Source organism: Cynocephalus volans, chromosome 6, assembly GCF_027409185.1.
Source record: "Cynocephalus volans isolate mCynVol1 chromosome 6, mCynVol1.pri, whole genome shotgun sequence".
Classification (NCBI taxonomy): Eukaryota; Metazoa; Chordata; class Mammalia; order Dermoptera; family Cynocephalidae; genus Cynocephalus; species Cynocephalus volans.
Window position 1 is genome coordinate 153,895,092 of NC_084465.1, and position 144,179 is coordinate 154,039,270.

The window sequence follows — 144,179 nt, forward strand, 5'->3', positions numbered from 1 at the left end:
AAATTGGTTACTTTCCCCCTCTTCTGTTGGAAACATGAGGGGATTTTTTCCCCCTGAATTCACTGTGAAAACCTGCAGAAGCTCCTGGAGGTAAAACTCACAGTGTGAGGAGCCCTGTGACTGGGTTCTCCTGAAGTTTTTGACTCTCAAGTGTGTGCACATTGGGCCTTCAGCTACTGGTCAATTACAGTTCAGGCTTTCCGACCTAGTACTGATTCCTGCAGAAGTTTCTGCTAGTGGGTTTCTGTTCCAATAAGTTATGATTCTCTGTGTGTGCCTGTCTCTCCATTTTTTGTCATAGGTGTTAATCCTGTGATGTAACTTCTCTGAGAATCTATGAAGAGGTGTTGATTTTTCAGTTTGTTCAGCCTCTTGCTTGTTTTTAGGACAGAATGGTGACTTCTAAGCACCTTACATGCTGGATTGAACCCAGAAGTCTCCCCATCCTGTTCTGTGCATTCTTTTATCCCATCTTCCTGTGTGACTCTTATCCTCTCTGGAGCATCTGGCATAATATAAGGGGGTTGTGATAGACTGTTACACTGATAATCAATCCCCAGTGACTCACACCTCCCAGTATTTACTTACACAATAACCTCATGCTTGGCCATATGACTTGATATGGCCAACAGGTTATCATCAAGCCTAATGTAAGCAGAGACTAGAAAAACGCTTATACGTTGGGGTTGCTGACTTAAATAACACAGCTGTCATGTATAGAAGCTCAGTCTAGCCTAGCAGAGGATGAGTGATCACAGGAAGACATAGGTCTCAGCCTTCTAGCCTCCCTTCCAAGACCTCAGACATGTGGGCAAAGCCAGTGTAGATGCTCTAGTTCCAACCAACCCATCAGCTGAATGTAGCTCCATGAATGGCCCAAGGAAGAACAGCTGGAGAAACCACAGCTGAACCACAGCATCATGAGAAACAAAACTGTTGTTGTTTTAAGTCACTATGTTTTGAGATGGCTTGTCATGCAGCAATAGGTAACCTGCCCGTGATACTGATCTCTGTGAAGGTATGGGTTCCATTGCTAATCTGAGCATGATTTAAAGTAAATTCAAATTTAACATTTAAATCCTTCATGATAATTCATATACTCTCATGTTAGGTTTCACTTTCTTTAATTGCCCCTGCTAACAAAATATTTTGGATTATTTTCATTGTCTTTTATTTCTAAATGATTAGGTTTAGTTTTGAATTAGGAAGACTCTTGTTTTATTCTAAGTTGGTATTTCTGGGTTAGTGGGTAGTTCTTTTTAAAAAAACCTTCCAGCTGTTCTGCAGTGCTCTGGAATAACGAGGGATCTCACCATCGGAGAATAAGGGGAGGACACAGAGTCATGTGGACTCCCCTCGGGCACTCAGAAAGAAGCCTGTGCGAGGACGGAGAAGCCACGGCCCACAGCATCTATAGTCATCCTGCAGAACTGGCCACTGAGATGTTGGGTGCCACCTTCATGTTCTGGTAGTGAGGAAATGGTGATAAAATAATAACACTCTTTTACAGGAAATACCATGTGCTACATAAGTGTTTGCTATATATAGGTATAGGATGTAAGGATGTAAGTTTACATATAATATGTAATTGTTTGCTGCTGCTCTCAGGACCTTATATATTGACTTTAGAAAGTGAAACTTACTTTTCAGCTGCTCCCACACTTCACCCTTAGTTGTCAGTGTCCTGTATTTAATCCCATCACCAAATGCTCTTAACTATCCTGAGTTTTCTATTTCTGGAGAGCTGTTTTCTGGAGGCTTTGGGGTATTTTGTCCTCTCTATTTCTCTGTTTCTTCTTCTCTCTCACCCAAAGTCTACTGCTTTGGTTGCTAGAGCTGCTAAAATGCTTCTTTCTGACTGTGCGTCCTCCCCAAAGGAAGCTGGGGGCCAGGAAGCCTATGAATGCCCTCAGCACAGGTCAGGCTGAGGGCACAGGGTCGGGTGGAGAAGGGTGAACAATCTGGAAGGGCAGCAGAACGTATCCAATGTCCACTGCAAAGGCCATGAGGCAGGAGTACATTCAAGGAGCAGCCAGGAGGAATCAGCTAGGGTCCCAGGAGGACAGTGAACAGGGTTTGGGGGTTGCATAGAACATGAAGGCCTCCTCACTGGACAGAAGCTCCAGGAAGCTTATTTGATTCACTGCCATATGTCCCGTGCTTAGCAGAGTGCAGGATACAAGTATTTATACAAGAGTGTGTGTGGCGTAAATGGATGAATAAGTGAGTGGGCAGGTGAGTGATGAAAGACTAAGTTAGGAAACTTTTTGCAAATAAAAAATTAATGTATGTGACTGCATATGTAAATACCCTAGATTCTCATTACTCAAATGAACCCCAGTTTGATTACACAGTGACAATCTATAATATGTGGCGTGTAGCATTGGAGGTCTGTAAGTGCAGGAGGGTGGTAGGACTGTCAGGAGGTCAGCCAGAGGGAAGAGAGGGAAGCTGAGGTTTCTTCTCCAGCTTCCTTTCTGCAGGCGGAAGGAAAGAAGCAGTGAAGACCACAGCTCTTGCAGGTGGCCTCTCTGCACAGTTCCTCTGTCCCATTCCTGATCTTCTTTTTCCTAAGGCCACATCAAGCCTAGGGGTGGCATGGTCCCTATATTACTACTGAAGCTTTTGTAGTGTCCCTAAACCCTGCTTTTTTTCTTTATTTTCCTTTAATGAATATACCGGGTTATGAATAAGGTAATTTCAGGAGACATAGTATAGCTGAACAAAATCAAGCATTTGACATGCTTAATCATTGTTTTCCTGTGGATGAATACGGGCTCCATGCAAGGACCTCTAAGTAGATTAATTACTCATTCAACAACTATATCTAAAGCTGCCTTGTTTGTTGTTTAAATCTCTTTATTGAGGTGTGATTGACAGACATACAAAAAGCTGTACATTTTATGTATGCAGCTTGATGTGTTTGTAGATACGTATGCATGTGTGAAACCATTACCACAAACGAAGAGGGATTTATGATCCATCACCTCCGAAAGTTTCCTCCCACTCCCTTTATTGATGATCATTGTTTTTTGATAAGAACACTTAACATCTACGCTCAGCAAATTTGTAAATATATGATGCTGCATGAGTATTTTTAACCAAAGGCACTATGCTGTACTCTGGATCTCCAGGATTTATTCATCTTACATAACTGATACTTTACAACTTTTGACCCCCTTCCCCCTCTCCCATCCTTTGTCAACCACCATTCTCTTTTATTACATTCTCCTCAAATTACCAGCTTGAGTGTGCCATCTCTTTCTTGCTGGAACTCTGATGAATACAATTGGCTATCCCTTTCCCCAATTTGTTCTCTTCAGGTATCTGAGTTTTGCTCAAATTCCACCATCTCAGGAATTCACTCTGATCAGTCTGTTGAAAAATACCAACCCCTCTTCACTTATTATCACTCATCCCTACTTTATTTTTTTCCTTACCATTTGCCACTTTTTAATATGTTGTATAATGAAGATATGCACTTTATTTTGATTTCTATATACACACCCCCAACACACGTACACACATTCACGCTTCATGAGGGAAGGGGTATTTGTCATTGCTGGGCAGTGCTCTACCCCAACCCCAGAAATCATGCCTGGCATCTTATAGTTTCTCCATGAACAGTGGTTGAAGGGATTAGGGGTAGACATGAAGGCCTCTACATTTAGGTGGGACCTCATGCACATGAACTCACGTGCTTCTTGTGACATCCTCCTGAGGAAGCTGAGAAAATCCTGTTTGCAAATATAGGAACCAAGGCTTAGGGAAGGGACCAGGGAATGTCCATCCTGTGCTCCTGTTGATCTTCATTGTAGTCCTCAACATCAACTGCTGCTCGGGAAGAGGCTTTGAAAGCAAATCTAAACAGGGACACTCAGCACTTCAGGGGTATACGTGAGCATTCCTCAGATTAGGGAAAGTTAAAAAGCCTTACTGTACCAATTGGGAAAGCAGCTAGGGAAACAGACACTCTGTATAATTCTGGTGGAAGTATAAATCGGCACAACTTCTTTAAGGAGCAACTGAATATACCCATGAAATTTGACTATATATATACTACGTAAGTCTCATTTCTAAGGAAATTCTTGTGCAATTGAGGTAGGAGATAGGGACAGAATTGCTGTCTGAATCTTATTTGCAATATGTGGGACATAGCAGAATGGATAAGATAGGGGAACTTAAAAATTGTTATAGTATATTTATGTGCTACATGGGATAATATACATCACTTAAAATGAATGGTCTATATCTTACAGATCTCAGAAGATGTAGAATAAAGAAGTAAGTTACAGATGATTGCTTTGGTGCAATTTGCAAGCACATGATTTTTATTGATGAAAGCCATTTATACAAGCATATAGATAGCAAAAGAATATAAACAAAAGCAAGGTACAAATCAAACTGATGGCAATTGTGTCTGGGGGTGGAGAGGAGTGGGGCTTGTAAGTGAGCCTAGAGATTTCAACTTTAATATGTATTAAAATACATTGACAATATATCAGTAAAATAGCTTTGTTCATTTATTAACTTGAAGAGGTGGGTACTTCGATGTTTGTTAATATTATTCTTGACAGTTTTCTGGTTTTTAAAAAAGTATTTTGAAAATTTGGCTGGATTGAGCTTATCTGGAGAAAGGGAATATGATAAAAAGAAAATATATTGAGACTCAAGTTCAAACCTGATGTAACAAACAGCACAAAATAATCATTCGTGATCTTATGAGAGTGAAAAAAAGTGGCATTTGGAAGTCTTCTAGCAACTGCATGTTAGAAAGAAGTACTAAAGTAATAGTTCAGGAAACATGTTAAATATGTTTAAACCTTCAGCGTAGCAAGGAAGCTGCAAGGAAAAGTGGTTCCTTTGTGTGAATTACTAAAGGCACCCTCTCCATGAGGATGAGCTACAAGATGGCACACCTTTCTCGTAGGTGTGATATCACTGCATCCCTTCCTTTGGCTGATGCAGCATTATGTCTGGGAAAGGCTTTGCTAACTGGGTTTCAGCACTCATTGATATCTGTAGCCAGAACTTTTGTGTGTTGGTAAAAGCCAACACTTTTGTTTATAATCATGCTGCTTTTGGGATTTTATGTCACTAGAAAGTACAACATAATGTATTTTTTTGGCTTGCTCCTATACTTTGTGTCATATGAAATGCATTCTCTGTTCTGCTGATATATAACATTAGAATTTATATTCATGAGCAATCCAAGTTTTACTCATTTTATTGCAGTCTCTGCCTAGGCCCCAGCCATAGAGTAACCAAAGGCGATGCCAGTAAAGTTGTTGAATTCACCTAAGACCTCTTGTTTCTGTGAGTTTGGGTATATTATAGTCAACCTGCTAGTTGTTCAATGGCCCTGACTCTCTGTGGACATATCAAATAATCAAAAACAAAAAAATGAAAAACACAGGGCCTGTGGAATATTGGTAATATGGGCGATACAAGCAGCTTCATAAGGAGTCAAAGGAAGGTGCCATCTTTGAAACCACTAGTGAGTGGCTTGTGACCTCCCAAATTCACTTACTTTGTTGTCCAAAGTGGCAACCTCCTAAGCCACAATATATGCACCTTGACACTTTTATTGCCTATGATAAACACAATCACACACTTCACAAAAACATACCCTTTGTGTTTGAATGTAATTAACCAATATTTGAAATTAAAAGACCTGTGGCTTATTTATAAGCTGTTTGTACTTTAGCACTGCGTGACAGTACATTTTGCATACAAAAATTTTTGAATATTAATGTCTCTGTGTCTGTGTGTGTATGTACATATATATATAGCTGTGTATAGCCAATATTTTGACTGTTTCTATTCTGCAAGTTCTTTGGGCCAAAAAGTGTGAATGGCAAACTAAGTCCTGGGAACCAGGAAGACAGACGTCAAGAAAGGTGATAAAATCTTAGGTTTTAAAACTTAAACCTCTGGGCACAGATATGCTGAATTAAATATAGGAGAACGAAAGGGAAACATAAAGAATTGAGCACAGATAAAAGAAAAAGCAAGAGAGAGAGGGAAGCAAAACATTGGAAAGTGCCTTTGCTGAGGAAAACCTTTACCTTGGACAGCAACCAAAGACAAGAATAGGAGTTTGAAAAGATCACTATTCTGAAAGTCAGGAGACACCAATTTTAATGGCTCTGCTGTTACAAAGTTGTTGCTGCCCGAACAAGTCACCTCCCTTTTCTGGGCCTTGTTTATTCATCTATTGCTGCTGCATCTCCATGTCCCTCCAAGATACCCTAAACCCTTGTAGCCCCTTTTTGTGGTACTCTGGAATTATTGTTAATGAGGTGCCACGTCCCTTAATCTCATCTATGGTATATATTAGCACTCCTTCTTGATTCAGTCTTTTTAAGCATGGTGTTTCTAAAACCTGCTCATTGCAAAAGTTTTGAATCTATCAGTAGGCCATACTTTTAGGAGTCACAGTATGGCCTTCATGTGCTGTCACCTTTTGCAGAGTGATGGAGACACAAAAGATTACACAGAGCCCAGATGTTAAGAGCAGTGAGAAGCCCAAAGGGACTGCACCAAGGGAAACTCCTTCAAGAGAGGAGAGCCCAGGCACAGCCCCGAGTCAAGTTTTTGCTTCAGTTTTTATGGTGAAGACAAGAAAGTTAAGAAAAAGAGATGTTTAATCAATCATAGTGAGAACATGAACAAACTGGCTATGTGACAGTCTTCATTGAAGCATATATAGCTTAAAACACTTCAAGCAATTTACCATCAAAAGGAGTCATAAAACTAAGCTATGTGATGCCCAAAAAAGGAACAATGAGATAATCACCAAAGCGTTTAACTCCTAAAGAATGTTTTAAAAATAGCCTAGGGCAATATGTGGACCGACCCCCAGGTGCTAACTAACAGAATATCCTTGAAGATTTTAGTTTATTTACTTTCCCATCATTTAGGTTTAGCTGAACTAAGGGCAACTGCCCCCAGAGCAATCACTTTCTACTGTGCTTCAATTCTCTTACCTATGTCAAAGGCTTTAGTCCTGTGAAAGTTTTCTGATCTTTTTCAATCTTAGCATTCATTCCTCTGTGTTTTCCTAAAGGGTCAGGCTTTGGCTCCCTGAACTAGAGGCTTTGGCCTCATAAACTACAGTCTTTGACCTTCTAAACTAAGGACTTTGGTCGTGTGAAGTACATGTGTTTTATTTCTGTCTCATTAATAACTTTTTAGTCAATATCTTCTACAATGTGCCACTGAAAAATTCTGCTTCCTTTAACATCCCCCAATGGTTTAGTCATCCGTCTCTAAACTTCAAGGTCAGTGGAACAACTGTGGCATCACAGAATCATCATCTTTCCCTTCACTAGCCTCACACTTACACCACAGAATTTTACCATAATGGATCTGAGACTTTATATCATTCCCACAAAATGGTAGAGTATTGTTTTGAGAAACGTAAAGAGCAAGTTCAACTTACTGAAGAGATCAATATGGGTATCACTTTGGTAAAGGGCAGTTATTTTAAAATAAAAGATCACACACCCAAAATTCAGACCAGTCAGAAAATCCAGAAGACAGATTATCATTTTCATAGTAGACGCAATAATGCACACATGGGGACTCCTGAAGTGCTCATTTCACAGCTGGGTATGTTAACACCTGACTGAGAATCGTTTTAGGTATTCAGGAAGCTCAATTGTTCCCTCTAAGTGTAGCCATACAGGAGCAGTTCAAGTAGATTTGTAAGCATATTTTCTGGAAACCACCACATCCAGATCCGAGCATTTCAACAATCCCATGTTCACCCTTACACAACAAGAAACATAGCTACAGTGAGACTTAGTAAAGTCAGGGCTGAGCATAGGACTCACCAGTCTTATTTAACACTCCCAGTCTTCACAAGCCAAAGCAGCTTGATCACAGTAATTTCCTGAACCCAGAGCTATAGCATTAGTGCTACCGCTAGCTCATTTATTTGAGCCCAAGCAATATATGGAGGCGATTAACAAAATAATTGAGGTTAATTGCCTTTTGTTGTTGTTGTTGTTGTTGTTGTAGGAGCAGTGAGGTGTTTGTTTTTCCTTTGTAAATTACCAGGGTAATTAAATATACATATATTTACATATATATTTTTTTCTGCCTTGCTTTACCAATAACCTTTGCCTGACGTGGCTGAGCAAGGAAAATGTTGATTTTTTTTTATTGTGTTTAGAAATATATTTACATGTGTGTTGCAGTATTCTTGCATTTACATAAGTCATACAAATGGTCTGTCCATCTTCGTTCCTCCCAGGTCTAGGTTTAACAGTTGAACCTGACCCTATATAAAAGCAACCACTTTATCTTGTTATATTTGCCTTTTAACTTGCATGGCTCCCTAAACCAGTCTTTCTCAGCCTGGAGAGAATTAAGCCCAATGCCCGAGTGCATGCATTGTATGTAATAAATTCCCTTCTTTCCTACAAAATTGGAAAAGGAGAACCCCAGGTGAGAAAGGCTGTTCCAGCCTGAAAACAGCTGGGGCAGGGAGAGTTTGGTGTGTCCTTAGCTCCTAGCACAACACTGGTGCCTAGTAGGTTTTCAATAAACGTGTTGGAAGAACAACTTTTGTGTGATTCACATAAATAATAACCTTTACTTGTAAACAGTGATTTATGGTAAACCCCTTTTTATCCACAATGATGGAAGAATGAGGAGTTGTAATTAATTGGGGTATGCCATATACTGATTACCAGTTTTCTAAGAATTAGAATAAATACATCTAATGAAGAAGATATACTGATCACAGTATAATCTTAGGGGATTTTATCATTTTTCAGAGCATTATTTCATTTAGCAGCTATGTACTTATCACCTACTATGTGCTGGACATTTTGGTAGATCCTGGGGACGTGTGGATGAGCCAGAATAATTTCAAATGGCACTTTTTTAAACTCTCATAGCATCACAGATTGATAGAGTTGAGTATTCTCTTGTTTTGGCCTACAGACTGTACATTCCTACTTTATTTCCAGAAGAACTTATCACTGCTAGCATTCCTTCACAGAAAAATAACTGATTCATACTTATTATGCTTCCTACATCCTGATCTATTGTACCTAAACTTCTGTCACCATTCACTCGTAGTGGACCACCAGTTAGTGAATCGGCCTGCTCCAACATTGGTGCAATCTCAGATTCTTTTGAGGTACATTTTTCATTTTCATTTTTTTTCCCCTCCTTAGGCAAGGCAGAAGCATTACTTTAAAAAATCTATTAAAAATCCAATGATTTCTAGTAAAATGATTCTACTGACCAAACATAAAAAACATGCTTTTTGTAAAAGTCCAACCCTTCCCCATCTTATTTCATTTATTAATTCAAAAAACAGTCACAAACTACCAACTATGAGGAAATGTATATTCTCTGCTTCAAAAAATAGGTAAATATACAATTATTATACAATCTGATATATGAGTTAAGATATGAAAATTTACATCTAGGCACAAAGAAGGCTTTGCAGAAGAGGTAAAATATAATAAAGCTCACCAGGCAAGATAGTAGGGGAAAACCACTCTACTTAGAGAATAGAATGTGAGCACAAAGGTTAGGCACATGGAGTCCAGGTGTTTCCTAGGAAGTTGAAAGGAAAAGTCTAAGATACATGGAAGCAAGTATTGAGAGATGAATGCTACACTAAGTTTGAATGCTGCAGTGACAGGAACTCATTGCCTTCACGGAAAGACATAGTAATATTGAGATTTGTGCTGTCTTTTTGGTTTTGTTTTTAAATGTAATGTTTAAATGATGTTTTTAAAATAGCATGAGGCACATATCACGTGAAAGAAGAAATCGGAAGTATCTTGAGGGCAGAGGCGCCTTACTTTAAAAATATCCTTCTATTCCTACATATAGTTCAAAAATAGCACTATTCTGATTAGCTGTGATGTGGTTTGAAAATAACATTATTCGGCAACTTTTATATACTTTCAGCCTAGTGTCTAATGCTACTACAAAAAGCTCGATATTTACCAGTAGAAAATTGTAATTTTTTATGGAGTAAACATATACATAAAATATCCCTATCATATACCTACAGAAATTTACAAATAGACTGAAATTTCCGAATGGAGATTGTCAGGTTAGGATTTGAGTATGAGCCCCTAAAGTTAACAATAAGAAAAACAAAACTAACAATCATTGACAAAAACAAATTTATATATGTAACTCCTCTAATTAAGACCAAGCACCTAAAAACAAAGGTAGGTCTTCCTGAATGCAATTATTAAACAATACTTCTTGACCCAAACTTAAAAAGGAAGTCTGCAATTCTAGAATATAAAATATTTTTTCATTTTGAACATAGTTGAACATGAATGGCGACTTTTAAATAGAAAACATCTGGTTAAACTTGCCTCAAACTTAGGAAAGCCCTGACCTGTAGCCATGGTAACAAGGAACCAACCGGAACCAGCTATAAATCTAGTCAGTGACCAATGACATCACTCGCCAACTCCTGGAGGTCTCTGGGCCCTGCCTATGAGAATTTAGAACTCTTGGTCACCAGGTCTCTGTGCACGTGCGCAATAAACGCCTGCGTCTGAGGTGCGCATGCGCACTTGTGTTTAGACGTTGCTTGGTTACCAGTCAAAACTGGGATCCTTCTGGTTGCTTCTAGTTGGGCTGTTGTGGCTGACTGGAAGGCTTCCCTGTCTTGGTGGTATAGTATCTGGCAGCAGAGGCGGGTGTGGAGGTGCGGCCAGGTGTCTCTGAAGCTGGTATCCTCCACCATTTAGAGAATGTTTCGCTTTTGGAGCAAGAAGGGCTGGTTCCCCCCGGGCTCCTCCAGCAGTCGGCAGAACAGCGCGGGCGCTGGTGACAAAGACAAAGTCAAGTCGGCGCTTGGGTACTGCATCCAAGACCGGCATCTCGGAAAGATCCATAAAGCTGCCAGCAGGGGTGATGTGGCAAAACTACGGCGGATCCTTTTGCAAGGGGGAGTTGGCGTGGATGATAGAGACAAGATGTTTAGGTAACAGGGACTGGGAACCTGGGACCCGGGCGGGGAGCAAGCGGGGCAGACGTGGGAGAAGCTGCACCTTCCTGGGCTCAGTGCGTTGGGGCCTGAGCTCTTCTGTCACCCAGGATGCCAGGCTTTCTTCCCTCCTATACACTCCTCAGCACCTGGGACGTGGAAACTTTTCAGGGGTCAAGTGCCCAGACTAGACTGTCTTTTATGAACAGCAAAACAGAAACAAGACTTCAAATGGTTTTTGATCCATTCAGTATTCCCCTTATAGATAACTTTATTGATGATCGTAAAGTAATTTAACTAAAAATTAAGTACATGCAATGTCTTATTTATAATGTGCACGTTTAAAAAAACCATGTTATGTACATTATAAGGAAGTGCATGAGAAAAATAATTCCTATAATATATCAATTCTGGGCTAAAAATTGTTTGAATAAACTACAATATGCATATTGAATCAGTGTACACCTACATACGTATGCTCTTTACTGAAGGATCTGAGAAGGAAACTTTGAACTGGGAAGATAGTTCCATATTGTTGTATAGGTAAACTAATTTAGCTCTTTTTAAATTTATCATTTTTACATAAGCCAAATAGAAGTATCAAGATTTAAAAATTTTTGAGTTACACATGCTTTTACTGTTGTGATGACATTAAGAAAATTTTTGTGTTGTTGTAAGCAAAGACTTGCCCTCTTAGATATCAAAATGTGTTATGTTTCCACAAATTAACAGTTTACTAACAGCTGAAAAGACAGATAAATGAATAGAATGGAACTGAAAATCCAGAAATGCCCAGATATATGTAAGAATTTAGAACTTGTTTTCCATCCGCAAGGTTTTTGAGGATGAAGAGCAGTGGTACTTATGCTGTTGCTTAAAGTTTAAGTTGCTTATGAGTTTTTCAGTAGGCAATTTGGTGGTAAGTACTACATTTAAAAAATATTTATGCCCATGGGCCGAGCCCGTGGCACACTCGGGAGAGTGCAGCGCTAGGAGCGCAGCAACGCTCCCACCGCGGGTTCGGATCCTGTATAGGATTGGCCGGTGCACTCACTGGCTGAGTGCCCTCACGAAAAAGACACACACACACAAAAATTTATGCCCTTTAGCCATCAATTCCATTATAGTAAATATCTTCAGGAAATAATTAGAGATGCACATGATTTGCTTTTCTCAGCACTGCTTAAAATAGCAATGTGTATTAAGGAGAACCCGTATGATGGGTTTTATAAAAAAATTGCAGTGCATACATGAGATGGGATACTATGCGACCACTGGAGATGACATAGATATAGCTGTATGTAGACAGGTGAAGATGTACTTTGGTATATTAAGCAAGAAAAAAAGTTTGATTATACATACACACAAAGAGATTATGGTGTTACATTAGCTAAAAATATATACAAAAGAGCTAAAATTATTAATGCCCAGTTATTTCTGGACATTTGTATTATAAGTGAAATTTTCTTTTCCTTGTTCATATCTGATTTCTACAATGAACATGTATAAAAGTTCTAGTGAAAAACCATTAATGAAATATTCCTTGGGGAGAGTAGGAATGTGAATTCTGCACAGATCAAAATAACTTCTCACTTTTCATTGTTTTTTTTCCTGTGGATTAGTATGTTCAGCCAATTTTTAGCCAAATCAGAAGTAAAGGGAATCCTATGATCTGTGTGTGTAGATTTTATTATGTACACATTTTGTTATGTATATATATTTTTTATCATATACACATTTTAGACAGAAAAGTATAAGTTAATCATTTTATTTTAGTTGTATTTTTATGAAAATAAAAGCTAATATAAATAATTATTACTGTTGCAAAAGTATTTCTTTAGTTTATAAAAGTTTTCTTTAAAAATATTGAACTCCCCAACTGTATTTATCCTTTCTTTCAACCTATTTATTTATTCATCAAACTTGAATATCTATTATGTAGCAGACATATTCTACGATCTCTCAGAACCCTTGTATCCTTAAAAACTTCATGTTTACCTGTCAGTCTGAGCAAGTTGAGAGGTTTAAAATGGAAGTATTAGACTTAATGTTGATGGAAGATTTTCTTCCCTCCTTTCAAATAGAAGCAATTGTGAAGGTAGGAAATTATAAAAGATAATCTTTAACTGCCCTTTTGAAAACTTATACCAGTTTTAAATGCTAATATTAATCATTGGAAAAATCTGATTTGCATACATTCTATAAATCTAAATATTGAATAAGATGAGCTATACCTATTCATTTGAATCTTGAATTTCCTTTGGCTTAAAACTTCATGAAAATCAAAGTAAGAATTACCTTGTTTTAAAATTTTTTTTGTTTTTGTTTCAGCTCACTTTCCGCATAGTACCTTTAAGAACTAAAATTTATTTAAACACCAGCTATGTTATTAGAACTGCCATAGACCTGTTGTATATACCATATTTCACTTAGTGTAAAGATTCTCCAAGGATTGCGTGATGCCCCATTTTTTTGTGTGTTAATAGAGATTTTTTACATGCTGCCAATTGTAGTTCTAATACGTCATGAATTGTAAGTGGCCATCCAATGTCAGAGATGTTAAAGTGTGAGAAAGTAAGCATCTTAGAATTATTGAAATTCAGTTCTATCTGTAATCCTTAAGACATATCTGCAAAAGTAGTTGTTACTATCATTTTACTTCATTAAAATGTTGTCTTTATATTAATACTTACAGTAATAATTATGACATCTAACAGTCACTGAGCTGTTATTTGTGCCAGGAACTGTTCTAAATACTTTGCCTAGATTCTCATTGAAACACCAAAGTAGTGTCCTGTGAGTTGCCACTATTTTTATCTCCATTTTCTTGATGAGGAAATTGAGGTGCAGAAAAGCTAAGCGATAGCTAGTAAGTGACAGAGTTTAATGTAGGATTCAAACCCAGGTTGAACTGAATGCAAAAGCCATGATCTTCCTATTCCGGCTGCCCTTGCACTAACATGGTGAGTAATAAGTGCTAATAAATACTGTGCTTTCTTTAGAAGGAAATTAAATATTTGCTTTGAAGGCAAAGGAATAACATACTATTTAGTGTTTACAACTACATGAATAATTGTATATTTTGAGAGAGTGCAAGATAATTTTCTAAAATGTCCTCTCATTTTCATAGGACCTCGCTACACTTGGCCTGTGCCAATGGTCATCATGAAGTGGTAACTCTCCTGGTGGAGAAAAATTGCCATCTTGACCTCTATGACAGAAAAGGGAAGACAGCTCTGATGAAGGTACATAGTAGCCAAGTATTTTAACATGAGATGGATTTGATTTAAGTACATAGAATTAAGCAGTTTATCTCATTTAAGTATAATTAATTGGTAAAACCTGCGAGATGTTTATTTCAAATTCCTGGAGTTTACAGTCTGTTTCTTTGTGTAACACTGACAGGCTGTACAGTGCCAGAGAGAGGAGTGTGCAGCTATTCTGCTGAAAAATGGTGCCTGTCCAGACCTTATGGACTCCCTCGGCAACACTGCTCTCCACCATGCTGTCTGCGGTCAGAAAATATCGATTGCAGCAGAACTGCTTTTACATCATGCAGATATTGAAGCAATAAATGGGGTACAGATGAACCAACTTTATTTTCAAAATATTTGAAATTCATTAGTTTTCACATTGACACGTGGGGTCAATTTTCTATCTTCGGAAGCTCAAGCAATTGTCTAGGATTTCACTTTAAATGTTGATACTTTTAATGAAGCACGAAAGGGTACAGCTTTCTTTTATTCACTTATGGAACATATTTATGAAAACACTGAATTTATTAAAGACACATTTTTTCCCGAATAGTTTTTCCCACTCAAGTTGTTTTTCTAATTAGTATAAAACAACCACAGGAAAGCAAAGTTATCCTTGGAAATCGGCTTTATCCTAACATTCAAGCGAAACAAAAGCATTTTACAATAAATAGAAATCTTGTTGGTGTTGACATGTACTTATTTGTAAAAAAAGTGATTTATCTCTCAGTGACACATCTTAAGGGGAAAAATGGAAAGGAAAAAGAAGAGAGCAATCAGAAATATGCAGGCCAATTTTAAATTAGGTAGTTGAAGGAAAATCCCAAGAAGTTTTCCTTGTTTTCGTATTTTTGGGTTTTGGTGTTCTTCAGTTTTGAGGATAATAATTCTCAGTTTGGGAAAGAGAGTTAGTGAGTTGTGAACTTTCTTAGAGATCAATCTTAATAGGACTCTGAGGAAACCAGACTGGCAGTGAATAGGTGGTGATTAAGTGAGAAAGAAGGGAAGAACAAGGAATTAAGTGACAGATAATCCTACTCTGGCAGAAACAGTTGCTAAAATAAGAGTCTAAACTCTCCCCTTAAATCTAGAATGTCTTGACGGGAAGGTGGAAGAGAGGGAGCTTAAAAATAAAAATAACAAAATCAACTTGTATCTTGAGTTTACTAGTCCCTGTTGTGCCCCCTACCCAGGAAAATGTAGTGGAGTTTCCAGTAAGTGATTCTGTGTCTCACTCTGTCCTCTTTTTGGCCAGATCCCCAGATAATAAGTGGAATTGGCCATGTGGATGAGAGGCGAGAGTGAAGTGATTGTCTACTGCACTGGTTCTCAGCTAAAATTGTGTGCCCCAGTGATGTAGAGAAATTTAAAATAATTTACCAGTCTAGGCCCTTCCCTGTAGATTTTGATCCAGTAAATTAAATAAGGCCAGGATATGTATATTTAAAAACATTTTCTCCAAATTCTGGTACAGCTCTTGGTTAAGAACTACTGAATAAGTAAGTGTAATATATAAATTCCCAGGTTTCAAAAATGTAAGAAATCTATACAAGAATTGGAGTTTCATATGTGATACTTCCTTCAGCTCTGTCCTTTCCAACAATATTCACCTAACTTTTTTCTGTCTTTTTCAACTTCTGTGGTTAGGAAGTTAAAAGGAATGTTATTGGCAGTATCCATTGGCTTACAGACTACCACCTTTTTCCTTTCAGCTACAAATCATTCACTGCCATTCACGAGGTCTTTAGGAAATTGCTTATGAGTACTCTTAGTAAGTAGAGGCAGACCGTTTAAGGATTTCATGTCTCTTTTTTATCATTCAGGTCATCAGGTGAACAAATGTTTATTAAGAGCAGGGTTTTCTCAATTAGTATAGTAGGAAATCATGAACTTTATTGATGCTTAAATCAGGATCATTAGTATCTTTACCATTTTATAATGTAATCCATTTTTGTGGCCCTTTACCAATTCCTCCCTTTCCCCCTCCCTCTCTCCCTTTCTTACCCCCAGCAACTTCAGTTCCATTCTCTTCTCTTAAAAACATGAATTTTTTTTTATTTGAAACTGTATTGTAGAGTATCTCAGTATATCTGTTAGGTTTGCAGAGCCCTGGCATAATCAGAATGTCACTTTTATACACTGAAAACCATGAAGTTAGTAAGAATACAGATGGGAATTCTTTTAATAATTTAGTTTCAGCAATTTTATGAACTAAATACCCATTGGATTAATAATCTCGGGGAATTAAAAGAAATAGAATGTAAATTTATAAGTGTTGGAAATATTCCTGAAGTGGGTATGTTACTTAATAGCAATTGTTACTATATATTAAGGCCTGATCTTTTGGTAAAGCATGATATGAAAGAAATTAAAGATTTTTATGTACAAATATTTTCTTTATATGTGACCATTCAGAAACACTCAGCAAATACAAAAACACAAGGGCTGTAGAATAAATGAGCCCATAGATATGTTTAGTTTGCCTCTATAAATTGAGTCAACATTTAAAATTTAGGAGACTCATGCAGAAATCTGGATTTCAACCTTCTCTTAAAGAATCAAATCTGGCTTATAGAGCCCATATTACTGTTTGGTGTTCTGTACAGAGGCTGCCCCCTGTACACGAGGCATATGTTCTCCCGTTTGCTACTGTCCCCACCTAGCTACTTCACTTACTCAGGTCACCTACTTTACCTCTGTAACTATTTGAGTTTACAATCCCTGTTTCACAGCATATTTTAATTAAGATTTCAAGGTTTTCCAGACATTTTATTAATGTATAATGATAGTCTATATTTTATATTAGTCTCTCAAAAATGGGATTGAATTTTATAGTGTAGAAGTTAGTATTTTAACAACTTTTTCCTTAATATGCTATAAATAATCATATTTCGTTGGAACGTCTATTAGCCTTGTTAGATTAATCCTGTGTATTAGTTCATTTCTGTTGCTTATAATAGAATACTGAAACTGAGTAATTTATAAAGAAATAGAATTTATTGCTAACAGTTTCATAGGCTGGCAAGTTTACTGTCGAGGGAGCATATCTGGTGAGAGCCTTGGCGGTGGTGGCTCTATAGAGATGCAGGGTATCACCTGGCAGATGGCTGAGCAAGAGAGAGCTGAGCTGCTCACTCGCTCTCCTTGTGAAGCCATTGAACCACTCCCATTACTCCATGAACAGATCGAGTCCATTCACAAGGTTACAGTCCTCACAGTCTAATCACCTCTTAAAGGTGTCCCATCTTTCCATCATCATAATAAAGTTTCTCACCTTTTTAGCACTGTCATATGGGGATTAAGTTTCTAATCCATGAAAATTTCACAGACACATTCAACCCATCTCATCCTGGTTGTAGTGGGATAGATTATGCACATCGTAGACAATATTGTATCATTCTCTTCACCATTGTCCCTTAAAAACACAAGAGATTTAGTGGTTGTCATTATGCTAAAATAATACATATGTATAAGTATTAGAATTTTTTTATTGATAATTGTTGTATTTTTATTTCTGATTTATATCTTGCCTAAGATAAATAATTTTAAAGAGCAATTAAAATGGAAACCTGAATAAAAATGGATTTAAAAAGTAAATATGCATTAGGACCCAGGATTATGATTATAATTGAAAATAAAGTTATGTACTTATCTTTCTAACAACTAAGATAAAAATCTATCATCTTGTGTTATGAGAAGACCCATGGACCGCTTAACAATAAACAATCAAAGTTCATTCGAAGCCTATATTTTAAAATATAGCGATGATTTCCTTAGTGACTCATTTGGAGCAGGAGTGCTTGACATTAGAATTTGGGATCCTGACAACACTGAGTAGAGAATCAAGCAAGTTTGTATAACCTGGAAGGAACCTCCACCTTTATTAGAAAGCTCTCAAAACTATATTCCTGAAACTCTTAATTCCTCAAATGTTAACGTTTGCCACAAAAGAAATATTGTCAACTAGTGGTTAAGCCAATGAAAGAGATTTCTTTAATACTGGACATGTAATGCACATATTTGTAATACTTCTGAAATGGAGATGAACATGGGATCTTTCTGTTGAGGCATAGTACTTATGGTAAAGTAAATACTTGTTGGTATATAGTTTAAGAAACACGGCTCTAGAGATGATAATTTAGGTCATTGATTAAGAAATGCTTTAAACATTTACTTCTGTGTGTTATGGTTTGGGCCATAGAGATAAAAGATACAGCACCTACCCTCAAGAAGCTCTTGGTCTAGATAGGAAACAGTAATGTAACTACAACATACCATGGTGAAAGCTGTGGTAGAAGGAAAGATTCTTGGACCGCGTAAATGTTTGATGTGAGTGTTGGAGGTGACCGGGGTTACTGTGGTCAGGCAGAGGAAGGGCATTTCAAAGGTGAAGAGTGGAACATGTGAAAGCACAGAGGGTTGAGAAGGAAGGACAACCTGTTATTTACTTTGTGTATTACATATTTAAGTTTATAGGACCTTTTATGAGGTTTTCAATTTAGTTTAGACATATGTAATTTTGTAAATTGTAAATTGTTTTTGCTGTTTTACAGGAAAGGCTAACACCACTTTTACTTGCAGTAAAAACAAACAATCAGCCGATGGTAGAATTTTTAGTACAGAAAGGAGCAAACATACATGTGTCTGATAAGATGAAAAGGTACAGTAGTACATTTTTTTCTTTTAAACTTTAATGTTGTTCTAGAATGGTAGTAGTCCCTAAAGCCAGATATATTAAATTAAGAAGAAGGTCACCATATAATTACTGGGATAGAGTGAAAAATATAAACACAAGTCATCAGTTAGGTAGAAAATCAACTATTTGGACTGGGCAGCATGAAGAATACTATATAGTGGGATTCATATTCCCTTGTAATATTGACTGATGTTTGTTATTGTAACATGATTTTGTGGTCTTATGATCTTATATTAGCTAAAGGGTTTCATATTAGTTTTATTATCTTCATAAAGTTTGGACTTTAACTTTTCAATTAACCTGACTCACTATTGAACTACTTAACCATTTTATAGTATTTTCTGAAGACTGATCCTTATACTCTTTCCCTTTAAAATGGTGATTAAACATAAGTAAGAGTTGAAAATAATTTGCCCTTTTGCATGACTCTTAAATTGCTTTCCTTGAAGAATATTGATGTTAGATTATCCTTAAGCCACTATTAATTGCTGTTACCAGATATTGTGGGTTCATCAGGTTTGGTTTTTTTTTCATTTCTAGTGTATTTTGAAGTTTTTATTTTTAATTAGTATGGCAGAGGGAAGAAAGATAGCTTTAATTGGATAAATTTTTTCTTTATTGGAAACAAGTCATATGTAGGTGATAAAGAGGAAAGAGATAGGCTTATTGAGTCACATAAGACTGAATTTAATTCCTAGCTTTTCCACTTGCTAGGGTGTGACCTCGGGAACAGTACTTATCACCAAGTATGTTCCCTGATATGAAAAAGAGAATAACATATCCTTCAGGATTGGTTATGTGTCAGTAAAATTGTATATATAGCATATAATTCAGTGCCTAGCAATGCTTATTAGTATCATTAAGTGAAACTATTATGAGTATTATTATTATCATTATTATTGATATTATTTTTGTTAAGCCTTTAAATAGCTCTTAGTTATCTGACCCCTAGATGACTTTGGGTTACAATATATTATATCAGACTAGGGAGGAAATGGAGAATTCATTACTTAGTTCAGATAAGTGACCTCGGTATAAATTGTTGTCCACCAAAGGACTTAAATTAGCACCTTCTACTGTGTAATACCCCACTGGGAGTAAAAGACTTACTTTTTGTCCCTTCTGTTCATCCTTGGAGGTGATTTACAAAGATTAGTATCCAACATGCTTGTGTCTGTTAGTACCTGTAAGTGGTCAAGTCTACACAGACCAGCATGTCATTCAATTGGTAAAGTATGTCAAATGAGCTGTTTAAATAAATGTAAATGTATTAAAGTTTCTATGGGTGAAGTTCTCTCTCTGCCCTTTTAGAACAGCCCTCATGTTTGCTGTAAACTACAGATCAACAAATACCGTCAAGCTGCTTCTTGAGCGAGGTATTGATGCCCTTTCTAAAGATATCTTCGGAAGGACTGCAGAAGAATATGCTCTTGCTAGTGGTTGTTATGGGTAAGTGTTTGCATTAAAATGCTAAATTGAAGTTTAAAGTAATTATAACTATTACATCTTATGCATCTGGTGAGATTTCATAATTTGGTTCAGCTAGTTTGGGAAAAGTAATGAATTAGTCTATTTCACCAGCCAGAAGCCAAGCAAAAGGCTAGACTAGTTAGAAGTAGCAATGGGTACAGGATTCTTTTTCTCAGGATTTTAAAGACATTTATCTTTAGGGATTCCAAGATTATGCATTTCATTCCAAGTATAACTTTTGTGCATGTGGTAAAATTTGTCACATCTTTGATTTTTCTAATTAGTTATTTGGGTCTTGAAATGTACAATTTAGCAGAGAATCTTGTACTTTTCACTGGGAGCTATCTCCTATTCTCACCTCCTTGAATTTTCCAAGAACCTAAGTGGTCCTCTAAGTCCAAGGAAAACAGTCCACTTTCACAAGTCAGACAAAGAGGGAAAAGGGGACGTATTCTGATCATTCTCTTCCTCCTGTTGATTCTGTTGCTTCAGTGTTACTGTTGAAACTAGTCCTGTAGTTCCGTAATGATTGCCCTCTGCCACCAGGATACCCTAACTTATGCAGATCCCTCACTCTTCATGGTGACCCATACGTAGACTTCAGAGTTACACTTTTTTTAAGTTACCATATATATGCTCGAGTTCTCAGCCATTGTTCCCAAAGCACCAGCTGTCTATTTTGGCAGTTGGGATTCCTAGCTTTAGCCACATGCATACTAAGTAGAGGGACCCTTCCCCCCACACTCCAAGCCTTATTTGGAGCCCATGTCTTAGCCTAGATCTTCTCAGCGGGTTATCCTTTGAGGCCCTTGTTTGTCTTTTCTCCTAGCAGATATTTAGTTGGGGTTGTTCTAAAGTGTCAGAGAAGTTGAAATAATATTGCAGGAAGAGAACAGAGTTTCTTTTCTTATTTGCTACCAAATATGTACCCCAAAGACCCTTTGTATCCTGTGTAGTACATTTTCCTAGGGTGTAGATGGTCCCATATTGTGCTTCTATGGAGTAGTGGGTGTCAGCTTACTGTTGGTTCCTCAAGTGATCTGATTTCAATAATAATGAAAACCTGTCAAGCTACTTGCATCTCTACCTTCAGTTTTCAAAATATTTTCAAATTCTGCCTCACAAGGAAGGCGTTCAAGAGACTTCTCTGAATTTAAAGTAGGTTAGTTGGATTTGAGTGAGCAAGGCCCCATTCATGTCTCTTCAGTATCCATGCGTGAAAGTAGGGTTTTGTGCTTGGGTCATGTCAGCAGCACATATACTAACGTTGGAACCATACGGAGAAGATTATCCTGGTCCCTTTGCAAGGATGACACGCAAGTTGATGAATCATTCCATATTTTGTGCAGTCCCTGGAAGGTTATTTGACTGTTTTCTGACTAGCTCCAAGGAAACAGTGTATGAGTCAAAGAAAATGAGTGACATCCAACATTGATTGGCTCACCGATCAGGGACAATTACGTTATCAAATTAAATGAGACAATATATTTATCAATAAATTTAATTACAAATTATAAAATAGCTGAGATGCCCCAAATTATAAGCCACAAAGTAGAGAACAGCTAATACCCCCAATTAGGACTTACTGACATTTTCCAAAAACAACAACATTTGGATATTAGAACCTACAAAAACACACACATTGAGTTTTATTGGGGATTCCAAAATAGTTTCAGCAATAAAGTTTAAGAACAAATCATTTCATTGCTTCACTGTTTCTCTGAGGTTTTTAAAAATATTATATCATTAAATGTTTATAACTACCAAGTGAAATAAGGTAGTAAAATTTTTATTTTTTAGAAGAAGCTTTGAGTATAAGGGTAGGGACTTGTCCAAGAACAAATTTCTGTTGGTTACAGAGCTAGGACGACCTCTGAGTTCAGGGTACTTTCCATTATGCCAAGCTAGCTCTATTTAATTTACTGAGCTAGACTGCCCTTAATTCATGAGTGTTCCCGCTTTACTGTTCTTTAATTACAAGCTTAATTAAAAGTTTGTAGAGCTTACAAATTTGAAGTGTATGGCATAATTGAAGGTCTGATATTAGCTCTTATATTGTCTGAAATACTCTCCAAGTATATTTTGTAAGTGTTTTTTTCTATCAATATTAAATTAGTAATTTTATTTATCACGTCTTCTCATACATAGCAATCTCCAGCTATTGTTCAAATATACAGAGCCAAAGACACCTACAGATTCTTCTCTAACTTACAATCCAGGTAAGATTTCTGATAGTGAATTACTCTTAGTGGTTGTGCCATAGATTTAAAAAAGAAGTATGAAGTGGGTAGTACTGATCACAAAAGAGCAGTTAAAAAAATGAAATGTGTAAATTGCATGTATATTTTTTCTTAAATGTTTTCTCAATCTAGTGTTTAGAATAATTTAAGAAGTTAATTACAGGTAATTTACAACCTGAAACTGTATTGTTTGAAAAAACTTATTTCATTATGGCTCCTAAAATCTATGATATTGTATAAATAAGAAAAAATATTTTTAAGTTAGTAAGTTGTATGTATCATTATAACAAACTAATTGTTATAAAAATGGATCTTCTATTTAATTTTTACAGTAAATGGATTACGTGTTGTAAAGGAATATTAATCAATACATGGTGATTTGTGTCACCAAAAAAGTAACTATCTTTAAAACTGGGAATTAAACAATACCTTTCTGGTGCCATAAACAAATGGCAATAAGAACTACAAAACTCAGCCAGTGTGCACTGATAGCAATAGGAGACTGTTTTTTAAAGATAGCTCCTTAGTAGAGAAGCCAGAAAAGCAATTCCTCCTTGACAAGCATAGGTCATGTTACATATTCTTATATCAACAAGGTCTTGCTATTATCAAGTTCATTCTTCATAGGTTGAAACCACATGAGATGTATTGACTTTGTTAAAAGAAGGTATTTTCTTCTGTCTGTGGGATAATTCTCATAATAACAGTAATTTTATTAGAACAAGATACCCTGTTCCCATTAGCGGAAACATTATCAAAACAAGTATTCAAATAGCGCAGCTGCATACTCAACAAGTTATAATAAAAATACTATAATGTTTGGCAGTAACAAAAGTGCTCCTGTGGTCCCCAGATTGGACATCTCTGCATTGTACAATGTGAAGTGTACGAAGACTCCTTTAACTGAGTGGACATTTATCAAAGAACTTCTGTATGTTAGGTTTTGCAAGTTGCACGAGGTGGAATAGACATAAATTAGATGTTTAAGGTACTTAAAATTGAATATAGAGTTGTCCCTATTTTGTTTCTGTGTTTCTTCAACAGAATTTTCAAAGAAAACATTTTATTTACTTGTCCACTTAACAAATGGGAGGATTTAAGGTCAGCATGCAGAGTGAGTAGGAGTTTGCCAGGTATAGGAGCAGAAGGATGATTTTTGCAAGAAGGAACATGTAATGAGATTGCCTGTTTGGCAGAAGGACCAGCAAGTACAGAAGCTAAGACACATGAGTGTATTATGCAGGATTTATGAGCAGTTCAGTTTTGCTGGTGCAAAAAGTAGGACTATGGGAGTGGTTGGGAATGAGGTGAATACCTCGCTAAAGCAAGCTTATGAAAAACTTTGTAATACTACAGAAATGAGTAGATCTTATTCTGCAGGCCATGGGAAATTTATCACTTCAGAATGCTTTTCACTGCAAATGCTGGATAACCCAACTAACAGTGGCTGAAACAATAAGAACCAGAGTTGTGTTGGTGGTTCAGTGATATCATCAGGACCCCACTTTCAGCTGTTATTGGCAGTGTTTTCTTACACCAGCTTCACTGTTAGTTAATTAGCTACAACTCCAAACGTCATGTTCTCATAGAATAATATTCAAAGGCTGGAAAGGCTGCTTTTCTTGACAGGTTTCTTTTAAACAGGGAGAAAACTCAGAAGGTTGCAGTGGACTTTTGAATTTTATCCCTGAGGAAAATTATCTTTGAATCTACTGCTATTAGAATACATTTTTAGTGTATACATGTTTGGTAAATGTATATATTTCCTTTGAAGCTGTATGGCTCCCTATTCTGAAGTTTATCTGGTATTCCATTAGTTTCTCATGATAGACTTCTTTCTGTCTGTACCACGGTATTACTGATGATGATCTGCCAAGATATTTTTATTATTATTAATGGCTTTTAAGAGGTTTCGTTTGTTTGCTTGCTTGTTTTTTATTAAAGCATAATTGATTATACATGTTTTGGGGGTACAACATTGACTACCATCACTGGTGTACAACATGTTGATCAAAACAATATTAATATCATATTTGTTATTACAAATCATAATTATTCTTTATGACCCTTACCAAGTCTCTCCTCATCCCTCTCTCACCTTTAATAACCATAGATTTGTTCTCTCCTTCTGAGATTAACGTATTATTGTGGTCTCTTTTTTTCCTCCCTTCCCTCCTTCCCTCCCTCCCTCCCTCCCTCCCTCCGTCCCTCCCTCCTTCCCTCCTTTCCTCCCTCCCTCTGTCCCTCCTTCCCTCCTTCCCTCCCTCCCTCCCTCCCTTCCCTACTTCCTTCCTTCCCTCCCTCCCTCCCTCCTTCCCTTCCTTTCTCCTTTGTCCCTCCCTCCCTAGCACACACTTTTGAGTGAGAACATGTGGTATTTCTCTTTCTGTGTCTGGCCTATTTCGCTTAACATAATTTTCTCTAAGCTCATGCATGTTGCCACAAGTGGCAGAATTTAATTATTTTTTATGGCTGAGAAGTATTCCATCAGCAAATTAGGTATAGAAGAAAAGTATCTCAACATGATGAAAGCCATATACCACCAACCCAATGCCAGTATCATCCTGAATGGAAAAAATAAATAAAAAAAGCTTTTAGCTTTTCCCTTAAGAACAGGAACAAGACAAGGATGCCCCCTCTCGCCACTCCTATTTAATGTAGTATTGGAAGTACTAGCCAGAGCAGTCAGTCAAGAGAAAGAAAGAAAGGGCATCCAGACTGGAAAGGATGAAGTCAAACTGCCCCTGTGTGCAGATGACATGATCTTGTATATAGAAAAACCTAAGAACTCTACCAAAAAACTCTTACAGCTGATTAATAATTTCGGTAAATTTGCAGGATACAAGTTAAACACCCCAAAATCAATATCATTATTATATTCCAACATGAACTAGCAGAAAAAGAAATCATGAAAGCAAGCCCATTTACAATAGTCACCAAAAAAAATAAAATATCAAGGAATCAATTTAACCACGGAGGTGAAAGAACTCTAAAGTGAGAAGGTAGAAAGAATCCTTCTGGAGAGGCAAATTGAATTTCATTTTATCTTGTATAGTTTTAAGGTGAAATGCTTTTATGGTATTATAGTTCTCCAGAAACTCGTGATCTGTGGTTTGACTGGAATACGTGGTGAGTTGGATTACAGCACTTAACTATTTATGTGCATGATAACTTTCTCCCCCCCCCCCAAATAAGTTAAAATCCCTATTATCCATAGTGATCAAATCCACTATTTTTGCAGTGGAATGGATAACATCCTGCCTTTTGGAAGCAGTGATTTTGACTTGTTCTCTCAAGAATTGCCTTTAATAGGTGAACTATGTTTTTAGCTTTATAGGAGAAATTAAGAAAAAGATTAGAAAGAAGTAGAAGGAATGCTGTGATCAGCACTACATTATTATACTATATATGGTGATTATATGTTTTTCCAAAATTATCCCAGTTACCTGATTGCTGCAAAACTATTATGAAAAGTAATTAAACCCTGCTGAATTAGACAAAATCGACTGTGTGATCTTTTCATTTCCTTTATGGAAACTTTCACACTATAGAACAAACTGTCAATCATCAAGATTCTCTCTTCATATTATGGTTAAATAGGATTGTTGCTTGTTTCACATTATTTTTTGACATCATTGTTTCATCTATCCCTTTTCTACCTTTATTCAAATGGATAAAGAAATGCAGGAATCTCCAAGGCAAATAAAAAGAAAAACAGATTAGGGAGAGATATTCTGTGAAACATCCTTCTGATTATAGTCACATATAACACATGAACTCAAATAATACAAATTTCATCGAATGCAATTGTGTCAAGGTTTCCTAAGACCACCCCAGGTTTGGTGATTCACTGGAAGGACTCACAGGACTTACGAAGGAGTCATACTCATGGGTTTATCTATTACAGTGAGAAGGATACAAAGCAAAATTAGCCAAGGGAAGAGGTGCATGCAATGAAGTCTGGAGGAATCCAGGCACACGCTTCAAGAGTCCTCTCCTATGGAGTTATCCAGATTTGCTTACTTCCCCCATGACAACACACATGCAGTGTTGTCTACCAGTGCCAGTGTCATTAGAGACTCAGTATGAACACTTTTTTAGTGAAGGTTAGTCACCTAGTCATCCTCTCCCTCCCATGTACAAAATTCCAGACTGCAGAAGAAAGGCAGCTGTTCGGAGTAAACCACATTGTTCTTGCAGTGTAGGCACAGTGAGCCACTCTTACTGTTAAGGGAATGGTGGGGACCCTCCCCAACCCAAGTTCCCACATTCAAGCCAAGGGCTAGCCTTGCAAGCGGGTTTTAAAAATAGCAGTCTCATGCCTGCTATGTGAGATCTTTTCTGCATAGCACTTATAGCCTCAACCGAGTTTTTGGTGTTGTCTTAGTTTTATTTTAACCGCAAGTACTATCATGATATAACATCACATGGTACTGGTCTCAGATGCACCATCCATATGAAGTTATAGTGCTGGTTTCTTTTTTAACTCTTGGTGAATATTTAAGAGGTATTTGTACATAAATTACTATGGCAATATTAGGTAATTATAATCTGTCCTTATCTGATTAACCTTTCAGTAAATTGTTAGATAAAATAAGCATAATGATTTCTGATTTAACACTAGAATAAAAATTTTGTTTTAAGTATATGGACAGAAAAGTTTTGATTCATGTAGTGCTAAATGCCTATTTGTAATTATAAAACAAGGTAAAATAATCAATTATTTTAATCAACTTTTTTTGCCTAAGTATGATATTAAAATTATTTCCTGTGTGTATTTTTATGCACTTCAATTTGGAAGATAATATGCATATTCTTTTACTTTGATCTTTAGTTCCAATTTTCAAAGTGACTGTGTCTTGCTATATAATATATGAATAATAGGAGGTTGAGGGAATATCTTAGTTTTAATTAATAACTTTATGTTTTAGAGCAGTTTTAGGTTCACAGCAAAATTGAGAGGAAGGTACAGAGATTTCTCATATACCCCACCCTCCCATGAATGGCCCCATTATCAGCGTCCTCCACCAGAGGTACATTTGTTATAATTGATGAACCTACATTGACACATTATTAGCACCAAAGTCCACAGTTTACATTAGGGCTCACTCTTGGTTGTACATTCTGTGGATTGAACAAATGTATGATGACATGTATCTGCCATTGTAGTATCATATACAGAATAGTTTCATTGGCCTAAAAATTCTCTGTACTAAGCCTATTTATCCCTCTTTCCCCTGCACCCCTGGCAACCATATATTTTTTTTTCTACCTCCATAGTTTTCCTTTTTCCATAATAATCATATAGTTGAAATAATACAGTGAACATCTTTTTAGATTTTAAAAAACTTAAAGTGCCAAGGTAGTTTCTATAGACATTTGCAACATAATAGGGCAGGCTGAGAAAAAAGACATCATGTAGCAGTCATAGAGCACTACCTGGACCTTACCACTGGATGAGCTGGGTCCTGGTAGCCTCCAGCAATGAAAAGGAACAATCTCAAGAGGTTGCAGTTGATAAAACTGAAATCACAAAGACCTTTATCATACCTACCTTGCAATTGGAAATAAGGCCAGAGAGTGAATACTACAGATGAATCAATAGATGTTCACAGATCTTTTTCTTTAGAGGAATGAGTATGTAAACAATCTGTAGTATTAAAACATGGCAGACCTTGTATGCCTTGGTTCTCTGTCATGAGAAATGCCAAGACAGTCACAGTTGTGCTCTTCATAAAGTAAAAAAGAATTTTTTCTTCTCCCACTACAGAGGACGACAACTGTTGGCACATTCTGTTAGCCTGAGTGAGATGATGGTTTTATTTGTATATTTTTTCATATTACATAGTGCTCCCTGGCAACTTGCCACTACCTCTCCAGTGTTTTTTTCTTAAGCTGCTCTCTGAATACGAGGTACAGTTCAGCATGGATAAGCTCTTAAGGGAGTGAGGTTTCCAGTGATTCTTTCCGTTGGAGCCTTGTTTGCACCATACATAGGATAGAGAAAATAGCTTGAACTAAGTGAGCTTACCAGCATCTTCTCCAGAAGAGAAATAGCAAGAGGAAGTACATTGATCTCATTTGAACTCTTCTCTGCTGGCAGCTGGACGGTCTTTGCAAGAGACCTTGTCTCTGGTCTGTTTCCTGTGTTTTGCCATGCTGCAAAGTACAGTGCCCATAGACCTAGCTTCCTTAATAGGGTGTTTCATCCTAAACTGAACAATTTCCACTAAAGAACTGGAGAAGCTGTGTTGTGTCACAACAAAATAATGATAGTCTCTTCTAACTGCTCTTAATGCTATTAGTCCAGAAAAATCATGCTACTTAAGTTTGACACACTGTCAGCTTATGATATTGATTCTGCTTTAGGTACCATTTCCTGTCGGTGTGATAGGGCCTGGTTAGGATTATGGTCATTGTACACAGCAGTTCACTATTAGTTATAAAATCTTGGTAGGTTCCATTCTCCTTTCTTCCATTTGATAAATGCAAAGGAAGGAAAGTAGAGTCTTAATGCATTAATTGCCGACTAGTAGTTTAATTCATATTTATTCTACTGTAATCTTCAAATATGGCCTAGTGGAATACTTTATAACAAAGCATCAAAGTCATATACTTTTAATATTCTTTTTCTCTTGTTAAGTTAAAATGTGTTTTACTTTTTTCTTTAATAGGGAAGGAAAATTCCGAAGATGACCCTTTAAGCAGGTAGAATTTTACTGATTTTTTAAAAACTACATGTTACCAATGGAATGCAGAGAAAATAAACTAATGGTTGTTGAGCGTTCCACTCTGGGCTAGACACCGAATATGCGTTATCTTATATCCACTCTGGGCTAGATGCCAATTATGTGCTTAACATTTATCTCCTATAGTCATCACAACAGCTTTGCAAAGTTTCTGTGCTGTTGTAACCTACTAATTAGGCAACTGTGGTTCAGAGAGGTTGATTAATCTGTATACGATCCCATAGTTAACAAGTAACTAATCTATTATTTGATTGTATACCTGCCTGGCTCCCAAATCCATCCTCTTGCCCATCAGCATAGATTGGAACCAGAGGCAGACAATGGAGAAGGGATAGTGTATGTTTCTACCTTGTTTTAGGTGATTGTTTCAGTTCAGGGAAAAAAAAAATCCATTAATTGGAGTTTCAGTTTAGCCTTCAGGACAGACAATTTGTGCAGACAAGTTATTCTTAGGCTGCCATTCTTTTTATGGATCGAAGAGTGAGTCTTCACTGAATATCTAGTAGGTTGGAAGAGGTAGAGGCAAAAATAAATAGGTAAAAGCTTTTTTTAAACAGAGGTCAAATTGTAATTATATCAAGAAACATCATTTAATATTACAGACTGCCAATCTTTCACCAGACTTTTTTTTTTTTTTTTTTTTTTAAAGAAATGAACTCACTCATTTTTGTTGTATGTTTTTGCTCTAAAGGCTTTGTGACATACCTGGCCCTAATGATTCATGGTCGTCATCAATTGATAACTTAGATTTTGATACCAAGGTAAAGTGCTCTCATGGAATTAATTTTCTTGCTCTGAGTTAAGTTTATATGGTATTTCCTCTTAGAATTTAGCAGTGTTCTGCCTATCATCATGTTATATGTGTAATGGAAAATTGGTCAGAGAAAACCATTTTATAGAAATATAGAAATGTGACTAGTTGAATTTTTCCCCCCATTTTCCTTTGACAAGTATGAAATAATTGGTAAATGCTTCAGAGTAGTAAGGACTGAAAAAAAGGATGTACTGGAAAATACAAAGTGATAGGAAAATTATATTAGGGAGAACTTTCCCGCTATAGAGAAAATATGAATTTGGTCACGGATTATTGGATAAGTATTCTTACTATGATGTTTAAATCATACTAACATGACTTTTATAATACTCGTGTCTAAATAAATCTCTAATGGATCCAATTAGTTAATACAGTAATCATGAAATTTCCCTGGTGCCTTTCAGTTCCAAAACTGTGTGGCACATAGCATATAGTTTTCTTTTTATTTTACTTTTTACTTTTTATTTTGGTGTCATAGTTTTTAGGAGATAGCTTTTTCTCTCTTTCTTTCCTTGGTTTTGTATTTAGGCTAAAATAATATTGGAAATTGTGGACTTTAAAAATTTAAATTCTCTTTCTCCAAATCTCTAGTACAAAGGGATTAATTACACTGTGTTTTCTAAGTCATTCCATTAAGAGTATTCATATATTTAAACTCTTTCTCTAATTGAAGAATACATGTTTTACCCCAAATAATAACCAGTTCTAGAAGCAGAGACTCTTAAGAATCATATGGTAAAACTTTGATTTCAGAAAGTTTTTGCATTGAAGATTTCAAAAGTATCCACTTACAGGTTCTTGTATCACACTCTAAAGTTTCAAATTTCAGAAATGTTTGTATTTAGTTATTTAACTATTCATTTTGAAACTCCTGCATCACTATGAGGTACTGGAGACCAGGAAACATATCTGGGTGTATCCTGGAGCACCTAGTATAAGGACTTGCAAGTCAGAGGCATTTTTTGAATGTGAATAAGTGAAGAGACAAATGGATTTCTATATAATGGAGAGTTACAAGATATAAGAGGGAAAAACACAACTGCCTTTCCTCTACTCTCACAGCAAAATTATCAGTACACAACACTGACTTCTGTGACCAAATGTGTGGGGATTTCTCCCCAACAGCAAGCAAGTAACCAGTTCCACAGCAGGCTGGGTATCTTCCAATTTAATTCTGACACCATCTACCTGGAGATAGTGTCATATCCTGCGGGTAGAGGGCTCAGTCCCCAAGACTGTCTCTTTCCACCCACTTCTGCTGCCAGCCACAAGCTGCAGTTGTTTTACCTGCGCTTCTGACTGACTGGCTAGAAAATGGGGTTCCCTCAACCCCCTCCTTGGAATCAGTTAATTTGCTAAACTTCTCCCAGAATTCAGGGAAACCTTATGTTTACCCATTTACTATAAAGGATATTACAAAGGATACAGATGAGATGCACAGGGTGAGGTATGGGAGAAGGGGACACAGCTTCCATGCCCTCCCTGGATGCACCACCCTCCAAGAACCTCCACCGGTTCAGCTATCCAGAAGCTCAAGAACCCAGTCCTTTGGGGGTTTTATGGAAGCTTCATTACATAGGCTTGGTTGATTAAAACACTGGGCGTTGGCAATCAGCTTAACCTTCAGCCCCTCTGCCCTCCCTGGGGGTTGGGGGTGGGAATGAAAGTCCCAACCCTCCGATCTTTCCTTGGTCTTTCTGGTGATCGGTCCCCCTCCTAAAGCTGAGGGGCTCCCAGCCATCAGTCAACTCATTAGCATACAAATAGACAGTACGTTGGATATTCTAAAAATGTCAGGGGACAGGGACTAAGACCAGATGTATGTATTCACAGTATCACACAAGTAATAGAATATGCATGATATATTTAATAATTAAATGTATTTAATTTCTAAAAATATGACAAATTTATATTCCCTCTTAATGGTTAGGTGCAAAAGTTCAGGTGAGTTATGTTGAGGAAATATAAGTAGGAGAGGAGGTTAAGTAAATTTTCTAGTCTTCTCTAAGGGTGTGTTTAGATTATGATTTTAGATAAAAACTTTAAAACTTTTTAGCCCCAACCCATGTTCTATTAAATATATTTTTTAAGCCTTACATTACTTTTTAGAATTCTGATTATTCTTTCTCCAGTTGGAAAGTTAATGGAACATTTTGGTTTCCATTTTTCTTTCTCTCTAGTAATAGTGTTATAGCTTTTAGATAGTCTTAAATGACCATGTTCAACTAATTGAATGACTTTGACTTATTTTATAGTAATAAAATTAAACTCTTTATTACAGTAGAATTTATAAAAACATTTGTAGAGTAATACAAATCAGTATTATTAGGGATATACTAAAAAGAAAAGTCTCAGATATACATACACATATATACATACATATACTTTTACACCAAAACATATATATAAGATATATATATCAGAGACTTTTGTTTATGTTATATATATATACACACACACGTATATAAGTATATATGTATTTACATATATACTTCCCTACCTTTCTCATTGTACTTAGTATTTTTCATTTTCTTCTATGGCCTAAGCTCATACTTGAATGACTGGTCATGTTTTTGGTTTGTTTCTTCCTCCTCCGCCACACTGTTGTCTAAATGATTTATCCCTCGTCTAAATTTTTCCTGGCAGAAAACATTTCTTCAGTCCATCTCTCTCTCCGTTGTCAGCATGTTTAGTTCTTGCTTTCTATTTAGCAGCTATGCATGGCTTTTATTCATCAATCATTGTCCCACAAGGTTTATTCTTGTTTTTTTTTTTTTTAATCTCATTCTTGGAAAGAGTTGTATTTACAAGATCCTTTGTCTTTAGCTTTTGAAAAACAGAGTAGAAGCAACTTATATTCTTTGCAATTCCAACCCATCTAAATAAGATACTACTAAAAACCAAACTCTCATATTTTTCCCCATAAGAGGTAGTCAATGTATCTATAAATCATGCAAACACATTTTGAAATATATCAAGTCATTAATTTAAATTTCATAATGTTAACTTAAAAAATAATACTATAAACTACCTAGGAATAAATTTTTGTTCTAGGATAATATGATTAAGAAAATAATCTAATGAATATCATAGTGTTTGTACAATATCAGTTAGTGGTAAGGGGTGTAGTATTTTGGGGATATCTGTATCATCTCTCATAATCCTCACCCCATGAGAAGATGTGGCAACTTTGGGGTTTGAATCTATATTTGTATGATACTAAACTTATGTTCTTTGTGTTGGATTATATAGAAATGGTAAATATCGCAATTGTTTTATCAAATTTGATTTTCGTTGTTCTTAAAGTTGTTTTTTTTTTTTCTAGAATGTCCCGAAACTAGACGTCACAAAGCTAATAAAGACTTGTCCTCTTTGGCAATCTACAGAAATTCGTAAGCTAGTTGAAAACTGCCTATTCTTGTGTTTTTCATTGATTCAAAGTTACAAATATTTTAATGTACTCTTTACTTTGTTTTTTACTGTAGAACAAGCAAAATATGGCATTCAGAGACCAGAAAATAAAACCTTGCTTGAGGTCAGTAATTTTTTGAAGGATTTTATGTATTTTTAATTGAAATGTATTGATTGTATATGTTTATTGGATACAGAATAATATTTCAATACATGTATACAATGTGTAATCATCAGATCAGGATAGGTAACATATTCATCATTACAAGAATTTATTGTTTCTTTGTGATGAGAACATTCATGCTCCTCTCTTCTGGACATTTGAGAACAAACAATAAATTATTGTTTATGATGCCTGGCACTACTCTACAGCACTAGAACTTATTTTTTATATCTAGCTGTAATTATATCCATTAACCAAACTCTCACTGTTCCCACTACCCCACCCCTTCCTAGCCTCTAGTATCCACAATTCTATTCTCTACTTCCAAAAGTTCAACTTTTTTTTTTAAGCTTCCACATATGAGTGAGAACATGTAGACCAATGTCTTGGAGTGTTTCCCCTATGTTTTCTTCTAGTAATCTAGTAGTTTTAGAGTTTCAAGTTTTATGTTTTAAGTCTTTAATCCATGTTGAGTTGGTTTTAGTATGTGGAGAGATATAGGGGTGTAGTTTCTTTCTACCCATATGACTATCCAGTTTTCACTGCGGCATTTATTGATGAATTGATCCTTTTCCCAATGTATGTTCTTGGTGCCTTTGTCAGAAAGCAGTTGGCTGGAAATTTGTGGATTTATTTCTGGGTTCTCTATTCTGTTCCATTGTTCCATGGGTTTGTTTTTATTCAAATTTCTATAGCTTCGTTGTATATTTTGAAGTCAGATATTGTAATGCCTCCAGCTTTATTCTTTTTGCTCAAGATTGCTTAAGCAATTCAGGGTGTTTTGTAGTTTCAAATAAATTTTAGGATTGTCTTTTTCTATTTCTGTGAAGAATGCCGTTGGAATTTTGATAGGGTATTTTGTAGATTGCTGTATGGACATCAAATTGTCCATACTACTATGAATATGGGATATCTTTCCATTTTGTATGTTCTCTTTAATTTTTTTTATTAGTGTTTTGTTGTTTACATTGTAGAGATCTTTCATTTCCTTGATTAGATTTATTTCTAGTTATTTTTTCTTGTTGGTAGCCATTCTAAATGGGGTTGCTTTTTAAATTTTATTTTTTTACCTAGTTTGTTGTTGGTATATAAAAATGCTACTGATTTTTGTGTGTTGATCTCATATCTGGCAAGTTCACTGAATTCGTTTATCAGTTTTAACAATATTTTGGTGCAGATTTATGGTCACAAAATCATGTCATCTGTAAACAGGGACAATCTGACTTCCTCTTTTCTAATTTGGATACCCTTTATTTGTTTGTCTTGCCTAATTGCTCTGGCTAGAACTACCAGTCTTATTTAAATAAGAGTGGTGAGAATGGGCATCCTTGTCTTGTTCCTGTTACTGGAGGAAAAACTTTCAAATTTTTGCCATTTAGAATGACGTTAGCTGTGGGATTGTCATATATGGTCTTTACTGAGTTGAGATACTTCTGTATCTAATTCGTTGAAAATTTTTATCATGAAGAAATGTTGAATGTTATCAAATACTTTTTCTGTATCTATTGAGATGATCATGTGTTTGTTCTTGATTTTGTTGATGTGGTGTATGGTTACTGATTTGTGTATGTTGAACCATCCTTTCATCTATGGGATAAATCCCACTTGATCACGATGTATAATTTTTTGTTGTGCTATTGAATTCAGTTTGTTAGTATTGTGTTGAGAATTTTTACATCTATGTTCATCAGGGTTATTGGCCTGTAGTTTTCTTTTTTTGGTGTGTACTCGTCTGATTTTGATCAGGTCGATTCTGGTCTTATAGAATGAGCTTTGGAGACTACCCTCTGGTTTGACTTTTTTGGAATAGTTTGAGAAGAATTATGTTAAGTTTAAGAATTCAGTTAAGCCATCTGGTCCTGGGCTTTTGTTTGTTGGGAAACTGCTGATTACTAATTGAATCTCCTTAGTTGTTATTGGTCTGTTCAGTTTTTCTATTTTTTCTGGGTTCAGGTTGTATATGTCTGGATATTTATCATTTTCTCCAAATTTTCAAATTTGTTGGTGTATATGTGTTTATTATAATCTCTAATGATTCTTTGTATTTCTGTGGCATCTGTTGTAATGTCTACTTTTTCATTTCTGATTTTTATTTGGATCTTCTCTCTTTTTCTGTTAGTTAGACCAGATAATGTTTGTCTATTTTTTAAAAAATCAACGTTTCATTTTGTTGTTTTTTTAATACTCTTTTTTGGTCTCTTTTTCATTTAGTTCTGCTCTAATCTTTATCATTTCTTTTCATCTACTAATTTTGGGATTGTATTATTCTTAGCTTTTCTAGTTCTCTGAGGTGTGCAATGTTAGGTTGTTTAAAATCTTTCTACTTTTTTGATGTCAGTATTTATTACAATAAGCTTCCCTCTTAGTACTGCCTTCCAGTATCCCATATGTTTTGATAGGTTGTACTTTGATTTTCATTGTTTCAAGGAATTTTATGATTTTCTGCTAAATTTCTTCTTTGGTCCATTGGTTGTTCAAGAGCATGTTGTTTAATTTCCATGCATTTATACTGTTTCCAAAGTTTTATTGTTATTGATTTCTACTTTTATTCCATGGCAGTAGTTGGTATGACTTCAGTGTTTTAAGGTTTTTTGACTTGGTTTCTGGCCTCACATGGGGTCTGCCCTGGAACATGATCCATGTTCTGGTGACAAGAATGTGTATTCTGCAGTTTGGGTATGAAATGTTCTGTAAATGTCTGTTAAATCAATTTGGTCTGTAGTGCATTTTTTTTGGGGGGGGGTATTTTAAATTATTTTTTATTGAATCAAAATTGATGATACATATTTTTGGGGTTCAATATTGAGATACGTTGATCAAATCAATATTACTAGCGTATATATTGTTACAAATCATAATTATTCTTTATGCCCCTTGTCCTATCTCTCCTCTCCTGCTCTCCCTCTCCCTCCCCGCTCTAATTACCCTAGATTTCTTCTCTCCCTCTGAAAGAATAATGGTTACTCTGTTAATTTGTTGCCTAGATGATCTGTCCAATGCTGATAGGTGTGATCAGGTCCCCCAGTATTATCATAGAGCAGATGCTTCTTCTGTAACTCTGAAATGGGCTTTGTGGAGAGAGACATCCTCTTCTGAACTCTGCTAGTGACTCTCCTTGTGTCAGTGTACTCCAGAGGTTGGCAGACCATCTGTGTGGTGATTGTGGTGTCTAGCTACTTTCATAGCAGCCATGGTTATTGTGGTGGCTATGGTGGACCGCCCACACGGAGGTGATGTTTTTGGCATGCTCCTTGGTGCTGGTGGTGTGTCTGGTCCCCAGCTCCATACCTCGGGTCCTGATTTGCTGGCGCAGTGTGCCTGGTTATGGAAGGGGGGTTCAGTCCCCTTCTCCATGCCTCAGGTCCCCAGGCAGGCCCCAAGGAGGTGGTGCGGTGTGTCTGGTTGTGGGAGGGCAGTCCAGTCCCATTCTCCATGCCTCGGGACCCTGGGCAGGCCCCAAGGCACTGGTGGTGTGCTTGGGCTAGAACCAAGTTTTTGTCCTTTGCTTACTTCTAAAATGGGGGGACTTCCTGTGGGAACGAGTACTTGAGCTGTGTGGTTGAGCTAAATTGCTGCTTTGCTGCTGTTTCCCTAGGGAAGCCTTTTTGTGCAGCTTAGGGTTTAATGGTTGACCTTATAGGTACTTCCGGCTGTCCAGAGACCCTATGGATCTGTGTTGTATAGAAACTCTGATCTGGGCCTGAGTTTTTTGTCAGTGCAATTCTTCATTCCCTACCATTCCCCTCTGAGCGGTCCTGTGCTGATTGGGGGATGGGTTGGCTGTCCTTGCTGTGTCCCAGTGTTTTCCTGGTGGGCATGTCTCCCCCACAGCCTGTGCTTCAAACACCTCCATGGGACAGGCCCTGCGCCGGTCCCTTGTGATGACTCATCGGCCTCGGAATGGCTCCCTTTTTTCAGTTATTATAGCTCCTTGCTCCTGCATGGGTCCATGGGAACCCTATTAGTGGTCTTGCTGTCCTGGAGGCAGCCAAGGCCCTCTTCTCTCCTGCCGCCTCCAAGCAACTCCATCCATAGAGCACAACTGCAGCTTCTGCTGGCTCCTGCTCCATGCACTCATGCGCTCCAGCCTTAAACTGGCTGCAGCGCAAAATGCTCCAAGCAGTTATTTTTTTTTCTCTCATCGTGGCTTCTACCACCTTCATGAACTCCGTAGGTCTCTGCTCCTCTTCCCCAGAGCTCCAGTGGCCCCAGCTTGGCTGATGTTACATTTTTATAGCTGTAAATTGGTTGATTTGTGGGTGAGAGTGACTGGGAGACTGTCTATTCTGCCATCTTGACCAGAAGCCTATAGTGCAGTTTAAATCCAAGAGGTCTTTGTTGTTGTTGTTGTTGTTTTTTTTGGTCTGGGTTTATGAAGCCCCCAAATATGTTGAGTTGGGGTCTGTCTTTCCATTTAGAGCCTATAATATTTGCTTTATATATTTGAGTCCTCTGATGTTAGGGACATATATATTTACAATTGTTATATCTTAAGTTAAATTTCTCCCTTTAATCATATAATCCTTCTTTGCCTCTTTTTGTCATTTTTGGTTTGAAATCTATTTTATTTGATATAATTATAGCTGCTCTTCCTTGTTTTTGCTTTCCATTTGTGTGGAATATGTTTTTCCACCTCTTCACTATTAGTCTTATGTATGTTTTTACAGGGGGACTGAGTATCTTGTAGACAGCATACATAGTCTTATTTTTTTATCCATATAGCCAGTCTGTATCTTCTAAATGGGGAATTTAATTCATTTACACTCAAGGTTGTTATGGAAAGATTTTACCTTAATCCTGCCTTTTACAAAACTTTTTTATGGTTTTACATATATTTTGTTACTCTCTCTCTCATTGTTTGTCTTTTGTGTTTTTTGGGTTTTTTGTAGTGGTAAGATATAGTTTCTTTCTCTTTTTCATTGGTGTGTCTGCTAAACCAGTGGGTTTTATTCTTTCTCATGTTATCATGATGGTAGTTATCATTCTTTTGCTTCCAAATGTGTAAGAAGTTCTTAAGGAGTTTTTATAGCACCAGTCTAGAGGTGATGAATTCCCAAAGATTTTGTTTTTCTGGGAAAGACATAATTTCTCCTTAATTTCTGAAGGATATCTTTGCTGGGTATAGTATTTTTGGCTAGCAATTTTTTTCAGCACTATAAATATATCATTTTTGTCTCTTCTGGCCTGTCAGGTTTCTACTGAGAAATACACTGTTAATCTGATGGTGATTTTCATATATGTGACTTGATGCTTTCTCTTGCATTTTGTACAATTCTCTGTTTGTTTTTGACTTTGGAAAATGTGGCTACAGTATTTCGTGAAGAGGACCTCTTTGCATTATATCTGTTTAAGGATCTTTATTGTTCTTGAATCCAGAAGTTCATTTCTCTCCCAATACTTGGTAAGTTTTCAGCTGTAATTTTGTTGAGTAGGTTTTTGATGGCTTTTCCTTCTCTTCCACTTCTAGAATACCTAGAGTTCATGTTCGTATGCTTAAAGTTGTCCCATAGATCTCATAGGCTTTCTTCATTTTTTATATTTTTTTCCCTTTTTTTGTTCAACTGGGTTATTTTTAAAAACCTGTCTTAAAGTTTAGAAATTCTTTTCTGCTTGATCTAGCCTGTTGCTTAAGCTCCTAGGGGTATTTTTTTTTTTGTTTTTTTTCATGTAATGAATTCTTCAGTTTCAGTATTTCTGCTTGGTTTGATTTTTATGTTGATCTCTATTGAATTTCTCCTTCAGATCATGAATTGCTTTTTTTATTTGGGTTGTCTATTTGTATATTCTTGCGTCTTGTTGAATTTCTTTAAGATTATTATTTGGACTTTCTTTGCAGACATAGATTTCCTTTTCTTTAGGCATCTGGTACTGGAGAATTGTATTCTTTTGGGGGTGTCATGTTTCCTTGTTTTCTCATGCTTCTCATCAATGTATTCCTAAATTGATGTCTGGGCATCTAGTGGAATAGTCATTTCTTCTAATTTTCTTGAGTAGCTTTTGAAGGGAGAGACTCTTTCCTGTACATGTATTTTTAGTTACAGTTGTGTAGCTTGTTTTAGGTTTTGTTCTGAGTGTACACAGTAGTGTAGTCTTCATGTGGTTTATTTGACTTTATTCAGTGTTAGATTTGTTTGTGAGTGCCTTTGTGGCCTAGGCATTGGGGCATATGGCAACTCTTTGCTGGAGTAGGTGACATTGGCAGGCTCACTGATGCCCCAGCCAGGATTCTGTCCCAGTATAAAGGTGCTGGGGTGCCATGTGTGACTATCCACTTGTGGTTTTGGACTTTCCTTGTGTCACGGGAAGAGCTGGGCACCTCTAGTCTACCATCTTGCATCTCTCAAGGTCAGTAATTGTGATAGTAAAAATGAATAGGTGGTTGAAACCTTCCTAAAACACAAGTCACCATCTAGTTTTCTCATCCTGCCTTTTTATCACCTGACCCTTTTCTAAAACCTTTCCTCAAGTCTTTAGCAATTCCTAGTCCTAGTAAAGTAAGTTTCTTTTTTGATCTTTCCCCCCATGCTTTTTGCATGTACCACTCTCTCACATTCTCATCCTCAAGATAGTCACAAGGATCCTAGGAAGATATGGAAGTCCTCCAGATCATCATAGTAAACAAGTTTAATAACTAGAGATATATTTAGAGGACTGGGATTTATAAAAGTTGGTGAGAGGTATGCCATTATGGAAAAAAAGAATGACAAAGCAACTCAAAAGGACAACTAGACAAATACAACAATGAGGCAGATAGTTAAGAGGACAAATTAATTTAAGAAGGGCAAGATTAATATAAACTTTGAATAAGAGTTTCAAGATGAGAGAAATTATTATAAAACCCCAACAGAAATAGTGGGGTTAAATAAGAGCAAGCTCTCTCTATATTAAAAAAAAAAATGGCAGAAATTATTTTAAATGCAAGTTAAGAAAGCTAGGTAATGGAAAAAAAATCCTCAGAATCACTTATAGGTGATTTTAATGCAGAATTGAAAGAAATTTTAATCCTCTTCTCTTTAAATTTACATTTTAATCTAGCCAAACTTGTGCTCATAGATAATGCAAGGTGAAATCTGTTTTAGGACTTATCAGATTTATTTTGAATTATTAATTTTTGACTCTTTTCTTTCTTGTGATTTCTAACTTAGTGTTTGGTATGTCCTTAAGTTACTTAACTAATTTATCTTATTGTTTGGTATAATCTTGGTATCTGTTTTTGATCTTTTTTAGAATAATGAGAGAAAATAAACAACATTTCATTTAATCTTTTCACTAAATATAATTAAAAGTTCTGATTATTTAAGTGAGATTCTCAATGTGTATTCATTAAATGAGAAAACAAATTTTCAGGTCTTAACCCTGTTAAGGAAGAAATTGTATAAATTATTTGTTTCTGGAGTGATTCTGCTTGATTCTTTTCTAGTAGTATTTTCATGCAGTAGACACACATATGCTCACATCAAAATTATAAAATCACATTTTATTTATTTATTTTTTAAAAATAACACTACTTGTTATCGTACAATCATTAGGAAGGAAAGACTGCCAATGGAGTGTACAAAATTATCTCTAGAAGGTGATTTTTTACTTTCAAAAATATCTCCAGGAGTGGGGATATTTCGTATTTTTCTCAGGAAGCTTTATTAACTTTAATATTCATAGCTGTTAAACCTTGTTTGTAAATTCTTTCATCTCTAAAATTCAGTAATAATGTTGACTTAATTATTCAGTCTCTTTATTCTTTCCTCATGTAAATATTGGATCCTGCTTAATATTCATAAGGTGTATGTGAAGATTTCTAAACCTTCAGCTTGGATAATCATAGCTTTATTAGTTTTTTTTTTTTTTACTAGAATCTTTCTCCAACTTTTTACTATCATCATATATGACATAAATAGGAAATTAGAGCCATTATATTCTATTTACATAGGAATAAGAAAACCATGTGAATTTTAGAATAGGGTTTTACATTTCCTTCTTACATTATAGTACTTCTTAAAAATGCCTCATCATTCTATCATCATATAGCATGATATTTCTTCTACAAAACTTTTAAAATCAATTTGAAGTGAAGTTTATATAAAAATGAAAGGATTATTCCAGGTCAACCTATTGCCAAATGTGTTAAACTATGGTGTATACACACACACGTGTGTGTGTGTATGTAAAAATCTTACTGAAAGGTAGAGAGAAACCATTTGAGCAGTAATTTTTTTATAGCTTGGAACTTGAAAAGATAATTCCCGGAACTTGAAAGTATTATTATATTAGGATTTTCTGGTATAGATTGCAAGGAATACTTCAGCAGAAGGAGAAGCATGGAAAATAGTAAATATGTGGAAGTATAATGAAAACAATTTGGTTTAGTGTTGTTTTAGTAAGTAGAAACCATTTTTGAAACTAGAGTGCACTGAGTACCTTCATGACAGCCATGCTTGGTGTAACATGAGTATAAAATAGTGATGATCTGTTCTAAACTGATGTCTGTGGAAAGAGATAGGAAGGGACTGATCTCTTAGGTATAAGTGCCTGCTGCATAGTGGTACCATGAACATAGTTGAAGTCAAGAGACATGTTAGCATTCTGGTTCTGTCAATTACTAGCAATGGAATCTTGGAAAAAATTAACAATGTATTTGAATGTCAGTGACCTGGTTCATAAAAATGATACTAATACCTACCCGTTAGGTATGTGTAATGAACAAATGGGGTAAGAAATGTGAAAACACTTTGTAAATGTAAAATGTTCAGATATCAATGTAATACACAGTGATCACAGTGATATTCAGTAACTTAATAAATACTGACACATTTATTAAACCTGAAAGTAAAGTGCCAGTTGTGTCAAGAAAATGGTGACAATGTTAGAATGAGCATGTGGCTTTCTAGCTTGTGGTGTGTTAAGTTTCAGTATACTATTATCAGAGATATCCTATAATATTATCATGATTTGGCACTTGACACCTTCCTGATGAGATTTTAAAGGTTTTGACTTTGAGTAAACTTCCATTACTGAACACCAGCTACGTGCCAGATAGATACTAAATATACAAGATGAGGATTTGTGCTGTAGTCGTAGGAACAGAAAAACAAGTACGCAGCAAACACTCGTAAGTCATTATAAGTGCTTCATCTAAAGAAAACAGAATGTTAGGTTAGAGAGTATCGGGGGAGTTTGTATCTGGGATGGGGATAGGAGAGGAGGTGGATTTCTGTAGACAGAGAAAATCTTTCTGACTGTGACATTCAAGCTGCCAACTGTGGGATGAGGAGCCAGACATGCAAAGGTTGAGGTGGAGGACATTCTGGACAGAGAACAATGGATCTCATCTGCTTATCATTTTGGTCTCAATATCCCGGAATGATGAGGAAGCAGGAAGGGGAGTAATCATCATCAAAATCATTTTTATTAGGATTGGGTGAAGAAAATCAAATGTGCATAACAAGTGGCTGAAACATTCAGATGCTTAATAAATAAATGCTATTATTCTTTCATATGAAAGCTCACTATAGTTTCATAAAGTGAACTTCTTAATTGGGAGAGAGGGGCATACTATATGTAATACTTGCTTTCATTTATTTAAGCATAGTGTAAAGTTTTTCATACTACTTCGTTATTTTTTAAACCATTTTTCCTATCAGTAAAAATTTTATCAAAAAATATTTACGTTTTCCAAGCCCTTGTTTACCTACATGAAGCAGCTTCTACAGTGTTCGGCTTATATTCAAACATGACACACTTCAAAGTTTCGTATCATGTCAAATATCATATTTTAACATTAAAAAATTTTTGTGATCTGAAATCTTTTAAATGTGTAGTGCTGTAAGTATTATAACACGTGTACTTATTAGAGAATTTTTAATACGTTTCTAAAACATGTCCTCTTATTCTCGGTGGGGAATGCAAAGTACAGTGAGGTATTTTGAAGTTAGTTCCTTGTTGAAATATGCACATAAGTTAGTATTTTGTCTCTGAATGTCTTTCCTCTGGCTTCCCGTGCTTCATTTACAGTGTCAATAGCCATATGAGGAAAAAAGATAAACTTGATCCAGGGAGCATATGTGAGATTCTCCATCGAAATATTTTGCTTTTCAGTACATGCTTCTCTTACTTTTAAGTCTAATGGCTTTTAAAACAGGAAATTCCAGATATTTTCTTAGAAAGCGATAAGGAAATCTTTATGCAACTCATTTTTGATGCTAATTTTAACAGAGTATCTCTGAGAATCTTCCACAGAAGTATGCTGGTCCTTCATCTGGGGCTGCAGATCAAAGAGGAAAAAATATAGTAAATGGGCAAGGAGAAGGTAAGAACTGTATTTCTTAAGAAAGTCATTTGAGGGAATGTTTATTTAAAACATGAGCACTGATACATCCTACTAGCCAAAGAAAATCAGCTATTACATGTGTAGTGAGGACATAGAAGTGAAATGGTGGTAAGTTGTGTATCTTATCACGTGTCAGCAACAGATTAAATGGAGAGTGCCACTAAAGGAGCTGGATCATTAATTTTGTTTCAGATACTGTAAGATCTGAGGAAAGTCAGGAAATAAGGAAGAGGAAAGGAGTAAAGAGGGAATTAAGAGTGAGAATGGCAGCGAGTCCAGGGAGTCACTGATGGAAAGAGAAGTGGGTGTAAATAGTGGAGGATGGTGCAATAAAATGATTCTTTAGCAAAGAAAGAGCAGGTATTAGAAAGGGGAAGAATTAATGTGAGCTTCCAGGACCAAAACTTGTCAGGGATGTTAAGCAAAATTTCCCCACTCTCCCTGTCTTCCTCGATGTTGGGAAGGCATTAAGGATTGAGGTGCCTGCCCATGCAGTGCTAAATTTTATCTGCCTTAGATGGATATGAGCATGTATGGTTAACCATACATGTGCATAATTTAATGTTATATAAAATGTTGCTACTTCACAAGGTGGTATCCTACAGGGCAAATAAGAGAATTGTAAAGAAGAAGAGAACAGGATTGGTAATGGAGAGATCAAGGATGCCAAAATCGGATCAAAAGTCCATTAGGAAGTTTGATTTCTAATACCATTTCCATTTGGAGGATGAGATAGGGAGGAGCTAGAGGCTAGATTCCAAAATGGCAAGGTAAGGTAAAGGAATGTGAAAGCCGACTCCATATAGACCACAGCTGCTCAAACTTTAATGAATCACCTGGAGACCTTGTTAAAAATACACATTCTGATTCAGCAGGTCTGGGATTCTGCACTTGTAGCAAGTTGTCAGATGGTGCTGGTGCTACATGGTCCTCAGACAATGCTCTGTAGCAAGGGTATAGACTCCTTTAGAGAAATCTGGAAGAAGAGCCGTTGGATGATAGTTGAAGACATAACCAAATCAAGGAAAAGTGTTGTTTTGCTTTTATTTGTGAGCATGTTTATAGCCATATAGGAAAGAGCATAGAAATGAAGAAAATACAAATTATGGATGTAAGATATTATTGCTAAATAAATAGGAAAGAAGTGGTGTGAATAATCCATCAAAATAAGGTAAATGAGAAAGAATCAAGACCATGAATCTGGAGGTTACTTTTGAAGAGTAAGAGGGATTAAGAAAGGGAAGGAGAGAGGAAAGAAAGAAGGTAGCTGGTGATTTTGGAGTTAATGATGAAGAAACTTGAGAGAACTCATGTCAGATAACTTTGGTATACTCTCACTGAAATAGAAGATTAGGTCATTGCTGTTCCAGAGATTACTGGAAGCAGGAGAGTGTGCTAGAATTGGGGTAAACTGCAGCCCTCATTTTTCCTTTCTGTAACTATCAGGCATCAAAGACCTGTGTTGCACTGATATGAGTTTTGCAAATGACATTAACTTGAACACAGAAGCCTTGGGGCTTTTTTAAAGATAGCTAATTTTCTGATAAGATGGATGTTTAATAAAATTCTTTGAAAAGTGACATGATACACCAACCAAGCTAATGTGGGAAACAAAAGAAATTGTAGGATTCATTTCTTGAATACTAAATTTTTTTTCAGTATATATTGGACTGATTTTGAAGTATAAATGGTTATTCAAATCTAATATTGTGTCAGTTTAATGTATTTTTTTTCCTTTTTAGTAACCATATTTTGATATTGAAAGCTTATTATACATTATTTCTTTTATGTGTTTTATAATAATACCTTCTTGCATGAGAGGACCAAGAAACTTTAAGATTGCTAAACTAGAGGATACAAGAAATGTAGGCACACCAGTAGCCCATGTAGGTACAGAAAAAAGATTAATATTTTTACTAACTTTTATTCTACAGGTATATGAATATATCCAAGCTGATCCTTTCAGAACAGTTTCTCTGATGAGAAATGAATCATACATTCAACTGAACTGTTATCACAACTGTGTACTTCCTAAATTACAAGACAAATTGAAGAACATGATAAATACTTGTAATTTAATGGTATAAATGATTCTGACATGTTGTTTAAAGATATGCTGTTGCATTTTACCATCAGCTTTGACATTTATCTTCTCCGGGTCATGATTTGCTTCTCTGATTAAAGATCCATTTTTTTCTCCATCAATCAGCATGTTCATATTTGTATATGCACACTTTTCTATTTTAGTTACAGTCACTTGAAAAGATCTCACTTTTATAGTCTTAACTTCATGTGTTATTAATATTAAACCTATATTCCTATTTTTTCTTCGGTATATTTCTGTTAAGTTTCTTTCCTAACCAAATAAAACCAAAAAACCCAAATCTGAAAGTAATCATTTTCAAAGCCAAGCATGAGGATTAACTCTGCATGAATGTGTGATCGGCTTTGTCATATTTACATATAATTGATTTTATGTCCCTTTTGCTTTTTAGAGTCTCCTGAGAAATATCCTCACTTGAAGGTAATAACTTATTTTATCTTGAATTATTGAGTGCATATTGTATGAAATATGCATTATTTATTAATCATTTTATTTCAAAACCCATTTAGCCTACCGTTGAACGGAAAGATTCTGTTCCAAGTGAAGCAGTAGAAGTGAAAGATATACAAACATCTAGATCAGGTACATTTTGCAATACAAATTTAACTCGTGAAAAGGGTATATTAAAATATTCGAAACGTTCAGAGTTTTCTTATTCCTAATTTTTTTTTTAATTTGATGGACAGATTTGACATAAATAATGCTGATGTCATTGTTGGTATCCATGTTTGAAAAAAAGATATTTACAAGCATAAGAAAAAGTGATTTTTAAATTGTAACCTTTAACTTAGATGTTTTTGCTTTTATGTTTCAATACCTACTTTCCCATTTGGAATGCCCAGAACTTCTTAGGGATTCACAGAGGTTAACTATGAGACTCTTATTTTTCCAATGTTTTAAAACGCTTATCGGAATTCTGCCTTTGCTTGCGTTGTGTGTGTGTGTCGGTCTGGTATCTTTAATTGCTAAAAATTGGGAGAGTAATTAATTATTCTTCAATGACTATTTGGTAGACACAGTCTTTGCAAATACCAATTCTGAAACTTTTTGGCATAAGGCCCGTTTATACTATTAAAAATTATCGTGGATTCCAAGGAGGTTTTGTTTCAGTGGGTTGTATCTATTGATACTCAGAATACTAGAAATTAAAACTGTAAAATTTAAAATACAAGCACGCACATACATTCCAATAGCCATTAAGAACTCAGGCCTGTTAACCATTAGATCTATAACTCTATGACAGGTCCTGTCTCAGTAAGAGTGAAAATGGCAAATAGCAGTTAGTATTATCTGACCTCTTGGACCCCCTGAGGGATTTCAAGACTCCAGGGCTTCTGAAATCACAATGATAAAGGGGCTCTTGATGAGCACCAGGCCTTTAAAGTTTTGCTTCTACTTTTTTTTTGCATTTTCTCTTTCACTTGTCTTAAAAAGTTTAAATCTGACCATTATTTAAAAAAACAAAAAAATTAAAATATTTTTGTTATATACTTCCTATCTTATGGCATTAATGTACTCCTCTGAACCTAGACATCCTCTTTTTACGTGGGAATAATTAGGTCACTTAAGGCTATCATTTTTTCATATAAATTTTATGGTGTTTATCCAAGACTTAAAAAGTGAATTCTGAACATATTGGTGTATTGAGGAAAGACCATCTCATTATAATTTGTTTTTTATTTAATGTAGTATATTCATGAAAAGTGTTTTCAAGCCCGTGTGTAGAACACACGACACTGTCATGCATATTTAAGCATAAAATGGTTAGACATAAATTTTGTTAATAATAAAAAATATCATATCCTTGAAGAATCTTAATATGAATTTAAAAAGTTCTCACGGAAAACAAAATATGTAATAGATATGAATCCAAGTAAGTAATACTAACAATGGTTGAACCCAAGTAAGCAATACTAACAAATGAAAACACTGAAAAAACAAGAGATGATAGTTAATTAAACTTATCTGAGTGAGTGGCAAGTCTAGATTTAAGTAAAATACAATAAACCATGAAGGAGTAGTGGGGCAGGGGGGAGACCTGGGACTACTTTCTGAAGAAAGAATTTGTACAACTTAGTTACATTTGTGTTATTATTTACATTCTAACAAATGAAATCTTTATTTTCAGATTTTTCAGATTCAGATTCTACCAGTTTGATCCTCATTAATAAGTCTTATCAAAGATCTGAGAATTGGAAATTTGTTGAAAAATATCCATGTGTATCACCATCAATGAACAGAAGTCAGCCAGCATCCACAGAACTTGGACAGATGACTTTAATAACAGGTAAAGAAAACTTTGACGTTGGAGCTGTGTTTCTGTTAGGGAATTTTACTCTGCATGACCTGTGTGAATCACAGCCACCAGAAAACAGAGAGAGCAAAGAAGGTAATAAAGAACACAGAGAACACGACCCTAGACTACGTCTCTGTATGGCCTCGTAATGCTATAGTTCTGACTTTCGAAAATCATTTTGTGGCAAAATTTGCTTTGTGTTTGCTCCCCTTAGCAAGGTGTTTGCCTTCTTCCTCTATCTAAATCACATATAAATGCCAAAGAGAATTAGGAGAAAGAGTAATTTTGTTTAGGTGTGTATTTAGCATAAACTTGAGAGTGGGTACCAGGATTACATTTAGAATTTGGGGACTGGATGGGAAAATTAGGTAGTGAACTAAAGATTGCCTGCTCAAATGCAATGTTGTTTCTTTGCTTCATTCTTAAAGTGCTGAATTCACAGTTAGTAGTTACAACTATATGCCGCATAACAAGAAGCACTTCCAAAGCCAAATATTAAGTTATTTCTTTAATTTGTGTGACTTATATATTCCAGAATTGACTTTCCCAACATTAAGGGGAATCATTGAGAATTTGCTTTATGGTATCTCCACAGCTGTGTCCAGTCTATTACCTTATTTTAATGAATAATAGTTCACAAGAAATATTGGCTTTAAAGAGTGCTGTATCATTTAAAAATAGTATATAAAAGTGAATTTTAATCCTACCTGGACACCCAGTCTACTGATTAACTGCATCCAGTATGTGTTCTCCTTCATATACCAGTTAATTCTGTGCCCTTAATCAGTCATATGATCAGGTCTGTAGTAATAAATTATGCAATATTTTTCCATTCCTATAGTTTTATTTTTTCTTTCATTACCTGTAGAGTTGACATTCTATTTTATAGATGATTAAAATTGCCTCCTAAAGTAGTGACTCCAAGGAATAAATCCAAAGTCATTTACCTGTATAAGTGACTTGTTTGCTCTTATTTCTTTATGAGCTTGGTGGATCTAAGAAACAGGAATTTTCAAACAAAACACCTGAGTTCCCTCAACATAGGAAGACATGGAACAGCACACCTGTAAAGTAGGTGTAGCAGCTTAAGCAGACAGCAGCTGAAACTGTGTGTGTAGATTATTTCACTTCTCGTTTGATACCTTTTGTGGTGAGCAGAGTCTAGTTCTCCAGGGACCCAGATTTGTACCTTTATTCATTTAATACAAACTGATTCTATAATGAGCACTGATAAATTTATAACTTAAGTATTTCTGGAATATTCCCTCTGTTCAGGCTTGCATTGTCTTTATCTTGCACTTCTAATTATCTTGCCTTCTAATTTATCTCCCTACATTTATTGACATGTCCCTCAAATTCATCCTCCACCCAGCATTTAGGATGATCTATCTCCACTGCCGATATGACCATGAACCACTCTTTAAAACATTCATATCCAAGCATTTTTAAATGACACATAAGGATTTCATAATCTGATTTCTGCCTAACTGTCCATCTTTAGCCCTTTCCCCTGTCTGCCCTTTTCTCCAGCATTATTGAACTGCTGGGGATGCCCTCCTCACCTGTCTTCATGTTTTAGACAGATACATACCCAATTTAATGCTTCCCTCCCACTCTTTCTGTTGCCTGGCGTGCTCTCATCCTTTCCTCCTCTCTACACCTTTTAATCTGGCTCCCCCCCCCCCCATTTTTAATTGCAAAAAGAATCCTTAAAAATGAAGTAGAAAAATTTAAGCAGAAATTTGGTGAAAGACGTGAGCAGATAAGTCACACACCCCTAAAGCAACACAGTTGGCTAATAAGTACATTCTAACATCTGGTCGTGGGTGGGGGCAGGGCTGGGGCCCATGGCCCCCATCTCAGGACCCAGGGGCATCTCAGCTGGTTCCATTGCTTGCCTGGATCTAACTTCCCTGTCTAAGTCTCATTTCAGGCATTATCTCTAGAAAAGCCATTCTTGACACCTTTTATTTACAGACTTTATATACCCAGTGCCGAGCATGGAGCAGGAACTCAACAAATTTATGATTGTGTGAATTAAATGAAGACTGTTTATACAGTTATGATTTAAAATGTTGTCTCCTACAGTCTAGGAGCAAGGGGATAGATTTAACGGAATAGTTTACAGTTCAGGTGGTCATGATCCAGTAGAAAAATGGATAAAGTACTAAGGTAGCCCTAAGGAGAGAGACACCTGCTCATATGGAAAAAGCTAACTGTACTCAAAAAAGACTCCTCGTAAGGGGCTGAGTCTCAGAAGATGAAAATAAATATGTTAGAACAAAGAGGAAAACATTTTAGATAAAAAGAACAGAATGTACACTTTTGTGTAAAAAGTAACAGTAATTTTTAAAAACACTAATAATTGACAAAAAAAGTTACATTTATGAGGTAGAGAGTGGTGTACAGAGTTACTTCATAAGTTTCTGTTGTATTTTTACATTTTGTTTTGTTTCTGATGGATTTGATCACTTACGTTGGGTGGATGAATTTGTGAATGAATCTTTGAGATGTTTATATGCCTTCCGCCTGGTGACAGCTAGTGTCTCCCCAAGTGGTTGATGTTTTGGATGATTAGAAGCATTTTTTAAAGAAGTAAATATTCAGCTAAAGATTAAGCTTCATTTCAACTCTCAATTTATAAAATACTAATCAATGTTGTTTTCTGCTTTTAGAAAGATATATTTAACTGTTGTAAGTACTTCTTCTTAACTAAATATATAGGTTTGTCAGCAGAACAAGACTTTAAAATGACAGCAGAGGAAGAGCAAGAAAAACTTGATGGAAATGAAAATAAGCAGCCACAGGTAAGTAAAAATGGAAATTTAAATTTCTGGCTGAATTTTGTTTGCTTTAATAATGTAGCATATCCAAATGAAATTACCTTTGGACTAGCCTTTTAGAATCAGTAGACCATAACTAATTATTTAATATTTAATTTAAAAAACATTTTTTTTTTTTTTTTTTTTTTTGTCGTTTTCGTGACCGGCACTCAGCCAGTGAGTGCACCGGCCATTTCTATATAGGATCCAAACCCGCGGCGGGAGCGTCGCCACGCTCCCAGTGCTGCACTCTCCCGAGTGCGCCACGGGCTCGGCCCTTAAAAAAACATTTTAACTAGTTATAAATCTTTAAATATTTTTAGAATCTGTAGTAACTTATAGCTAAATTTTACCCATGGAGTTGAGGCAAAACTTTTTCGGAATATTGTTTGGTCTTCCATTTTTGTAAGTTCCTGACATGATAAGGAAGGTAACATCAAATACTGCTTTATATCATTAAGCAGGTGAAATTATGAACAGTATAAATGTTATGGGCACTGAGTTGGACTCATGTTTGAGGAGCAGTCACCCCCATGGTTCAAAATATGTAGCTTTTTATTGCTGGTCACTAAAGCCAAGATTAAAGATTTATTTTGCCTTGTGGTTTCTAATTGACTTCAGCATCTACATGCAGGGAGAGTATGGGGCCATAAAATCAACCCCACTGCTTGTTAAGAGAATCAGTCATACCTTCCAGAATGGAAAGGTGTTAGGTTATAAACAGTAACTTTCTAACCTATTTCATTTCAATGGAGGAAATCACTAAATATTTCTAAAATATTTATCCACTGTTGTTAGTGGACATTAGACTATATTAGAATGGGACTTTAGTAGACAGTCTATATAGATGTATAACACTATCATGGTATGTAATTTGAATTAAAATTTCAGAATTTATTTTTCTTTCTGATTAGTGTGGATTTTGGCCCCTAATAAAGTTTCTCTACTTCCCAGTAACTTATCTTTAGAGAGATTACTTAACTCCCACTGTATGGGCTCAATGTTTATGGTATGGTGATATAAGATCTTTTAAAGGGAGGAACCTCTGTAATATTAACGATCATCTACTAATTCATTTTTGGTGGATTTACCACATAATGAATTAAGGTTAGTCCAAAGAAACAGTGACAAAGTTGTTTGCTGATTCGTGTTTTTCTCCTATTTTAGGCTAAGGCAAATTATGTTTCACTTCTTAGTTACATGTTTAGTCTGTTTTGTGTTGCTGTAACAGAATACCTGGGACTGGGTAATTTATAAAGAGCAGAGGTTTATTTGGCTTATGATTCTGGGACAGCTGCATCTGGTGTGGGCCTCAGGCTGCTTCTACTCATGACAGAAAGAGGCAGGCAGCTGGTGGATACAAGCAAATCTCATGGCAAGAGGAAGTGAGAGAGAGAGAGAGAAGGTGCCAGGGTCTTTTTAAACAATCAGCTTTCATGGGAACTAATGGAGTGAGAACTCACTCATTAATCTCCCTGCCTAGGGAGAGCATTAATCCATTCAAGAGGGATCCGCCCCCATGACTCAATCAGTTTCCAACACGGCCACATTGGGGATCAAATTTCCATATGAGTTCTGGGAGGACAATACATCCAAACTCCATCACATGCGATGATTTGTGAGTAGCTAAACATTGATTAAGAAGTTTAACCATTAAATTTTAACTATTTTCTAATTTTTCTTTGTCCATATTTGATTATTTAAGGATAAAGTTACTTTAAAAACAGGCACTCCCACAGAAAAGACATCTGAGAATCAAACCAAGCAAATTAATCTCCCACTTTTGCAAGTGCAAAAAATGTCTCAAGAACCAGAAATGAATAAGGATTGTAATAGAGAGGACATATCTGTATATTCAGGACATCCTTTCATGAAGAAGTATGAGGAGGAGTGGATACAACAAGAAAAATTAGAGTGGAAGAATAACTCAGAAGTCATCACCAGTGAGTTAAAGCAGAGATTTGGTGAAATTTGTGAAAAATACAGAATTACTGCTTGTTCTGAGGAAGAGCCACTACATGTTAACTCTAAAGGAGGAGCAGATTTAAAGAAAATCCCCTCTAATTTGACAAATAATATGCTTGATTGTGAAGGGAAAGGTGCATTTGGATTCTCTGGAGTATTCCAGGCATTTCCTGAACAAAAAGAAGACCCCAGTCTTAAAAATATCTTTCCATCTCATTCACACTCTGGGTCCCCAGAATATGCTTGCCAGTCATCTTCTAAGCTTTATTTAAATGAAAATAAATTAGACCGTGAAAATAACAAACCAGACACTGAGTTTGTTTTTAACACAAACGAGAATTTGTATAATGATACAGAAAATAAAAAAGGAAGGAACCAAGAAGTAGTTACAGTTGAAGTGAAAGAAGACCAAGAGTTTGATATGCAAATGACAAAAAACATGATCCAAAATACCACTGATGGGGAATTAGACATTGGACATATGCCCCAGTCTAGTGATCCAAAAAGCCTTTCGGATGTGTGGCTTACCCACTCCAATGAAATGAAGCATATGTTTCAAATAAAAAGACAGAGGACTTCTGCTGTTACAGAGCCTTACAAGAAAGCAAAACTGACAAAGGACTTGTTCCAGAAGCCATTAAATGATCATTGCAGTGCTAATAACTATAAAAGCATGGAACCTGAATTGCAAAATGTGAATTCTTCTCCACCACGTAGTGGCACAATATCAAAATTGTATCTAAATGAAGAATTGGAAGATATTCAAAGGTTTAAGAATGAGACAGGCATGTTACAAATAGAGTTCCTGGCTTTGGAGAAAGATAAAGTTCAAGTTCAAAAAGAGGTAAAGGGTGACTTGCTGTTACTCTTTGTTTTTTCTCTTTATCAAGTATCTGATCCATTCTGATTTTGTACTTAATGAAAAACTCATGTATATAGTGGGGTTATCTAAATAAGTCTAGAAATAGGTTATTTCTGCTCTCTTAACATTAGGAGTTCAAAAAAACATTGTCATATTCTTTGTTACTTAATTAACCTGAAGTGGCATGTGAAAGGGGAAGCTAATTTGGCCGTATATCACATGACTGTCTGAACCAGGATAAGCATAAAAAAGATTGCTAAAAAAAGTAATATGTTCTTGGTGTTTTCTGTTTGTTTGTTTGTTTGTTTCTATTGGCTTAAAGATAAAATGCATTTATTTAAACAATAAAATGGGAATACAGTGGGAAGGAAGCAATGACTGAGAATAGATACGTAAATGTATCTAACCTTATAAGTTGCGGTAAGTGTACTCAGCCAAACTAATCTGTTTATTGTGATTTCATGTATTCAAGTCTTCTCTACAATTAGCTGTTTGATGTGAAATCCAGGTGGTAAAGAAAGAATAGGACATATTTCATGTCTTTGTCTTCTTAATTCTCTTTTCCTGACAGTCAAACGGGGGTGAAAACTTTAGATAGCAAAGAATGAATGGGAATAAAAGCAGAAAATTAAGAAGGGCCTTTTCTGAAATTTCAGGAAATCCTGTTTATTTCATTCAAACAGAAATGAGGCAGAATTTATGAACATTTCAATGACTTGTAAGGATAAAATTGAAGTAAGCACAAAAATATTTTATTGACTAAAATCATGACAATTAAACTGAATCAAGTGATAAAATTAATTAAACCAAAAAGTTCTTTTTATTGAATGAAGTAATAGCAATTATCTTTAGTAAGTAACTTTCATTAAAGGTTGATGATGAAGAAAAGAAGCAGCACAAAAGTAATGAAATGGAAATATCAGAAAACCTCTATGATGGTGCTGCTGCTGCTGCTGCTGCTGCTGCTGCTGCTGCTGCTGCTGATGATGATGGATTAATTCAACAAAGAAAGACTGGGAGAAATGATAACTGGCAATTTCCTGTTGAGGAGAATGAAGAGTATGATAGGTAAGCCTATGGCAATTTTAAGGGTATATAATTATTATTGTTTTATAAAACTAATTCTAATTTGAGCTAATATTCATCGTTAACAAATTTTATACCTTTACTTGGGATATTTCAGCCTTGCCTGGTATTGAGAAAAATGCAAATTAAGAAGCAGTGAGTTACCTTTTCTTCCTATTCACAGTGATACATATTTTATTAAAAAGCAACAACCAGCAAATGTGAGGAAAAAGACATTTTCATACAGTGTTGGTAAATGAAATTGGTAAATCCTTTTTGAAGGGTAATTTAGAAGCATGTATCAAAAATTCAAATACATCATCCCTGTATCCAAGCAGCTTCACTTATGAGCCTAGATCCTACAGGAAAACACAACTTGTGTAAACACATACGCACACGCATTCTGGACATTTATTACTATACATAACATGCAATAGGTCTCTATATATGAAATATATATGTATAGGGTATATAATATATGTGTGTTATGGCTATTTATTATACCATTGTTGTATCAAAAAATTGGAGATACTCCAAATACCTATTAATGAGGAAATAAATTGTCATACCCATAAAGTAATGCAGAGTGCAACCATTAAAAAAAAAATGAGGTTAGATCTATAGTGTATTAATTATTCCACAATTAAAGTATATTTAAGGCGTTTGGTTTGATGATGCATCTTAAGCAAATTTTGTTAGTGTACTTGTAGTATCTGCTGAGTTGTAAAAGGAAGCTACATTCTTCACTGGCCCTCTACCCACAAAATTGTTAGTTATTGGGTTTTTGGTTTTTGTTCCCAATGTGTGAGTGTTCAAGTATTGGACGCTCAAAATTATCTGAATGTTGCCAAGGGATTGCACATGGGATCCATACTCCGTATAAACATTTCAGTATATTGGGTAAAACCTGTTAAAACACATCAAAAGATATTTGATCTACTAAACCAGGGGTTGACAAACTTTTTCTGTCAAGAGGTAGATAGTAAATATTTTAAGCTTTGTGGACCTTAAAGTCTCATTCTTATAGTCCATAATCTTTCATAGAGACTAAGTAAATAGGCATAGGTGTGTTCCAATAAAACTTTATTTACAATAACAGGTAGTGGGCTGACTTTGCTCTACAGGCACAAATTTGCTGACCCCAAGGTGCTGCTAATGTAGTAAATCTTCTTTTTTAAAGGTATCCTGCATACATGCTAGTGTCCTTCCTTTTTAAAGATAATACATTTCACTATGGACCACACTATATTTTTCAACAAGTGACTTCATATTATACAATTTACAAAAATTCAACTTACAAAATATTTATTTTCTGGATTTCTCCCCTCTTAGTCCTGTTGTAGAATTCAGTATTTTAATATTGCTATTTATGTATTTGACTAGTATAAAATATCCTAGAGTTAGATTATTTTTATTGAGCAAGAAATACTGCCCTTGAAACTTTAATTCTTTCTGTGGTCTTTCTTTATAAGCATGAGCCAAATGATAATCACCTTGTATAATATACAACTAGGAAATTTTCAAGGGGTCTTTTATGTCTATAATTTTATGACATGATTGTTTAATACCTTGGCTGGCCTTTTTTTTTTTTTTTTTTTTTAGTGACGCATGCAATCAGAAAACAAAAACAAAACTTCAAAGTGTTACAAACATTACATAATCATTACGTAAGAATTGAAAATACAGCTAAACAAAGAGAAAATTATATCACGTATGATCACGTCACATAGCTACGATGTCCTTGAAAGAAATGTCTCTACTCACTGACTCACGTATCCTTTCCATTCACTCTTGAACTCACTCCAGTAATTTTCACTCACACCACTCTTCCAAAATTGTTTTTCTCAAGGTTACCAGTGATTTTCACTTCAGTAAATCTAGACATAATTTCTTAGATCTCATTTTGTGCTTCACCTGTCAGCAATATTTGACCCAACGGAAAACTCTCTCCTCCAAAACACTTTCTTCACTTGGATTTGAGGATATCACTCACTCACCTGGTTTCTGCCTACCTTTCCAGTCCATCCATCCTAGTCTGCTTGCTTGTGTCTCTTCATTTGCCACCTTTTATACATGGACGCTTCCCAGGACCCAGCCTTTATTCTTTCTCATTGCTTTTACTACTTTGAATATGCTATTGATTTCTGAATTTATAATTCCAGCCAAGATCTTTCTTCTTAGTTCCAGACCTATATATCAAACTGCCTACTTGACATCTCTCTTTGGTTAGCAATTGGGTATCATAAATGTAACAGGTCCAAAACTGAGCTGCTGACATACTTCTTCATACGTGCCCCTCGTGTGTCTTTCCTACTTGAGCTAATGGCCACTCTTCCAGTTTCTCTGCAAAAACACTGATGTCATCCTTGACTCGTCCCTCCTTCCCATACCTCACATCTAATCTGTCAGCAAGTCTTGTCAGGTCTACCTTGAAAATACATCCAGAAGGCAGTCACACCTTCCATGTGCAAGCCACTGTCCTCTGCTGTCTAGATGAGTGTAACAGACTGCTGACTGGTCTTCCTGTTTCTTTTTTAAACTTCTTTCCATCAATTCTTTACATAGCAGACCTTTTAAAACATAAGTCAAATGCTGTCATTTCTCTGCTCAAACCCTTCCTATTGCCTCCCATTTCACTCAGAATACCTACAACGCAGTTCACGATCTGACCCCTGCTGTCCCTCTGGCTGATGCTTCTCTTTTTCCATCCCTTTCACTGTGCTCCAGCCACACTGACCTTCCCACTTTTCCCTGAACACCCCAGGCGTACATCGGTACGTGGCAGTTCCCCCTGCCTGGAATGCTTGTCCGTCAGAGCTCCTCCTGGCTGCCCTTTCCATTCCTTCAGTTCTTTACTTAAAAGCCACTTTCTCAGCAAGGCCTTTTCTGGCCTCTCTAGGATTTCCACCACCTACAAGGCATACAATGTTCTTTCGCTGCTTCTGTCTTTCTCCTGTCACATACTGTGTATATTACCTCTCTATCATGTTCATTGTCATTTTGCACTCACTTCACTCAGGAGTAGGGTTTTCCGTTGTGTACCACTGTATCCTCAGTGCCTAGAGAAAGGCCGAGGATAGAAGCAACAGCTACTCAATAAGTGTTTATTAAACGAGTGAATGGAGTTTACCCCGGTGTGTTGTTTTGAACATTAGACTTGATCTTATAAAAAAGTTGGATGTGTGTCCAATTCTGATCATTCTGTACCTGGCAAGTATATGCATTTTTAATTATTTGTTCATTATTTATTTATTTATTTTTATTTTATTTTTTAATTGGTTATAAATATTCATGAGATACAAAGCTGATTGTCACCCCTCGTGCCCTAGATGTGAAGGCCAGATCCATATTGGCAGCATGCCCATTGCCACAAATTCCGATTATACCCACCCAATTATCCCCAATTTCGCTCCTGCTCCCCCTTTCCCCCACTCCAGTTTGTATCCCTAGGTATGCTCTCTCCCTCTGCAAGTCCAACATACCACTGTGTGTTGCTTTGTGTTGCTTCGCCCCCCATGGATTTGTCACCCCTCTCCCCCTGGGTGACAGAGATGCAAAGGATTACTCAAAGCCCATCTCTTCTTAGCAGTGAGAGACCCCAAGTGGTTAATCTTCCCGGGACCCTTCAGCCAGAGGCAACTCTTCCTTGGGAAATTAACCCTGAATTGGGGTTCTCTTCCTGCATTTATTTTCCAGACCAGGAAGTTACAGGAAGAGAACATAGGTGGGGTTATAGTTTAACAATATAGGCTGGTAACTTTCAGTGAAACAAGTCAGATGACATTCCAGTAGACAATTAAGTGATCTTACAGCAATTTCTCAGTGTCTTTACTGTCTAACAATCAGTAACTAGTCAGTCCTTGAGCCAGCAACCTTGCTGTGTTACAAATTTTATCTTACACCAGAGGCTTTATAGCCTGAGGAAAATTTCCAGTCCTCCACGAGGTCAATATTTGAAACTGCAAGGCTTTGGAAAACCAGGCCCTGTGAAGTACATATGCTTTATAGTATATTCCACAACTGTGCTCTTTCTTTCCTTCCTTCTTTCTCTCTTAGCTCCCACTTATGAGTGAGGACATGCGATATTTATCCCTCTGTGCTTTGCTTATTTCACTCAACATAAATTTCTCCTAGATCATCCATGTTGTTGCAAATGAGAGGATTTCATTCTTCCTTATGGTAGAGTAGTATTCCATGGTGTATATATACCACAGTTTCCTTATCCAGTCGTCCATCGATGGACATTTAGGTTGGTTCCATATCTTGGCTATTGTTAACAGAGCTGCAGTGAACATAAGAGTGGAGGTATCCCTTCATCATAAAGATTTCCATTCCTCTGGGTATATACCCAGAAGTAGGATTGCTGGATCATATGGAAGATCTGTCTGTACTTGTTTGAGACTTGTTTGAAACTCCATACTGTTTTCCATAGTGGTTGTACAAATTCACTGTCCCACCACCAGTGCAGGAGCATTCCCTTCTCTCTGCACCCTCACCAGCATTTGTTATTCACCGTCTTTTTGATTATAGCCAGACTAACTGGGGTGAGCAGATATCTCAATGTGGTTTTAATTTGCATTTCCCTGATGACTAGTGATGTGGAGCATTTTTCATGTACCTGTTGGCCATTGGTATGCCTTTGAAAAATGTCTATTCAGCTCCTTTGCCCATTTTTTAAACTGGGTTATTTATTTTTTTACTGTGTAATTGCTTGAGTTGCTTATGTATTATGGATATACAAGTATATTATGGCTTTTTAGTTTGATATAGTCCCATTTGCTTATTTTTTCTTTTGTTGCTTGTGCTTTCAGGCTCATGTTCATAAAGTTTGTGCCCAGACCTAGGGCCAGCCCTTCGCATTTTTTAGATTCTTTTGGTTCTTTCTCATAAGTTATATTCTCTATATTAATGTTTTTTCATTTCAAGTGAAAAACACAATATTAGGGTTACTCACTATTTATTCTTTTACTGGTATTTTTGATAGTTTTAGTTGTGATAAAATGGATCAAAGGAATTGCCAACTTCATTTATTTTTATTAAGAAAAATAAAAAATAAGTGTGGTAAATTAGTGAACTTAAAACATTCTTGCCAATGTATTATGAACCTTCAATACCTGAAAGAAAAAGACAGAATTGGAATTTATTGCTTTTTATAGTAAGAGACAGCTATGCTGATCAGGCACAGGCTTTTCTGACAGAGCAGCCTACTGATCTTGTATGGGGTTTTGGGAAGAGAGGGGTAAAAGTATTGGCAGTTACAGAGGCATAAGTGGGTTGACATCAGCTGTTAACAACATGGTTATTGGAATGAGTGACACTGTTGCTTGATTGATTGGCACTGGGAGCTATGTCTCTTATAGTGAGTTTGTCTCTGATTGGCCGTCTCACAGAAAGGTGAGGCTGACTTTGAATGGTTGATGAGTGAGGCCAGTGGTCTTTGATTGATTGGATAGATTTAAAACTAGATCTGGTTGGCTATTTGTTACCATGGCTACAGGGCACTTCTTTCTTAAGTCTGTGGCAACTTTAATCAGTGTTTTTTGTTTGTTTAAAAGTTGCCTCACCATGGTGTGTATATACCACAGTATTCAAAATGAAAAATATTTTACATTCTAGACTTGTAGATGCACTTTTGAAGTTTGGATCAAGAGGAATTAATTTTTCACTGATTGCTTGCAGGAAGATCTCCCCCTAATTTTTAGGCACTTGGTCTTAACTAGAAGAGTTATATACATAACTTTGTTTTAGTAAATAATTGCTGGTTTTGTTTTTGTTTTTGGTACTTTTGGGGGTCTATGCTCAAATCCTAACATAATATTCTCCACTGGGAAATTTCAGTCTGTTTGTAAATTTTTGTAGGTATATGATAGTGATATTTTATGTATATGTTTACTCCATAAAAAAGTTATTACAATTTTCTATTGGCAAATCCAGCTTTTTATATTAGGATTAGATATTAGACTAAACTTGTACAAAAGTTACCAAATCGTTTTATTTTCAAACAAACTCATAACTAATCAGAATAGTGCTATTTTTGAACTATATATAATGAGAGATGGGTATTTCGAAAGTAAAGTTTTCCCCCCAAGATTCTTCCCTGATTTCTTCTTTCACGTGATATTTGCCTCATGCTATTTTTAAAATGTCATTTAAATTAAGCATGATTATATTGAAAAACAAAACCAAAAAGATAGCACAAATCTCAACATTACTCCTATGTCTTAGAGTCAGTCCTTGAAGGCAGTGAGCTCCTGTCTGTCACTGCGGCACTCAAGTTTAGTGGAACATTCATCTCTCAATACTTACTTCCATGTGTTTTACACTTTCCCTCTCAAGTTCCTAGGAAATGCCTGGAGTCCACGCGCCTAATCTCTGTGGTCACATTCTATTCTATAAGTAGAATGATTTTCTCCTGCTTTTTTTTGAGGTAAATGCCTCTTTTATATTTTACGTCTTTTGTAAAGCCACCCTTACCCTCACATAACTTTACATATATCAACTCATATATCACATTGTATCACAATTATACATTTGCCTGTTTTTTGAAGCAGGGACTATTCATTTCCTCATAGGTAGCTGGCACTTCGTGACTGTTTTTGAATTAATAAATGAATTAAGATGGCAAAGATTTGGAATTTTACCAGAAAAAATGTTTTTTATTCTTGGTCAGTAGAATTATTAGAAAACATTGACTTTTTAATGGATTTTTTAAAGTAGCAGTCCTGCCTTGAGTATGATGGAATTGAAGAAAAATGAAAATGAAAAATGGACCTCAGAAGACTCTGTGATTGCACCAATGTTGGAGAAGGCTGATTTGCTAACTGGTGGTCCATTCCAAGTGAAGGGTAACAGCCACTTAGGTAAAATAGATCAGGATGAAGGAAGGTAAGGTCTATACATTACTTATTTTTCTGTGAAGGAATGTTAACAGTGATTACTTTTTCTGGAAATAAACCAGGGTATTGTAATCTGCAGGCCAAAGCAAGAGAATACTCAATTCTATCACTGCTGATGAAATGTTATTAAGGTGAGGATAAGAGACTATAGGAAGGAGCAGTTTTAATAAATGATCACCATGGATACCTGACTATTGGTTAAGTGTAGACAGCTCAGTAGCGAATGTTTACTGTGAAAGGCAATAGAGAATGGGTGATAACTAAAGAATAATGTGGGAATCAAGGGAGTTTTCTTTCTTCTCTTAATTTTAAAAGGGAAGAGTATGTTTGTATGTCATTAGAAATGATCTAGTACAGAAAGCCATGTTTATTAAATTTAATTTTGTTTGCATTTCCAAGTATTAGAAGGCTTCATATATTTTCTTTTAAATATTTATAGTAAAATAATTGTCCTTAGATCTTCTAGTCATATATAGGTTTTTTTTGTTTTTGTTTTTGTCTTTTTTTTTGACCGGTAAGGGGATCACAACCCTTGGCTTGGTGTCGCCCGCACCATGCTCAGCCAGTGAGCGCACCGGCCATCCCTATATATAGGATCCAAACCCGCGGCAGGAGTGCCGCTGCGCTCCCAAGCGCCGCACTCTCCCGAGTGCACCAAGGGGCCGGCCCTAGTCATATATAGTTTTATGGAATATTCTAATGTAATTGAAAATGCACATGCTCACATACAAGTTAAACTATCATACATAGATTTTTAAATTATGAAGTAATAAAGATATAAACAGTCCATACTGAATAGAATTTAATTATTTCTTGATGACTCTGTATTATTACAGAGCCTTTGACAGGATCATGAATAGCTGTGATTTTATGAGGTACTCTAAAATATCAGGTGTATTAACTTAGTTATTATTTAGATTGTGGGGAAAATGGGAGGATTTTATTTATATACAATAGAAAGATAAGCTATTGATAATCACAGATTATTACTTCTGGATTATAAACTTCTGAAGTATAAACTCATGTTCTCTGTACCAGCAGTGTCATTGACATGCATTGTGTGCCCAACAAGTTTTTGCTGCATTCATAAATGAAGAGTTAAATAGATAAATTACTTAAATAATGTTTCCAAATAAGTTTTAGTGCCAGTAAAAGCTTGTTTTTATTGAAAATGACAACCAAAAAAAAAAAAAAAAAAAAAAAAAACCTGAAAACCTGGCATATTATTTCTATCAAATAATGCAAGTAACATTATGTTTTTCCTTTTGCTTTGACTCTCAGAAAGCTGGATCTAAATTTAACTTTTTTTATGATATTATTAGTAGTTTATTTTCTTTGTCCTTTAATGTTACTCTTTCTATTTTTAGTTTAATCCTCTTTGTAGAAAATAATTGTATTTTACATTGCTTGTTAACTTTATAAATGCCATTTGAGGTATGGCATCCTATTTTTAAAGAATTGAACTATTTGCTTGATACTAAGATATATAGGAGATGTTTTGTAATTGCTGTTTTACCTTCAGGGATTTATGAGGAGAAAATCTTTAGTCTGGTGGCATGTGAAATTCTCAGAAATAATATAACAAGTTCTTAACTGTGAATACTTCTTATAGTTTAATGCATATTCTTTCAAATTATAATTGTAATGGTCATATGGAAGTCCATCTTATGCAAATCTCATTTTAAAAATTGAATTTTGGATTTTTAAAAATATTATAGTTAATGCTTGAAGGAACATCTCAGATATAAATCAGTTTACACATATTTAGTTTGCCTAAATTTTTTAGTACAGATTTGTTTCATTAAGGTACAGGAAAAAATTTTTAAAGTCTTTGATCAATATTCTTAATTATGCTCAAGAAAGTTTATGTTAATTTACATTTCCACCAACATGGTATTAAATGGCCGTTTTTCTGAAGCCAGATAACGTCTTAGAAAATTCATATACTTTTATTCTTAACACACATGGAATAAAGTGGAAAGTGATTACTGATTATTTTATTTACCATTTCTCTCTCCTACAGTGATAAAATTAATTCAGGGTTCTATGTTGAAAGCACATAGTGCTCTCCGTTGTTCAATTCAATATTAGATTCTGGCCTGTTTCAAAAAGGATTTTAAAATTGTTTGTGAAATACATAATAATCAACATGATAGGTTGAAAGTGTTACAAAAAAAGAAATTTAAAAAGTGTGATAGACTCATTAGCCTAGTCTTGGAATAAAGTAATCTGTACATATATGTTGTGGGAAAGACATCTGAGGTTCTATCTTACACTGCAAATGATTTTAAGAATACCTATAATATTTCAAGTAGATGAAATTTTATTTCTAATGAATTTATAAATTTGTTTAAAACTTCTTTTTAATTAGTTAACTCTCAATTATCTGTTCTGAGGAGTAATTATGACTAATTATATGTGAGAAAAAGTTAATTTTCAACTTGTAACTTCACTGAATGATTTCAAAAACAATTTTTCATAATATTTCCCAGAGTTACTAATAACAGAAACATACCAATTTATAGCATGTTCTTTCATTGCTCCCTTTTAAGTATATATGACCTTTGGAAGATATTAAAGTGAGACATTATATATATATAAGAAGTAGAAATGAAAAATAGTCAAAAACATAGATATTTTATAAGGATAAGAAACCAACATATGAACAGCCAGATCACAAAATTAACTCATTTTAAGACAAATCTTAAAATAAGTATATTTAACTGCAGATTTGCCTTAAAACAAGACAAGGAAAACAGAAGAGATGCTGACATGGTGTGTGACAGTCTTAGAGAGCTGCTACGAAGAACAGAGGAGCAGTGCAGTGAAGATGCTGCAGTGAGACGACTTGAAGTGACTCTGAGGACCCAAGATGCAGAACTGAGGGCTGTCAGAGACAACTGGAATCAGGTCAATTAACATTTGATAAACATTTTTAATTTTTTATTTTATTTCCTCAGTATTACTTATAATACTTATTTTAATATATATTATTTAGATTTAAAATAAACCAAAAATATTATCCTAAAATGAACTGTATTATAAATTATTAATTGTAAAATATTTATTATTATAAATCTTGGTATCTAATAGATGCTCAGTATATGTTTTCTGAATGAAGTAATGAAAAGTGAGTTGAGTTCAACCACTAATGTAAATGCTAATTTAGGCATTTTTATGTTAAAGTACAGGCAAAATACCTTTGAAAGTACAATGAAAGTAGTTAAATGTTTTGCAAAAGAACCTTCACTTCACAATACTGTGTCTGCTTTTTTTTCGAGAACTGTTTTTAGTCTGACAAATTTAGCTGTCATATATGCCATTAAAATTTGAGTAATCCATGTGAGATAAAGGTCCTTGTGCTTTAATAGGCTATTTCCTTTCAACAGTTTATAAAAAATGTTCTGCTCTTAATTAAGCTTTTAGAATTTTTTCCCCCATGGTATGAGACCAAAAACGTAATGAAGCATACCTTTAGCTTGTAGAAGAGCAAAATGACATCCAGAGGCAACTTTCTCAAGAACAGAATGCCAGCGTCTTACAAGATGGGATTCTGACCATGCACCCGTGTAAACAAAAGGAGCTAGAAACGGCTCAAAAGAAAATGAACGATAAGGTATTTTCTTCAATAGTTTTCAAATATGCACGTGTATGTATTTGTATGTGTATGTATTTTAAAAACCAGTTACATGCATCATGGAAGGTAGAGAGGATTTTTAAATCATATATGCATATAGATAGATATTCTGGGGGTGGGGGTGGCATTTTTGGCTCCTTGGAAAGAGTAATGTTCTTAATTCAACTCCTTTTGTCTGTCACAGTCAAGTAGTGACATTCACAGTGGCCTCATTCAAAGGAGAGGCTTTTAATAGTTTCCACAGAAATTATCCTTTCATACCTAAAAACCCTTGCTACTAGTGAGAGATGTTCTCATTTGGGGCAGCCATTTCACCTCCTGGGTATATTAATGGAGAGGTTAGTTTATTCCTTCCACCCGTAGGGAAGGAGGAAAGGTACAGTCAGTGCAGAGACCATATTTTGGATGTCATTCTCCTCACTTTTGAGAAGAGGAACAGTTTGCTCCAAGTGGCACCAATTTCAGCTCATAGGGCTTTTGAAAACAATGATACGCCATAACATGTACTTAGTGATATTTGATAATTTTATTCCTATTAAGGTAGTTCAATGTATTTTCCCCTATTTCACATTTATTATAATTTCAAACATTATGAAGAGAACAAAAATTATTGCATTGGCAAATAATCTTCTGATTTTTTAAGAAGAGCTCTATATATGTTACCTTATTTACCACTAGTGTTTTGAAATTTAAGGGCTCTTCTGTATTATTTATTTACACCGTGGAAGTAACTGCGGTTTGGTGGAAGAGCACTAGAGGTAGAGCACTAGAGGTAGACCTGGGAAAATCCTGCAGCTTGCTTACATTGTTAACCTCTCCTTCTCAGAACTGTGATAACTAAATGAGTTCATCGATGTATGTAGAAGTGCTTATTAGTACAATGCCTAGATTTATTGCTTACTAGTAAATGTGATTCTGATAACTAACTGTATGAGGGTATTTCAAAATGTCATGGAAAAGTAGCATTTAAAGATAATATGAATCTTTCCATAAACTTTTTGAAGCACCCTCATGTATATAATATTTGCATTTGTGTGTGTGTGTGTGTGTGTGTGTGTGTGTGTGTGTGTGTGTGTGTGTGTGTGTGTATCTGACTAGATATCCGAGTGTAAATCCCAATTTTTAGTGTGGTCCAATCAATTAATCTTTTATATCTCTGGGTTTGTTATAATTCAGAAAAAAGCTTTTTAATTCTGAGATTCTTAAAAATTCTGTCATGGATTCTTATTTTACTTTCATGGCTTCATTATCTTCAATTAAATGTTTGAAGTTTTGGGATTTTATCATTCTGTAAATAAGTGTTGAGGTTTGGATCCAACTTTTCTTCCAGTGAATATCCACTTATTGCAGTGCTTTCATTTACAAACATACAGGTTATTCTTTAATTTCAGAGAAAATCATGATATCATTTTATTTGGTGCTAGCTGAAAGTCTCCTTTGTTTTACTCAGATTTCTGATAGTCATACAAAAGATCTGTTGCATAAAAATGACATGTTGCAAGATGAAGTTGCCAAGCTAAGACTGGAAATAGACACAATAAAAAATCAATACCAGGAGAAGGAGAAGAAATATTCCAGGGACATTGAAATTGTAAAAGAAAAGAATGATGACCTTCAAAAGACAATGAAACTAAATGAGGAAACATCAACAAACAAAATATTCCAGTACATTGGACAGATTCGTGTTCTGACAGCTGAGAATACGGTGCTAAATTCTAAACTGGAGAATGAAAAACAAAACAAGGAAAGACTGGAAACAGAAGTTGAATCATATCACTCTAGACTGGCTGCTGCTATACAAGATCATGATCAAAGTCAGATACCTGAAAGGGACCTAGAACTTGCTTTGCAGCAAGCTGAAGATGAGTGGTTTCATTTACAGGAAAAAGTGAATTTTGATTTGTCTAACCTAAAAGATAACAATGAATTTCTTTCTCAGAAACTTTCTAAAGCTGAAAGTAGATCTAATAGTTTAGAAATTGAGTTCCATCACACAAGCGATGCTCTCAGAGAACAGACTTTGGTCTTAGAAGGTGTAAAAAGAGACCTAAGCCAAACACAGTGTCAAATGAAGGAATTTGAACACATGTATCATAATGAACAAGGTAAAGTGAATAAATGCACTGGAAAGCAGGAATCTGTAGAGGAGAGATTATCTCAACTACGACATGAAAATGTGTTGCTTCAACAGCAACTGGATGAAGCTCGCAACAAAGCTGATCATAAAGAAAAGACAGTAATTAATATCCAATACCAGTGTCGTGATATTGTAAGAAAACCCCAAGCTCAGAGTGAAAAAGGAAGTCTTATACTAGAAGAGAGAAACAAGGAGTTAATCAATGAATGTAATCATTTAAAAGAAAAACTGCATCACTACGAAAACGAGAAAGCAGAAAGAGAAGTAAGTACGAAGATACGTATTTTTCAAACTTGTGGAAAGTAAATTCAAAGTAATATTTGATTATGGCTAAAATTAAATCTAATCGAATATAGAAAAGAATAGATTATAAATGTATTTACTATGTCTGCTTAGAAACATTCCTTATTTACAGCAAATAAAAGTTAGACCTGAGAGATGATTTACTTTTAGTAAAGATATTGTGTCACCTATAAAATGTTGTGAGATTGAGATACAAATTGCTAACAGATGTAGACTGATATTAGTAATGAAGTCTTAATCTGCTCAAAATAATTTTAATGTCTTTATGGTGTCATATTTTAATTCCACAGTGGAGCAGATAAATAGAAATGCCTCTACCTAAAATAGATATTTTGAAATAAAGATTCAATTAAGTGGGTTACCTTGACAGTTCGTTCCAGAGTTCCCAGATGAACTGAAGTGTAGATGTTGTATCTCATGCTACTTTTCCTTTGGTACCTTTTGATGTATTTTTAGTTGGTATAATTTTATTTTTATTCATATCGATTTGACTTAAACCTGGAAATATTGCAGTTTCAAATTATGTATTCTTAGGACCTCTCAATTCTTTAGGGGTATCTACTTTTCATTAATCATAATTTGGGACCAATGTAGTGAATTTTAGCAAAACCATGTTTGATTTAATTGTCCCACTGGTATTTATAATTTATTTTGAATATTTTTAGAAAGAATTTACCCATTATTTTCATTTCAAGGCTCAATTATGATCATTTGAATATAACTTTGTCCAGTGCAAAGATAATTGTAGCTATCTGTGATTTATTATTTTTGGCATTGGATCCCCATTTTCAGACTACTGAGGGGTGGTGGGATTAATGTGTAGCAGGAATACAATGAGTAGGGGGGAGGTTTGTAGGAGCTGACGTCAGGGAGGGAGGTAGAGGCCAGGTTATCCTAGGGTCTTAAAACTATTGGAATTTCACTATTATTCTGACATAAGAATCTGTTGGAAGGATTTGAGCAGAGGATTGAATATGTGAGGAACTCTGAAGTTGATTTGAGCCTCTAATAAAAAAGAGGGAAAATGTTCCACATTGTAGAACTAACCACCACCAGTCCCACCCACAGAGCCATTTTGAGACTTCAGTAGGTCGTGAAGTATTGCAGATTCTTTGGGGAAAAAAATGGAGAGTGGGCTGAATCTGTTGTCTAAGTAACACAGTAATGATTAGGCAAGAAGATAGCACCTCTGTGTCCTTAACTAAATTCAGTAATAAACAGGAATTTATACACATGAGGAAAAGAAGTTGAATTGATTTATGTGGGGATATTTTCCAAAGTATATTTGTTAGAGTTAAATATTATTACCATTATTTAATAATGGAAGTCAGTAACAAAAGTATCTTATCAGGTAGCTGTAAGACCAGTTCAACACAAGCTGGCTGATAGTCTTAAAAAACAGCCTAAGTCAGAGGCTTCACTGGAGGTTACATCACGTTATCAAATTGATTTAGAAGATGAGACAAAGGATTTAAAGAAGAGATTATGTGAAATCCAAAGTCAGGTACGTATGAAGTTTAACATGCCAACACTTAATCTGTAGCTGGTTAAATAGTATAAAGTGTTTTAGGATTCAGTGGACAGCTCTCTTTTGTACTTTCATTATAATTAACTTTACTACAATTTTATTACCTTTATAGCATCCTTATTTCTTAAACTCTGACTTACATTCTTACCATGTTTTTTTATAATGACACAGATTTTTTAAAAAAATTTAAACATTGAGGATGAAAAATAAAAGGAGAAGAAAGGGGCAAATGGTTTTTTAAAACATCTAAACAAATAAAAATAATATTTACCCTTAAGAAAACTAATTATACATCATTTCTCACAGAAGTTGTAAAAGTTTTTTTTCTGTTACAGTATTTTTCAGGAATATCTTTATTGCTATAGTGAGGCAAGACAAATTAAATCTCAGAGTATGATGTCTAATGGAATGTTCCCGAAAGTTGTCTTATTTGTCATCCTCAGTTTTGTGAATGGAGAGGTTGTGTATATATTTATTTCATGGATTTCAGGGAAACTTATACAGAAATGCCGTTAACACTTTTCTACAAAATGGAAATGTTTTAGGTTAATTTGCACACTATTTGAAAAGTTAGGCATTTCCTTTATTTTCCTTTCATTCTAGATATGTTGTAAAATTAAAGAAATAGTCACATCATGTATAGTAATATATGTCCAAAATAGAGAATTAAGACAACTTTATTCAGATATAATTCATGTGCTATACAGTTCACCCACTCAAAGTGTGCCATTCAGTGTCTCAGTATATTCAGAGATATGTAACCAACACAACAGCACCCTGAAAGGAAACCCTGCTGTGGCCCACCTCGGCTTTCCTTGTGGCCTGAGCTTCCTCCCAGCATGGGGGCTGGGTTGCAAGGGCAAGCAGTCCGAGATCAAGAGACGTTTCTACCATAGTGTAGGAGGTCACAAGGCGTCACTTTGACCACATTCTCTTCATTAGAGACAAGTCACTAAGGTTGGCCCATATTCTACATTTTTTTTATAGGATGAATATTAAAGAGAGTGTAGACATGTTTTAAAGTGAGTACACTATACCTGCTGGCCACAGTTTTTTTAGATTCCTCTCACTTGAAAAATGTACTCATTCCTATTCAGTATCCCCTACAAGTTTCATCATCAGGCTCAGGCTTGAAGAGCAAGATCTTACCATTCTTATCAGGTCCATATGGGGATGAGGTACCCGGATTTGGGTTTCTAGAGTATAGCCCCTTGAGTACAGTTCCTCTCAAAATGAATTTAAGGCTAAAGAGACAAGTTATCGACAATCCACACACCCACCATTCTGCTAAACTGCTAAAGACCTTCCAATTCAACAGAGAAAAAATATGAGGCGCACAGGAAACGCTAGCCTATAGCAATTCTTTTTATTTATTTATTTTTAAAATTTTATTTTCTCGATATACATTGTGGCTGATTATTGTTGCCCATCACCAAAACCTCCCTCCCTCCTGCCAACAATGTCCTTTCTGTTTGCTTGTCGTATCAACTTCAAGGAATTGTGTTTGTTATATCTTCTTCCCCCCGCCCCTGGGTTTTTTTTTTTTTTTTTTTTTTTTTGTGTGTGTGTGTGTGTGTGTGTGTGTGAATTATATATTAATTTTTTAGCTCCCACCGATAAGTGAGAACATGTGGTATTTCTCTTTCTGTACCTGACTTGTTTCACTTAATGTAATTCTCTCAAGGTCCATCCATGTTGTTGCAAATGGCAGTATTTCATTCGTTTTTATAGCTGAGTAGTATTCCATTGTGTACATGTACCACATTTTTCGTATGTAGAGGTTTTAGGCTGTTCGATATATAGGTTCATGTCATCTGCAAACAGGGACAGTTTGACTTCATCTTTTCCAATCGGGATGCCCTTTATTTCCTTCTCTTCTCTGATTGCTCTGGCTAGTACTTCCAACACTATGTTGAATAGGAGTGGTGAGAGTGGGCATCCTTGTCTAGTTCCTGTTCTTAAAGGAAAAGCTTTCAGCTTTTCCCCATTCAGGATGATATTGGCAGTGGGTTTGGCATATATGTCTTTAATTATGTTGAGATACTTTCCCTCTATACCTAACTTATAGAGGGTCTTTGTCATGAATGAGTGCTGAACTTTATCAAATGCTTTTTCAGCATCTGTAGAGATGATCATATGGTCCTTGTGTTTGGTTTTATTAATATGGTGTATCACATTTATTGACTTGCGTATGTTGAACCAACCTTGCATCCCTGGGATGAATCCCACTTGATCGTGGTGAATAATTTTACGTATGTGTTGCTGTATTCTGTTTGCTAGTATTTTAGTGAGGATTTTTGCATCTATATTCATCAAGGATATCGGCCTGTAGTTTTCTTTTTTGGTTATATCTTTACCTGGTTTTGGTATCAGGATGATGTTTGCTTCATAGAATGAGTTTGGGAGATTTGCGTCCGTTTCAATCTTTTGGAATACTTTGTAAAGAATCGGTGTCAATTCCTCTTTGAATGTTTGGTAAAATTCTGCTGTGAATCCATCTGGTCCTGGGCTTTTCTTTGTTGGGAGCCTTCTGATAACAGCTTCAATCTCCTTTATTGTTATTGGTCTGTTCAAATTTTCTACGTCTTCATGGTTCAGTTTTGGGAGCTTGTGTGTGTCCAGAAATTTATCCATTTCCTCCAGATTTCGAAACTTGTTGGCGTATAGTTGTTTATAGTAGTCTCAAATGATTACTTGTATTTCAGATGAATCAGTTGTAATATCGCCTTTTTCATTTCTAATTTTTGTTATTTGAGTCCTCTCTTCTTTTTTTTGTTAGCCATGCTAATGGTTTGTCAATTTTATTTATCTTTTCAAAAAAACAACTTATTGATTCATTGATCTTTTGAATTGTTTTTTTTGGTTTCAATTTCATTAAGTTCTGCTCTGATCTTTATGATTTCTTTCCATCTGCTAACTTTGGGTTCGGATTATTCTTGTTTTTCTAACTCTTTAAGGTGAAGTATTAGGTTGTTCACTTGCCATCTTTCCATTCTTCTGAAGTAAGCATTCACTGTGATAAATTTCCCCCTTAGTACTGCTTTTGCAGTATCCCACAGGTTTTGGTATGATGTATCATTGTTTTCATTACTTTTAATAAATTTTTTGATTTCCTGTTTGATTTCTTCTTGGACCCATATGTCATTAAATAGAATGCTGTTCAATTTCCATGTGTTTGTATAGTTTCCAGAATTTCATTTTTTATTGATTTCTAGTTTTAATCCATTGTGGTCTGAGAAAATACATGTGATAATTCCAATTTTTTTGAATTTATTGAGACTTGATTTGTGACCTAGTATGTGATCTGTCCTGGAGAATGATCTATGTGGTGATGAGAAGAATGAATATTCTGAGGTTGTTGGATGGAATGTTCTGTAGATATCTGCCAATTCCAATTGGTCCAGAGTGTTGTTTAGATCTTGTGTTTCTCTGCTGATTCTTTGCCTAGATGATTTTTCCAATATTGATAGTGGGATGTTCAGGTCCCGTGATATTATGGTATTAGTATCTATTTTCTTCTTTTGGTCTATTAGAGTTTGCTTTATAAATCTGGCTGCTCCGGCATTGAGTGCATATATAATTATGACTGTTATGTCTTCTTGATGAATCAATCCTTTTATCGTTATGTAGTGGCCCTCATTATCTCTTTTTATGGTTTTTAGTTTAAAGTCTATTTTATCAGATATAAGAATACCTACTCCAGCTTGTTTTTCATTTCTGTTTGCATGGTAAATCTTTTTCCATCCTTTAACTCTTAGTCTATGTGAGTCTTTATAGGTGAGATGGGTCTCTTGAAGGCAGCATATATTTGGGTCCTCCTTTTTAATCCAGTCAGCCAGTCTGTATCTTTTGATTGGGGAATATAATCCTTTTACATTAAGAGTTGTTATTGAAAAGTGTTGATTTGCTCCTAGCATTTTATTGGTTTTTGTTGGGATGTCTTTTTGTTCCTTTCTTTCTAATTTACTGTTTGTTTTCTGTATTGGTTGGTTCCTTACGTTGCGGATAAACTTTTCTTTTTCTCTTCATTGTGAATATTTTTATTTACCCTGGGTTTTGATTTTTCTTGGGTTTTTATAGCAGTGGTAGTTATTTTTCAGATACCAAACCCAGTACTCCATTGAGAATTTCTTGTAAAGGTGGTAGTGTGGTAGTGAACTCCTGCAGTTTTTGTTTGTCTGAGAAATATACTATTTGCTCTTCATTTCAGAAGGATAGCCTTGCGGAGTAGAGTATTCTTGGATGGCAGTCTCTGTCTTTAGGATTTTGAATATATCATCGCATTCCTTTCTTGCTTTTTGGGTTTGTGATGAAATGTCTGATGGTAGTCTGATTGGGTCTCCCTTATAGGTGATTGACGCTTCCCTCATACAGCTTTTAAGATTCTATCTTTGTCTTTGCACTCGGTCACACGCTGGCACTGTGGGGTGCATGGTCTCCACGGATATTGGGCCTTTCCAGCAGGGCCCCTCTCTGATCGGCATGCACTTGGCCAGGCTCTTGTTTTGTTTTTTAATAGCAATGTGCCATTTTAGTATTAGTATCTCTGCTGGTTATTTATTGCTGGACAATAAAATACCTCCAAATTCAGTGTCTTCAAACAGCATTTAGATTATCAGCTTAACCTGCAGTTTAGCTAGGCTCAGTGGGGTCAGCTTATTTTTTGTCCACTTGGCATCAAGTGGGGTGACTTGAAGCTGGGAATTAGAATCTTCCAAAAGCTTGTTTGTTCACAGTTGTTTATTGGCAGTTGAAGTTCACTTTTGGCTGGGACTTTAGCTGTGGCAGTTAGCTGGAACACCTGCATGAGGATTCATTTTGTGGCCTGGGCTTCCTCACAGTATGGTGGATGGATACTAAGGTGAGCTTCCATAGACAGAGAAAGTCATATGGACACTATCACATTTTCTAACTTTGCCCTAGAAGTCCCACAGCAGTTACACTGTATTCTGTTCACTAGAAGCCAGTTACTAAGGTCATACTATGCACATACACAGGAGAGTAAATTTCATGGTAGAAATGTCAAAGATTTTACAGACATGTTTTAAAACCACGATTCAACTGACCTTTTCTTAATTATTATATTTAAAGGAACGTAGTTCTTGCCAACTCAGTACCACTGAAATTCCAGCAAATTGTTGTTTAGCATGTGCCCTTATTTTGTGACAAGTGGCAAAGGATTACAATATGGTGCTGATTGAAATAAAGCATTTTGGTTCAACAAAACATATACATCATGTCCCAAAATATTATACTAAGAGATTTACTTGCTACTTAACCCTCAGAATTATTAAGTAATCTTTTGAATAACATTGAGATTAGCACAAAATATTGGCAGTTCAGAAATGGCTTATGGTATTAGAATTTATATTTACAAGTTTTATTAATTAGAGTTTCATTTTCAGTCTCATCCTGGGAATCACTTTTTGAGTCAGGCCTAAATAACTCAATATAAAATCCCTAAAACTTTTTTAGTAATTATGAGGAGTAAAAATAGGGAGAAGGGATATAATACTTTCTGTTAAGAGATGACTTAGAACCATTTTAAGGAGGAAATACATAAAATAATCATAGAAAAATAAAAGTGCATGATCCAGTGCAAATGAGTGGCAAACATGATGAGAGTAAGTAATGCATTTGTGTGGCTTCTGATGGTCTTAACTTTGTTCTTGATTTTCTGAGTAATTTACGGTCTACATTCTAAGAATCTATTTACAATATAGATAATATCTCATTGCAGCTGAATTTATTTCAAAATGTATCATTGGTTTTGAGTTAGACTATTCTCAGCCTACTTCCTTTGTTACCAAACCATATCATTTCATTCCTGCAGGTTGATGGTCTTACAGCACAACTGGAAGCTGCATCTTCACATTGTCTGCATCTGGATGCAGAGAATCAAGTTCTTAAAAAAGAGCTATTATCTATGAAAAAAATACAAAAGAAATGTGAACAACTAGAGAAGAAGGAAAAGAAGTTGGAACAAGTAGTAGTGAACCTCAAAAGTCACATGGAAATGAACATGGTAGAACGTCATCAAGTAGAGCAGTATAAGCAGGAGATTGAAGAAAAAGCAAGACAGAATGTAGTAGAAAAACTAAAAGAAGTTCATCTGTTTTTACAGGTTAGTTTATCTGTAGTGTGCTTTAGTTCATGTCACTGCAAATTATATTTTGGATATATATACATTGTATGTGTTTGTCCTACTTCCCTTATAGTGGTTTGTTTAATATATTTCTAGGAGGGAGGCTTTTGTTTTTTCCTATTTTCAGTTTCCATCATTATTATTACTAAATTGATCTTGATTATTAAGGTCTGGCATAAAACTGACTTTTAGAAGGAATAGAAAAAATTGTGATTTAGAAATTATAGCATACTCTTGAATTATTCTTGTCACATTGTTCAATTTTTAAAATTGTAAATTGATTCTAATATTCTTTGAATTATCAGGTTACTTATGTTTTATTTTTATTTCTTTTAGTATATTTATCATTATACAATGTAATCAATTTTCATGGCCCTTTACAACTTCCCCCTTTCCTTTCTCCCTCTCCCCCGTTCCCACCCCTGGCAGCCTCAGTTCTGTTCTCTTCTCTTGGAAAGTTCCACATATTATTGTGATTGTTGTATCTTTTTTCTTTCTTTTTTATTACCTCCCACATATAAGTGAGGATATGCGGTATTTCTCTTTCTGCGCCTGGCTTATTTCTCATAATGCAATTTTCTCTAGGTTCATCCATGTTGCTGCAAATGGCAGTATTTCATTCTTTTTAATGGCAGAGTAGGTATAAATATACCACACAGGTTCCAGGAGTCCTAACATAAGTATTATTAAACAATTTTAATATTTGGATTTAATTCAGATGAAATAATTATTTTAAACTTTAACTTTTTTCACATATTTAAAATTGCTCTCTGAATCACTGATTCAAAACTAAAGGAAATAAATATGCAATACTTACTCAGGTTATAATTATTATTATTATTTTTTTTTAATTTTATTTTATCGATATACATTGTGGCTGATTATTGCTCCCCATCACCAAAACCTCCCTCCCTTCTCCCTCCCCCCCCCAACAATGTCCTTTCTCTTTGCTTGTTGTATCAACTTCAAATAATTGTGGTTGTTATATCTTCCTCCCCCCCCCGGTTTTTGTGTGTGTGTGTGTGTGTGTGTGTGTGTGGGTGTGTGTGTGAATTTATATGTTAATTTTTAGCTCCCACCAATAAGTGAGAACATGTGGTATTTCTCTTTCTGTGCTTGACTTGTTTCACTTAATATAATTCTCTCAAGGTCCATCCATGTTGTTGCAAATGGCAGTATTTCATTCGTTTTTATAGCTGAGTAGTATTCCATTGTGTAGATGTACCACATTTTCCGTATCCACTCATCTGATGATGGGCATTTGGGCTGGTTCCAACTCTTGGCTATTGTAAAGAGTGCTGCGATAAACATTGGGAAACAGGTATACCTTCAACTTGATGATTTCCATTTCTCTGGGTATATTCCCAACAGTGGGATAGCTGGGTCGTATGGTAGATCTATCTGCAATTGTTTGAGGAACCTCCATACCATTTTCCATAGAGGCTGCACCATTTTGCAGTCCCAACAACAATGTATGAGAGTTCCTTTTTCTCCGCAGCCTCGCCAGCATTTATCGTTCACAGTCTTTTGGATTTTAGCCATCCTAACTGGAGTTAGATGGTATCTCAGTGTGGTTTTGATTTGCATTTCCCGGACATAGAGTGATGTTGAGCATTTTTTCATATGTCTGTTAGCCATTTGGATATCTTCCTTAGAGAAATGCCTATTTAGCTCTTTTGCCCATTTTTTAATTGGGTTGCTTGTTTTCTTCTTGTATAGTTGTTTGAGTTCCTTATATATTCTGGATATTAATCCTTTGTCAGATATATATTTTGCAAATATTTTCTCCCATTCTGTTGGTTGTCTTTTAACTCTTTTGTTTCTTTTGCTGTGCAGAAGCTTTTTAGTTTGATATAATCCCATTTGTTTATTTTTCCTTTGGTTGCCCGTGCTTTTGGGGTCGTATTCATGAAGTCTGTGCCCAGTCCTATTTCCTGAAGTGTTTCTCCTATGTTTTCTTTAAGAAGTTTTATTGTTTCAGGATGTATATTTAAATCCTTAATCCATTTTGAGTTGATTTTAGTATACGGCGAGAGGTATGGATCTAGTTTCTTTCTCCTGCATATGGATATCCAGTCATCCCAGCACCATTTGCTGAAGAGGCAGTCCCTTCCCCAGTGAATAGGCTTGGTGCCTTTGTCAAAGATCAGCTGACAGTAAGTGTGTGGGTTGATTTCTGGATTCTCTATTCTATTCCATTGGTCAGTGTGTCTGTTTTTATGCCAGTACCATAGTGTTTTGGTTATTATAGCTTTGTAGTATAGCTTAAAGTCAGGTAGTGTTATGCCTCCAGCTTTATTTTTTTTGCTCAGCATTGCCTATGCGTGGACTTTTATTGTTCCATATAAATGACTGCATAGTTTTTTCCATTTCTGAGAAAAATGTCTTTGGAATTTTGATGGGGATTGCATTGAATTTGTATATCACTTTGGGTAGTATGGACATTTTCACTATGTTGATTCTTCCAATCCAAGCGCATGGGATATCTTTCCATCTTCTTGTATCCTCTCTAATTTCTCTCAGCAGTGGTTTGTAGTTCTCAATATAGAGATTTTTCACTCATTCCTAAGTATTTTATTTTTTTGCTGGCTATTGTAAATGGGCAGGCTTTCTTGATTTCTCGTTCTGCATGTTCACTATTGGAGAAAAGAAATGCTACTGATTTTTGAGTGTTAATTTTGTATCCTGCTACTGTGCTGAAATCATTTATCAATTCCAACAGTTTTTTTGTAGAGGTTTTAGGCTGTTCGATATATAGGATCATGTCATCTGCAAAGAGGGACAGTTTAACTTCATCTTTTCCAATCTGGATGCCCTTTATTTCCTTCTCTTCTCTGATTGCTCTGGCTAGTACTTCCAACACTATGTTGAATAGGAGTGGTGAGAGTGGGCATCCTCGTCTAGTTCCTGTTCTTAAAGGAAAGGCTTTCAGCTTTTCCCCATTCAGGATGATATTGGCTGTGGGTTTGGCATATATGGCTTTAATTATGTTGAGATACTTTCCCTCTATACCTAACTTATAGAGGGTCTTTGTCATGAATGAGTGCTGAACTTTATCAAATGCTTTTTCAGCATCTATAGAGATGATCATATGGTCCTTGTGTTTGAGTTTATTAATATGGTGTATCACATTTTTTGATTTGCGTATGTTGAACCAACCTTGCATCCCTGGGATGAATCCCACTTGATCGTGGTGAATAATTTTACGTATGTGTTGCTGTATTCTGTTTGCTAGTATTTTAGTGAGGATTTTTGCATCTATATTCATCAAGTATATTGGCCTGTAGTTTTCTTTTTTGGTTATATCTTTACCTGGTTTTGGTATCAGGATGATGTTTGCTTCATAGAATGAGTTTGGGAGATTTGTGTCCGTTTCAATCTTTTGGAATAGTTTGTAAAGAATCGGTGTCAATTCCTCTTTGAATGTTTGGTAAAATTCTGCTGTGAGTCCATCTGGTCCTGGGCTTTTCTTTGTTGGGAGCCTTCTGATCACAGCTTCAATCTCCTTTATTGTTATTGGTCTGTTCAAATTTTCTACGTCTTCACGGTTCAGTTTTGGGAGCTTGTGTGTGTCCAGAAATTTATCCATTTCCTCCAGATTTTCAAATTTGTTGGCGTATACTTGTTTATAGTAGTCTCGAATGATTCCTTGTATTTCAGATGAATCAGTTGTAATATCGCCTTTTTCATTTCTAATTTTTGTTATTTGAGTCTTCTCTCTTCTTTTTTTTGTTCGCCATGCTAATGGTTTGTCAATTTTATTTATCTTTTCAAAAAACCAACTTTTTGATTCGTTGATCTTTTGAATTGTTTTTTGGTTTTCAATTTCATTCAGTTCTGCTCTGATCTTAATGATTTCTTTCCGTCTGCTAACTTTAGGTTTGGATTGTTCTTGTTTTTCTAGTTCTTTAAGGTGAAGTGTTAGGTTGTTCACTTGCCATCTTTCTATTCTTCTGAAGTGAGCGTTTAATGCAATAAATTTTCCCCTCAATACTGCTTTTGCAGTATCCCACAGGTTTTGGTATGATGTATCATTGTTTTCATTAGTTTCAAGAAATTTTTTGATTTCCTGCTTGATTTCTTCTTGGACCCATATGTCATTAAGTAGAATGCTGTTTAATTTCCATGTGTTTGTATAGTTTCCAGAGTTTCGTTTGTTATTAATTCCTAGTTTTAATCCATTGTGGTCTGAGAAGATACATGGGATAATTCCAATTTCTTTGAATTTATTGAGACTTGATTTGTGACCTAATATGTGATCTATCCTGGAGAATGATCCATGTGCTGATGAGGAAAATGAATATTCTGAGGTTGTTGCGTGGAATGTTCTGTGTAGACATCTGCCAATTCCAATTGGTCTAGAGTCTTGTTTAGATCTTGTGTTTCTCTACTGATTCTTTGCCTAGATGATCTGTCTAATATTGACAGTGGGGTGTTCAGGTCCCCTGCTATTATGGTATTAGTGTCTATTTCCTTCTTTAGGTCTAATAGAGTTTGTTTTATAAATCTGGCTGCTCCAACATTGGGTGCATACATATTTATGATTGTTATGTCTTCTTGATGGATCAGTCCTTTTATCATTAAGTAGTGTCCCTCATTGTCTCTTTTTATGGTTTTTAGTTTAAAGTCTATTTTGTCAGATATAAGAATAGCTACTCCAGCTCGTTTTTCTTTTCTGTTTGCATGGTAAATCTTTTCCCATCCTTTCACTCTTAGTCTGTGTGAATCTTTATGGGTGAGGTGGGTCTCTTGTAGGCAGCGTATAGTTGGGTCCTGTTTCTTGATCCAGTCAGCCAGTCTGTGTCTTTTGATTGGGGAATTTAAGCCTTTTACATTAAGAGTTGTTTTTGAAAAGTGTTGATTTGCTCCTAGCATTTTATTGGTTTTTGTTTGGATGTCTTTTTGTTCCTTTCTTTCTGATTTACTGTTTGTTTTCTGTATTGGTTGGTTGCTTAGGTTGCGGATAAATTTTTTTTTCCTCTTCATTGTGAATATTTTTATTTACCCTGGGTTTTGATTTTTCTTGGGTTTTTATAGCATTGGTAGTTATTTTTCAGATACCAAACCCAGTACTCCCTTGAGGATTTCTTGTAAGGGTGGTAGTGTGGTACTGAACTCCCGCAGTTTTTGTTTGTCTGAGAAATATACTATTTGCCCTTCATTTCAGAAGGATAGCCTTGCAGAGTAGAGTATTCTTGGCTGGCAGTCTCTGTCTTTAGTATTTTGAATATATCATACCATTCCTTTCTAGCTTTTAGGGTTTGTGATGAAAAGTCTGATGTTAGCCTGATTGGGGCTCCCTTATAGGTGATTTGATGCTTCCCTCATACAGCTTTTAAGATTCTATCTTTGTCTTTGCACTCGGTCACACGCTGGCACTGTGGGGTGCATGGTCTCCACGGATCTTGGGCCTTTCCAGCAGGGCCCCTCTCTGATTGGCATGCACATGGCCAGGCTCTTGTTTTGTTTTTTAATAGCAATGTGCCATTTTTAGTATTAGTATCTCTGCTGGTTATTTATTGCTGGACAATAAAATACCTCCAAATTCAGTGTCTTCAAACAGCATTTAGATTATCAGCTTAACCTGCAGTTTAGCTAGGCTCAGTGGGGTCAGCTTATTTTTTGTCCACTTGGCATCAAGTGGGGTGACTTGAAGCTGGGAATTAGAATCTTCCAAAAGCTTGTTTGTTCACAGTTGTTTATTGGCAGTTGAAGTTCACTTTTGGCTGGGACTTTAGCTGTGGCAGTTAGCTGGAACACCTGCATGAGGATTCATTTTGTGGCCTGGGCTTCCTCACAGTATGGTGGATGGATACTAAGGTGAGCTTCCATAGACAGAGAAAGTCATATGGACACTATCACATTTTCTAACTTTGCCCTAGAAGTCCCACAGCAGTTACACTGTATTCTGTTCACTAGAAGCCAGTTACTAAGGTCATACTATGCACATACACAGGAGAGTAAATTTCATGGTAGAAATGTCAAAGATTTTACAGACATGTTTTAAAACCACGATTCAACTGACCTTTTCTTAATTATTATATTTAAAGGAACGTAGTTCTTGCCAACTCAGTACCACTGAAATTCCAGCAAATTGTTGTTTAGCATGTGCCCTTATTTTGTGACAAGTGGCAAAGGATTACAATATGGTGCTAATTGAAATAAAGCATTTTGGTTCAACAAAACATATACATCATGTCCCAAAATATTATACTAAGAGATTTACTTGCTACTTAACCCTCAGAATTATTAAGTAATCTTTTGAATAACATTGAGATTAGCACAAAATATTGGCAGTTCAGAAATGGCTTATGGTATTAGAATTTATATTTACAAGTTTTATTAATTAGAGTTTCATTTTCAGTCTCATCCTGGGAATCACTTTTTGAGTCAGGCCTAAATAACTCAATATAAAATCCCTAAAACTTTTTTAGTAATTATGAGGAGTAAAAATAGGGAGAAGGGATATAATACTTTCTGTTAAGAGATGACTTAGAACCATTTTAAGGAGGAAATACATAAAATAATCATAGAAAAATAAAAGTGCATGATCCAGTGCAAATGAGTGGCAAACATGATGAGAGTAAGTAATGCATTTGTGTGGCTTCTGATGGTCTTAACTTTGTTCTTGATTTTCTGAGTAATTTACGGTCTACATTCTAAGAATCTATTTACAATATAGATAATATCTCATTGCAGCTGAATTTATTTCAAAATGTATCATTGGTTTTGAGTTAGACTATTCTCAGCCTACTTCCTTTGTTACCAAACCATATCATTTCATTCCTGCAGGTTGATGGTCTTACAGCACAACTGGAAGCTGCATCTTCACATTGTCTGCATCTGGATGCAGAGAATCAAGTTCTTAAAAAAGAGCTATTATCTATGAAAAAAATACAAAAGAAATGTGAACAACTAGAGAAGAAGGAAAAGAAGTTGGAACAAGTAGTACTGAACCTCAAAAGTCACATGGAAATGAACATGGTAGAACGTCATCAAGTAGAGCAGTATAAGCAGGAGATTGAAGAAAAAGCAAGACAGGATGTAGTAGAAAAACTGAAAGAAGTTAATCTATTTTTACAGGTTAGTTTATTTATCTGTAGTGTGCTTTAGTTCATGTCACTGCAAATTATATTTTGGATATATATACATTGTATGTGTTTGTCCTACTTCCCTTATAGTGGTTTGTTTAATATATTTCTAGGAGGGAGGCTTTTGTTTTTTCCTATTTTCAGTTTCCATCATTATTATTACTAAATTGATCTTGATTATTAAGATCTGGCATAAAACTGACTTTTAGAAGGAATAGAAAAAATTGTGATTTAGAAATTATAGCATACTCTTGAATTATTCTTGTCACATTGTTCAATTTTTAAAATTGTAAATTGATTCTAATATTCTTTGAATTATCAGGTTACTTATGTTTTATTTTTATTTCTTTTAGTATATTTATCATTATACAATGTAATCAATTTTCATGGCCCTTTACAACTTCCCCCTTTCCTTTCTCCCTCTCCCCCGTTCCCACCCCTGGCAGCCTCAGTTCTGTTCTCTTCTCTTGGAAAGTTCCACATATTATTGTGATTGTTGTATCTTTTTTCTTTCTTTTTTATTACCTCCCACATATAAGTGAGGATATGCGGTATTTCTCTTTCTGCGCCTGGCTTATTTCTCATAATGTAATTTTCTCTAGGTTCATCCATGTTGCTGCAAATGGCAGTATTTCATTCTTTTTAATGGCAGAGTAGGTATAAATATACCACACAGGTTCCAGGAGTCCTAACATAAGTATTATTAAACAATTTTAATATTTGGATTTAATTCAGATGAAATAATTATTTTAAACTTTAACTTTTTTCACATATTTAAAATTGCTCTCTGAATCACTGATTCAAAACTAAAGGAAATAAATATGCAATACTTACTCAGGTTATAATTATTTTTAAAATGCATCCTATTAATTCACTTTAGGAACAAGCAGCATTTCAAGAAAATTTAGAGAAGTTAAGAGAGAATAAAAATGCTTCCATAAGAAGTCAATTCGAACTCAGAATTACTAAGACCTGGAATCTGAACTCATCAAAATGAAAAATTCTCAAGATGATTGTCGTGAAACAGAATTGGTAAAATATAAGCAACTCTATCTAAAAGAATTAGAAGCCAGAAAATCATTGTCAGAAAAACTAAGCAAGTCAAGACATATAATCAAAGACAATAAATTAAGCTCATTAATTTGCCCCTAAAGCATAGCCTTAGTAGGAAGTGAAAAACAATATAATTTTGGAAAATGATGTTAATAAATTTACTTACTTTTATAATGTTGGTTCGGACATTTTCTGTCTTATCACCTTTTTTTAGTTTTATATAGCTTTAATTTTTTCTCAATATTTTCTCAAATGCTATTTGGAAGATTTGCAATTTAGATAATTTGTTACATAATTGCTTCTCATCTTTCCCCTAAATAAAAATTTTAATAAGTTCAATTTTGGGGGTGGGGGAATTACACCTAAACCCAAAAGGTCAAGTACTACTTATTCTCAGTATGTTTAGGCACATGGGAAATGAACTTTCCTAGATGGTGATGTTTGGTATTATCACTAGAGGGCATGTTAAGACAAGCTATTCTTTATAGATTTTTCCAGTCTACCTAAAGGCATGCTGGTGAAATAAGGAAAGATGAACAGAGATGAAGGGAAATAGAATTCACAAAGGGGCCACAACTAGTATCTCAGTCAGTCTGATGGGTTGTGTGGAAGACAGAAAAGGCAGGCCCCATCCCTGTGCCTTGGTAACAGTGTTAGGAGCAAATTGCCTTTGCAGCTGTGTCAGTTCACTGTGATGGCCAACTAGTGTATCTCGTCCCCTAGAGCTTGTTGCTCTGAATTCTTCCTCAGTGCCAGATGTTTCATTTCTCCCAGGTAATGGCTGAAATGTACAAGGGAAGCAAATGCTTGAAAATATCTTTGAGGGATTTTCTTTTTTTTTAATCTCTAAACTGGTTTATTATGAATCCAAGTATTTCTAGCTTTTGCATTTTGTATTTTTATTTTTCCATTGTATATATTTAAGGTGTACAACACGATATTTTGGTATATTTATTCATTGTGAAATTGTTATTATAGTCAAGCAAATTAACATATCCATCATCTCAAGTACTTACCCTTTAAAAACAAGTATTTCTAATGGCATCCCCAAGAATCTGCCAAGTAGACCAGTTTTTGTTACCTGGTAAACCATGTGTCACTGATAGCCATTTTTCTTCCTTCCCTACTTTGTATGAATTACTTGTTAGGAATCCCCCTAGAAATGCGCATACTTCTTTAGAAAAATTTATTGCACACAGTAGTTATGCTCTGATATGTTTTCAGTTTAAAACATTGTTAAATGGGAAGTTCCATTTATTATTATTGCAACTTTTTATTTTATGTATTAAAAATATTCATGAGAGACAATGTTTAATTGTCACCCCTCATGCCCATGGTGTGAGGGCCAGATACATACTGGGGACATACCCATTACCAGAAATCATCTTGGTACCCCATGTCCCCACCCAATTATCCCCCAACCTCTGTCCCTCACCCCTTCTACCCCCTACTCTGTTTTGTAGCCCTAGGAATGTTCCCTCCCTCTGCTGGATCATGGCACTACTGTGGTCATTCTTTCCTGCCTTCCTTTCTCTCTTAGCTCCCACATATGAGTGAGCACATGCGCTATTTATCCCTCTGTGCTTTGCTTATTTCACTCAACATGAGTTTCTCTAGGTTCATCCATGTTGTTACAAATGGGAGTATTTCATTCTTTTTTATGGCAGAATAGTATTCTGCAGTGTATATATATCACAGTTTCCTTATCTAATCATCCATTGATGGACATTCAGGTTGGTTCCATATCTTGGCCATTGTATACAGAGCTGCAATGAACACGGGAGTGCAGGTATCCCTTCGACATGATGATTTCCATTCCTCTGGATATATACCCAGAAAAGGGATTGCTGGATCATGTGGAAGATCTATCTGTAGTTGTTTGAGAAACCTCCATACTGTTTTCCATAGTGGTTGTACTAATTTACAGTCCCACCAGCAGCGTAGAAGTGTTCCCTTCTCTCCACACCCTTGCCAGCATTTGTTATTCACCGTCTTTTTGATTACAGCCAGTCTTTAAGTGGAGTGAGGTGGTATCTCAATGTGGTTTTAATTTGCATTTCCCTGATGACTAGTGATGTTGAGCATGTTTTCATGTATCTGTTGTATGGCAACTTTTTAAAGAGTGCAAATCATTTAGGAATCATATAGGGAAAAATGAGATAGTAAGCATTTGTCTATTCCAATCTTCACAGGGCTGATAAGAGGCTGGCAGAGGTCAGTACCCAACTTCTTGTGGAGGAAGAGTACACAATTCTTAGTCAGGATCTCACTGTTACTACGAGACCTATCCTGGAGTCACCCAGAGTTGGAATTCCTAATCATCATTTATTACTCAGCAGCAATCATTTTTCTAGACAAAACAGTGATTCCTACCTTGATGGAGTTTGGATGTGTTGTCCCCTCCAAAACTCATGTGAAAATTTGATCCTCTTTCCTTTATAACGTACCCAGTCTCAGGTAGTTCTGTCATAGCGACACAAAATGGACAAAAACAGAAAATTGGTACTGAGGAGTGGGGTGTTGCTATACAGATACTTGAAAATGTGGATGCAGCTTTGGAAATGGGTTTTAGGCAAAGGCTGGAGGAGTTAGGAGGACTTAGAAGAGAAAAAGATGAGGAAAAGTTTGGAAGATTTTAGAGAATGGTTAAATGGTTGTGACCAGAATGCTGATAGATACGTGGACAGATATGTGGATGATGAGGTCTCAGACAGAAAGGAAGAACTTATCGGGAATTGGACAAAAGATCACTCTTGTTACACCATAGCAAGGAACTTGTCTGCATTGTGTCCATGCGTGTGGACTTTGTGGAAGGTGGGACTTAAGAGTTGTGAACCAGAGCATTTGGCAGAAGAAATTTCTAAGCAGGAAAGCATTAAGGAAGCTGCATGGTTACACTTCTAGCAGCCTACTCTGAGTTATGGCGGCAAAGGCATGATGTAAAGACAGAATTTAAAAGGGGAGCAGAGCGTAAAGATTTGGACAGTTTGCAGCCTGGCCATGCAGTAGAGAAGTGGAGAGCTGGAGAAAAATGCAAGGGTGAAGGAGATAAACTGGTTACTAAGGACATTATTGTGGTGGTGAGGCAGCCAGATACTAATAACCAGGACAGTGGGAAAAAAGTCCTGCAGGCATTTGAGAAGTCTGGATCAGTGCCCCGCCCATCACAGGCCCTGAGGCCTAGAAAGACTGAGTTGTCCTGGAGGACAGACTTGGGGTGTGGCTGCCCTCGGGAACCTGCTCCCTGCATCCCATATGCTCCAGCTGGAGCAGCCCCAAGTGTGGTTCATGCAGCAGCCCTGGAGAGTAGAGGCCCGAAACCTCAGTGTCATCCATATGATGTTAAGTCCTCAGGCCGGCAGGAAGTGAGGGCAGTGGGGGTGTGGTAGTCTCCACCCAGATTCCAGAGGATGAGTGGAAAAGCCTGGAAGCCCAGGCAGAGGTCTACCGCAGGGGCAGAGACACCGCAAAGGCCATCTGCTAGGGCAATGCGGAGCAAAAAAGTGGGGTCAGGGACCCCAGAGCTGCAGGGCCAATGGTAACATGCAATGCAGGCCTGGAAAAGCTGCAGGCACCAGTGCGGCCCACTGGGATGTGCCTGGCAGAGCTGTGGGAAAGAGACTGCCTGATGCTTTGGGGGCTCAGATGCCCAATTGTGCCCAAGACGCAGGACTTGGAGTCAAAGAAGATTATTTTGGAGCTTTAAGACATAATGTCTGCCCTGCTGGGTTTCGGACTTGTTTCGGGCCTGTTTCTCCTTTCTTCTGGTCTATTCCTCCCTTTTGGAATGGGAATGTATACCCAATGTCTGTTCCACCATTGTATCTTGGCAGTAGATAAATTTGTTTTTGATTTTTTACAGGTTCACAGCTGGGAGGACTTTTGCTTTTGGTCTCAGATGAGACTTTGGACTTTGGACTTTTAAGCTGGTGTGGGAACAAGCTAAGACTTTTGGGACTGTTGGGATGGAATAATTGTATTTTGTATGTGAGAGTTTTGGAGGGCTAGGGGCGGCAGAATGATGGAGTTTGGATGTATTGTCCCCTCCAAAACTCATGTGGAAATTTGATCCCCAGCGTGGCAATGTTGGAAACTGATTGTGTCATGGGAGCAGATCCCTCATGAATGGATTAATGCTCTCCCTGGGGGAGGGGGAATTAATTAGTGAGTTCTCACTCTATTAGTTCCCATGAGAGATGGTTGTTTAAAAAGACCCTATCACCTCCTCTCTCTCTCTCTTGCTTCCTCTCGCCATGTGATCTGCTTGTACCTGCCACTTCCCGCCATGAGTAGAAGCAGCCTGAAGCCCTGTCCCAGAATTATAAGCCAAATAAACCTGTTTTCTTTTCAAATTACCCAGTCTCGGGTATTTCTGTTATAACAACACAAAACAGACTAATACATACCTCAACCCCATGGCCTTCAAATAACAGCTTGGATGACTACTTGGCTTTCACATTTCTGATATAACTCTTATTTTTAATTTGGTGAAATACTGAGCTGTATAATTGACTTAGGCATATTAAGTAAAGATCATAATTATCTATGCCAATAAAGAAAGGAAACAAATTTTACCATTTTTTAAAATGTCACTGGAGCTCATTTTTAAGAGATACCCTTTGTTATTCAATAAATGTAACTGAATATAAACTTTATTCAATAAATGTAACTAAAGTGACACATTTTATATTTCTTAGAAAACTGCATTTAATTAGATTTTAGAAATTGAATATTATTGCCTAATAACTAAAGGTGTACTTTGAGGCACTTTGGCTTACTTTCTAATTAATGTTAGTTTGGCTGTGGTTCATAACACATTTAGAGTTTACTTGCAGCACCCCAAGTTTCCACCCCTAATCATAAGTGAATGATTGGCATCCAAACATTTAACCACTTGTGGGTATGTATTACTTAAAGGAATCCAGGAGAAATCCTTTTCATAAATTGAATAAACCTGTAACACTAAAAAAGGATTATTTCTTTTTAAGTTAAAGTTTTTGTCATTGACTTTCATAAGAATACATCCTTCATTGGTATATATTACGTACAGCATTTTTATTTCAGTTGATACAAAAATGTGTCTATTTGGGGGCAATTATAAATGTTTTACATAGTTTCATCCAGCATATATTTAAATTTATAAAATGCGGTCCGCTTCTGTCTGTCTTGCCGTCATGTGAATGATTTATGGCTGAGATGGCAGCAATACCAAGTCTTTAAATAGCAACCAGTTTTCATTGTTAGTAGAATATTAATTTTAATCAGTGCACATGGGCTTACAGTTTTCAGGATGTTTTCATGATCTTCTTTACGCAGAGATAAACAGAACAGGCCCGTGTTAAATGAGTGAGGGCTCAACCTTGTATTTTTACTTAACTTTATGTCCTAGACACAAATCATAGAAGAACACAGCTAAGGTTTCTTCGACAGCATTGTGGCCAAACAGCTAAAAAGGGAACAAACCGAATGACTATTTTAGTACATAAATGACAAGATCCTAGCTAGCTAATATTTCTTCATCATCTTGTTAGCTTATTTTCATTTTATTTTTCTAGAAATAATGAGATGATCAGGGTCAATGTGCTTCAGGGTCATGAATTGGACTGCAGAGTAAGAAAAGAAAATGCATGTCAGTTACTTTTATAAATTAAGTGTGATGCACATATAACGTGTTCTCATTCTTGCCAGAAGCATCAGGTAATGTGTCATTTTACAAGCTGACGATGAAAGTATAAATGCAGGTACAATGGAAGGGGAGCTTTCTAAGGAAATATTTTAATTATGTTTTTTGGGGGATAGGTGTGTTTATTTTCAATATTTCTAGAGAAGTTGAAAAATAGTTTATTTTAAACTTAATGTAGTAGTTGCAAGGTATACATGGTTCTTTCGTGGAACACTGGTTTGCCAAATCTGCTAGCTTAATATAAAGATTAAAAAGCACTGTTCTATCAAGCTACAAAAACATGTTCACAAATCACTGCAGAAATCCTTAAAAGAGTTCTTATGCAGCTGTTTTCAGAATTCTTGGAGTTACAGAAAGCAGGTGCCTTCTAGAGTTGCTACAAATTTAATTATTGCCACCTGGAAAACATCAAATACTACTATGAGAGATAGTAACATGCTGTCTCCAATGACAGAAAAGGTTGGCTTTTGGATGGGGCATTTCAAAACAACATGCAGAGATTTTAGCTATGGTCTTAGAAAGTGATGGAGTTCGGATGTGTTGTCCCCTCCAAAACTCATGTGGAAATTTGATCTCCAATGCGGCAGTATTGGAAACTGATTGAGTCATGGGGCAGATCCCTCATGAATGGATTAATGCTCTCCCTGGGGGAGGGGGATTAATGAGTGAGTTCTCGCTCGATTAGTTCCCGCGAGAGCTTGTTGCTTAAAAAGACCCTGGCACCTTCTCTCTCTCTCTTGCTTCCTGTCACCATGTGATCTGCTTGTACCCACCAGCTGCTGCCACTTTCTGCCACGAGTAGAAGCAGCCCGAGGCCTGTGCCAGATGGAGCTGTCCCAGAATCGTAAGCCAAATCTCCTTCCTTTATAAATTACCCAGTCTCAGGTATTCTGTTATAGCAACACAAAACGGACTAGAACAGAAAGTAAAGTGTTAAAAGTAGCATGAATTCTGAGTTTGTTTTCCAGTCTCTTTTATTTGCACAGTTTTAACATTTTGAACTCTTCCTGCTAAGAAGTTCTATCTTCCTCAGTATTTTTCTTTTAATGTTAAGGAAAATGATTACGGTAAATAACTGCTCTAGTCTGTGATTTCAGTTGTACTGGTTCTGGAAGCAACTTTTTTCCATGTTCAAAACATTTAGCACTTATTGTATCTCTCCCCACTTATCTGTAGTGGTGACAGATAGTACAGTTATGTTTTGCTAATTTTTTCTTTCAGTTTTCACACTCCAATTTAATTCTGGGATGCTTTGTCCTATATATCTGAAGTAATTTTAGGATTTTATTGGTTCCTTATTCAATTTTCATAAAATATAAAATTAGCCTGAACTGATACATCACTAGTTAACATTTTTTTTGCATATACAGTTCTTTTCTTTAGCTTCAGTTTGTTGCTTTTACCCCCTCATTTCAATACTTAACACACTTTTTTTTTGACCGGTAAGGGGACCACAACCCTCGGCACGATGTGGTCTGCACCACGCTCAGCCAGTGAGCGCACCGGCCATCCCTATATAGGATCCGAACCCCCGGCCTCGGCGCTACCAGCGCTGCACTCTCCCGAGTGAGCCACGGGGCCAGCCCCTACAATTCTTTTCTAATAACAAAAATCTTAAAGATGTATTCCAATTTTATAAAAGATAAAAATTACCTGGTTTAAAAATGTTTTTATGTTCGTGTTGTTTAGTACTTGTGTGCCTAAGACGATGTGTGACACGCAGTAGTCACTTAGTAAATGTTTTTTTATTTGATGTTTAGATAGAAAATTGTTTTCTCAACATACAAATGAAGGAAATCATCACAAATTTAATATAAAGTCAATTGATAAGGAACAGATTTAACGCACAAAGATTAACATCCTCAATGCATAAAGAACTCTTAAAAATTAATTAGAAATATCTTAATAGAAATTTGGTGAAGGACATGAGCAGACAAATGACACACCCCTTAGAAATACACGTGGCTAATAAGTACATTCTAAGGTGTTCCTGTGGGTGGATGGGGTGGCTGTCTGTCATTCCTGCGTCTCTACTGCATGTACTGTACTTAGCCAAATGCCCAGTGTTCATTTCATCCTTTGAAAGATTCTAGTAATCTCTCAACTTCTTTCAATTCTTTTTCTTTCATTCCCTTTTTCCCACAAGGTGTTTAAATGTACATATGGCTCTGTACTGAATTCTTCAGCTCCTTGTCAATAAACTGTTCCCCTGGTCTTTTCTCTGTGACAAAATACATGTGTTTAATATTTACAAACTGGTAAGTGTAACTTCCTTCATACATCAACATATTTACAAGTTGATACTGAATTGCAGTGGTTTCAATGGGCAAACATTTTATTTTCTTATATTTGGTGCATATTTATTTTTGTAATATTTGAGTGCTCCTTGAAGTAGAAAATGATGTCAAATTTTAATCTTTAAACATCAGTAGTTACTAAAGATGTATTAACTATCAAAGAATGTGTGTGTGGTGTATGTATTTATCAAATTGGTCTCAAAAAGAGGATACAACATTATTTTCCAACCTGTATTCTCGAGGATAATTTAACAGTAGCCTGTCAATAAATTATTGTTGAATGAATGGACATATATCTGTATCTGTTGTGCTTTGCTATTTCACTATATTTCCCTTCCTAACGTCTCCTGTCAACTCTTCCCCTCTTTAAAGCGGGGGCTATTTTGAAGATTGTACAGTGAGATTATGAAGTCAAGGAAGAAGCAGCATTTCTACAAGTGCTGTACAGTCCTCTTTCTTGTTGGGGTGTGGTGGATAGGCAGCAAATAACACTCCTTTTTTCCCTTCTGAGTTCAGGAGACAGGAGTGAGACAGGTGGACATCAACGTATCAGCTTTATTCCTAACACATCGTACCTAATGGGAGGACAAGGCTTAGATGTGCAAGCACAGCGGGCTTCCAAGTACTTGCGCCCGGATCAGGCACTTGCCCACACAGCCATAAGTGGTGGAAACAAATACTTAACACATTTCAGCAGCAGGCTGCTTACTGCTGAGATGACAGCTGCCCCAAATTCATGTTACTGTGGCAGACAGGGCTTTTCAAAGAGAGGTAAGGAGCCCAGCAAGCACACTCAGTGTGCTTCACCCAAATCCACCCGTTAGGTAAATCTCTCCTCCTGTCACGAGGAAGGTAGAGAGTTTAAGTCCTCACATGGAAACTTGAGGCCAGGGAGATGAAGGCTCTCTTACTATTTCTGCCTGGATTTGTATGTACCAACTACTAATGAGAAGTTGGACAGAAGTCTGCTAGATGGTAAAGAGAAATCATTTTGTGCTTTTAATTCTGCCATGAGTAACATGCGACATGGATAATTCATTTGTTGATTGCTTTTGATAAGCCGAGTTTTATTTGCAGGAAATAAATAGTTCTGTTAAAGAAGAATTTTCTCAATTTCAGCTTGCTTAGTTTGACGAAAGATTTATTCAAAGTTCTCTGTTCTGTGATTTAAAAAATTTGTGCTTTATAGATTAAGTATATTGACTGCCACTAACAGAAGTTATGATATTAATTTCTGTTCCTTTATTTTTATTTATAGCATCAGTACTTAAAATTTAGAGAGCTACTCTTTTATGTCTCAGCCTAAATAGTCTTGAGCTACCTGACAAAGTCTCACATATGCATTTTGTCTGAGTTTTATGTAAAAGCCTATGTATTTTTCCTGAATATAAAGGAAGTAGCTGGCATAGAACTCCAGGCTCAGCAGGGAGACTGAAAGCCCATTCCTGGCCTGTAGCAAAAGGCTTTGTGACCTCAAACTACAATCTCTCTCAGCTTGTGTTGCCTCTTATGTAAAATTAGGAACTTTCACTGAGCCAGTGACTTTCATACCGTTTCCACAACTCTTTATGGAAGAATAGTACTTTTCTTTTGTTAAAATGGGAACTTTGCATAAAACCGTATTGTATAAAACAGACAGAAGTAGAGCTGTCTGGCTGAGGAGAGAGGGCTCTGAAGCTGTGACTTTCTTATCTCTCAATCCTGCAGGGTTCTCTGTGGACCCTTAGGTTTATCTGGTAGTAGTTTGAAGACTGCACCTCAGAATCCTTCTAATTAGCTAAAGTTCAGGGTACATTGCTGTCCTGTGTATAACTTTCTCACCTTCTTATGTCTGAAAAATGCACAAGTATAAATGAAGCTGCAGATGTGCATATCGCACCTGCTATCTCATTCCAAAGGTGGTTGCCCTCAGCTCTTATTTATGTTGTAAATTATTCAAGGGCCAGTGAAAGGCTGGAAGAGAGTTTGTGTAGGAGGCAGCCACTCCAGGGTTGGAGTAGAGGCAGCTCCTTTTACCATGTACTCTTTAAGAGTTAGGAGGAAAAAATGACCAGCTCATCTTAAATTTGTTATGCAAAAAGTATTCTCTAGCTCGATAATTAAGACTTCTTCACTACAAATTTAGGCAATCTTTCGAGATGGGAATTTCATTTTTATCTAAGTAACATTGATGCATTAATGAAAGTATTTATAAATGAGGTACAAAAAGCAATAAAATCTGTTACACGTAGAAAGTAAGTATTTAGGAGAACATGTTTGGGGGGAAGATAATAACGTTACATTGGTAGTACCTTAATTCTAGTCATGTAAAAATGTGATTTGCATTTTACATAGTGCTTACTAATGGTAACATAAGATTGTTTGAATAAAATCTTCTCTCTTCATCTGGCATAGAGTCACTACTTTTATAAGACCTGTCTAGAAATTCTAGGTTTTGTCCCATTAGTCATTTTATAAGGCCTGTCTGTAATGCTATTGTCACAGAAATGTTACAGAAAACAGTTTCTCAAAATATTGGGAAAACTGTTACTCAAAAAAATTTGTCTTTGCACCTAAAGTTGTAAAGGGCATCGGATATCACATTATCATGATCACCAAAAAGTATTGTGTTCAGGATACTATGGTAGACCCTGCTTTGGCCATTTAGGAAGAGAACAGCTTTTATATGAAAGATTTGCATTAAGACTACTCTAGATGGGGATGCTTGCAATATAGTTTGAAATATTCCTGCACATTTTACAATGAAGTAGGTAACTATACTTAAGTCAAATGTTCAAAGAAATAGGTCCTAATTTCTGAAAGGAAATCAAAGTTACAATGAAGGAAGTATATATTTTTTCCTTGTCTTTTCCCAGAAAGTCACGAATCAAAGACACTAAGTTTGAAAACTGTCTCTAACCTATATTTATTCCTTTTTTTTTTTTTTTTTTTGGCTTTTCGTGACCGGTACTCAGCCGGTGAGTGAACCGGCCATTCCTATATAGGATCCGAACCCGCAGCCGGAGCGTCGCTGCGCTCCCAGTGCCGCACTCTCCCGAGTGCACCACGGGCTCGGCCCTATTTATTCCTTTTCTGAGCAAACTTTCTGATGTCTTTGTGTTCATGTGAATAATGTTTAATCATAATACAGACAGATTACTATTGATATTTAATCTTTGGCCAGTAGAATTTTCACAGGACATTATTACACCAGTACCACTTTCTTCATTTATGTATTTAAGATTCTGTGCAACAGCATCTAGCACACTTTAAACTTTTAACTTTCTACAAGTGGTGAATGGAAAATTCCTTTTAAGGAAAAATACTTTCAAGGGAAAAAACTGATTAACATTTCTTAACGAGCAGAGCTTTGCTAAGAAATACAAAGTAATGTGTTCAGTGCAAAATATGACTTGAATTTTTTCATCTTGGTACTGAGATACATCATCATCCTTCTGAAATGATGTGTATTCAATAGATCAATATTAATCATACTTTTCATCGGATTAATCTAAACAGCATTAAATATTCATTTTCTATTATCTAAGCTTAAGTAGCAATTTTATTTTATTTATGTGCTATGGCTTCTTTTTCTTTTTTAGCTATCCTCATGTTGAGTCTAGGCTCTAAAAGTATGATTTAAAGATTACATTTTGTTTTTATTTATTTACTTAAGTTTATTTATTATTATTTTTTTAAAATTATATTTTGTTGATATAGTGGTTGATTATTGTTGCCCCTTACCAAAACCTCCCTCCCTCCTCCCTCTCCTCCCTCCCCCCCAACAATGTCCTTTCTGTTTGCTTGTCGTATCAACTTCAAGGAATTGTGGTTGTTATATCTTCTTCCACCCCCCCCCCCGGTGTGTGTGTGTGTGTGTGTGTGTGTGTGTGTGTGTGTGTGAATTTATATGTTAATTTTTAGCTCCCACCAGTAAGTAAGAACATGTGGTATTTCTCTTTCTGTGCCTGACTCGTTTCACTTAATATAATTCTCTCAAGGTCCATCCATGTTGTTGCAAATGGCAGTATTTCATTCGTTTTTATAGCTGAATAGTATTCCATTGTGTAGATGTACCACATTTTCCATATCCACTCGTCTGATGATGGACATGTGGGCTGGTTCCAACTCTTGGCTATCGTAAAGAGTGCTGCGATGAACATTGTGGAACAGGTATACCTTCGACTTGATGACTTCCATCCCTCTGGGTATATTCCCAGCAGTGGGATAGCTGGGTCATATGGGAGATCTATCTGCAATTGTTTGAGGAACCTCCATAGCATTTTCCATAGAGGCTGCACCATTTTGCAGTCCCAACAACAATGTATGAGAGTTCCTTTTTGTCCACAACCTCGCCAGGATTTATCGTTCACAGTCTTTTGGATTTTAGCCATCCTAACTGGGGTGAGATGGTATCTCAGTGTGGTTTTGATTTGCATTTCCCGGATGCTGAGTGATGTTGAGCATTTTTTCATATGTCTGTTGGCCATTTGTATATCTTCCTTAGAGAAATGCCTACTTAGCTCTTTCACCCATTTTTTAACTGGGTTGCTTGTTTTTTTCTTGTAAAGTTGTTTGAGTTCCTTATATATTCTGGATATTAATCCTTTGTCAGATGTATATTTTGCAAATATTTTCTCCCACTCTGTTGTTTGTCTTTTAACTCTGTTAATTGTTTCTTTTGCTGTGCTGAAGCTTTTTAGTTTGATATAATCCTATTTGTTTATTTTTCCTTTGGTTGCCCGTACTTTTGGGGTCGTATTCATGAAGTCTGTGTCCAGTCCTATTTCCTGAAGTGTTTCTCCTATGTTTTCTTTAAGAAGTTTTATTGTTTCAGGGTGTATATTTAAATCCTTAATCCATTTTGACTTGATTTTAATATACGGTGAGAGGTATGGCTCTAGTTTCATTCTCCTGCATATGGATATCCAGTTATCCCAGCACCATTTGCTGAAGAGGCAGTCCCTTCCCCACTGAATAGACTTGGTGCCTTTGTAAAAGATCAGTTGGCAGTAAGTGTGTGGGTTGATTTCTGGATTCTCTATTCTATTCTATTGATCAGTGTGTCTGTTTTTATGCCAGTACCATACTGTTTTGGTTATTATAGCTTTGTAGTATAGCTTAAAGTCAGGTAGTGTTATGCCTCCAGCTTTATTTTTTTTGCTGAGCATTGCTTTGGCTATTCGTGGTCTTTTATTGTTCCATATAAATGTCTGAATAGTTTTTTCCATTTCTGAGAAAAATGTCTTTGGAATTTTGAAGGGGATTGCATTGAATTTGTATATCACTTTGGGTAGTATGGACATTTTCACTATGTTGATTCTTCCAATCCAAGAGCATGGAATATCTTTCCATCTTCTTGTATCCTCTCTAATTTCTCTCAGCAGTGGTTTGTAGTTCTCATTATAGAGATTTTTCACCTCCTTGGTTAACTCAATTCCTAAGTATTTTATTTTTTTGGTGGCTATTGTAAATGAGCAGGCTTTCTTGATTTCTCGTTCTGCATGTTCACTATTGGAGAAAAGAAATGCTACTGATTTTTGTGTGTTGATTTTGTATCCTGCTACTGTGCTGAAATCATTTATCAATTCCAACAGTTTTTTTGTAGAGGTTTTAGGCTGTTCGATATATAGGATCATGTCATCTGCAAACAGGGACAGTTTGACTTCATCTTTTCCAATCTGGATGCCCTTTATTTCCTTCTCTTCTCTGATTGCTCTGGCTAGTACTTCCAACACTATGTTGAATAGGAGTGGTGAGAGTGGGCATCCTTGTCTAGTGCCTGTTCTTAAAGGAAAAGCTTTCAGCTTTTCCCCATTCAGGATGATATTGGCAGTGGGTTTGTCATATATGGCTTTAATTATGTTGAGATACTTTCCCTCTATACCTAACTTATAGAGGGTCTTTGTCATGAATGAGTGCTGAACTTTATCAAATGCTTTTTCAGCATCTATAGAGATGATCATATGGTCCTTGTGTTTGAGTTTATTAATATGGTGTATCACATTTATTGATTTGCTTATGTTGAACCAACCTTGCATCCCTGGGATGAATCCCACTTGATAGTGATGAATAATTTTTCGTATGTGTTGCTGTATTCTGTTTGCTAGTATTTTAGTGAGGATTTTTGCATCTATATTCATCAAGGATATCGGCCTGTAGTTTTCTTTTTTGGTTATATCTTTACCTGGTTTTGGTATCAGGATGATGTTTGCTTCATAGAATGAGTTTGGGAGATTTGCGTCCGTTTCAATCTTTTGGAATAGTTTGTAAAGAATCGGTGTCAATTCCTCTTTGAATGTTTGGTAAAATTCTGCTGTGAATCCATCTGGTCCTGGGCTTTTCTTTGTTGGGAGCCTTCTGATCACAGCTTCAATCTCCTTTATTGTTATTGGTCTGTTCAAATTTTCTACGTCTTCACGGTTCAGTTTTGGGAGCTTGTGTGTGTCCAGAAATTTATCCATTTCCTCCAGATTTTCAAATTTGTTGGCGTATAGTTGTTTATAGTAGTCTCGAATGATTCCTTGTATTTCAGATGAATCAGTTGTAATATCGCCTTTTTCATTTCTAATTTTTGTTATTTGAGTCTTCTCTCTTCTTTTTTTTGTTCGCCATGCTAATGGTTTGTCAATTTTATTTATCTTTTCAAAAAACCAACTTTTTGATTCGTTGATCTTTTGAATTGTTTTTTGGTTTTCAATTTCATTCAGTTCTGCTCTGATCTTAATGATTTCTTTCCGTCTGCTAACTTTAGGATTGGATTGTTCTTGTTTTTCTAGTTCTTTAAGGTGAAGTGTTAGGTTGTTCACTTGCCATCTTTCCATTCTTCTGAAGTGAGCATTTAAAGCTATAAATTTTCCCCTCAATACTGCTTTTGCAGTATCCCACAGGTTTTGGTATGATGTATCATTGTTTTCATTAGTTTCAATAAACTTTTTGATTTCCTGCTTGATTTCTTCTTGGACCCATATGTCATTAAGTAGAATGCTGTTTAATTTCCATGTGTTTGTATAGTTTCCAGAGTTTTGTTTGTTATTAATTTCTAGTTTTAATCCATTGTGGTCTGAGAAGATACATGGGATAATTCCAATTTTTTTGAATTTATTGAGACTTGATTTGTGACCTAATATGTGATCTATCTTGGAGAATGATCCATGTGCTGATGAGAAGAATGAATATTCTGAGGTTGTTGGGTGGAATGTTCTGTAGATATCTGCCATTTCCAATTGGTCTAGAGTCTTGTTTAGATCTTGTGTTTCTCTACTGATTCTTTGCCTAGATGATCTGTCTAATATTGACAGTGGAGTGTTCAGGTCCCCTGCTATTATGGTATTAGTGTCTATTTCCTTCTTTAGGTCTAATAGAGTTTGTTTTATAAATCTGGCTGCTCCAACATTGGGTGCGTACATATTTATGATTGTTATGTCTTCTTGATGCATCAGTCCTTTTATCATTAAGTAGTGTCCCTCATTGTCTCTTTTTATGGTTTTTAGTTTAAAGTCTATTTTGTCAGATATAAGAATAGCCACTCCAGCTCGTTTTTCTTTTCTGTTTGCATGGTAAATCTTTTTCCATCCTTTCACTCTTAGTCTGTGTGAATCTTTATGGGTGAGGTGGGTCTCTCGTAGGCAGCATATAGTTGGGTCCTGCTTTTTGATCCAGTCAGCCAGTCTGTGTCTTTTGATTGGGGAATTTAAGCCTTTAACATTAAGAGTTGTTATTGAAAGGTGTTGATTTATTCCTAGCATTTTATTGGTTGTTTGGTTGTCTTAGGTGTCTTTTGTTCCTTGCTTTCTGATTTACTGTTTGGTTTCTTTGTTTGTTGGCTCCTAGGTTGTAGATAGTGTTTTTGTTAGGTTGTTTTCTCTTCATGAATGCCATTTTTATTGTACTAGCGGGTTTAGATTTTTCTTAGGTTTTTATGGCAGTGGTAGTTATTTTTCAGGAACCAAACCCAGTACTCCCTTGAGGATTTCTTGTAAGGGTGGTCTTGTGGTAGTGAACTCCCGCAGTTTTTGTTTGTCTGAGAAATATACTATTTGCCCTTCATTTCGGAAGGATAGCCTTGCAGGGTAGAGTATTCTTGGCTGGCAATCTTTGTCTTTTAGTATTTTGAAAATATCATCCCATTCCTTTCTAGCTTTTAGGGTTTGTGATGAAAAGTCTGATGTTAACCTGATTGGGGCTCCGTTATAGGTGATTTGACGCTTCTCTCTTGCAGCTTTTAAGATTCTCTCTTTGTCTCTGAGTTTTGCCAATTTGACTATGACATGTCTTGGAGAAGGCCTTTTTGGGTTGAATACGTTTGGAGATCGTTGAGCTTCCTGGATCTGAAGATCTGTGATTTTTCCTATACCTGGGAAGTTTTCTGCCACTATTTTGTTGAATATGTTTTCAATGGAATCTCCATTTTCCTCCCCTTCTGGAATACCCATGACTCGGATATTTGAGCGCTTGAGGTTGTCTGATATCTCTCTCAGATTTTCTTCAATGTCTTTGATTCTTTATTCTTTCTTTTTGTCTGCTTGTGTTATTTCAAACAGCCCATCTTCAAGTTCAGATGTTCTCTCTTCACCTTCGACAAGCCTGCTGGTTAAACTCTCCATTGTGCTTTTTATTTCGCTGAATAACTTCTTCACTTCGGCAAGTTCTGCTACATTTTTTTTCAGGGCATTGATTTCCTTGTACATTTCCTCTTTCAGGTCCTGTATACTTTTCCTCGTTTCATCATGATGTCTGCTGAGTTTTCTTATATCTCATTCAGTTTCCTTAGAATTATCACTCGAAATTCCTTGTCAGTCATTTCAAGGGCTTCTTGTTCTATAGGATCTAGAGTTTGAGATTTATTAACTTTTGGTGGTGTACTTTCTTGATTTTTTGTATTTCTGGTATCTTTTTTTTGATGTTTATTCATTGTGTCATGGCGTTTCACAGTCCACCGGTTTGAGACTATTGACTAACTAAGATGTTGCTGTGGTTGCCAATTTGGTATGGCTACCTCCGTGACTGCTCTGTTGGCCTCTAGCTCCTTGTGTGTGTGGTTGCCTTAGGTCTTGGGCCTCTCCGGGGAGCCACCTCTCTGGTCAGCTTGGACTCTGCTGGGCTGCTGGATCTCGGGGTGGTACCTCAGGGTGTGTGGTCTCTGCTGAGCTTCCACTTCACGTGCAGGACTTATCCCTGTTTTGTGCGCTCTGGCCTGGGCTGCTGGATCAGGCAGTGGCAGCCCCACAGGGTGTGTGCTTTCTGTCAAGTCTCCGCCTCCCTAGCTGGACGTCTCCCCACTCTGTGTGCACTGGGCTGGGCTGGGACGTGTCTTCTGCAACCATCGTCTATCAGCTGGGCCTTCAAAACCCTGCTCGGCACTGCCTTGCCCAGGAAGTCTACCGAGTTTCTGGTAGGCGCAGTCGACCGGTCGCTCTGGGTGCCTTTGTAGCACTGTGTAGATCTTTCTCAGGACTTATCACCTTCCTCCTGGTATTGCGGTTATTTGTATACTTGTCTTATCTCCCACACCAGAGCGTGAGCTCCTCAGGGGAGGAGCCCACAGCACTCGGTTCACCTTTGAATCCCCCTGGCACGGACAGTCTCTGGTGCCCGCCCGCAGTCAGCTCTCCGGCAGGTTCAAGTGAACTCGGGAACTCTCCAACCACACTATTCCTAACCAGAAATCGGTTAGGCGTTTTTCTGAACTGGTGGCCGCAGAGATGGTATCTGCCTCCCAGTAACAGGAAGTTTACCGGGGGCCGGAGCCCAGGGTGCAGTGGAGTGACAGTCGGCCCAGCCCGTACTTCCTTGCCCTCCCGACACTGGCCAGGGACGCCCCACGCCACCAGCCCCACCAGAGAACGGTGGAGGGAGAGGGAGTGGAGGCCGGCCCCGGGACGCCCCGCACCGGGGCAAGCAAGTGGGAAGGCTCAGTGAGAAGCCGAGCCGGGTGAGGAGGACAGGCTTGGCCGAGCTGGGCCGGATCTGCCACCACTTGAGAAAATGGAGGCAACCCCGGGGCCGATGATTGGCCTGGTGGGGCAGGAGAAAGCCAGGCGGGCATCCGCCCCCCGAGCAGGGCCGGGCCAGGGGTCACTCACGGGGCTCTGCTGGGCCGGCCGGCTCCCTCTCTGCCTCTGCGTCGTCGCCATCCCCGTCCCCAGCTGCCGCCGCCTCGGGCTGCTCACTCGGTCCCATGGCGCGGCTCGGGCACTCCCAGAAATCTTTTATGCCGGCCTGAAACCTCAAATCCTGAATAGGGCAGCTGGCCGCCTTCAGCGCGGCCACGGCCTCTGGGATCCTGGCAGCTTCAACAGCGGCCCGGCGCTATGTTCCCTGTTTAGAGACTCGCTTTTGCAGCTAAGAAACAGTTCTTTTCCTGCTCCATACTACAAAGCTGTTGCCTGTAAACGAGGCATCCTCTCCTGCCAACGGCAAAGTGGCGGTCAGCCCCCATGACTGGCCACCAGCAGCGGTCCTCCCGTAAGAGACGGCAAGAGGAAGGTCCACAAGTTTCCCGGCTGCTTAAAGATGACATTTTGTACGTGATATATCATTCCCATGATGATGTCTCTTGTTTAACTTCAACATTATAAAAAACATTTGATTCATTTCAGGTGTGGCAGGAGTTGGATAAACCTTTAACTAGAGGGCTAGAGCAAGGGATGTTGCCAAAATTTATGAATTAAATGTAGATTAGTTACTTGGACTTTGAAATAAACCAAAAGAGCAAATGGCTTCCCTTTCCATTGTTTGTTGATAGACATGACAGGAAAGTAATTTTGCTCGCACACATCTAAAGAAAAATGTAAAAACAAATACTCCAATATACTTAATCCTCATTTGTTCATCATGTTGCATAGTTTTTAAAAATCTCAAAAAGTCTGTGTAGCTTTTTTTCTGACTACTTTCCTCACTTTGCCATCGCTGTGGACCTGCCAGCCTGCTCCCTAAAACTCTGCTCAGAAAACAAAGGCATCAGCCACTTCTCAGGGTTATGGTCATGAACCCGCCCAACACCAGATTCACCTAGTAATACTTAGCCAAGCAATTACAGTTCAGAAGTTGTCACTAGAATGGTGACATTTTAAATCTCCCCTCATTTGCTTTGTGGTTTGTTTACTTTTGCCCTCAGGAAATGTTCCACACTCCTTATCATGGAATAAAACTACCCAGATCAGCCTCATATCTTGCCACTCGCCCTGCTCTACCCCTTAGCTCTAGCATCTTTCCAAACTAGACGACTTACAATCCCACACGTGCTCTTCCTCACCTCTAGCTCTCTGCATGTGCTGCTTCCCTCTCTCTGGCATGCTTTTCCCTTGTCCTTCAGGTATCAACTTACACATCGCCTCCACCAAAACGCCTATGACAGTGACACAAAACTGCAATAGATGTCCTTTATGTTTCAATAGTGTCCTGTTTTATACTTGTCATGGTACCTATGACACTGTATGGACGTTGCTTGTTCATCTGCATTTTTAGGTTTTAGTACATGATTGTTGAGGGGTGGACTGTACTGTCTTCATCCTGTAATTCCAGTGCTTGTCACATCATAGTACCTTAGCACATGGTGGTTGAATAAATGAATGGAGAACAAGAAAACCAGCTCTGATCCTTAACCCCAATGATAAATAATTCAATGTGCAACTATGGACACATTATATTTAACAGTAATTTTACATTATAGTTGTACATACGTATTTTTCTCTCTTACTAACACTGATAAAGTTATTAACTTCTTTCACTGACTTATGCTTAGTTGATTATGAAATCTTTTAGGTAAACAATGTAATTTTTTTTCTTTCTAGGTGCTGCTGAATTTGAAAGTAGATCCTATAGAGTTTGTCCTCAACAATCAATTGATCCAAATCAAGATCCAGTTTTGAAAGCTGCACAAGAATATTCACAGTTTTTAAAAGAAAAATATATGATTTAAAAGATAAAATTATATTTACTGGACTATTTATATAACATCTTAGTTGCTTCCCATTAAATTTGTGACATGTGAAAGTCTTTAACAAAGGAAAACATTTTGTATCATATATGTGTGATGAAAATTTATTGAACTATTTGTAACTATGTTTCTTGGCATCTCCAAACAACTTATAAGCAGATTTTGCTAATGAAAACCAGTATGATTTGGTTTTATAGACTCAAACTTCCTAAATGCCAGCTGTTTAAACAGCACACACAACTAAGTTGTCATTAATACTTTGGTGCAGTTAATTGATGGATTATTTGTCTTTTTCAGTTAGTAACACTGAATATGGACCTAAAGATTTAGACAGACATCATTTTGGTATACTAGCACTGTGGCCATTGTTAGTTTTTAGATATACCGCAATTGTTATAGTGCCATCAAACTTTTGTAATGTTAACTTCAAGCACTGGTTCATAGATCTTTCCTCTTGGAGAAATAAGGTTTCCCTAAGGCTCTTCACCTTTTCTGTTTATTAGTTTTTGATTAACTTTTTGGAAATAGTCTTAGAATTTGAGAAAAGTTCCAAATTTTAGTACAAAGAACGTTTTCCAGAGTAAATTGCTGACATGCCATCACCCCTGATTTATTTAGTGTATATTTCCTATAAGTCAGGACATTCTACATAACTACAATACAAACATCATCACTGGACAGTATATGTTCTATCATTTAATCCTCAGATGCTTTTCAAGTTTCACTACTTGTCTGTAGTGTCCTTTATAGCAAAAGTGTCCCAGTGAGATCCATGGATTGTGTTTAGTTGCTATGACTCTTAGATTCCTACAGTCTAGAGCAGTTCTTCAGTCTTTCCATGAACTTCATAACCTTGACTTTTCAAGTGTAAAGCACAGTAATGTAGACTGTCCCTCAATTGGATTTTCCTATTTCATGATGATGAGATCGAGATCATATATTTTTGTCAAGAGAATCACTGTAATTACAAATTCACAGTAACCAAATTTACAGGAATAAAGACAGCATGTGCCTCAGTGTGTCGGTGCTGCTATTATAAAATTACCAAGGTTGAGTAATTTATAGAAACACAAATTTCCCTCTCACATTTCTGGAGATGGTGAAGACCATGATCAAAGTACTGGCAGGTTACAGTTGTCTGCTAAGGCCTCTGTTCTCTGGAGGGGAGACGCTGCATCCTCATATGGCAGAAGGCAAAAGTGCCACTGTTGCTGCGTGAGGCCTCTCCCGTAAGGGCCTTCCTCCCATCCATAAGGGAAAGAGCCTCACTGACCTAATCACCTCTGAAAGGCCCCACACCTTAGCACCATCACATGGGCCAAAATTCTCCCCCAAATTTTGGAGGAGACACGTTCCAACTATAGAAGGTGGTTCTCAAAAGGAGACATGTGAATGAATGTCCAACCAATATATAGAATAATGGTCAACATCCCTAATCAGGAAAGGGCAAATGGGAACCACCAGGAGATATCACCTCATGCCTATTGGAATGTGTATTATAAACAAGATGAAAGCTAACAAGTGCTGGTGAGGATGTGGAGAAAAGGAAGCCTCGTCCACTGTGGGTGGGGATCTGAGTACAGTCATTAGGGAATATGGGACGGAGGTCCTTCGAAAAATTACAGCTAGAATTCCCATATGATCCAGCAATCCTATGTCTGGATATAGAGACTAAGGATTTCAAATTAGTATGTCAAAGAGATGTCCTCACTCCCGTGTTGACTGCACCAATATTCCCAATAGCCCATATACGGAAATAACCTTCCATGCCCACCAATGAGTGGGTTTGAAAACTGGTATATGTACACAATACTATTCAGCCTTAGAAAACAACAACATTCTGTCATTTGTGACAACTTGGATGCATGTACAAGACATTGTGGTAAGAGACATAAACCAGGTACAGAAAGACAAACATTGCATGATCTCATCTACACATGGAATCTAAAATGGTCAGACTCATGGAAGTAGCGAGGACAGTGTTGGTTATCAGAGTCAGGGGGGTCAGGAGGTGGTGGGGCCTAGGGATGTTAAAAAAAGGGAACACTGATCAATGGGTACAAAGTTTCACTTAGAGTGGAGAAACAAGGCATGGCCATCTGGTGCACAGCAAGATGACTAGAGTTCATAGTATTGTATTTCTCCAAATGACTAAAAGAGTGGATTTTTAAGTGTTTTTACCATAAGGAAGTAAGTGTGTGGTGGCATGAAAATGTTCATTTGCCTGATAGGCTCCTTCCACCACGTCTATATGTATGGAATCATCATGTTGTACCCCATAAACATATACATTTGCTAGCTGTCAATAAAAAAAGTAAAATTGAAAATAAAACTTAAAGACAGTGCAGTACTGGCATAAGTGTGCACATGGAGGTCAGTGGAATAGAATGGAGAGTCCAAAAATAAACTCATACATCTATGACAAATGGATCCTCACAAGTGTTTGATGGCCACTCAATGGGGAAAACCTATTTCTTCTACAAAAGGTGCTGGGACAACTGAATAGCCACGTGCAAAACAGTGAAGTTAAGCCCTTTTCTCACACCATACACAACAATTCAAACAGATCATAGAGCTCAATGTAACAAAACTACAGCCCTCTTAAAACACAGGAATAAGTCCTTGTGACGCTGGATTTTATGAGAGAGTCACTTAGATAAGACGCCAAAAACACAAGAAACCATGCGGAAAGTAATAAACTGGATGTCATCCAAAGTAAAAAGTGCGGTACTTTAAAGGACACCACCAAGAAAATGCAAAGACAACATGCAGTATAAGAAAAAATATTTTCAAGTAATATCTAAAGAGTAAAATTACAGAAAGAGCTCTTCCAACAGAACCATTGGAAGGACAGTTAGCCCAATGTTAGCACTGGTCAGAAGAAGAGTTGGCCAGTGACCTCAGTTGGTTACAGCGTGGTGCCCCAACACTGAGGTCAAGGGTCAGGATCCCTGCACAGGCCAGCCACCACTAAACAAAACAAAACAAAAACACTGCTCATGTCATTCAAATATTCAAATAAACATTTCTCTAGGTGAGATATACAAAAGGCCAATAAGCACTTCAAAAGATCGTCATCATCACCTTTGAGGAAATGTTTATGCAGACCCCAGTGACATGATACTTCACACACATCACAAGAGCTGTAATAAAAAGTACAGTCAATACAAAGTATTGACCAGGATTTGGAGACATCGGAGCCCTCACACATTGCTGGTGGGATTGGGAAATGGTACGGACTCTTAGGAAACCCATTTGGCAGTTTTTCAAGCTGTGATATGTAAAGTGACTATGTGGTCCAGCAATTCTACTACTGGATACATACCCATGAGAACCGAAAACTTATGTCCCCACAAAAGTCTGTGCGTGAATGCTCACTCACATCAGTGTCATTTACACTACTCAGAGAGTCAAAACCACAAAAGTCGCCCAGAAAGAATACTGAAAGCAGGGAGAGAGAAACACACAATCGCAGACTCTCTCTCTCTTTCTCTCTCAACCGGGACCAAATATGCCTTTCAGCAAATTTTTCAACAGAAACCCCACAGTGCAGGAAAGAATGGGATGTTGTATTCAAAGCGTAGAACATGAAAAGGAAAATAGGTATGTTCAACTTACATCACCTCCACCAAAAAGCCCACGATATTGACACAAAACTGTGATAGATGTCCCTTCTGTGTGCTCCAATAGTGTCCTGTTTTATACTTATAATGGTATCTGTGACAAGCATAGATATGTCATTGTATCTATGACACTGCCTGTTCATTTGCTTTTTAAGGTTTAAGTACATGATTGTTGAGGGGTGGACTGTACTATCTTCATCTTGTAGTTCCGGTGCTTGTCATATCATAGTACCTTAGCACATGGCAGTTGAATAAATGAATAAAAATTGAGAAAACCAGAAGTTCTGATCCTTAACGCCAATGATAATTAAATGGGCATCTATGGGCACATTATATTTGATAGTAATTTTGTATTATATTTGTACATACATACTTTTCTTTCTTACTAACTGATAAAGTTATCAACTTGTTTTACTGACATACTTTGTTAACTATGAAATCTTTTAGGTAAACATTTTTTTTCTTTGTAGGTGCTGCTAAATTTGAATCTGGGTCCTTTAGACTTTGTCCTCTAGAATCTACTAATGAGTCAAATCTAAATCAAGATCTAGTTTTAAAAGTATCACAAGAATATGTACAGTTTTTAAAGAAAAAATATACGATCTAAAAAATAAAATTGTATTTACGGGACTGTTTATATAACATCTTAATTGTTTCCCATTAAATATGTGACGTGAAAATCTTTAACAAAGGAAAACATTTTGTATCATATATATGTCATGAAAATTTATTAAAGTATTTGTAACTATGTTTCTTGGCATCTCCAAACAACTTATAAGCAGATTTTGCTAATGAAAACCAGTATAATTTGGTTTTATAGACTCAAACTTCCTAAATGCCAGCTGTTTAAACAGCACACACAACCAAGTTGTCATTAATACTTTAGTGGAATTAATTGATTGATTATTTCTGTTTTTCAATTAGTATCACTGAATATGGACCTAAAGATTTAGACAGACATTATTTTTTTATGGTAGCACTGTGCCATCAAACTTTTGTAATATTAATTTCAAGCACTGATTCATAGATCTTTCCTTACTGGCCAGTGTTGACTCTGATTATTTGATTAAGGAGTATCTGCTAGGTTTGTCCATGGTAATGTTACCATTTATTATTATTTCATAGACATCTTGTGTGGAGATCCTTTGAGATTGTGAATATCTGGTTATTCTTTAAAACGTCCCCCACTAGATTTAGCAATTCATTGATTATCTTTGCTTGGATCAGTTATTATTACGATGGTTGCCAAATGATGATTTTCTTATTCTTTCATTCCTTTTACATGGATAAATAAATAAAATGAAACAAAATGAACAAACAAATATTGGAGAAGGGAAAGACTATTTTGGTGCTCAAATTCCCCAGATTTGGCTAGTGGTAGCCATTTCAAGCTGACTACATGTCTTTTTGATCTGTCCCCATTATTCTTGGGCCATTTCTGTAATATCCTGCATCACTGTGCAGAGTCACCACCAAGAAGGTGGCCCTCACCAAATGTGTGTGTTCTGGACCTTGGACTTCCCAACCTCCAAACTGTGAGAAATAAATTTCATTTCTTTATAAATTACCCAGTTTCAGGCATTCTATTAAAAGCAAGAGAAATGAATGTATACAGGGGAGAATGATACTTAGAAACCAAGATCTGGGCACATGTTGTGGTCGCTGCTTGTGTGTACCTATTGGGGTTGTCATTGCTCATAGGCATTCTCAGTGAACAGAAAAAGGAAATATGTATGTATAAATAAATGCACATACATATATGCTTCCATTAATCTATATTTCTTTATCAAAATATATTTAAAACCATGAGTTCTTACAGCCAACTTCCAGTTCCAATCCAATTCCACATGGTTCCTTCTTGATTCTTCCTTTTAATATTTGTGACTCCCTTTTCTGAAAGTAACCTGGTTCCCTTTCATCCTTGGTATCTGTGTTTACACATTTGCTCCATCCCTTGCATGTAACCAGTTTCTTGTGGTCCATGTGCCTTTGCAGATGTCTTCCTCACTCCCACTTGGACTCCAGCTCCCTTCACTAGGTTGCCTCCACCACTTTACCTCCCAAGTGCATACATTCTTTTCAATTTTTGCCCATTCAGTATGATGTTACCTGTGGGTTTGTCATATACGGCTTTTATTGTGTTGAGATATTTTCCTTCTGCACTTAGTTTGCTGGAGTCTCTACTGTAAAGGGATATTGAATTTATCAAATGCTTTTTTCTGTGTCTAATCAGATGATCATATGGGGTTTTTTTCCATCTTTTTGCTGATGTGGTGTTTCACATTTATTGGACCATCCCTGCACCCCTGGGATGAATGAATTCCACTGCATCATAGTGTATAATGTTTTTGATATGCTGGGGAGTTCTGTTTGCTAATATTTTGTTGAAAATGGTTGCATCTATGTTCTTAAAGGATACTGGCCTGTAGTTTTCATTGTTGTGTCTGTCTGATTTCAGTATCAGGGTGATACTCATAGAATGAGTTTGGGAGAATAGCCTCTGCTTCAAGTTTTTGGAGTAGTTTGAAATGAATTGGTAATAATTTGTCATACAGGAAGTACAGATTTTAAATACATATTGCTTTCAAAAATCCTTGCTTCTTCTACTACCAGAAAATCACTTATCTCTGAATTTCTATCGATATATGTTTAGTATTTGATATTTAACTTTCTAATTATGTGTGTTTACAGTTTAGAATTTCAGCTGACATAATTTAAACCAATGCAGTAGCTTCCATGAAATTACTGGAACCAATTGACATGCTTTTTGCATTTTGATAAATATGTCGTTGCTCTTGTTTCCAACAGGTTCAGAGCCAAATCGGCACTCAATTTTAAGAACTACACCAATATTCCTGGTTAATATATCTGCTCCTCCCTTTCCATGCCCTGCTTTTCTAATTTTTTAATTATTTTATTAACCTATACGCAGATGTATTGCTTGATCTAAGCTATTGAAATTGATTGTGTATGCATATGTATGTTTATATATATACATATACATATACATACACAACCTTTTACTTCCATTGAACAGATACAATATAAATGTATTGCAAATGCATCCAGCATCTGGGTTGATAAATTATTATGATTGTTTCCATAGCTTTGAAATTTATTATAACATTCTCTCTACAACCCAGTGTTCCTTAATTTTCTAAATATGTCAAGCTCAATTACAAACATATTTCTTCCTACAAAGTGAGACAATTATGAAATTCTATTGTATGCAATCATGCAACAACTATTCAGTAGGTAAATTATATTTTTGGAGTGTTTTATCTTAAATGAATTAAAATAATGTACATAAGTAATAACCTCCACATATTTATGGATGGAAGGAAAAATGTTTTCAACATAGTAGGTGATCTAAAGTGATAGAGTAGTTTCAGTGTTATACATTTGATATCCCAATGCCTTGCTTTGGATAGGTGTTTTTTATTTTATTTTTTATTTTTAACATTTTTGTTACTTCATTTACATTATGAATGTCTTTATGGTATAACAAAAGGGCAGTAAATACAATTTTAACAAAAATAAAGTGTTAATAATGTAATTCATTTTAGCAAAAGTCATATCTATCCAATTTAATACATAGTATATGTTTAGTAATATTTCAGAATAAAAAATGGTCAGTAGGTAAGTTCATAAAATTTACTTTTAATCAAAATTTTTATTTTTATTTTGCTTTCCCCAGCTACTCTGGGTCACATTAATTATTCTCTTTTCTTAACTCTGAGTTAGTTCTTGATTTACACATTGATTCACACATTGTTGTGTATTTTCCTATTGCCTTTGTTTTGTGTGTATTTTAGTGTCAACTAGCTACTCAGAGAGAAAGGTCATTGTAGATAGGAAATGATACTGGGTAGAAGACAGATCCCTAGGGGCCAGATCTGACTCTGTCACTCATTGTCTTTCAGCAAACTCACTCATCCTACCTGAGCACCAGTTTCTGAACTAGCAAATGAAAAAAAATTTCTTAAGTCCTAACTATCTTAAAGAGTTCTTATGAGGTTCGAATTAAGATGATTTTTCTAAAAACACTATGCATATAAATAAGACATTATTATTATAAACTCTGAGACAGCAGAGGATAGGTGTGTTTTTAATGCTCTGTCCTTATCACAGCATTTAGTGCATTGCACCAGAATTGTTTATCCACCTACCTGCATTTCCAACATCACTCCAACCTTATCTAGACTGTAAGTTTTTTGAAGGTAGAGATAATATCTTGTTCATCATTGTAACTGTAGTGTCTGGCACAAAATAGCTATTCCAAAAATATCATTGAATATGTTTTCTGTTTCTGTTTCTTATAACAAAATACATGGAACTGGGTATTTTGTAAAGAAAATGAAATTTATTGCTTACAGTTTCTGAGGCTGGGAAGTCCAAAGTCCAAGGAACATATCTGGTGGTGGCAACAGTGACTCCTCACATTGCAAGATGGTGGCAGCAGAGAGAGAGCAGAGAGACAGACAGACTCTCCACTCTCCTCTTTTAAAGCCCTCCAAACCACTCCCCTGACCACCAGTTTTAATCCATTCACTATGGCATGGTCCTGCCATCTAATCACCTCTTCAAGGTCTCACCTTTCAATTACCATAATAGGATTTCCCACCCTCTTAACAGTCACAGTTGGGGATAAGTTTCTAATACATAAAACTTGGAGGACACAATTGAAGCTTCAGTGAGTTTTGGGGGGACATAATTCAATCCACAACAGAATGAATAAAGGAGAAATACAGATTGCTGAAATAATTCTCTCTCTTCTAAGGACTCCCTGTAACATTTTTCACATTCATCTTTGCGTTGTGGATATTTCTGTATATGGCTTATATCCCCCTTTAGAAGTGATGGCAGGCACCAATTTCAGTATCTTCGCATAAACCATGACACTATGTTTAGCACAGAATAAGTACCCACTAAGTGCATTTTAAACAAAGGAAATAAAAGATTTTTTAAATGTTTAAGGGAACTTAACTGTGTCATCCCATAGTTACTAAATGGACTATTTGGTTTTTTTTTTAAATACCATATAAAACAACAGCTGTATGCAATAGATTTGGCCACACAATAAATTCACTAATTTATCAAGCTGTTTTTGAGTTCCTGATATATATGCCAAATTGTTCTAAAAATGAGAACACAACAAAAAAGAAGATACAAGGTCTCTGTTCTTAAGGAGTTTATAGTCAAGAACAGAGAAAGTAAATAATGTGAAATGTGTAATGATGAACATGAGAATGAAAAGTTACTGGTCTCTGCAAGAGTGTTGGAGAGATTTTATCAGAAATGGCATTTCATCTGTTTGTATAATGTACAGAATGTGTAGGAATTCTAAAGTAAATTTTAGTTGTTTTAGGCAACTTAGTTTGTAATAATTTGTTACAGCAGCAATAGGAAACTAATACACTGATCAATAATGATTTACCAGAGTAAATGGTTAAGCACTTAACCAATGAATTAGAAATGAACACGGAATTTAAGATATTTTACTGATGAAGACAAGCAAATTTACATATATGAGGTACCTGTATCGTCACTAAAATACTTTTGAAGGTCCTCAAAATATAAAAAGCAATCAACTGCATTATCATTATAATTCATGTTTATGGTATAGGAACGGGAAAGAATTAAACTAAATATTTCACTCCAGTATCAAGGTATTTCAATGAATATTGCTTTAACACCTTCAGAGCTTCTAATTAAAAGGCAATTATATACCTAGATGTCAAAAATTGGGGTTTAGAAAGATGCTGTAACACATATAAGTTTACCACATACAGAGAACCAGTGCAAATTCATATTTACAAAAGTACATATATTATATAAATAGTTATTAGTAGTTTTAAGTGTCTATATTTTATTTTAGGGATTCTTACAAATTTTTCATTTGTGTTATACAAAAATGCAGACTCCCACAGATCAGAATGATGTCCACGAATACACAGATTCAAAACAGAAAGAGCTCAACAGGGGTCGCTGGTTACCTAGTCTTCATCCTGCTGCTGTCTGCGTTGTTGGTATTTTTATGAAGAAATGAGGCTGTGAATTCCCATTTAGATTAATCTCATTTCTTCCTCCATGGAAGCAAATAATTCATTGAAACTACTACATGCCCAAGTGTATTGTGTGAATTAGTAACAGACTACAGCATTGTCACTGCCACTCATATTCGTTTTTACTCAGTTTTGCAATAAACAGAAACCTGAAATCAGAGGTTTAACTCTTTGTTGTTCTAGCTTAATTAAGCATAAATTATAGCAATGAAATCCTTTACTTGTGTCTTCTGTTGAACTCAGGAGAGCCTAGCCTCACTCCTTTTTTTTCTATAACAGTACCAATAACACATCCTAGTAAAATCTCTACCTCATTTAAGGTTAAACAACTTTTCAAAGAGATAACACTGGTGTCACTATAAGCTTTTCTAGCACACTTACCTAGAATGTGAAAATTATTTTTGATATTACTATGTCATTTTTGCAATAAAACATTACATTCTGTGTTTTGGTAATGTGTTTTTATTTCAATTAACAGTATATAATACTGTGCCAAAATAAAATACAAGTCTATGTGCCTATTTGCTGTGAATTCAATGTTGGCTTAAAGCATTTTCTGATTCTCTTAAAGTTTTTTGTTTCCTTTGCTTTACTTTTTCCTTGGTTTTTCTTGGTTTCAGATTTTGCTGATCTAAATTACTTCAAATATCTTATGATTAGATATGGGATTAAATGGAAATGCTTTCAGAAATTTGGTAATCTAACGTAAAAGAGTAGTATTAGTAATAACAATCATAATAGTAGTATTGGTAGTAATTTCCATATACTAAAAAGTTATCAATAATACCTGAAAGTTATAGGAAACATTTGCCAGAGAAACACTGCTCTTACAATGAAAGGCAGCAAAGCTGGGAGCCTAGAGTGCAGACCTAGGAGCCAGGTCGCATGGGTCCCCATCTTAGTCAATTTATACACAATATCTACAATTTATACACTTGGCAGTTGTATAAACTTATACAAGTTATATGCCATCTCTGTGCTTCAATTTACTCTTTCCTATAGTGAAAATGGACATTATCCTCATCCTATAGGGATATTTAAAGATCAATAGTTAATATTTATAAAGTACTTACAACACTACCTAGTGTGCATCGAGCACTGTACAAGTAAGTGTTGGTTCAACAAATGGCAAACAATGTTAAGTCTCAGAACAACCGTGTCAATCTCAAAATGAACTGGTGAGTCTTTAATTTTATTCCAAATTCTGAAATAAGGAATGTATAGAAAATGCACAAGATAGTTTTCTTACAGTCACTCTACTTCTGAAAAGAGATTGACAAGTATATAGACTTCTAATGTGTTTATTCATAGCCTTAACCAAACAATTTAAACCTCCTCTTTCCACATGTTTATGAGCATCATAGTAGGGGCAGTGAAGAAAGCAAATACTTGTCAAAAATTTCTTGAGGTAATGTTCAAAAAGTGACCAAGCAGAGGTACTCATAATTTCAGCTAATTTAGGACTATGATGGTATTCCCAGGGATAGTTACCAGGAATCAAGTTAATGCCAGTTCACTTGGTAAGTTTGTGCATTTTGTGTGCAATTACCCACCGCAAGCTGGAGTGAGATGATTCACTTGCTGTGTTAATCGCGTCCATCACCATTTTTATTTCACTTAAGTTTAGTCACAGCAGTTTAGGTCATTTCTGAGGCATATCAGAGTATTAAGAGAAGATAAATAATTTTTTTAACAAGTGAAGATAAGTTCTCCATAGACAGATGTTTAAATACAGGTTCTTATATTATTATTTATTTATCATGAGATAATCACCATCAAGCCTATGTCACAAATGACAAATTCAAACCAAGAACCTACAATTTAAAATTTCTGTCACTCAAGGGTGCCTGAATTCTGGAGTTAGAAATGTTTGGGATAATAAAGTAGCCTTTTGGCAGCAGTGAAAAATTAAACATAAGTTTTTCCAGAGACTTGGTCAAGTGTTTCTTGGCAGTCCTGCCCTTTATTTCTCACAGAAAGTAGGCACATCATGCAGGACACACAATCATGTATTAGACATTAGTCAGAATATATCTCGACACACTCCTGGATATATGGGCGAACTGTTAGTCAAGAAGGGACAGCACGAGTATATTCATTTTCCATCAATGAAGGTCAATTTCTACGCCTCGATTTGGATTTTTACACTTCCGTCCTCTGATTTTCCCTTTCTCTTCAGTCTGGCCTAGACTGCTGGCATTCTTCCCTCTCCAACACAAGGTTTAAACAAACTGGGAAATTGATGTTTTACTAATATCAATTTAGAATCAGTGTTACAATACTTCTCAAATCCATGTTACTGAAATGTGTATTTTGTTAGCTCACACTTCTGCTTTACCCATATTATATAGATAAATTAATTTTTCTTTCATTTTCATCTAGAAAAGCATGGTCTCGAGACCTGAAGAGCCCCTGAAGCCTGCTCTAGCACACGCCTGGCATCACCAGCCATACTGACCATTCCCATGAGCAGATCTAGCATCTAGACATCCACTGAAACTACATTTACTGAATGCTCCCTCTGCTCTGAATAACGGTGCAAACAAGAAAGACCCAGGCCTACTGATAAAGAAGGTACGTTCTAGTACGATTAATAAAACTAAGCAACAAAAAATCACACAAACAATTGGGATAAATACTCTAAGGCAGTAACTCAAAGCTACTGTGAAAGTCAATAATCATGTCACCTAACCTAGATCGCAGTGACAGGGAAGGTTTATTTACTAGGAAGCAATATTTTGGCTAACACGTAAGAGAAGAATAGAAGTGAAATAAGATGGGGCAGAGAGAAGCACAGGAGAGAAATATTTTTGACAGCAGGACGAGCATAAACTCATATTAGGTTCATCTATGGTTAACTCTAGTCTGGCAAGGGCAGCCTTTGGATAATAAAATCTGGGAGTCAGTGGTATAAAAAAACTGATGAAAATAATGGCCTGCAGAGCATCACCAACAAAGCGACCAAAGTAATGGGCCATGGAGCCAACGCAGCACAGAGTGAGAGAGGAAACTGGGAGCCTGCAGAAGGACTGATGGGCTGGTGCTGCCCTGGGCTTGGCAGTCACAACCAAGGCAGTTAAGAAAGCAAGCTCTTGTCACAGAATAGATTCCTTGAATTTCAAATGTGCCCTAAGATGCAGAGCAGAGATGAACTGGAAGATAAGGTTTTAGACAATGAAAGAGTCAAGGATCTGAGAGGTATCTTGTTGAATAAGTCATCTCATTGGACACAGATACCAGCCACCACGATGGATAAGCTGAGGTGTAGAAAAGAGTAAGCCTTCATTTAGAGTTTTCAGTGAATTAGGAACATGTCCAAGAGTTCACTGTATTAGTCCATTTTCTGTCTCTGATAACAGAATACCTGAAAGTTCGTAATTTATAAAGAAACGGAATTTATTTCTTACAGTTTTGGAGACCAGGAAGTCCAAGGTCCAGGGGGCGCATCTGGTGAGGGTCTTCTTTCTGGCAGGAACTCTCCACAGAGTCCTGAGGTGAGGCAGGTAATCACATGGTGAGAATGGCCAGAGTGCTTGCTATCATGCTCACTTGCTCTCCTTATAAAGCCACCAGTCCACACTCATGACAACCCATTGAACCATTAACCCATTACTCCATGATTGAAGTAATCCATTTATAAGAGCATAGTCTTCATGATCCAATCACCTCTTAAAGGCCCCACCTTTCCACATTGCCACATTGGGGATCAACCTTCTACATGAGCTTTGCAGGGAACATTCAACCCGTGTCATTCAGTAAGTGAGCGTATAAGTAAACAGGGAAGTGGAATGGCTGCATGGCTGGTGCCCCACACAAGTGGTTTTTTTTTTTTTTTTTTTTTTCATGTGGTTGTTATTTATTAGGCTTGACATTGGGAATCACAGAAGATAAATTCACCTCCTCTTGAGTGTGTAGTATGTCAGATATGAGAGAGTCAACAACAGCCACTGCAGAGGACCACAAGTGAGTAAAAAGTGAAATTCCTCAGGGGAAATCTGGGATTCAGGTATGACAGAGGGGAAGAGCTGGAGGATGCAACAGAGTTGGGTTTTTTTTTTTTTCATTTGTATGTTTACCATCAAGAAGTAGAAGTTTCAGACAGTACAGTAAAATTATTTGAGAAGGAGAAAGTCCATGAGGAGGTGGGTCAGCAGCAGGATGCACAGATAGTGGTGACCTTTCAGAGGAGGACAAAGGCTGGAGTCTGAGATGCTATACTATTTTGTGCATTGGCCAATGAAGAAAGACACGAGGCTTTTTTTTTTTTTTTTTTTTTTTTTGCCACACCAGTCTCTTGGAGGACACTGGGCACTTGAGATTATAGAGTAAGAGAATTCAGCTGCAGACCAGAAGGCATGTCCTGTGGTTGTGGTTAGGGGTCAGATGTTTTATTTGGTTCCCAGGTATCAACGGCTATGTTATCTGAAGGACTACTGTGTTATTTGGAAAGACAGCTCCCTGAAGTACACTAAATAATGCCACAGCACTGGGTCAATGTCTAAAATCCTTAGCGGAGATTGCTTTAGGTAATGTCTACCTTTCTTCATATTGAAAATGTGCAGTGGAACAGGGCATACCAGTAACAGTCCTGAGCACTGCCAGACTACAAGGAGCTTTCTCTGTTAGTAACTGTGAGGAAATATAAAGACAAGTTTACTTAGAAATTTGCTTGTTACTTTAAGCCTGAGATGGATGCTTGTGTGTTGCTACTTGAAATCCTTCTCTCTCCTATAACACAGGTTCTAGAAGCCTGGGAACTACATGGCTCCTGTCCCAACATGGGTCCATCAACATACAGCTTGGCTTCCACCAGTGAGATGCACTTGCACAATACAGAAGAGAAACAGAATCACCTCTGGCAATGGCAGGCAGTCATTTGGCCTCAAAAAAAGAGAGATTCGGGGCCCGACCCCGTGGCGCACTCGGGAGAGTGCGGCGCTGGGAGCGCGGCAGTGCTCCCGCCGCGGGTTCAGATCCTATATAAGGATGGCCGGTGCGCTCACTGGCTGAGCGCGGTGCGGCCGGTCACACAAAGACAAAAAAAAAAAAAAGAGATTTTGCAGCAGCCTCCATTTTTCCCTCAATAAAACACCCACCCCAGTGCTGCAGGTAGACACAACCACTGTGTACAATCTACTGTAGTTCCTGATCTGGGTTTCAGTTAGACATTTCTGATTCTTTGGAAGCCAGTAGTGAACCCAAGAGCTAACGGTGCCCTTAACTTTTGCTCCTCCAGCTCTTCTAAAGGATTTAAAGGCACTGATTTCCCTCTGCATGATCCCTTCCTTTAGAACCACCTAAAGTGATTTCTTTTACCCCATTGGACTGTGACATGCACCAGTAGAGATAAGCAGCTGAGAGCAAAAACCAGTTCTTATTTTCCTGTTCAAAGACCTGATGTATAGTTGGTGTGCATTAGAGGTTTGCTCAGTAAATAAATACACGAATGAGCAATAATTATCTGACTCTCATTGTTTAATAATGGGAAGCCTCTTGCACTATTTCTGAACCAGAAATTTGACACCGTTGACAAAGGAATAAAACAATGATAATGTTATTATTATTATAGATATTTTATATTATGAAGGCTATTAAAATTTAAAACATTAATAATTATTATTTTTTTAGTGCTCTTTTCCTACTCCCATTCATCATTATTTGTACAATTCCCCCATTGATGGAAGCCAAGATTTAGACAGTACCTCATACACAGTAGCTTTTACACACCCTTCTAACTCTTATGCACTCTTATCTGGCTAGGAAATGATAACTTATCTGATTAACAAATGCATCTTTAGAAGTCCAAAGAGGAATATATGATCCAATTCAAGAAAAAAGATTTACATTTCCCCAGAAGGCTTTTAGAAAATGAATACTACAAACACAAAGAATTTCAAGGCTGGAAATTCAGTGGAAAAATCTCACATCCACCATATCATCTAATGCAGCAATAGATATACTTAACCCAAAAAACATGAAATGTTTTATATATTGCTTTTTTCTTCAAATTTAGTGTCTCTAAGTTCTATGAGTACAATCAAAAGAGCATTAGATTAACAGATAACACCCCCACACACACATAGATGTGTGGAAGAAGGGATCCCTATTAAAATATTGAAGACTTTTCAAAATAAGAGCTGATTTTTACATTTTTTATATTATTAACAACTTAGAAAATTAACCTACTTTATACATACAAAAAATAAAATGCATGAAAAAGTCACATGAAAATAAATTCTGTTCAGTAATGTAAATAGGTTAGTTTAAAAATATCTGAAATTTAATGTTGGCAAATGGAAAGTAATACAATGTGAGCACAAAACTATAAATATAAATGTATAAGAAGATTCATACCTAACATGAGACATTTAGTTGAAGCTATATAGGTAAGATGTGCTTTTCAAAATACAAAGCATTAAATAAATTTACATAAAAGTAAATTAGAAGAGATTTAAGTATTCAAAAGTTTTGCTGAGATTCTTGTTTTTGGTTATTAGACAAATATCTCTTCACAATATGCAATGAAAGATATAGCAGATAGATTCAGTGAGAATACATAATTGTGTTCATCTAGGATTAATGGCATGAACTGTTAGAATAAGGTGGGGAAACAATGTGAAACCTTATATCTTCGTAGCCATCACAAAAATGGTGACAGGAGTTTTGCAAAAAAGAATGCTCAGTATAGACTGGTATCGTGCCAACCTCAAATTGCTATATTCCGCTCAATAAAATGTGACATAGAAAAGAACATTCATGAAAAGGAAAATAGAAAAGATGTCAAAAAGCACCTTTTTATAGAAAGCATAAAAATTACAAGGCAATTCTACATAAAGAGTCTTGTGAGACTAAATCCACCGCAGTTAGTCATAAGGGAAACAAACCACAATGATAGTGAGGATCTAAAAAGAATGAACTGTATTCTTACATGCCTTTCATCAGATTTGCTACTGGGCATAAAATTTTCATGAAAACCAAAATGCCGCAATGACTAACGTGCAGGGAATGCATTATTTCCTCTAACTTAATACCTAGAAAATAGTTACTGTTAATCCTGAAATGACTCTTCAAAAATTCATGCGTGTTATATATATACATACATCTTTTTGAATCAGTGCTCCTTTGTTAATATAATTAAATTTTTATCAATATAATTGAATTTTCAGATTCAAGAATATTGTTCATAAAAAATTTTCTTTTGTTTTTTAACTCTATAAAATGTTAAAATAACACCTTTTCAGGTATCCTTTTGCATTTCACATGACAATATGCCAGGTATATTTCTCTAAGAAATTATGGATAGACATTAAAGACAAGCTATTTTACCATCAAGATCCCAGAAACGTAACATTTGATAAAAAGAATCAGTGATAAAATTTCACAGTGATATTGACCACTAATAACAAGTCACTTGAGGTGTCAGTAAATCGATGAAATGAAGTGGTGAAGGTGGAAACATGAAGAGACTCACTGTGACAGATAACGAACAGATAAGCCAGAGCAGCTGACAGTAAAGGTCGCTACTTTCAGCTAGGAAGAAGCTGCAAAGCGCAGCTCAGATGTCTGCAGCTCTGCCTCTCAGGATGAATTCCTCCTGGGCAGGAAACACTAAACTATTCTTCACCAAACCATAACCTGAAGAAAATTACATTCACTTGACAGTATTTATGTAACATATATTCTAGTGCTATCGACCTAACAGAGGCTCAATAAACACCATTTATCAACTTAAATTTGACGAGCATCTATGGTATATTGTACTATGTTGAATTCAATTCAAACAGCATCCATTTCCTAAATATGAAAATTTATCGAAAATAAAAATAATGTTAATAATAACAATGAGGAAAAAGAGAAGCTGGAGAAGGAAAGAGGAGAAGGAAAGGTGCTAACATTGGGGCGTGCTTACAATGTTGTCGGCTTTGACAGAGGGGCCTGGTCCAGATTATTGCATTTAAACTTCACAACCACCCTGTGATACACATGCCGTTCTTTCAGAAACAGGACCCGAGACTTGGAGAAGCTAAACGGCCAAGAGCACATAGCTGGTCAGCAGAGAGACCATGCTGGCTTACACCCACCCTCTTAACAACTATGTTCATATGTACAATGTCCTCTATGCTCTATGTCCTTGGCACTGAACAAAGTGTTCAAGATACAAAACTGAAGGTATGGTCTCTGCCCTCCACAGGTTCACACAGTCTAGTGAGGAGCCCACAGAGCTCAGGAATCAGCATAAATGCTGAATAAACTCAGATGAGGGAAAAAGCACAGAGAGCTCAAGGAAAGTTGAAAATAGGGGATAGAACCAGAAGTGGAATCAAAGCAGATCTTTTGCACAGGAAAGTTCATATTCTTAGTTTACCGGATGAAAGTATTGCTCCTATATAAGCCTTATCCCCACAAAGACAAACTCAATATCTATTGTACTGAGTAGCTCATAAATCACAGGAGACAATGCTGTATAAGTTACAAAGTGTTATATAAAAAGTGTTTTAGAAAGTGCATAACATAACTCATCTGTGAGGCAGGCAAGTATTAGTTCCATGTTAGTGACTTTTTAGACACCGTTTTATTTGCAGTGATTTACACAGAGCCTGGCCCAAAACAAATACTCAACAACACATTAATGAGTGGTCTCAATTTTATAGTTGAAGTAACTCAAATTTAGACCTTTGTCAGTGCACAGATATTAATTAAATCTGGCAGCCAAGATTTGGATCAAAAGTTTTCTAACTTCAAGATCTGCGATCTTTCTAAGGCAATGCAAAGTAAATGAGTAAAATGATACTCATAAAAGAAACAAGTATCTGGAAGTGGGGATTTTCCATTCAGGGGTGATCTTACAAACCCTGTTCAGTAACTATGCAAACAGCCAATGTTAGACTATTAATTAAGGTGCCATTGTGTCTTGGTGTAAACAAACACGTGATGATCATCCAAACAATTAAACCAAAAATAAGTGTTAACATTAATCATCTGGATAGATGGTTCAGCAATGGAGTTAGAACTCTTGTTGTATCGTTGATACTAGTAGACCTGCATAGGTAGACTTTAGAGACAGGCTATTCAAAATTATAAACCATATACTCAGTAAAGGAACACCACTTACTTCCAAAAATTTTCCACTGAATATTGAATTACCAAGTGTATTTCCATGTGAGAAATCATCACCTTTGGTATCTTCTAAACAAGGGTTGGGAAGGCAATTAGCTCTTTACTCAAAAGCCTCCTTTTCAGCAAAAGTCCCTCTGGCCCCCTATTTTAAATTATATACATTACTTCATTGCCTACACCCTGTTTACTGCCTTATTTATTTTCTTCTTAGCATGTAAGAGCATCTAACACATACTTTTTTCTTTTAATTTTATTTTGTCTATTTCTCACGTTAGAACGTAGGCCTCATCAGGGGAGGAGATCTTACTGAACGAGTTAATGGAATAGAACCCTCTCATTGCGCAGATGAAGAAACTGAGTACATATGCACACAGTGACGCATCAGGGCTGGACCCAACTAATCCCATACGGTTGTCTCTTGCACAGAATATTATCTGCACTCAGGCCTTTAACTCTAGGTAAAGTCTGAATCATATCTAATTGAAAGTCAGAAAACATAGTAGGTACCCTCACATGCACCTAAAAAAGGATTTCAGAAATGTCTCTGTGGGTCTATAAACAGGTCAAATAGATCTGGAGAAATCTTGTTACCAAGAGGAACTGAGAACATCCATGAAATAAATAGAACATAGCCTAAAAGAGTGAGGGAGACATGTTGAACTTGACCCAATAACAAAGGTTTAGTCACAGAAGAAAGAAAATTGAGTGAAGTGTGGGACCAGTCACTCAGATTAACCTGGGTTCAGTTTCACATTTGTGTCTTATGGAGCAAAGAAGAGTTGAAAAGGAGCTTGTAAGTAAAACTGAAGATGACTCAATAAAAAGTGACTAGGGCATTAGGCCATAAGCAGCAACCCTTTAGTAAAGCATAAAAGAAAAATTAAGGGAGGAGGCATTCTTGTTTGGCTTGGCAATGAATTACTATGGTAACAACTAAAGGGCTCCAGTGCCTCAAGTATGAAAGAGGATGGACACCCTGGGCCCAGCAAATTCCTGATGGGAGATAGGAGAAACTGATGAATGCAGGGGCATCCATGAGATGTCAGGTGGACATAGTATTACCCAGCAGAAAGCTTAGAATCAGGACAAGAGGAAAATGTTAGCAGAGGCCAAGTGATAGATGATTTGACTTTTATTTGAATTTACTTTTAAACACATGTGAAACTTGGGACTCCTCAGAATACATGGTAAGCATTTTTGGCAGAGGAATAAAAAATATGTATAACCTGGAAAATTTCAAGAACAAATTTAATTTACATTATTCCTGTTAATGTGACTCTATTTGTAACCACTGTATAAGACCTGTTGAAATTCAAGTTAAATGAGAAGTATGAGTCAATTAAAAAATAAATAATAAATAAACCAAGTCATATGTTCCAAATTTGACACCATGTCAATAATAGGAAAAAACAATCTACAATGTCATATTTTCACAATTAAACTTCAGAAGTGTGTTCCACTAATATAAAGTATCAATTAGTGCTATGGATGGAATGTCTCCCCAAAACTCATTGGAAAATTGATCCCGATTGTAACTGTGTTAAGAGGGTGGGAAATCCTATTATGGTAATTGAAAGGAGGGGATTTCAGAGGTGATTAGATTGTGAGGACTGAACCATAGTGAATGGATTAATCCATTGATGGTTTAATGGTTGGTAATGGGCATGGTTACAATGACTTTAAAAGGAGAGAAAATGAGGAGGTTAGTTCTCTCTTGCTCAGCCCATTGGCTATGTGACACCCTGCATTGCTATAGAGAATCACCAACAAGGCCCTCACCAGATGTGCCCCCTGGACTTCCCAACCTCTGCACTTTAAGAAATAAATTTCATTTCTTTTTAAATTACCCAGATTCAGGTATTTTGTTATAAGCAACAGAAAGTGACTAATACAGTCAGCAAGATTCAAACTTTATTGCCTTAAGAAAAAAATCATATGAATTAGGAGATTCAGGTTGAAACTCAGTCCCTAATATTTAGTAATAATAGGTGGAAGTTGGAAAACATCATGTAACTATTGCAAATACTTAGTACTTTCATCCACAAATAAGTTGATTATCAAATTCATTTTTCTACATTTTAAAAATCAACTTTATTGAAGTATAACTTATGTATAGTTAAATGCACCCATTGTAAACGAACAGTTTGTCAAACATATATAGTCATCGGGCCGAGCCCGTGGCGCACTCGGTAGCGTGCTGCGCTGGCAGCGCGGCGACGCTCCCGCCGCGGGTTCGGATCCTATATAGGAATGGCCGGTGCACTCACTGGCTGAGTGCCGGTCACGAAAAAAACAAAAAAACAAAAAAACAAAAAAACAAAAAAAAACAAACAAACAAACAAAAACATATATAGGCATGCAATTACTATGTCAAGATATAGAACTTTTCATTACCCTAAATTACCACATGCTTATTTTAGTCAATCTTCCACATCTCTCCCTACCCCAGGCACCCCCAGTCTGATTTTTAACACTACAGGTTAGTATTTAGATATAGAACTTTATATAAATTTTTTGAAAAAGCATACTGTATATAATATCTTGTCTCTGGCTTCTTTCAGTAATTTTTTTGATATTCATTCATATTCTTGAATGTAACAGTAGTTTGCTCTTTTATATTGCTGTATAGTACTCCATTGTATAAATCTACTACAATCGTCTTATCTATTCTCCCTCAAATTCATTTCAGAAGCAGCCTCCTCCTTTATCTAAACAACCCATTCAAAATCTTTCCTTATATTCACAAATATGAAACAAAATCCTACCAATTATTTCTAGTGGAGAACTTTATATTCACTATTAGCCTGGATATTTTATACTGAAAGCTGAATATCTGGTACAATGCAAATTAGCTTTTACCAATGCAAACTGCACAAGTGTGTGTAGTGTGCTGTGGTTTGGGAGTGGAGGACAAGTGTAAGAGAAGAAATATTAATTTATTTTGTATGAATGAAAATAGCACCATGCCTGTACTATTATGTGTTTTGATGAGGATGAATGCTCTTGAGGATCTGATAATTTTGTCTTGTTTTGCTTTGAATTATTTGCAGGAGATGAGACACAAGATGGAAAGGCTTCAGAAAGGATTTGAGAGAGCTTTCATGTAATGCTGAAGAAGAGATTTAAAACAGTATAGGCTAGACCTGCCCATTAATGTACATGTGGTCTTATTTATTGCGAGCTATGGTGAAATTGCTTCACTGGGAGAAGACAAGGTTATACCTTGAGGAAAGGACCACTTAATATCTTGAGAAAAAGGCTGTGGTGGGCAGCCTTCAAGAGGTCCCCAGTGACTCCAGCTTCCTGGTGTTCGCACACTTTATGATTGCCACCTGTGCTGTATGGGCTGCACTGACTCAATTCTCATGAAGTCATAAAAGGCAGTGTGTCATTTCTTTCTCTTACTCGTGTTTACTCTCTCTTTTCCACCATGTCACAAGCAGCCTTAGGGAGCCCACACGGCAAGGAACTGAAGCTTAGAAGGGGATCCTCCCGACCCAGCCAGCCTGAGATGAAAGTAAGCCCCCCATTCCCACCCTAGACACTCTGCAGCCTTGTGAGGGATTCTGAGTGAGAATCATGCTGCTGAGCCTCTACCAGATTCCTACCCCAGAAGCCTCCTACCTAATGAATATTACTTGTTTTAGTCATTGTGAGAGTAATTTCTTGTGCAGCAACACAGAACTAATACAATGTCCAACCTACAACAAAATGTGTAAACTAGTGGTGAGAATGAAGTGAGATAGAAACTTCTTATTCTGCCAAAACTTCCTAGTGATTGGGTCTGAACTCCTCAGGAACATAGTACTGCCAACTATGGAAAAGTGCCTAATGGAAAGAAGCTTTGAGCTGAGTGGGCAGATGTCCTACAAGGCCCCTGGATGTTCCATCTGAGCCTGTGAACTAAAAACTAGCCAAGCAGAGCAGCCAATTATAAGTAACTATTTTGGTACAGTCACCTGTCTTTATTTCCAAAACCGTAGAAAGGGGCGTTTAAAAGTACTGCTAGGTTTCCTCCTAGGTGAAGTTAAGTGGGAAAAAAATTGCTTTGTGGTTGGGAGAAAGTGTTTAAGGATAGAACACTATAACATATCATAAGGCAACAGTTGTGACCAGCTACAGGTAACAGTTGTATGTGGCCAACAAGTGGCTCCATATGTCCCATGGCAGAATATAAAACTGATGTGGCACTTTGACAAGTGGGCCAGGTCAGAAGAACACAGAGTTGTATTCTAAAGCTGGTTTCTCATCCACCCCAGCCTGGCCGAGTGCACGCCAGTCAGAGAGAAACCCCTCCGGAGAGGCCCGAGACCCATGGAGACCACACACCCTGCGGTGCCAGCACAAGACCCAGCAAGTAGGACTTGCCACTGCAGGACTCCATCCCCAGCCCAGCTGAGTGTACACCGACCAGAGAGCTGCCCCGCCGGATAAGCCCAAGATCTGTGGAGACCACACACCCCACAGTGCCAGCGCGTGATCGAGCAGGTAGGCCTTACCACTGCCCAACTCCATCCCCAGCCTGGCCGAGGGCGTGCTGCCAGAGAGGCGCCTCCCTGGAGAGGCCCGAGACCCAAGGTGACCATGCACTTGCGGCGCCAGTGGGTGACTGAGCAGACACTGAGGCAGCTGTCAAATAGGCAGCCCCAGCAGCATCCTAGCTAGACAATAATGTAGAACCAGTTGACCATGAAATCCCCTGCCACAATGACTAAACATCACAAGAAAGATACCAGAATTATGAAAAATCAAGAAAGTATACCACCAAAGGGTAATAACTCTCAAGCTCTAAATTCTATAGAACAAGAAGCTCTTGAAATGTGTGACAAGGAATTTAGAGTGATAATCTAAGGAAACCAAATGAGATACAAGAAAACTCAGCTAGACGACACAATGAAATGAGGAAAAGTATACAGGACCTGAAAGAAGAAGTGTACAAGGAAATCAATGCCCTGAAAAAGAATGTAGCAGAGCTAGCTGAGCTGAAGAATTCATTCAACGAAATAAAAAACACAACAGAGAGTTTAACCAGCAGTCTTGCAGAAGCAGAAGAGAGAACTTCTGACCTTGAAGACGGGCTGTTTGAAGTAACACAGGCAGATAAGAAAAAAAGAAAAAAGAATTAAAAACATTGAAGAAAATCTGAGAGAGATATCAGACAACCTTAAGCGCTCAAATATCCGAGTCATGGGTATTCCAGAAGGGGAGGAAAAAGGAGATTGCATTGAAAACATATTCAATAAAATAGGGGCAGAAAACTTCCCAGGTATAGGAAAAGACACAGATCTTCAGATTCAGGAAGCTGAAAGATCCCCAAACGTATTCAACCCAAAAAGGACTTCTCCAAGACATGTTACAGTCAAATTGGCAAAACTCAAAGACAAAAAGAGAATCTGAAAAGCTGCAAGAGAGAAACGTCAAATCACCTATAAGGGAGCCCCAATCAAACTAACATCAGACTTTTCATCACAAACCCAAAAAGCCAGAAAGGAATGGGATGATATTTTCAAAATACTAAAGGATAGAGATTTCCAGCCAAGAATACTCTACCCCACAAGGCTATCCTTCTGAAATGAAGGGCAAATGGACAAACAAAAGCTGCAGGAGTTCACTACCACACGACCACCCTTACAAAAAATTATCAAGGGAGTACTGGGTTTGGTACCTGAAAAATAACTAGCACTACCATAAAAACTCAAAAAAATCAAAACACATTAGTAAAAGAAAAATGCCAACAATAAAGAGAAAAAAAACTTGTCTACAACCCAAGAAACCAACAAAAATACAAGAAAACAAACAGTAAATGAGAAAGAAAGGAATAAAAGACACTTAAGACATCCAAACAAAAATCAATAAAAAATCAACACTTTTCAATAACAACTCTTAATGTAAAAGGATTAAATTCCCCAATCAAAAGACACAGACTGGCTGACTGGATTAAAAAGGAGGACCCAACTATATGCTGCCTTCAACAGACCCACCTCACCTATAAAAACTCACATAGACTAAGAGTGAAAGGATGGAAAAAGATTTACCATGCAAACAGAAATGTAAAACAACCTGGAGTAGCTATTCTTATATCTGATAAAATAGACTTTAAACTAAAAACCATAAAAAGAGATAATGAGGGCGACTACGTAATGATAAAAGGATTGATTCATCAAGAAGACATAACAGTCATAGTTATATACGCACCCAATGTCGGAGCAGCCAGATTTATAAAGCAAACTCTATTAGACCTAAAGAAGAAAATAGACACTAATACCATAAGAGCAGGGGACCTGAACACCCCACTATCAATATTGGAAAAATCATCTAGGCAAAGAATCAGCAGAGAAACACAAGATCTAAACAACACTCTGGACCAATTGGAATTGGCAGATATCTACAGAACATTCCATCCAACAACCTCAGAATATTCATTCTTCTCATCCGCACATGGATCATTCTCTAGGATAGATCACATGTTAGGTCACAAATCAAGTATCAACAAATTTTTAAAAATTGGAATTATCCCACGTATTTTTTCAGACCACAAGGGATTAAAATTAGAAATCAATAACAAATGAAATTCTGGAAACTATACAAACGCATGGAAATTAAACAGCATTCTATGTAATGACATATGGATCCAAGAATAAATCAAACAGGAAATCAAAACATATTGAAACTAGTGAAAACAATGATACATCATACCAAAACCTGTGGGATACAGCAAAAGCAGTACTAAGGGGGAAATTTATCACATTAAATGCTTACTTCAGAAAAATGGAAAAATGGTAAGTGAACAACCTAATACTTCACCTTAAAGAATGAGAAAAACAAGAACAATCCAAACCCAAAGTTAGCAGATGGAAAGAAATCATAAAGATCAGAGCAGAACTTAATGAAATTGAAACCCCAAAAAACGATACAAAAGATGAATGAATCGAAAAGTTGTTGTTTTGAAAAGATAAATGAAATTGACAAACCATTAGCATGGCTAACAAAAAAAGAAGAGAGAAGACCCAAATAACAAAAATAAGAAATGAAAAAAGTGATATTACAACGGACACCTCTGAAATACAAGGAGTCATTCAAGACTACTATAAACAACTATATACCAACAAATTTGAAAATCTGGAGGAAATGGATACATTTCTGGACACACACAAACTACCAAAACTGAGCCAAAAAGATGTAGAAAATCTGAACAGACCAATAACAAGAAAAGAAAGTGAAGCTGTTATCAGAAGGCTCCCAACAAAGAAAAGACCAGGACCAGATGGATTCACAGTAGAATTCTACCAAACACTCAAAGAGGAATTGACACCAATTTTCTGCAAACTATACCAAAAGATTGAAACAGAGGCAATACTCCCAAACTCATTGTGTGAAGCAAACATCACCCTGATACTAAAACTAGGTAAATATACAACTAAAAAAAAAACTACATGTCAATATCTTTGCTGAATATAGATGAAAAAAATCCTTGATAAAATACTACCTAACAGAATACAGCAACAGACATGCAAAATTACACACCATGATCAGTGGGATTCATCCCAGGGATGCAAGGTTGGTTCAACATATGCAAATCAATAAATGTGGTAAACCATATCAATAAAATCAAACGCAAAGACCATATAATCATCTCTACAGATGCTGAAAAAGCATTTGGTAAAATTCAACACACATGCATGATAAAGACTCTCTACAAGTTAGGTACAGATGGAAAGTATGTCAACATAGTTAAAGCCATATAAGATAAACCCACTGCCAATATCATCCTGAATGGGGAAAAGCTTTCAGAAGAACAGGAATTAGACAAGGATGCCCACTCTCACCACTCCTATTCAACATAGTGTTGGAAGTACTAGCCAGAGCAATCAGAGAAGAGAAGGAAATAAAGGGCATCCAGATTGGAAAAGATGAAGTCAAACTGTCCCTCTTTGCAGATGACATGATCCTATATATCGAACAGCCTAAAGTCTCTACAAAAAAAATCTTGGAGTTGATAAATGATTTCAGCAAAGCTGTAGGATACAAATTCAACACACGAAATATATTCTCCAATAGTGAACATGCAGAAAGAGAAATCAAGAAAGCTTGCCCATTTACAATAGCCACCAAAAAAAATAAAATACTTAGGAATTGAGTTAACCAAGGATGTGAAAAATCTCTATAATGGGAACTACAAACCACTGCTGAGAGAAATTAAAGAGGACACAAGAAGTTGGATAGATATCCCATGCTCTTGGGTTGGAAGAATCAACATTGTGAAAATGTCCATACTACCCAAACTGATATACAAATTCAATGCAATCCCCATCAAAATTCCAATGACATTTTTCCATAAATGGAAAAAACTATCCAGACATTTAAATGGAATAACAAAAGACCATGCACAGCCAAAGTAATTGTGAGTAAAAAAAATAAAGCTGGAGCATAACACTACCTGACTTTAAACTATACTACAAAGCTATAATAACCAAAACAGCATGGTACTGGCATATAAACAGACACACTGATCAATGGAATAGAATAGATAATCTAGAAATCAACCCACACACCTATAGCTATCTGATCTTTGATATAGGGACCAAGTCTACACACTAGGTAAGAAACTGCCTCTTCAGCAAATGGTGCTGGGATACATGGATATTCATATGCACGGGAATGAAACTAGACCCATACCTCTCACCATATACTAAAATCAACTCAAAATGGATTAAAGAATTAAATACACACCCTGAAACAATAAAACTTCTTAAAGAAAACATAGGAGAAACACTTCAGGAAGTAGGACTGGGCACAGACCTCATGATAATGACCTCCAAAGCATGGGCAACCAAAGGAAAAATAAATAAATGGGATTCTATCAAACTAAAAACCTTCTGCACAGCAAAAGAAACAATTAACAGAGTTAAAAGACAACCGACAGAGTGGGAGAAAATATTTGCAAAATATGCATCTGACAAAGGATTAATGTCCAGAATATACAAGGAACTGAAACAACTTTAGAACAAAAAAACAAGGAACCTAATTAAAAAGTGGGCAAAAGAGCTAAATAGGCATTTCTCAATGGAAGATATATGAATGGTTGACAGACACCTGAAAACATCCTCAACATCACTCAGCATTCGGGAAATGTAAAACAAAACCACACTGAGATACCATCTCACCCCAGTTAGGATGGCTAAAATCCAAAAGACTGTGAATGATAAATGCTGGTGAGGTTGCAGAGAAAAAGGAACTCTCCTACATTGTTGGAGGGACTGCAAAATGGTACAGCCTCTATGGAAAATGGTATGGAGGTTCTTCAAACAATTGCCGATAGACCTACCATACGACCCAGCTATCCCACTGCTGGGAATATACCCAGAGGAATGGAAATCATCAAGTCAAAGGTATACCTGTTCCCCAATGTTCATTGCAGCACTCTTTACAATAGCTAAGAGTTGGAACCAGCCCAAATGTCCATCATCAGATGAGTGGACATGAATAATGTGGTATATCTACACAATGGAATACTACTCTGCTATAAAAAAGAATGAAATACTGCCATTTGCAACAACATGGATGGACCTAGAGAGAATTATATTAAGTGAAACGAGTCAGGCACAGAAAGAGAAATATCACATGCTCTCACTTACTTGTGGGAGCTAAAAATAAATAAATAAATACACAAATAAAGTGGGGGGGGGGAAGAAGACATAACAATTACAATTCCTTGAAGTTGATATGACAAGCAAACAGACATGAGGTTGTTGGGAGGGAGGGGGGAGAGAGAGAAGGGAGAGTGGTTTCGGTAATGGGCCACAATAATCCACCACATTGTTTATTGACAAAATAAAATAAAATAAAATAATAAAAAAAATAAGGCTGGTTTCTGAAACCTTAATAAAAAACATCTGGGGACCCTGTTAAATGAAGATGATAATTCCAGCTGCCTGGGGTGGGGCCAAAGACTCTGCTTTTCTAATAAACTCCCAGGAGATAGTCATGGTGCAGGTCCATAAACTATATATGAGCAATAAAGGCGGGAGAAGGATTACTCACGAAGACTTAAAGAAATAAAACTTCCGAATGGACACCGTTAGAGGCCCTGAATTCCTACAATTGACAAGATGGGAACTCAAAGTCATCATTATTTGGCTATTATTGCAAAAATGATTGCATTTTCTACTTACAAGCTGGTCAAACCTAGACCGACAGGTTACATACAGAAATATAGAAGGGATTAGGGATTTTCGGTTAACCAAGTGGCTTCAGAGCTGTGTTCTTATTCTAAATATGTCTATATGTATCTAAGGCTACTTCATGAATAATCTTATTTCAATATATATGACACACTTCAGATTAATATGACAAGACTAGGAATTCTCTAAGAATTTTGGCAGACAGGCAACATTTTGAAATTTGAGCCAGAGATTTTAATGAACTATTTTCAAATGAAGGGATAATCTTGAAGCAAAATATGCACTTCCACGGTTAAAATATCTAAGACTATTTGTAACTGACAAAATGTCTTTTTTTCCTTATTGTTGAGGCAAAAAATAAGAAATCTACCATTTAAAGTGTACAGTTTCAAAAATCATTCCCTTATGCCAAATGGTGCTTTCTCTTTGTGTAAAAGCTATTTCTCTGTCATTGCCATTATAGTCTTGTTTTTTAAAAACTTATATTCAGCACATTGTAAAATCAAATTATTGTTAAGGCAAGAAATATTGAGATTTTCCCCTTTCTTCCTAAATAGAATAAATTTCATTCCCTTTTGTGTTGTGCTTCAATCTTTCCTACTCATTTTGAATCATTTATATTAGTTTTCATCCCCATCCAAAGAAGTTATATTCCATTAGGTAGAATAAGTCTAATGAGGTACCACAAGACGTCTACTCGTTCAAAGGTGTGTGGTAAGGGCAGCTAATGATAAAATATTTAGTATCCTTGTACTGAAGTATGGACACACATTTCTGAGTAGATCTTTATCACAGAACCAAATCAAATGAAAATTTCCACTTCTTCACAGAATTGTTTGCACTTTAAAGAGAGAGAAGTGACATGAATTTTACTTTCATGTTGTCAAGGAGAGGGTGGGGGAGAACCTTCAGGAGAGCTTACCTCCCCAAAAGCTCAATGACAGGTTGACTCAGTTATTCAAATGGTAACCATATGAGATAATTAAGCCATATGTTAACTGCGGAATTTAAAATAATCAATTTCTTTAGACTGTGTGATTCTTGTTTAAATCCGTAGAGGTACCATTTCAGAGTGAAAATGAGGATTAGGTCAAATCAAAGCATCCATTAACATATTTTCTCTACAGGAATCTGTAGGACTGCATTAATTATCTAGGCAGCTGATGTAAAGAATTTTTTTAAATGTCAATTGCTAATTAAAGAAAATTAATGGTGAATAGTAAATTAAAAATAAAAACAGAGATGAACTATAAAAGATAATGAGGCAATTTACAGCTAATTGAATGGTCTTGCACAAATTTTCCCTCCAATCACCAATAATTACTTCCAAATAAGTTGGGAAAGTCAGTGACAATTCAGTAAGCTTTTTGGCTTTAAATTTCTGAAAAATGAAGTAAACATAACTAGAGCCCTTCAGAAAGACATGTTTCCTTCTCAGTTGGATTACCAAATAAGTTGATCTTTCATAGGCAAGTGGCTTTTGCTTTTTGGCTCATTCTGCTACACGGCTTTGGAGTCACATCTATGCCTTAAATACAATTTGTCCACATTGTGTAATACTTCTGGGAATTTTCTTTACTTAACTGATTCATGGGTGTCATTCTGTATTTCTATAATAAATTAAAATTAGAATTACATATATGTGTCAATGATCTGCATCAGCTGTTTTCCAAAGCCCAAATTAAAGTGCATTTTAAAATACTTTTTCTACAAGCTATAGCCACCTTACAGGGGGAAAATATCCTAACATACCAGGGTAATTTTTCATCACAAATTTAAAGTGAGACTTTAAAAAATATTATGAAAATAATATGGTGATACCTTGTGATAAGAGAAAAAATGCATATGCTATATTCCAGTGTACAATAAAGACTATACAAACTAAAAGACAAAGGACCAGATATTACCATTACCTCCCCTCCTTTATGCATGTGATTTGTAGTGCGGTTTTTAAAATAATTAAAGCTATTTCCCTTTCAAAACATTTTACTTGTATTCTTCCATATTGAGTCACACACACATAAATGCATACATGTTTATAACTGTATTTGATTTCTAACTTAATCCTACAAAAACACATCAAGGTAGATAATAAAATGTCTGTTTTACACATGAGAAAATTATAACTTTCTGACATAGGTATCTGTCTCATGATCAAGAATCTAGTAAGTACTAGAGCTGAAACCAAAATCTTAGTTTGACTATTTCTGAAGCCCAGGTTCCTTAACAATGTTCCTATTAAACACGGTATTTAAAAATAATGAACTATTTTGTAGTCAAATTTATTAATCATTTATCTTGTTACAAAACTTTTAGTGAACACACAAATAAGTAAAGTTGTTAAAATTTCCCAAAAGCACTTTATCATGTTTATATGTAACATACACACACATACTCACATATGTTAGTTAATTTATTCACTCACATTTACTGAGCCCATGTCATACACAGGCACTAGGTAAGGCCTCTACAGTTTAACAGTTACTGATATAAATTTTGTTCTAAAATAATATTTTTATGATTATATACTAACTTTCAAAGGCAGTATAAAATAAAAAGAAACAAGAAACAGAGATTTAAATCTAGACTATTTCTTATGGATTGGCAACATTTAATAATTACATCAATTATTCTTATAATAAGTAGAGCATTGGATAAGTTTACCCATGACTCCAAATTGAGTATAATGGTAAACACCTTAAAGAGCTGACAGAATGTAAAAAATGAAAAGCTGGCAGTCAGGAATAGAAGTTAAAGAAAAGGAATTTACATTGTTAGGGAAAATATAATTGACATATGTAAAAATTGGCTAGACTGTAAGGTACTAGCGTATCGTGTTATGAGTATTTCCATGTTATATTAGAATAATATTTGGTTAATCACATGAACATAAGTATTACATGAGCAGTGCTTGGGACATGTGACTGGCAGTAAAGACCAAGTCTTAGGTAGTACATGTAATTTTGCCAAGTAAATCAAATCAAACATGAAAATTTATGGGCGATTCTAAAAGGGCTGCTTCAAATAGGCTGAAAACATGATATAAGTATCTTTGTGTGATGGTTATTAATGGGTCCTTTCTCGGGTACATTTTAGTCTGATTTATTCTTCCCTACTATATACATCAGATGAGACACCAAGGATTGCTGGGGGGAAAAACGCTTCATTACCAATAGTACATATAAGTTAGGACATAAAAAACTTGAAAAAAATTATTTGGTATCAAGACTGTCCCTTAAAATTATTTAGCATATGCAAATGCAAATGCACATGTTAAATAGAGTCTTTATATCCTATAATAATTTAATATTTTACTGATTTTGTCCAAAGCAAATTTAAAACAAGCTATGCTTTGAATAAATATATTTTAAGCACTGTCAGGGATTCATTCTTCAATTAAATTTACTGAATTAATGTAATGATTCACCATTTGACTCTGAGAAGAAAAGTTTCCATTCTATTAACATTGAAATAAAAAAAGTTGGACTTCATTTCATTAAATAAATTAAATACATTTTAAAATAATTCATGACTTCAAACTTTTATAAGGAGTTAAAACAGCTCATTTAGATTAGGAAATTTTTATTTATTTTTTTTTTTGTGACCGGTAAGGGGATTGCAACCCTTGGTGTGGTGTCGCCCGCACCGCGCTGAGCCAGTGAGCGCACCCACCATCCTTATATAGGATCCAAACCCGAGGCCCCCGCGCTCCCAGTGCCGCCGTGCTCCCAGCGCCGCACTCTCCCGAGTGAGCCACGAGGCCGGCCCAGGAAATATTTTTAATTAAAGCATTCTGCACTTCAACAGAGATTCTATAATGTAACTGCAATGCTAAGCAAAGATTTCATTAACTTCCACCAGAAGTCCCAGATTTAGGAATATCCACTGGAATTACAAAAATTAAAGCTACACTTCAGAATTTAAATTATTAAGCTGTTTGCTCTTGCATTATTTACAACTAGAATGTCAGCAAGAAGCATTTTATACCTCCTACTAAGTAATTCTACAGTTTATATGAAAAACATGACTTCCACTGAATATTGGGTCTTTCCAGGTAGGCCTGCTATAAGCTTTCAGAGTATTTCGATTCTCTGACAATTTCATAAAAATTCTTCTCTGGGGAAGCATGAGGGCTAATGCATTCCTGATGGATGGGTGTGATGTAAGATATAGGCATTTGTTGTCCTCATCAAGTCCACCAGCAGGATCCACAAGAAATCGAGATAGTCTTATCAGTGGGTGGAGAGACCAGAAAGCCACAGATTGAGGTTCAGTTTTCTAAACTCAGGAAATTTTACAACACATGAAGAGACATGGATCATAGCTATAGAGTATCAATTCTGTTTTTATTAAGTAACTTGTGATTAAATCTTAGATACTACTACAGACTTGAAGATACTATATTCAGTTTTATCACAAGCATTATGCATTTTGAATTCCTAGCTCAAAGTAGTTTTGGCCTTAGAAAACAGAATTGACCTATAATCATAATTTAAAGTAAATAAAACTCTGCCCATGATCTGCTTGGACCTCACTGACACAGCAGCATGGAAGGGAAATGGCAGGAAAGAAACAGCAACATTTCAGCAAGCTTACTTAAAATGTTATATGTTTTAGGTGGTTCTATGTAGAAAATAAATAAAAATTTTACAAAAGGCCAGTCAGACTCTTTATTGCACAGAAGTCTGGACTGTAGGTTACATCACCTGGATTCTAATTACACCTCTACCTCTGAGAAACTAGCTGTAAGAATTTGGCATTCAATATCATGGTGCCTCTTCTTAGTGAAATTAAATGTTCTGAACCAAATACATATATATAAATGTTAATGCAAACAAAAGTGTAGATAATATCTAAACTATCTGTTTTACATTCAGAGAGTAAGGGAGAATGGTATAGGATATAAAGAGAGGTAGACAGGGAATGTAAGCCAACACCAATTTTTAATCAGATGAGCAGTAAATGAGTAGAGAATATTAACTTCTTCAGTATCTATTCTCCTGTTCATCTTTTTAATAACAGCAACTCTCAAATTTTAGCTAGGAACATAACAACACAGCTATGGGACTACTTTTCCAAGCTTCCCATGCAGCTGGGTATGACCACACAACTAGGTTCAAATGGAAATATCCTTGTCCAAGGAAATTGGACTCGTCCAAGGAAATTGGACTCGTCCAAGGAAACTGGACTTGTCCAAATCCATCTTCCTTGCATTTATATTCATCAATGGTATTGGCCTGTAGTTTTCTATTTTTGATGTATCTTTGTCTGGTTTGGTATCAGGGTGATGTTTGCCTCATAGAATGAGTTTGGGAGAATGGCCTCTGATTCAATCTTTTGGAATAGTTTGTAGAGAATTGGTATCAATTCCTCTTTGAAGGTTTGTAGAACTCCAGTGAACCCTCTGGTGCTGGGCTTTTCTTTGTTGGGAGCTTTCTGATAACAGCTTCAATCTCTTTTATTGTTATTGGTCTGTTCAGATTTTCTATATCTTCTTGGCTCAGTTTTGGTAGTTTGTATGTGTCCAGATATTTATCCATTTCCTCCAGATTTTCAAATTTTGGGCGTATAGTTGTTTATAGTAGTCTCTAATGATTCCTTGTATTTCTGAGGTATCAGTTGTAATACCACCTTTTTCATCTCTAATTTATGTTATTTGGGTCTTCTCTCTTCTTTTCTTAGTTAGCCTTGCTAAAGGTTTGTCAATTTTATTTATCTTTTTTAAAAAAAACTTTTTGTTTCATTGATCTCTTGTATCATTTTTCAGGTTTCTATTTCATTTAGCTCTGATCTGATCTTAATTATTTCTTTCCTTCTACTAACTTTGGGTTTGGATTGTTCTTGTTTCTCTAACTCTTTAAGGTGAAGTGTTAGGTTATTTATTTGCCATCTTTCCATTCTTCTGAAGCAAGCATTTAATGTGATAAATTTCCCCCTTAATACTGCTTTTGCAGTATCCCACAGGTTTTGGTATGATATGTCATTATTTTCATTAGTTTCAAGAATTTTTTTGATTTCCTGTTTAATTTCTTCTTGGTCATTAAGTAGAATGTTGCTTAATTGTATGGTGTTTGTATAGTTTCCAAAGTTTTGTCATTGATTTCTAATTCTAATCCATTGTGATCAGAAAACAGCACGGGCAACCAAAGGAAAAATAAACAAATGAGATTATATCAAACTAAAAAGCTTCTGCACAGCAAAAGAAACAATTAACAGAGTAAAAGACCACCAACAGAGTGGGGGCAAATATTTGCAAAATATACATCTGACAAAGGATTAATATCCAGAATATACAAGGAACTGAAACAACTTTACAACAAAAAAACAAGTAACCCAATTAAAAAATGCACGAAGGAGCTAACTGGGCATTTCTCAAAGGAAGATATACAAATAGCCAACAGACACATGAAAAAATGCTCAACATCACTCAGCATTCAGGAAATGCAAATCGAAACCACACTGAGATATCATCTCACTCCAGTCAGGGTGGCTAATATCCAAAAGACTGAGAATGATAAGTGCTGGAGAGGTTGCGGAGAAGAAGGAACTCTCATACACTGCTGGTGGGACTGCAAAATGGTGCAGCCTTTATGGAAAATGGTATGGAGATTCCTCAAACAATTACAGATAGATCTTCCATATGACCCAGCTATTCCAGTGCTGGGAATACACTCAGAGGAATGGAAATAATCAGGCCGAAGGGATACCTGTACTCCCATGTTTATTGCAGCACCGTTTACAATAATCAAAAGTTGGAACCAGCCCAAATGTCCATCATCAGAAGAGTGGATAAGGAAACTGTTGTATATCTACACAATGTGATACTACTCTGCTAAAAAAAATTGAAAAACTACCTTTCGCAACAACGTGGATGGACTTAGAGAAAATTATATTAAGTGAAAACAAGTCAGGCAGAGAAAGAGAAATATCACATGTTCTCACTTATTTGTGGGAGCTAAAAATCAATAAATCGATAAATATGCAAACAAATAAAGGGGGGGGGGAAGAGGACACAACAATCACAATTCCTTGAACTTGTTAAGACAAGTGAACAGATATGATGTAGTTGAGGGGTAGAGAGGAATGGGAGGGGGAAAGGGGGACTGGGTAAAGGAACACAAAAATCAACTACAATGTGTATTTAAAAGTTAAAATATAAATGAATTAATGAATGAATGAAACACACACACAAACATCCCAAATCCATCTTCCTTGACTTCCATTCCATCCATGATCCAAATTTCATCCTGCAGATGAGGACCATTCCTTAGAGGATGACTAAGCAACCAGATGGCAGAAACCTGGGTCCATGAATGAATGATCTTGTGAAATAATATCATCCCATCAGGCTGGACCACTCACCTCAGGACTGTTAAGTGAGAAAAATAATTCTCTTTTGTTTCAGATACATGTTTTGATGCCTCATGGTTATAGGAGCTTAGTCTTTAACTTATACAACGTTGAATGCAGAATATTTAAATTATTATTATTTACCTTTCTACTGACATTTTTCTGCAGTGAAACATATGGGTTAACAAGAACTTTAAAATTTAGTTAATTTGATATTAATTAGAAATCATGATGTACAACCCCCAAAAGTGGGGGATGCGCTTTAGAATCATCATACTGGTTATTCTATTGGCCAAAACAAGCAAGCAAATAACAACTGCTTGCCAGGACAAATACTGCAAGTTTGTTTTTGTTTTTAAGTTTCATCATGAATATATTACAATTTTCAAACTATTCCACTGTTCGTTTGGTTGTTAAGTTACTTAATCAGAAAATGCAATTCTAAGATTCTACACAAATGAAAATGGTTGAAGATTCCTGTATTTTTTTAAAAAGTCCTTTTTTTCCCCTCAGTTCACCACTAATAGAACCCCTTGATTCTTTCCCCATCTAATCATTGGCTTTTACCTTTCCCACTACTTTCAATCTGTCCAGCAGATCACACTCAATAATATAAGACTATTTTACTAGGATATTATCAGCATTTTCATAGCCATCATATTATCTTCGGTATTTGACCTAAAGGAAGGATACATTCAATAGATTCAAAGGTCATTTAAAATGTAGAGATGGAAGCTATGACTATATGACTCAAACTTTTGGTATAGCATTTTAAAATCTGGGGTACCTTTCCTAAGATAAATCAAAATTGATCAACTTATTGTTCAAGCCATTATATATACAAATTCCCTTTAAAAATCATTTTTATTTGTTAATTCCACAGAAAATAGGTCATATGTTATATAACTATCCAACAAGGGTTTTCTAGAGGTTCTTACTATCAAAGCTACGTTGAAAATCACATCGTATACTGTCTCCCATTGTGATCTGTTACGTTCTCTTCAAGACATACATGTCATACTCAATGGATGTTATGGTACTGTCTCCAGCAACAAAGACCTGGAACTCTGCCAAGCTGTGAGCAGCAAAGTGTGTGTCTATGGACACTGGGCTACAGTAAGAAACCGACACATGGTGAGCCAGCATGGTAAGCCAAAGGAGGCTGAACCACCTCAGAGCAGTCAGGGCAATCACAACACCAAATTCTGCTAGAGATCATTACTTTGTATGGCAGACACTGGCTGCTGCTGTGAAACAACAGAAAACTGACCAATTTGGCTGTGCAGAAATAATACAGTAGGTGGTTCATCCAGAGCAAAGCCACCAAAAAAGAGGGCACTCAAAAATTGGATCTGATGGTATATGTGTCATTTCCTGGAAAGCATACTCATACATGATACTCTAAAATAAGATTTAAAATTAGGATCTGAAGGACACACACACATATATATATAATATTACAAAATATGAGACAGTCTCTCCAACAGAGAAAATGCAATTATATAAATCTTTATTATTACCATCATTTTCATCATAAGCTACCTAAATTATTCCATTTTAACTTCAAGGTGTTTTTATGACTTTATTATAAAATTCTATGGAAAATGAAAGGACAAGAAACGAAGATGAAAAAGTATTTTGCAATCTGGGTAATGAAGGTCTCTTTACATCAGACCGAGATTTTAACATTATCCTTCATGCAATAAGGTATCACTTAATATTTTTAGCATTATCATATTTGCATTAAAAAATCCCTTTGGTGAGAGAGAAAAGAAAAGAGGAAGTAAAGTAAAGGCAGGAAGAGGTCATCATCCAGGGAAGATATGGTAAGACCCAAAAGTAATAACCCTAAGGAGGAATTTGATAAAAGATAAAGGTGGGTCTGACAGGACTTGGTCACTGATAGGTATCATTTTTATGATATATGTATTTAGGACCCTACTGAGCTAAATGTGGTTGCTGCCACAAATTTGATGAGACAACCTTAAGTTCTAAACAACCGCATTTTCTTGAAGTTGCAAATTTTATTTTATCTAAATTGAGTTTTACCTATTATATGTTTGCCTGGGGAGACCTAATAATACAAGGTATCTTATACTATACATACAAGGGTACTTGAAATAGCTCACGGAAAAATAGAATTAACAGATAATATTAATCTTTCCATGAACTTTTTAAAGTATTCTTATACTTATATTCAAATTATATTGTATATAATGAATATATGAATATATTACATTCCAAGAATAATGACTATCTGTTTAAAAAACAAAAAACCCACAAAAAAAACACTCCAAAACTTTGTAGAAAGAAAGAAAATAATGACTGCTAATGTGTTAAACATTCTAGGTCTTCTTTGTTATGCTTTTTTGGCCACTGCTCCTCCTCCAAGATTTTCAATGACAGAAGGGCCAAAACTCTGGGTCCTAACAAGCAGTTTAACGGTGAGCAGTCCTATGAAGGTCTCTAGTGGATAATTTTGCATCATAAAACTGCTCAGTCTGGCACATTTTCTACTCCTCAATTCTCATTTACCAAAGAAAATTCATTGGCTTTTCTTAACAAGTAATCAGAAGACCTTAGGGAAAAAAGAAGCTGTCTCACAGGGGAAAAGATAACCCAATTACCCTGTTCACTAAGTGTTTACGTATCTTTCACATCAGAAAGAAAGTGGTTTGAAGCTCTCGATGAGTCATAAAACAACTTTTTTTAACTTTCTATTTTTAAAATTTATTTTATGTATCCCTCCTAATGTAGGGAAAAAGCAATTTTCTTGTACCTGCTTTGCCATCTTGTGGTATTAATTAAAATTATAACTTGCCAGATATATACTGCATAAAGCTGGTATTTTTTTATTTGATTTTTTAAAAGTCACACAGCATTTCTGATAAGTTTATAGTCCATCCAAGATATTTCTCCTGTCCTTTCAAAATTAGAGCACCAGGTTTCTTCCAATATGCATCAAGCATTCTCATTTATTAGGAACAATAAATATTTGCTGAGGATTGTTTCATTAAACTTTTAAAAATTTGGTTAATATAGCAGTAACACTTTAACTGTTCTATCCATATGATCTAAAGATTAAACCATGAATAACGTTGTAACTCATCTTTCCTCAATTATTAAGTGTAAAGTAGGCAGCCATACCACAATTTAAGAACAGTGATCAATATACGAGAGAAAAATAGAAAATAAAAGCAGTTTACTATTACGATCAAGTAAAAATTACAACAAATTCAATCCAAAGTGATACAGTGGTGTAAATAATAGGATGTGTGGCAATGAGGCATAAATATTAAGTACTTCACACAGATAATTGTAATTAAAATAACTCTTACAGAACCGATTTTTGGTTTTCCTCTTCTTACTCATTTCTTTACTGCTACGATCAGCATCCTTATATTTTGCATCAATTAATTATGCAAGTCTCATTTCATTATCATATGGATGTGCATTAAAATACTCTGAATTATAGTCACCAGCAGATGGGACCCTCTTTGACCCTAAACTTCACTCCACAGCGCATCATGAGCTCATCTTCCCAGCTTTTGTATTTCTCTCCTGCCATGCCTATAACGCAGGATGAACTGACTCTAACTCTTGGGTGGTTCTCAAAAATTGTGGTTGTTACCAGCCACATACTGTAGCAGCATAAAATCTGTAGCCAAGAAGCTGTAGAGTCCTGAGCAATGGGACCCACCTTGATCAATCTTCCTTTGGAAACAAATCTGAGCTTGGAGGGCCACCACAAGGAAAACAGAGAACACATCAGGTTCTCTTTCTGCAGGATCAAAAATTCCAAAGGAAGAAAAGGAATACACTCAAAAGCATTTGCACCATGCTTACCCACTCCACCTTTGGGAGGAGATATCTGAAGTTAGCTTGCCTTGATGTGATCTGCCCTCTGCTTCTTTGTTTCCCTGAGCAAACACATTTA

The 144,179-nt window shown here is 36.2% G+C and overlaps 1 protein-coding gene and 1 non-coding gene across 2 annotated transcripts; both read left to right on the forward strand.

Moving 5' to 3' along the window:
- The first annotated feature begins 10,745 nt into the window (after nucleotides 1–10,745).
- LOC134381085 (ankyrin repeat domain-containing protein 20B-like) lies at nucleotides 10,746–113,578 on the forward strand. The gene is given in 27 exon segments (XM_063101149.1): nucleotides 10,746–10,978; nucleotides 14,112–14,226; nucleotides 14,387–14,560; nucleotides 18,789–18,895; nucleotides 20,243–20,380; nucleotides 22,550–22,620; nucleotides 29,316–29,349; nucleotides 30,082–30,151; nucleotides 33,530–33,596; nucleotides 33,690–33,739; nucleotides 43,988–44,084; nucleotides 45,897–45,992; nucleotides 46,598–46,626; nucleotides 46,716–46,788; nucleotides 51,236–51,309; nucleotides 55,023–55,219; nucleotides 61,934–62,101; nucleotides 64,842–65,022; nucleotides 65,591–65,728; nucleotides 67,200–68,150; nucleotides 69,541–69,693; nucleotides 75,551–75,841; nucleotides 82,655–82,945; nucleotides 83,834–83,920; nucleotides 83,923–84,053; nucleotides 86,199–86,388; nucleotides 113,450–113,578. Coding segments are annotated over 27 exon segments (4,335 nt in total).
- On the forward strand, nucleotides 21,634–21,745 carry LOC134381371 (U6 spliceosomal RNA). Its single transcript, XR_010023969.1, has one exon. It is a non-coding gene; the product is annotated as a U6 spliceosomal RNA (small nuclear RNA).
- Nucleotides 113,579–144,179: the final 30,601 nt, after the last annotated feature.